Consider the following 144,179-nt stretch of genomic DNA (forward strand, 5'->3'; position numbering starts at 1 on the left):
GAAACAATATCCACAAACACATACTATGAAGCTTTTATCGCTACAGGATTTACTGATAAAGCCTCTCCTGCCTGATTAAGCACCAAAGAAGGTCTATAAAGGGTACACACACGCCACAAAACTGCAACAGCCCAAACATGAAGCGTCAGCATTAGACTTGCAGTCATAAAATAGTTACAGCCCAACAGGGGAATTGTTCGGGACCCCCGTTATAATATACGTGGATACAAAAGGCTCGCCTCGTAAAGTCTGCCTACATAAAGCCTAAAAATATGCCAGGTAAGCAATTTCAAGTGCATCATAAGTTCGTCGCTATAGGGTTGAATGTAAGATTTAATTTTAATCTTCACTGCTACGACAGAATTTTTCAGAATTTTTGTCGTCTTCAGCGCTCAAAAGAGATTTGATAGGATTAGCTTGATCTATTGTAAATGTGATGTGCACTTACCTCTCCGAACCTTCATGCAGCGGCTGTGTTCAATGTTTCCCAGCTATTAGTTCTTTTGCAAACAAAACTGCTTTCATATTTTACATCACACAATGATATTCAATTATTCATCAGTATGATAGTGCTCTCTAATACTTCATAGTTTTCTCGTCCACAGTAACTGGGCATTTCTCAACCTGCAATGTAAATAACGTGGCATTGAATTCGAGTTTCTCAGCTGAACATTTTTACACTGTGGTCTCGGGCCTTTCTACTATATTACGGAGGAGTTTACCCTACCATAGATCGATGGACTGAGGATTGCCAAACTGAATATGGCACGTTGTAAAGATCGAAATGACACGGTACAGTGTAAAACTTTAGGGTTCGCTTGTTTGGGGAGCTGTATCCATAGATACAGCTAACCGATAGATAAAAAACCATAGCGGCTGGTGATTTTGTCTTATCTTCTTTAACCAGAGCACGAGGGTTTTTTTTGAGGAAATATTCAGTTTGCGACGAAGTGCAACATTTAATAATCTTTTGGGTTCTAATAATCGTTTAATTCATAAACTGATCGTATGTTATAACAAAATTAGTCAGTAAAATAAAACGAGTTGTTTCAAAAAATACATACGAGTACCTATCGTAACTACTTACATATTTAAAAACTTCCTATTTTATGTACCGAATTTTAGTATGCTATTATTATAGAAATACTTTAGCTATTTCGTGGTTTTTAGAAATACTATTGCAAAACTTTATTCGTTATACCTGCGTCAACGGTAATACCATTGCTAATACCTACTTGCAAAGCCGGGTCTGGACCCTAGTCAAAAACAGAAGGGGCAACGTTGGGATTTACAGCACTTCATACTTTACAATTTGTTGAAAAATAGCACCTATTACAAAGCCATAAGCTGCTTCAGAAACAAAACAAAATATTTGATGTGCCGTTATCCTACTTTATGCATTATTTTGTAGACAAGAAAGTACGACTAAAATCCGCCACTCCCATTCGCAAAGTGATCAAAGACTGCTGCTGACAACGCCACTCTTGTAGCGAAGTTTTGGGCTGACACTGTGTAGGTTTGTTGTCGACACAATAAGAAGAAGTAAGTATAAGTGATCAAAGATAGAAGAACATTAGATTTAAACTTATTTAAAAGTCCGTAAATCTTGGCGTAACTAGACAAAGAATTGCATTGTTACATTTCCGTATATTAACAATAATTCAGGATGTATTCCTTGGTATTCCAATCACGAGCCACTCTAAGAAACTTGACGAAGGCTTTTTGGCGGAGCAAAGTTTGTACGAGTCCCGCCGCACATACAAACGAGTGCAAATGGACCAGGAAATGTTCCGGAGAATTATTATAGTCTGCCGGCTTAGTGAAAAGAATCACCCTGCAGGCGACGCTCTGCTAAATGTACTTTCAGTTATTTCGTGTAAAGTTTATTTCAATTCTTGTTATACTTGTTCGGAAAATATCTGCATTTAACTAAAGAAAAACTGCGTTTGAAAAGTTATTGCGTTAATAATAATATGTAGCTTTGAAAGAAAATATGAATTCTTTTCAAACATTGCAGTGCTGGTCAACTTTCAGATTAAAAACATTTGTCACTTTATACTGTGTTACTTGTCATGTGCCCTTTCCAAAATTGCGTAGGTCAATTCAAACTGAACATTTGGATGAGGAAATGTTCCGGAGAATTATTACAGTCTGCTGGCTTAGTGAAAAGAATCACCCTGCAGGCGACGCTCTGCTAAATGTACTTTCAGTTATTTCGTGTTGGGATGTGTATTTATTTCAATTCTTGTTAAAGTTGTTCGGAAAATGTCTGCTGCAGGCGACGGAAAAACTGCGTTGGAAAAGTTTTTGCGACACCTACTTAAGTAGTAGGTAATTTCTCATTTGTAATTGTTTATCATAGCTATGCAATCTTGAAAGTAAACGTGAAATGTAACCTTTTCAAGTAGCATTACGTAAAGTGCCAAGTATGTATTGTTTTTTTCTTTTAATTGCGTAGGTAGGCAATTTATACTTACAAAAATACAATACTTACATATACCTATTTACTTAACACTAAAGTGAATTATCAGTAAGGATTTTACATAATATTAATATTAGATTAACGTTGTGTTTTTATCACCAAAGCCTCTTACCATAATTTTTCATCACTCCACAATATCTCGCCTAAATATCGCCACAATATACATCTTCCTGACCACTAAAACTGAAGAGTAACGCATTTACGAAGCATCTTGTTTCATGGGCCCCATAAATCATTCTAACGACCAGCCTTTTCTTGGGGCATTTTCACACGTTTTTCCGCTGAACGATGATGTTTTTCCTACTCGAGTTCGGCTTAGCACTTGCCGCCGCGAGACACTTTCGCCGGTGTCATTTCCTGGAGTCGTTAGAGAAATGCTCAGAGCTGATTTTCTTGGTGTTTATTTATATTTTTTTAGGAAGCAGATTGATTACGATATGTCTAGTTGCACGCGGCTGAATAAACTTACTTTTTCTTCGTACATCAGTCAGCCCAAAACTCTGCTACGAGTGGCGTACCTACTTACCCACCTAGACAATACGAAATACGACTAAATACTGACCATAAAAGCTTAAAAAAAGTTTTGCAAAAGTCTTTTTCACGTCAAACAACAGAGTATGAAGAAAACGCTCAAAGCAAAAAATCTTACTTACCTAATATTCTCAGTAAAATATGAAAAGAAATAAGTAGTTATACATGTTTATTGTCTGTCATTTAGGTCAGGTCACCTTTATCTAAAATAAGATCATCAATTTAACTCATCTAAAAGGCATTAGTTAGAATCCTGAGCAATATCGTGAGTGACAGCTCGAGCCGAAATCTAAAGCGTTTCTAATTAAAGTGACACTTCCATAATTACATGTATGAGAATAGAAAACAGGGACCGACACGGACAAACATGGTGAAAGGAAAAAGCATAGAATTTAAAGTAATCAGTTTTGACGACTATCGATGAACTAAGTGGTAGTTAATAAAAATGGTTTTTTTTTTCATAGTCTGGTATCTGGTAACACAAAAACACAGTTCCTTACATGATAATATTTTAGCACACAGAGCCTACATTTGAAATGTCTCGTCTGAGGAAGTAAACAATGATGATGGTTACGTTACTCAAGGTTATCATAACGCATCTAAGGACACGTTATAAATGTCTTAACATGCTATGCTATAATAATATGAAAGGAGGACGTAATGGAACAAATAATTAAATAACTCTAAAGTTCAAGTAACATAAACAAGTAATTAACTGCTAATCTATCCATTAAAAAACCTTGCAGTCAGATAATATCCTAAGCATGTTTAAGGTGCAAAATATTATCTAAGTAAGTTTGTGTTTCTTCTATGTTTTTATTCATAGCTGGACGAAACTAAGCTATTAAAAATTATTTTAGAGACGGACCTAAAATATTTTAAGAGTAAAAAATTAAAGGAAATGTAGGCGTGAACCACGGCCACGAATGTCAGGAATGCATTAGTGGATGCAATTTTGAACACGGAAATGTTGCTGGCAATTATAAATTTTTCGTAGAGATCAAAACAATTTAACGTGTGACATAAAATAAATATAAAACATTAAGGCTAAGTTGCACCATCTTCCAAACGTTGACAAACGTCAAAAATCTGTCAAACTCCATACAAAAACACCGGTTATATTTATATTATATTATATTTTATACCTAGCTAGTACATAATTTATACCAAATGGAATTTTATACTAAAATTAAATATTGTGTTGTAAAACCTTTGAAAAATTTACTGACAAGGTTTTTGCACTGCGTTTCTTGCAGTGGAGGGTAAAATGCATTTAAAATCAAAAGATAATTTATATTAATATGGATTATAAATGCGAAAGTAACTCTGGTCTGTCTGTCTGTCTTGCTTTCACGCCTAAACCACTGAACCGATTTTGATTAAATTTGGTATAGAGATAGTTTGAGTCCCGGGAAAGGACAAAGGATAGTTTTTATCCCGGTTTTTGAAACAGGGACGCGCGCGATCTAGTTTTTCTGTGACAGACAAAATTCCACGCGGACGCGGACGAAGCCGCAGGCGGAAAGCAAGTGACTGAATAAGTAGTTTCTCAAAATAAAAATAGCCGATCCTGCTAGTGGGAAATATTGCATATAAACTTGTATTGTAACTTATCTAGACCTAAAAAATAATTAAAAGCTCAAAATGACAATAATATATTCATTAAAACCTTCTTATCTCCAACGTTGTAAACACCAAGTTGTGGCGAAACTAAAGACGTTGGTCAATTATACAAATGTCCGTTAATTGCACAGGCGACAAGACCATTAATTAGTGAACTATCTGTCGGTCATTCTTGTATCTTTGTAAGAACAAGTTTGGGATCCAGTTGCAGTCGACACAGCGCAAATAGAACAGTTAGTTAAGTAGCTATAATTAACTGAGTAAATATAATATACTTACCATTAAAGTTAATTAATTTAGGTTTCATACCTTATGTTTCATACAAAGTTCCGTTAGACAATTTAATTTTGTGATAGGAAAACCTCTTGACTATTAACTAAGTACCTCTACAAGTACCTCTCCCGTTACTCCATCAATTGTAAAACTGATACTAAAGCCTGGCCCGTGAGCACGTAGAATTTTGTCCAATGACCCCAAGCTACCCATGTACCCATCCTTATCGCTCGCGCGTAATTATATTGCTATCGCGACTGTGCGACGGGCGCCCGCAGTGAGTGTGCGAGCGCGACAGCAACATAATTACGCGCGAGCGATAAGGATGGGTAGCTTGGGGTCATTGGACAAAATTCTACGTGCTCACGGACCAGGTTTAGACTGACTTATTAATCAATTAAATAATGTACACGAAAGAAGCCAATTTAAATGAGCTTAGCTTAGGTAAGTACATCTAGAATTTCAAACAAGATTATCAATTTCTTATTGAGTTTGTATTAAAGCAAATAAGTAAGTATCTCATGATCTTACAAAAAAAGGCTGGCGGTTCTACTTATCTGCGCTGTATTTGTGGTAGCAATATACTTATCACATGATACAACTTCACTTCACTAAAAGGCTTGTAAAACCACATGTTTGTGAGATAATTTGCATTTTAGTTTGTTAGTTCCATGTTGAATATTTCAATAAGGTAACCATACCAATGTTGATACACCAATAAAATCGAAGAAGTCGTTTTATCTAACTAACTATCTAGTAAATCGTTTAAGAATAGGTAAGTATTTGGTAAGTAAGTATTTACCTGAAGGACGAATAAAAAAACTTAAAAAGGCCCTTTATTACGAATATGCAAGATAAAGAAAACACTGTTAAACACCAGAATGCATCAGATGATCACATTATTTTGAAACATAGGTACCTACTTAATATATCACTATTACTACTTACGTCACAGTATAAAACAAAGTCGCGTTTCGCTATAATCTGTCCCTATGTATGATTAACTTGAAAACTACGCAACGGATTTTCATGCGGTTTTTTTTTTAATAGATAGAGTGATTTAAGAGGAAGGTTTAATTTTGTATAGGTATTATAACATGCATAATAGGTATTAAAGAGAAAAGCCGAGAAAATAATAGGTAAACTAAGCTAGTAGGTACGTAATAGGTAAACCGATTCGGAATACTTATTGTAAGTGTTCTCGTAATAAATACATAAAAGAATGCATAATAGAAAACTTACAAAATAAGTTTCTTATTCATGCTCTAAGGTACAATTTTCCAAATGTTCCAAAACAATGGGCAATTAGCTGCAATTTTTGTGCGCTGAAAATTGCGACCGCCTCAGGGGAAATTTTTCATTGGAATAGAACCTGACAAAAAAGGAGAGGCATTAATCACTAGGAGAGAGGGAAAATGAGACAGCCGTCATGATGGACTGGAAAGTTAAACCGCATGGGGCTACTCATATAATGGATGTGACTTTAACATAAATGGGGCTTTTGATAAAAGTTAGAGCTTAAAAATGCGGATTGTGCCAATGCAAGTTGAATTTGTTTGGTCTTTTTTTTTACTTAGGTCTGTGTCCCAATCTGAGTGTAGTCATACCAGTCCAGTCCAGCTGAGTCCAGTCTTCTCAACTGAGGATTAAGTGTCAAGCAAGGGAACTAATGCCCGTTTTCACTAATTTTTAAGTAACCCATATTAGTAACACATAACAGGAGTTTTGTTTCATAGGGGTCACTTAAAACATTAGGGATTGATGGTGAAAACGGGCATAAGACTCACCCTATAGGGATTGCCTCAATCAGAGCATTTGGAGCTAGGTTGCATTTTTTTTGGTTTCTCGTTTGACTATCATGCTCCTTATTTACTCATAAAAAAATCATTGACTGAAAAAGCTAAGCTTGCTTAGATAGAACATAAAAATGCAGTTTCCTATTGGTCATATTTGGCTCAGTTCTAAGAACTCGTAGTATTTTTCCAATAATGCGGTGCGGTGTTGCATCGAATGGCATTCTAGGCCTTCACTCGCGGTTCTTGCAGGGCTTGCCCTGTTATTATCGCATACGCTATGATTATACATTGATTTATATGCATGAGCTCTTTCCAAATGATGCATAATTGGCCTTGCGTTTTTATTTTTAAAGTTATTAGGCGGCCTGTAATAAATCTTCGCCATGACGAGTAATAAAGTGGTTTACGATGAAGGAGACGTTTCTGGAAATAATGACTTCGATTCTGAACAATTTGGTAAACAAAAATTAAAAAAAGTAACTTGTTACCTGAACTAACAAGTTTATCTATAACGAAAGGAAAATCGGAGACTGTAGGTAGGCAAGTACCATCATAAGGTATTCATATTGCTTGCTGCTTTTAAGTTATTTTACCTGTTTAGATTGGTAGCTATACCTACTGATTGATAAACTAAGTTATCAAACAACTACAGAATAGGTACAGATGAGCAAAAACCTTGTCATTAGATCATCTACCTAACTTAGGTTAAACTTGTCTAATTTTAATTTAATTTTCCCAATAGGTAAAGCCACGGATCACAATCACTTACACAATTTTCAAAGCAATCCAAGCTTACAGTATCTAGCTAAACAGTGGAAAATCCATCGCCATGGACGCATCGGACCGATTTCAACGGAATTTTCAATAATAAATGCTCCGGTTCGTTTTCTTGGATTGTTTCTGTGCGTGCACCGGCTAGGGGCAGTCGCTCGTAAAATTGCACCCGACCTGGGGGAGACGTCTCAAGACGCCTGTGCATTCTTATTTGCATAGTACAAGGCAGTTGCGAAGATAAATAAAATTTAAAATCGGTAATAGGAATGGAAACTGAATCCAGAAGAAAAAACTGACATACAAACTTACCTAGGTAATTCGTTAAAAATCTTATTAAGATAGGTGTTATTTCTAACAGTAGGTAATTAGTAAAAACTAGAAGTGGTAGGCTTACTATGAAAAACATGATTAAAATCACATTTTGTATCTAAATTTAACTTAGCAATGTTAATTAGTCATCAGATTAAACATCAATTATTTTAGCAGATGTGGAACTGGAAGACTTGGAACTATTTTTGGACTGTTTGGTAGCCGGAATCACACGCACCTTCCTTTTCTGTGATCACGAGGTAGATTCGAGTTTTTTCAACGTCCCTAAAAAGTGATCACTAGCTAACTAAGTAGGCAATAGAATGAAGTTGTTTTAAAAGCCATATTGATTGGCTCTAAACAAACATTTTATGTGAAAACTTACGTTATACTGTGTCATCCAGAAATCAACCCGGACTTATAGCAGTCAGGGGTGCGGCGAGGTCATAAAAACTACTTCCCCTAAGTCCGCAGGTTGTGTTACGAGACTATGTTTACTGGCAACACTCGTTTTCTTACACTTTCATCCGCTTTTCCTCCCATTTGACACTTTTGACGACGGCGTTTCTCGACCGAGCGTTTAACGAGATTGCCAGTTGACAAAATTTATTTGACGTTCGCTGAAGTGTTGGGTGGACTAATAAATTGGCTTCCTCTTTTTCGATCGTGCGAGCTGTAACAACAACATGTGATGTCTCATACATACTGTTACTTGAAACAACATACACATTGAAACAACAAACATGCAGATTTAATGAGCTAGGCTCAATCTCTTGCCTAGCGTGCCCTCCAAGGCATGAAATCTTTACTTATTCCTTTATTTTTCAGACAGGTTGATTGAATCCTGTTCCTAATCAAACTTGGAACAATTAGTGATTGTCTTATGACATTATGTAAGTACTTCATTAAGCCGGTAAGATAGCCAGTTCCTCTGTGGTTGAGGATTCCGAGTGAAGCTCACCTTCGGCCTGATCATCACTTACCATCAGGTGAGATGCAGGCCAAGAGCTTCCTCGTTGTGGATAAAAAAAAAAAAAAAAAAAAAAAAAGTGTACCAAGTAGTAGGTACTTAACTGCCTGCTTCACGATACGATAGTGTATAAAAAGTGACGAAAAAGAAGCAACTACGCTTGCTCGAAGCAAAACCATGAAAACTGCAAATATATGGCCTTAGGTACAATCCACCTACAGCTGCAGATTCCCACATGTCTGCGATGGCTGTTTTGTAGAGTTTTTGTCTTATTCAAATGCACTAAGGGCACTTTTCGCGTAAATTAGTGTTAAAAAAAGTATGGCATCCCGAGAAAAGAGCGCAGGCGGATTTAAAATTCCATTTCCTGGAATTGTGAAAAAGTTTTAACTGCAGCTACGGGTTAAATTAATGGTTGTCTAAACTGACTTAACCTATAATTTACTATGGACAGAGCTCTCCAGATTTAAATATTAATGGTGGTATGTCTGTTATAAAATAAATTATTTCTTGCATGCTTTTGCAGAGGATTTTTTTTTTATTTGGTATCTAATGGAATGATACACCTAGTTACCTAGTGCTTTATTTTTTGTACAACGTATAATCATGCAAATTTTAAATAAGCCTAAGTACCTACTTATTTCTTTTCCACGTTAAATAACTACCTATATTTTAATTTAACAAAAGCTCTAGCACTACAATTTAAACATTCGTCAAACTAAATTCTACTGTGATTCTACACTGGACAAAAATAAACTACGGAAGGACGGTGGCAGCACTGGCAGCACTGTCGCGCAGGCTCTTCTATAAAGCGCCCTCTATCGTGAAATGTCTCTATGAAAACTCTACGCTACACGCGGAAAATACGGCGTAGCTCTTCGTAGACTATCACCAAGTACCAGTAAGCAACAAAACATGGCGCTTTTTAATGGAAAAGTTACATCAAATGGAGTTTTCGTGGAATATAAGTAATATTTATTACATTTTGATATCCACCCAAAGTAGGTATAGGCACGTTAATAAGAAATTGTGATTAGTGAACTTGAACCAAAAGTTATTTCGTCACAAGCAAGATTTATATTTAATAGGACATAAACTTTTAAAATAAATTCTTAGTTAAAAAGCCTACTTAATTATTATTTTCGTCATTAAGTTTCTAGGAAAAATAATAACTTCTTTGATTAATTTTTTAAACCTTTTTGTAACCTTTTCTTTAAAGTTTGTATTTACCTACATACCTATGTAGATTTTCATTTCATACAATATTTTACATCCATTCATTGTTGAGGTTTTGAGAAGATAGGTAGTAGGTAAATTAATAAAAAAAACAACATTTACGTTTTCCAAATATTTACTACTTAATGCCAAAATCAATCTTAAACACACATCAAAACAGACATAATATGCACAATCTCACTTTTAACTAGAAGTATTCTCTTTTTTTTTTGTTTTTCGAAAACAATTTTGTAAGAATCTGTTATTTTTCACTATAATAATACTTTAATTGAAAAATAATATAATATAAGTATGTACATAGTTCATTTAAGGCACTTGTTTAGTGAATTGCCGTAATGTAAGAATAATAAGTACAAATTAATAAAAAACAATGACATGAATAAGCTTGTCTGCGGATGGCACTAACCATGTTTCAAGAAATACATTATTAAATCTATGAAACACAATATAATATAACTAGATATAAGCAGACATTACATTTAGTTTGTACATTATTTCTTCCATCACAATGCGGATAAAGATTTTTCTCACATTTTTTACACAGAATTATTTTTCTTATGGCATATGCATTTTATGATTTCATCTTTAAATGCTGGATTTTGTATTAAATGTGTTTATTAGTTATTATTTGTACAAATCATAAACTCCTTGTACCTAATATTATTATGAACACATTAAAGTGACGATAAGTCAGCGGTAGTTAAATAATAATATTGTCAAGTTATCTATTATTTTAAAAGAGAATTACCTATCTTGATTTAAAAATTCATGTATGTGCACCTGGCCATACCAAAACATAGCGGGGAGCACAGTAGTGCGCATCGCCAAGACGATTTGGAATATTTATAAATAAATATTTGAGTTCATTGAAATGAAGAAACTGGTGAGAAAAGTATTTTTTTTGTTAACACGCTGTTATGGGTTTTAAATACGCTTGCATTTAAGCATGATCAGTAAGAGACCAAAATTTAAGTACTTATAACGACAATATCATGGACGGAGTGTTAACAACTGCGACAATAGAATATGAATAATGACAGGGAAGTTAAACATACTTCATTTATGTATGTATATTGTGATATTATGTAGGATTTTAAACAAATGGGATAACTGATAATATAATTCTTTATAAAATATTTAAACCTAAATATTATAAGTGAATTCAGCAACGTTATTAAATGATCTAAGGAAGCACCTAAATGCATAGCCCGAGTGTATTATTATAAAAATTTAAACACTAAACCTTAAAATATGTTCACATTTAAAGAACACGTTAATAATATATTTCACTCAAGAATTTCAACATCTGTGATAATATTTTATTAAATGTATTAATCTCAACATTTCAGATCTCTATTAAATCTTGTATAACATCAAACTTTACACTGAGATTTATCATTAATATATTTTCATTGAGTTATAACATCTCTATTGCACTTAACTTACTATAGTTATTGAATATTGCTTCTAATTACATAATATAATATGTAAGCTATATACATAACACTTACATAAATTATTCGATTGCCCTAGTTACTTTTTTGATCATCGGAGCAGATTTTATGAAGAGAAAATAATTTGGTTTTATGTACTGGCTGTGAGAAACATTAGACAAAAATAGTTTGAAAGTACTATGAGATTTAAAGAACTAGAGATTCACATGGAGATTGTAACAAAGGCACTTAATATATTAATAATATGCTTCCAAAACTACTCTAATGAATATATTTGGACATTTTTCGTTAACTAACTTTCAATTTCCGAAACAAATGTCTAAAATTATCATTTAGCAATGTTAACAATAATTTAATATCTCCTAAATCTTAACTATCAATAATAAGCATTTAACAATTTATATAGAAGAACCAAGACGGTGCGATTGTACATTATTAAGGCACTTAGATGCACATAGATCTATTATTTTTCCTATAAATATTAAGCACTTAAATAATATAAAATACAATATTTTTAAACATAATATCTCTAAAATGTTATATTCCTCATAAATTTTCCACGCACTCGTTGGCCGATTTAAAGTGAATTTTGCAAGGAAGACATAAATTTTGTTTTGAAATATAGCTCTCAAAAATACATTACATTAGTCTTTGGTTTAAAAGATAAAATAATTTATTGCCAAAATATATGATGGGCTAGTGGGTGCGTGGGAAATTTCATATCAGTCCAATGTAAGAAGATCTTGGAGCAATCAATTAAAAACATCAAGATACATAGGTACTTACTTACTTTGGCTACCATGCAAAGGTCGCGTTCTTGTTTTCGGTTCCTTGTCTAGATCAAGATGTTTGGTGTGATGCTTTCTTCTCAATTCAGCGTTATTGGCATCACAATGGACAATGTAAGTAGATAAACAAAATTACATCATAAATGTAAATCTTGCGATTTAGCTGAGATGCCTTAAAACTTTCCTCAATAATCTTGAGATTATATTGTCTCCTTTCTGAGATTTGTAAAATATATCAAATAAATTTGATTTTGCTCCTAGTAAATAAAATAGTGCAAAAAATAAAAAAGGCGGCGTTAAATGTGTTTTCCATAAACATTCAAAGGCTAACATAATAAATTTAAAATACTAAAGAGTTTACACTATGAAGATGAGTATGCCACATTTAACACCGCGAAAGGTCTGGGATATCCTAACAACACTCGTGCTAACAACAACACGATCAAGCGACAACAGAAATACAATAAGTTACAATATAGTAAATATAGTCGATGGCGTGTGCCATATCAAAAAAGTAAATATATAATTGTTAATAAAGTTCATCATGTTATAAACATAACAGGCATATAAATGTTAATAGTTAGACTATTATAATACATAGTATGTGTTAACGTGAAAGGCCCAACAGCTATAGCTACATGGTGGTCGATGTTCCGATGAGAATGTTACGCGGCGACGTGGGCCGGGCGGGGCGGGCGGCCGCGTCTCCTGTTAATTCCTCAGCGCCGTTAGCACTCACCTAGCCGGGTTAACGAGAAGAGAGAAAAACAGAATGTTAGTATCGATCAAAATGTCATGGTCCGACTACACGAGCACAATCGGGCTACGCTTTAACGCTGTTGTTGAGCTGCCGGCGGTCTCGGGTTTTGATATTCATAAACGGCGTTGTAAATTGATTGGGGACCGATTCAAAAGTAGCACACGTCATGGATAAAAAGGACAAAACAAGACGATATTGAAAAATAAATGCCTGATAATTTATTTATATGACAACTTGGCGTGGTGCGCTACTGTGCGCCTAGGTATTCTATGCTTAAAAAGATGTCAGTTGTGGAACTTTTAATTACATAAAAGTAGATTTACAATATCATAGCAGTTTTATGAATATCAAAATGCATTATGGAACTTGGAACGGTTGGTTAGACAAATTCTAAAAGGTCTGCTTTCGGCTTTATTAAAATGGCGTTCGATAAATCGTGAATAGTCGTTTAATGTGGGACCGGCATGCAGCTATTCAACAAAAGCTATAAACCGTGAACTCGGATTGATGTGACTGGTGTTCGGATATTGTCATAATAACAGAGATTCTGATAAAACAAGTATTAAGGGGAGGCTATCAGGCATTCGCGCCGCGGCATCGACTCACGGGGCCCGGTTAATTTATTATTATAACGGATACTTACTCATTAGTTTACGCAGTTAATGGTTGAAAAATGTTAAAATAATTTAGTATGATAATGATAATCTACAATATAGGATTAAATGCCCAATAGTTCCCAAACGAACAATGCTCGAAACATTTTATCGATGTCCATGCTTCGAGCATTGCTCAACAAACAAGCATAATAAATTTTATCACTTATGTATAACCATAGCACCCAGATGCAAGTATGTAAGTTATTCAACACATTTGCTGCGAAATTTCAATAATTGCAATATAATAGCATTCTCTTAATTTTGTTAATAAGACTGTGATAACATAATTCAATGTCATTACATATTTGCATGTTAGTGACTCATATAATATAAATACATAGTTACAGATAATCTGCAAGTTGTAATGTGACAATAGCAGTTATGATAGTGCACTTAATAATTATTATTATGTCAACAAACGGGGGACTTGGCCTTGTGGAGTTGCGTGTTAGTCGTGTGAGGCTACAATTTTATTGACCAATGACTGCACGTCATCAACTTTATCGACTTTATAACAAAAAATCAATTTTACATAATTAATTAACATTAACCGCGAGCTAATAAAGAAAACGCTTAGTAAAATTTCAGACAAATTTATTGCATGTATATCTTCTGAAAATGCATTTATTTACAATCAACAATTGAAACAATATCTTTACAAAAACATCATCGCTCAAATAAACTCATTTCATAAAATTACGAATAGCATTTTTATCTAATAATCATTTCAATATAAGAAGCGTGAGATTACGTGTTGCGGCACAGGCCGTCTTAAATCCACAAGGACACAAGTGCAATCTTAAAATAACACTTTCAAATACGAAAGTTTAATAATACCTAAGGCAAAATAGAAACAACTAGTTTAAAAATTTCATATAAAAAATCTTATATTGACTAAGAAAAGTTGTGATGATTACGAAAGTGTGAAGTCAAAGGAGGGACATTTTGTTTAATACTGGATTGATGGCACGAATTCTGAAAATGCTATCCCTTGACTAATACTGGGCGAGAGATGGGAGAAGGATTTCACAACCCTATTATAGCACCGCCATGGATTCATTTGGCTGGACTCAACATAAGTAAGCTCTACAAACTATCTCGAACATTCTAAAACATAGTTCGTCAATCCTTCCTCCCATTAATATGTTACCCGAAGAACAGTGACTGTTCAAGGCACATGTTGTGATTCCAAATCGCAATGACACAATATCGATAACGTTTACATTCAAATAGAAATACTCTTTATAATCGCATCGCATCACAACATGTAACAGATCTAAAAATCTATAAAAAAAAGATATATAAAAATCACAGTTTTCAAATTATGCAGTGTCACTTCAGATGCGGTATGAAGTAGCGATGGACATAATACATCCTATCATCATACTAACGTAACTAATAAGTACACAATAAAATAAATAAAATAATAAGGACACAGAGAGACAGTAAAGCAGAGACACCCACGCATTCTCGCTGACGAATATGGTTGCTGGAAAACATTAAAACTGCGTGACCAAATAAATCCAGAGAAACACTGAACTCATTTATTTTCCATCGCGAATGTGATAGTTAATATTTTACTGCGGATTGTTTATGCATAGTAGCTTGCCAAGTGAAGTTCCTCGAGCGACCGCTAGGGGCGCTGTACATACAAAATACCACATGGCACAATACTGACCGAGATTATAAAGCTGAGGAACTAATATCAATGAAAGACAGAAACCGTCATAATGACTGTGTTTGTCCTACTCAAACAACTCAAACTCAAAAATTTTCGGTCGATTTTCACCAAAATTGTCTAAAATCCAAGTATAAATAATAATTACCAGAGTTCAATGCTTCGTGGACAACAATCTACAGTGCAAGCAAACGTATTCATCATGGCGTATGCGCGCGCGCGCTTCTCACCTTGTAAACAAAATGGCGGCGTGAGAGCGTTTTGGCGGGAATTAAGGCGCCGGTAAGGCGGTGCGCTGATAAGGGTGCTCCCTCACTTGCGCTAGCCGACCCGCCCTCCGCACGACACCTAGCGGCATATACATATTAAAAACCTGTGTCGTAACAACCATTAAAACATTTGAAAACTCCAACCAACACGGCTGCTGAAGAAACATTTCAATAATACAATTTTTAATCAGTTTTTACAACATAGATCTGGGTGACTAAAAAGTTTTAAATGCTGAAAAGAAATGAAATTGCCATAAATAAAGAAGAAGCTCTTAGTTTTCTAGACTTAACAAATCGCAATATCTAGTTAACTATCACTGCCAAATACTCTTCAATGTCGCGATAATACTAAAATTTTTAAAGAATCTTATTTTGGCAGTAACACTAACCACTATTATTATGCTAATGCCTAAAGATTAACTATTTTATTGCTTTGGAAATATAACAAAATAAAACATTTATATATCGCGGGTCTGAAAGCCCGGTCAAGGTACAGGTAAAAATGGCTGGCTTTAATTTCATTTTAAATAAATTGACTACAGTGTATACTGCGGTTTAGTAAACCTACACAATAATATACGGATGTATAATATTTTCATAAAGCTCACTCTTTTCTAACCTATCTAAATCTTTTTAAGATAAAAATAATACTTAACCTATGGTATGTTTATAAATATAGTATGGCTAATAAATTAATAAATTACGTTGTGATTGTAACAATAACATATGTTCGATATCGCTTCGTTATTATTGTTACAATTCATAAGCATTTTATAACCGCCTAGAATGTTTTATAGTTTTGTTCGCTATGTGTGTATAAATTTGTTTATTAATCTTGTCAGTGTTGTTAAAAGTTAAAAAAAGAAATAAGTGCTGTATCGTGTAAATTCAAATCGTATTTGGTCCCTTTTGCTTGTAATCGCTGAATTTTAATGCAGTTCATTTCGTCATTCAGAGATTTTACGGTTAATAAGTTTCTGTTATTTACAAATAAAAGACACGAGATTCACAGGAAATCTTGAAAATGTAAGAAAACAACATGCAAATGGTAGATTTTTTCAATTTACGAGAACGCTACATCGAATCGTATTTTTGTTTAACGTACACGTATGAGTTTTACATTATAAATTAACGCGTAAAAAACTATGTTTTAATCAACGGCATTAATTTCTGATTTTACATATTCGGTGAACTTTTTTCCAATTATCTTTATGTCTTCAGCTAATTCATAATTATTTTTCATAGCAAAATTTTGTACTTTATATTTCACTTTACTGAATATTTTATATTCGTTCATTATGGACTCTATTGTCTTGTAAATAAATGTTAAGTTTATATATGTAATAACGTATTAAAAATATTAATGTAAAATTTATTCGCGTACAAAAACCGATTCGTTTTTTTAATGATAATTGGATCTACAACAATGTTGTTAATTGATTAGTTATGTTACAAGCAAGGGTTATCACAAGAACTATAAAATGTTGGACTCTACTATAACCATAGACATCTGTAACGTGATAGAATAATAAATAAACATATAAATTCTATGTCTTTGTATACGAAACATCGGTAACTTATGAGTTCTACAATTGGCAGTTTCAGATACAAAACTTAAACACTCTACTTCAACATAACTGCCATCACCTTAACAAGAGGCAACGGTAATATAAAATTTGCAATAAATACTTTGTTCATTATTTAATAAATATAAAAAAATCTGCAATATAATAAATAAATTAGCAATATATCTTTGATTGTTCGAAAACAAAATTATAATTTGTGTGAGACTGTACAAAACAGCAAGAAAAAAAAAACACAAGAAATAAGACAATAACATCGTAGGTACAAAATGTTGAGTCACTAGACTAAACGTACTTAATCATTAACCTTATTCTACGATTGATCATGGCTTTATTATGACTTTATAGAGGCGTCCTGTGAGTTACGAAGCGTATAGTGTCATAGTGTCAAAGACGGTAATAATGTTGCGTCGGGCGATATGTCGCTTGCAGCCTGCCGTATCTTAATGTAGGCTGGTTCGATTCCGGCCATTGTCAAAAACCGGCAAGTAGATATCTCGACGCTGCAAACCCGATGAAAATAATTTATTTCACACACAGTACAAATACAACGACACCATGTGTTACGATACGCTAAATTAGTCGGTTAGTACTACGGTCGCGGTCGTGACAATGTTAAAACTCGTCGCTGCCTACATTTGATATGTGAATTATTTTGTTATGCTAACCGTCGTTGTAAGGTAGTTTTGAAGCCAAAGTTAAAAGGCAAGACTAGTTAAGCTTGAACGACAATCGAAAACAATAAGCATGCAACGAATAACGAAAAAAAAAACTAACACTCGATCGTAACATGCGGTTATCTTTTACCGTAAAAGTCGTATCATTAAAATATTTGTTTAGATTTTTCGCTAAATACTCCTTTCTTACAACCTTACTTTATAATTATGACTGATTATTACATTCGAGTCTATGGACGAATTTAGGTAAAACTAAAACCCGGTACCGTATCAGTTAGTACGTATGTTGAACGGCGACGTTTGATAACACCTAAATATAATACGTATTTGCATAACATAATAATATAACGCCTTTCTAAACGCAGTTTCAACAATAAAAAAAAAAGAAACAAAACAACGGTACGGCAAATAAAAAAGGGGTTATCAAACTTCGTGTGAGATCAACGGGCGAACAACCCACCCGTATGGTCAGCCGCGGCGTACTCGGCGGTCAGCAGAGGGTTGCCGGCGGTCAGCGCTGCGTAGTTGGCGTAGTCAGCGTAGGGAGACGCGTAGATGAGCTGGTGGGCCGGCTCGCCGGGCGACAGGAGGCCAGCTGCGGCCCCGCCGGTGCCATTGAGCAGCCCTGCTTGGGCGCCGGGCGCGGCCGACATACGCGGCGAGAGAATCAACGGCGCCCCCAGGGGGGCCTGCGTACGCAAAGCCACCCCCCCCACGCCCCCCCCTGGTGCGAGCAGGCGTTGCGTCTCGGCGGCCGCCGCCGCAACCCTCCGCCACTCCTCGTCAGCTGTGGAGTCACTCATTGTTTCATTGTATGCCACTGGAAAAGAGCAGGTCCGGGTAGCAGCGCATAATGAAGTGGTACCGCTGGGTTCTGCGCCGTGGTTACGGCGGCAGAGTTCGCATCTATTGGTGATTTTTTAAAGGCCATTCATAAACTTTTGTTTATCTTTATTCTGTATCATATACGCGTTATCTCGCTATATTAACATTTATAAATATTACAATGTTTATACTTATGAATGACCTTTTTAATTGATTCTGGTGAAATAAATGCTATAAAGTAAAAAATATACAATATCGTAATTTATAGTATCAGCAGCAACATTCAATTGAAAATACCCAAATATGCAATTTGCATAAAGAAACCCATTTTGTAAATGAATGTGTTAGCATCACATAATTTTAACACAAGTAAACCAGCGTGTATTCACCAATAAAACGTTTTGAATCCAAACGGTCCCTCAAGCTCTCTGATAAGGAACTGGGTGATGTGAAGTCATCTCGTGTTAATAGTTAACAACCGTAACATGCGGCAAATCAATTAAGTTAGTCATCTCAAGTCGCCGTGATGACTCATAGCAAACAATGGTGTATGGTACATGTATTTGATGGACAAACGGCTTGAAATCACGCGTTTCGAGATCACATTCCAACCCAGAACACAGTATTATCACCCAAGATTTCACTGATAAATTATAATAAAAATATGGCATTGACAGCAGACTCGTATCCGATATAATTAAAATACAGTGTTATTTTACAAAATAGAAAGCTGTTGAGGTTAATGAAACAACACTATGTTTCTTGGACACTTGGATTTAAGAGTTTTTAATTTTTATTTATGCATGGTTTCTCAATCATAATCCAGATCATTCCATTCAACTGAGTCATCATAGATGGTGTTTTAATCAAAATTCACCATAGATTCATGGTTGTGTATAACCTAAAGACTTTTAGTCCAGGATCTCTGATCTCATTACAGTAAAAATTCATATTATGTAGGAACGTCAGCTTGATGTGCTTAAAACTGTGACATTTTTGCTCTTGTCATAGATGCTAATTTGCAACAAAAATATACTCAGTCTGTTCTAAAAATCGGATACGAGCCCGTTACCCACACCCAATTGTATTAGCGACTTACAGTATGTTAGTTACAAAACATGAATGCGACCATACTTATGAGGCACTGACCGTTGACGGGCACGACGGCTTTCGCGCTTGAATCGCGGTAGGTGCCGTTTATGATGGCCAATTCCATCAACTGGCGTTTCTTCAGCTCGTCTTCCCCGTCGGCTTGCTGGAACAATATGGTGAAGGGATCGTGAGTTAAATAAATAACATAACTATTTATCATCATTTTAGTTATAGGACATTTATTGCTGACCATACGTTTGTTGACCATTGGCTAATTGGCAGCGGTATGCATCCAGCGGCTTCCTACAACCTTTATCAAAATGTTTCTTTTATTAAGTTGGAAACTTTTAGTTGCTTTGAAAAGAACAACATTTTAAACATTCCTAATACTGATTAACATCTCAAAAGCTATGTGGTAAATAAATATTGTAACCGGCGAAATATCTCAAAGCTATGTGGTAAATGCATAAAAATTCTGATTCGAGAAATTAGTAAATTATACACACTGAAGATTATACGAAAATGTTTACATGTTAAAATATTGTTTAGATAATGAATCTCGCTTTCTGTATAACTATTAAGTTAAAACACTGAAGATTGTAAAGGGCACGCTTTTATCTTAATTTTAATAAAAAGTATAATGAGATAAGATGCCCTCATTAAAACGTTTTCTTTTCAATTAGCCCTTAACGAGATGACACGATTATCTGTGGTCACCAAGTATTTTGTTAACACGACCTTTTAGTATGAGGTCAATCGTACCTACAACCTTTAAGTTTACGTCATTGCTTGAGAAATTAATTAAGTTCAACATGAAGTTTAATTCAACGATTTACGGTACACCCAATATTTATTAGCGAATCAAAATTAAATTGGACAGATATTGCGTGACGTCAAAAATAATTAATAGTCAAATAACAGAAATTACTTATCATATCTTTAAATCATACGCGTAAGGTAAATGTGTGGGCTGAAAATTTTTAGACCTGCCCATTTATGTAAGGTCAGCTTTGAAAGTAGAAAAACAAAAATTTAATAAATCACTCCCAAGTATGAATCTACGGACAGAAATAATGAATTATTACTTACAATATTTATGAATGTCTAAACACAGCTTAGCGGAACCGCAACGAATTTGTCATCATAAGGTAAGTTACTCGTTGATTACTAATATCCGTTTTTACTATTCGTAATTTGCTACACTAGCAAATTACAAATGTAGGTATTGCAAGACAATCCCAACTAATATTATAAATGCGAAAGTAACTCTGTCTGTCTGTCTGTCTGTCTGTCTGTTACGCTTTCCCGCTTAAACCTCGCAACCGATTTTGATGAAATTTGGCATAGAGATAGTTTGAGTTCCGGGAAAGAACATAGGATAGTTTTTATCCCGGTTTTTGAAACAGGGATGCGCGCGATAAAGTTTTTCTGTGACAGACAAAATTCCACGCGGGCGAAGCCGCGGGCGGAAAGCTAGTATTAAATACAAATTATTTTTAGCTAGCTTCGGCTGGCGGCTTTGCACGCGTAGAATTGGTCTGATATAAGTAGAAAATCTTTATAATTCTTTAACAATTACACATAAGTTACAGATAATTGTGTATTTTATTTTAGTATTTATTATAGCCAAATTCATCAAAACGGCTTCAATAGTTGCAACAAACAAACCGACATTTGTATTTATTATTTACTAAAAAATACATCGATGACGTTGTTTGATCGTCGACCTCTAACAATATTACTAAATTACGCTTCTTTTTTGTTTATTGTACCTATACTATGTATTAAAGGACTATAACTTGTGCTACCTATCTTATTATGACGTCATTTTAGTCGTAAACAATGGAAATTTTATGGTGCGATTTAAAACATCAAACAAATGCGAAATTTAAACTACAGTAGAGCAGATTCCAAGGTAATATTAGTTAAAGTAGATTAATGGGAACGGCTCGGACTCAATAACGGTGCAATAAAAATTCGGCAGATGATGTCAGATGTCAGTGTACCTGAAATCTGTACTGCCGATGCATACATTTCACGCTTCATGGCTTTAAGAATAATAGCGCAGCAATAAAATAATGAGAATCTTGTATGTAAAATGAGATCAATATCTTTGTAGCTAGTTTTTTTTATCATGATTTATGATTATAAAGACAACAAGCTTATTACAAAATTACTTAAAATATTCCTAAATGTTTTGTTCTTGCTTTTTATTTAGCAGCAAAAGGAACATAGACAAAACACGTCTAAACAATAACTGTCTAAAACTAATTTACTTTATTGGTTTTAAGAGTTTTATGAATAAGAGGGTATATTTTTTTAAATAAGTAAGTTTCCCAAATACACTCAGCGGCACGGAATTTGGCCCAAGCCTAAACACCCAGATATGAGGCCAAATAGGTGTTGTATACCTAAGTTTCGTGTGACATGTTAACAGAACATTCCTTTTTGTTAATTCAAGAGGTTAGATTCATAAAAAAATGCGTCTGTTTAACTTTTTTGACTCTAAAAACGCATTTCGTTGTTGGAGCGTAAAGAGTACGGGTAAGTTTAAATTCGATATTAAATGTTGTAAGGGTTTGGCGTTTTGTTTTTTGTTTTTAAATTAATCTTAGGGTTATTCTCGTTTCCATAATTTGAGATTAATGCCCATTACTCCAGCTCAAGTTGCTCAAATAGTGTAGCTTAGAATTCAAGGGCGTATGCAGCGGGAGATGGCTGAAACTTTCAATTTATGGCGTACAAACTTAAGATACACTTTAAAAAGCCATGACCAGAACGCCTTTTACACAAGAAGACCAAGAAATGGGGAATTAAGGTGTATGTCAGCGCGCGATGACCCGATTATCGTGTTTGCAATATCAATAAATCGGGTTCTCAATACGTTTGAGATACGCCAGCGTTTACAAACAACATGCCCAGTGAATGTCAGTGAGCACACAATAAGAAGAAGGATGGAGGATCATAACCTGCATACTCAAAGACCAGCTCGAGAACCAGAACTTCTCCGATACCTTCGCGAAGTGCGACTTACGTTTTCTAGAGAACATGCAAATTGGACGCAAGGCTAATGGAGTAAAGTTCTATTGATCGATGATTGCAGAGTCACCTTAAGAGCTCCAGACGGCAGTGGAAGTGTATAGAGAAGGTGCGGAGAAGAGTTACTAAGCAAACATACAGTTTTCATAAAGAGTTTACTTCATTAGTCTAACGTCCAATTTGCATGTTCTCTAGAAAACGTAAGTCGCACTTTGCGAAGGTATCGGAGAAGTTCTGGTCCTCGAGCTGGTCTTAGAGTATGCAGGTTATGATCCTCCATCCTTCTTCTTATTGTGTGCTCACTGACATTCACTGGGCTTGCTGTTTGTAAACGCTGGCGTATCTCAAACGTAGTGAGAACCCGATTTCTTGATATTGCAAGCACGATAATCGGGTCATCGCGCGCTGACATACACCTTAATTCCCCACTTCTTGGTCTTCTTGTGTAAAAGGCGGTCTGGTCATGCCTTTTTAACGTGTATCTTAAATTTGTACGCCATAAATTGAAAGTTTCAGCCATCTCCCGCTGCATACGCCCTTGAATTCTAAGCTACACTATTTGAGCAACTTGAGCTGGAGTAATGGGCATTAATCTCAAATTATGGAAACGAGAATAACCCTAAGATTAATTTAAACACAAAAACAAAACGCCAAACCTTTACAAAATTTAATATCGAATTTAAACTTACCCGTACTCTTTACGCTCCAACAACGAAATGCATTTCTAGAGTCAAAAAAGTTACACAGACGAATTTTTTTTATTAATCTAGCCTCTTAAATTAACAAAAACAAATTTTCTGTTAACATGTCACACGAAACTTAGGTATACAACACCTATTCAGCCTCATATCTGGGTGTTTAGGCTTGGGCCAAATTCCGTGCCGCTGAGTGTATTTTGCTTCATCACCGACTCACTCAAATCGTCAATGTAGATTTTACCTAGTAACTCACGAGTATACTAGGGAGAAAGAAAAACTTAGGTTGGTTTCTGATTCGTCATTCGATTATCTTGGTAGCCGTTTTGTATATTTTGCTAATTTTTTATTCAATATTTAGACAATCTAGATCAAATGCTCAAGATGGTCTTTTTTATCGGTATTTGGTAGTATTCATCAAGCGTATCAATAAAATACTTACAGGTACGAGTAAACGTTTGACTTCATCGACAGCCCTGGCGAGCTTGATCTTAGCCCGGTTCTCGGTGTCCTCAACTGTGAGAAGGACGTGTAAATCGTCAGCCAGGTGCTCCCAGTTGGGTTTACCTCTGTTCGCGTCCTCCTGGAATGCCCGAAACAGTTTCTTCATGAGTACATCATTCAGTAATACCAGGAACATCAATTTTGTACCAATATGTCTAGAAAAGCTCTTGGTTTGATGGTATTCCGAACAATTAATTGAAAAATAAAATAGCCACTTTAGTTTAAATACTAATAAAAATGTTAATAGGAGAAATGGAAAGATACATATTTGGAGAATCAGATTTTATCGCAAGTTTTTGTTACGTGCCGCCTCTAATTTACTAATTCATGGCTAAATATAACCATTGTATAGTGAGATCTATAAGCAGATAAAAGTGATCTAACGTCCTTAGAATGATCAAGGTTGATCATCATGATAAAGAAAACTTATTACATCATTTACCTACAAAAAGTAGGTAATGATGAAACCCTACATACATCAGAACACAAAAATAAATTGATGAGCATTCAAGACCAATAAACATTAAACCTGGTTTAAATCCATTTTGAGGCTGCGTGAAAACAATAGAGATGTTAAAGAAAATCACATTAAATATAAAATTAATGCACATGATAAATTATTAGAACAAGTTGTTTAAAGTGAAGCTGTGATTATACCTTTTTCTTGTCTCTCATGGATCCTTTGCCTCTAACCATGATTTTGCATCCTGTTTCTTGTTCTAACTGTTTTGCTGTCATGCCTCTGGGCCCTAAAATCCTTCCCACGAAGTTGAACTGTAAGCAATAAAAACATTTCATTAGAACACAGTTATACAAAGTCATTATTATTGTTACAAAACTGCTATTTACAGCATACCATCATCATCACAGGGTAGGTAGATAAGTACTGACTGTGCCAAATGTATTTCCAGAAATGCATGCCGATTTTTAAATGGCAGTTTAAAATTCTTTGGCTACGTCTTGAAGAAATGAAATATCAACACGCAAATGTCTCTCTCTAAATTAAGCCAGGCAATACGTAACGCCATTAGCCGCGAGATTAATTTCTCGCATCGCTTCACATAAACCACGTTTCCTGTGTACATGCATGTACATAAAGTTAACCTCAATATCTAAGCCTCACAGCTCCGGTCAGATGAACGCACATGAACTGTGAACTAATATCATTCCGCCATCCACCGACCAAGAAATGGACCAGTTGGCATAAAGCCAACCGACAGTTTCACTCATTCTTTTACCAAAGGGATTTTCCAGAGGAGCCGAAACGTTCGTTAAAATATGCACACTGATAAATAAATAGCTGAAATGTGGGCTACTAATTCGTCACATGTCATGCCAAATTGTTCTGCGTGACAGCGTGAAAATTGTTTGACGATGTTATTACTTGCGACTAAAAGGTACACTCGAGCGAGTAGAATGTGACATCAATGGCAAATTGGATATTGCTCGAAGGTCGTAAACCTGTGTAAGTAAGTTTCTAGGTGATACGGCGATGGATTCACTAAGTGAACTGTGTCAATGTGGTCTAATGAGAAATATGAGATGCGGAAATGGCCGGCCCTAACAAGTCTGGGACAGCATTCATTATCCGTTTCGGTCTAGCAATTACGACGGTGATAGACGACAGATAATAAATCACTGAAAGAACAATTGGATCGAGATTTGGCAGACCTATCTGATTAAATTGAAATATACCTGCGTGTTGAAAGGTACAGCAAATTTTCTTTCGGTTAAATATGTATCTAGCTAAACTTATTGATTATCTTAGTTTCTTTTCAGATGTGCGATTCTGCGTATTTTTTTACATTGTTTTTAAGTTATACTTAGTTGCCATGGTCGTATTTAGAACTAAGTTGAATAAAAACATAATAGAAGACGCTAGTTAAGGCTACACGATCGCGGTTTCTTAGCAGCACGAAATGTCTGTAATCTCTGCGCATACGCAATCTTAAAGGCACAATTGTGTTTAGTGGTTTCCCGCAAAACGCCTCGTTTGTGCTCGCTTTCCAGCATCGCCTCTATCATCAACTTCCTATCAACTAGTCTGCGTGTGAACGCAGTAAACTACCTTTATAGGAACCATAAACGTCTTACATGAAAGAACGAACATTAAATAATGACATAACATTAACATTCGAAGCAGTAATGAGTGTTAAATATCGTAAATACCTCAACATTCGTTTTGTTAACACCGTGTTATTTGCGTCGCGTAAATACAAAAGTTAAGCTTTGTAAGTCCTACCGCTTGGCAAAGACCTACAGCATCTGGCATGATAAAACAAAATTTACGGGAGAATTCTCGCGATGTCAGTGAATTTGTCGTGTTCTATCAGTTTTAATTGAATCTGTTATTGTTTTGAGAATCTATTACGGGCCGTAGTCAAGTGGTTTAAAAAAAGTGAATTTGTTTTTCTTGTTTTTTCAGTATCGTGGATAGTATTGTTCTTGACCGGACGACGGTCGGCGACATTTTGAAATAGCGACTCGCTTCTTGGCCCAGTGCCCGTTTCCACCTCATTGCATTTCCCCAGCACGTAACATTTGACGACAAAACTAATAATTTAGTAGAGTAAATCCACTAAAATAGTAAAATGATTCATGATGATACAATTTACGATTAATTAGAAGATTTAATTGGGATTTAGTAACGATTTAGAGACCAACTGGAGTTATTACAATGTTGTATAGGATTTAGTGATGTCTCGGAGTAGTGATGGAAAATTACTACATCCTATGCTAAACTAAAAATAATTCTGTTATACCTAATTTTGATTGAAATGAAATTTGACATTTAACGATAGATTCGATTCAAAGTCAGCACGCACTTATTACCTCAACTCAACACTTCAGATTTATTTCTTCATGAAAGAAAAAGTAAGCATACCAATATAGACTTTCACATTTTAAAATTCATATCATAAACTCTAGCAAATACAACTAAAATACATTACAGCAATTAAATGAGACGAAAAATTCAGATGATGCACTAAAATGTGAATTACAAATGAGGCCATTAGGCTCACAAAGTTGTTTAACGTTTCAAGAGAAAATGTTCGTATAATTGATTATAATAAGCCCAGTTAAAAGATACAGTACAACAGTCAACATCACACACATAAATTTTTGTTGCAAAGTATCAGTTATAACTTTTTTATGATCTCAATGTTTAGCGTGATTTGCTGGCGTTAGCACAAATCATCATCATCATCATCATCATCTCAGCCATAGGACGTCCACTGCTGAACATAGGCCTCCCCCAATGCTTTCCATGTTGCCCGGTTGGTAGCGGCCTGCGTCCAGCGCCTTCCTGCTTTATAATGTCGTCGGTCCACCTTTTACAATAAAATATAATACTTAAGGGCTTTCATATAAAACATGATTTTATTAATTTCAGTTAGATAATGGAGTGAGTAAATAAATCATTACGGCTTGCCGTTTGCATCTAAGCACTATGTGGTATCGTATTAGTTATTTCCCTTTGAAGTTGTAGACCGTATAATAACGCGGCTTTCTTATCTCGGTGCGGGCTTTTGATCTAATTGATGAAGTTCATTAAACTCGGTGTATTCTCAGCAACATTGTTTAATATGAGTATCGCGAAAGTGATGTTTATGAGTATAGATATCGAGTTATTTTCTTTTATCTGTTACAAAATATTTATCATCAATCTAACGCTATGTAGAGCCTTCTAAAATTAAGTAATAAATTAAACTTGTTAAAAAGTAGGTAATTTGTTATTTAACTTTCAGCATCATTACATCATTATTATCTTACAATGATGCGTTAGTTTATCTTAAAATATGTTATTACACCTCATTTACATCCAAATAGAAAATTAACTTGCTCAAACTTTAACAATATATAAAATTTTATCAAAGAATCGGCTCGGAGCATCTAATCGATAAACATTTACCGATTCAAGCCCGAGGCGGCGCATTGCATTTAGTCTGAGAACATTATTAATGAAAATCTCGCTATCCGATCTTATTATAGCTGTAAATTAATTTTATTATTACAAATCGAACGGAAATGTGATTAAAGGATATACTATTGCAAATATTGTAATGTATGTCGATGTGATTGCGACAGAGTTTTTATTACGAAGTTAAGTCCTACATAAACAGAAAGGAAAAAAACACGTACGAAATGAAATTGAATTGGAAATCCTTGAGAGGAAAGCTTTTGTCCAGTAGTGGACGGCATTAGTTTGAAACGAACCTGACATAACCAGAACATAAAACAGAAATGGACTTCGAAAACTGAAAAAGCTCACTTAAATGCTGATATGTGTGATTTATTTTCTCCCCACGTTTCACATAACACTAGCGGATTCCTTTCATTGCCTATCTAGGAATTGCACAGTCAACTGATCCGACACACCCATGTTGACAGCCTGGCCAGCATTTCAATATCTATTTTCCATAACATTGCTACGGTAATGGCTAGCTAGTTGTTCATTCACGTAACGCACCAAAACCCGGATATATAGGTTAAATTATCGTGACATTGCCCCCCAATACACAATTGTGTTTACGTTGTAGAATGTGCAGTTTTTGTCCGTAATTGGCAGGTTTAACGGGTAATGATGGAGTTGGTGCACCGCAAACCAAGTGCACCAAAGCATGGTGGTTGAGCTTTAAGTGGCAATCTTTATTGGATAATAGAAAAATACTATGAATAAAAATATTAACCTATATTTATGCTCAGCTTATGCTATACCTAGACATTTTAATTGGAAAACCATATTACCTAAAATATTAATTGGGAAGGAGCCCATGCTGATTTGAACATCATTTTTACAAGCTTTTTCTTTATAGTACGTAATTTGAAATGTATTTATTTAAACCCCGACACGTGTCTAGCTTGGAGTTTTCTCTAGGAGTTGATATGAATTCATACAGGTCCTTTATTTATTACTCATCAGTTACCATACGCATTTCTCTTGAAGTCAGAGTAGAGTCAAAATAAGTACCCAGGTCTGGATTGAAACGATATGATAAAGACCAAACTACGAAACAAAACAGATTCTGGACAAGCAGATCTTAAATTAGACCCGTTTTCAAAGGCTAAGTATAGAAATAAACCGAACAGGGGCGGTCCTGAAATAGTGTATCGGTAGAATCGGCATGCTGGTTGAATTGATGTGGCCATTGTATAATGTAACCTATAAAGTGGTTGGATTTATCATTTCGATTATGTATAAAGAATATATATACGCTTTATGATCAAAATAAATCAGTAACAATTCGAAAATCTAAACACAATATTTACCTGGTTCCTGATATATCCAGCTTAAAATGATGACATAACATTGATGATTTCTCATACCAATAAAAATTTAGAAATACGGGTCTGTAAGTACTGTACATCATGTGCTACATAATAAATGTCGCGTTCAGACTGATAATATTCAATTTTAATTAAAAACATGACATTTGGCTATTGCAAAACATAAAAAGAGTAGGTACACAAAAGTGTTGCCTTGTGGCTAAAATAACAGTACTTCCAAATACAGCAATATTAAGTCTTTAAAATATTGGTATTAGACAGTATTAAGACAGTATTCAATTACGTTTCAAAGACGCCGCGATCAGAAGCTTTAACTCTAAAGCAACTATAGTAATAACGAAGCAAACATAGTAAGCAGTGAACTATTGACCGGCGATTGCCCGTCATTACGCCGTGCGGATGACTGCAGGTGGGTGGGTATTACGAATCTGATACTGCGATTGATTGATGGTTTAATTCAAACATAATTGTCGTACAGCGATTGGTCACGACGTGCGATACCGAGCCGCGGGGGCTGTCTCACATTTATAGAGTATGCGATCAGAGTTTGAAGACTAATCTGTAGAGAATTAAAAATTTATTACACTGAAAAAATGTTTGGTGACTGCTTACACAACAAAAGTGACCGCCGAACTAAGTGTTAACTATAAGTACTATAACCAAACTAAGTCTCGCTCACTACAGAATTATTAGTTTAATTTACACAACATTTTGTTCCTCACAACCAAAGTGTTCGGTGGTCACTTTTGTTGTGAAAAAGCAGTAACCAACCAGTTTTTTCAGTGATAGGTATACTGTAGATTTCGATTCGATAACATTTTCATGTAGTTTAGGGATGATGCTAAATCATCGACGAATATAAAACGAACTATCGAATCTAAAACGAATGTAACTTCGTCTTCAGGCATTGCTCTTACTCCACAAGCTGCGTCATATTGCTATACGTTGAGGACAGATCATGATCAGCTCTTACGAAGTTGCTTAGTGGCTTGGGCTATATTTTTAAATTGATTCCGCAAGGAACAGGCTAGAGTCAGATACCGTGCTACCTCATAGACTTCAATGTTCCAAAATAACGCCATCAGAACTACTGCAGGCCATTGATCTGAAGTTTATAACAATAAATTGATGTGACTTTTTATGGGACAGCAGGAGGCAAACTATTTCTATCAATATTAACCCAAAATCAGTTAATATTTTTAATAAACTTATTTGACAGTAAAGAACAGCCATTGACTTTGAACATTGCACCTAAGTAACTGTTATTTTTTGTGTGCCTACGAACTAGAATGATTTGCAACGTTCGGTGTGCGTAGTAATTTAAGTACTCGTACATAATAATATTCGCACTTTTCCAATTAGAAATAATTTTAAGTGCTCACATATAACTGCCTACAAGAATATGATTTTAGTTACGTGAACGAGTTACATCATAAACATAAGCTACGCTGAAAATATTTGACAGGTTGAATTAAATTGATAATAAGTTAGAATTAACTTAATTGTTAATAACCCAAGTAGCAATTGGTATTAATGGTAAAATCTTACTTGTCTTGACTCTATCTAAATTTACACTTAAGCTAAAACCAAATAAACTTAGGATAGAGATTTCTCTCTTTAAGAGTTTATATTCTTCATCGAGCACTACTTAAGCAAATTAAGAATATCCAAAACCAAGTTAAGTATTCTTGAGATAATTGGGTCTTAAGTTATTCTTAGCTTAAGTTAAAAAAAATCTTATATTACTAAATTATGATTTTTTTGTATGCTCACTTAATACTAAATAGTATAGATGAAGTATTATTTAAGTGATGCAAGTAAATAAAGTATTCGTAGATTTACTTAGGACTCTTTAAAGACCATTTTCCTAGAAATAGTTTTCTGAAGATTAAGTTAATTACTTTTTTACTAGAATTAATACATTTTGAGAAAAAATACACTTAACGGGACGATTTCGATAAAACAGGATCACGCCTATTAATTCAAAGTAATGCACGCTCGCGGCGTGCGCACCTTATTGTATTAATCTTTATAAGTAAATTATGCTATTATAAGTAAACTCCAAATATGATTGACTAAAATATTTTCAAAATTGTATGGTAAAGTTGGGTACAACATGATTATTATACAATGAAGTAGTTTCGTGATGTTGAAAACATTAGATTTAACTGAATGGAATTAAAATATAGACCAAATAAAAAAGCCGTTGAAGTTATTTTTGAAATCCATCAAGAAATGGCTGAGAAATTAATTACATATTTAAATTACCTCCATATTTTTGCGTGGAATTAAACATAGGCGGTGCCGTAACGTCAGGCTACCTGCTCAAGTTTCAATCACCATGCTTACCACCTCTAACGCAATGTCGAGAGTGACACTATAATGTCAAAGTCTTCTTCTTATTTTTATATAATATGGTCAGGTCTTGGATATGTCAAAAAAGGTTACACAATTTTACTAAGAAAGAATCTTGAGTGACCCTGGCTGAAAAATTAAAAACTACTATAATTACAAAAAAATGGATCTGTCAACAGCACTGGACCAGTGGGTCTAGACAAAGTGCAAATTATAATCGCAAACCAGTCGAAAAGTGGTCGAAAAGCCCCTTTTTTGTATGGAGTTCTGACGGATTCGATTTTCGATTCGATCAAAAAGTGCGTTTTGTCTAGGGGGGCAGGGGTGATTTGCTGTTTGTACTCCGAATGACTGTCGTGATTACACCGATCAAAATGGCGCGAATATTTATTATGCGCAACTTTAGGGCCCTATAACTTTTGTATTTGTAGAGATATTTTCATGATTCTTTCACAGTTATTATTAGTTTTACTTATATTTTCAAGTTTTATTGAAAGGAAAACATTTTCCATTTAACCAACTAGGTGACAGTAGACACTTTTAAAAAATCTTAACATAGTAAGTACCGAAAAATGTTTCTAATACTTGTAATCCACACTAATTTACGCTTCTCATTTGATAAATTAGAAACACTGTATGATTAAATTTAACAAAATTGCAAATTGTTAAAAGTTCCATAAAATCAATTAAACACTTTTCACAATAAAATACGTCATTTGTGTTTATAATACGGCAAAAATCATATGGCCGATATTCAATGAATTTAATTGCTTATCGCTGAGTGTAGCAATTACAGAGTTCAAAAAATACTTTACGAAATATGAGGGTGGTGCAAGGGTTACCCACCAGTACAATATACCGAACTTTCCCCTATAATGTTATAACAAAACTAAAAACGTAAAAACAATAAAAATCCTATTAGAACCATTTTCGACTTCCACACGGACAAAGTCAAAGGAGAAATCATGTAATTAATAAATAAGTTAGTAAATGAATTGTTCTCTACTGTATAGCAGCATCAATAATTTAGCAAGACTAAGACAGAATGAAAACTATTTAGTTTTAACTCAATAAAACTAAAGGTCTACTTGATACCACATGCACTTAAGTAATACTTCATCAAGTGAATTTTAAGTGTAAGTTAAATCTAATGTTTCTGAACGAATGCTATGTAAAGTATAAATTGACGCAACTCTTTCTTAACTAAACTTACAAATTCAAAATCTTCTATACTCTTGCTACATTAAGACAAATTAGAATTACCGCCATTATGAGCTATGTGTAACAAAAAATAAACCAGAAATTAACCAATAATATCATAACAAGAGGACATTTAAATTGAAGTACGTCTTTGTTACACTTTTTCTAGTTGCATAAATGTCTTAGAACGTTTGCATAAAATAAAATATAATTTTATAACCTCAAAGTTTTCTTTATACAATGCAATTTCGTAATATTTTATTGATCTTATTAGGTTTTTTTCAAGGCCCTCCTGTTTTATAACATTATCCATTGATTTTACACGAGAAACCACAATGCGTTTTATATTTCCTATGCAAAAATGACATTCACGGTCATTTCTAGACATAATATAAATTAGTTATTAAAATAATTTAATCGCCATTTTCATTAACCTTTATCTAAAGTTAATTTAGTGTTAAAGATCACAATGTTTTCTAAATTAAAGTTCCTCTTTAATAAAAAGTGTCTTACATAGTTCTTCATGAAGTTAAATAAACCTTAGCTGTAAAAATAATTATTAGTCTTAAATAAGTATTCAAGATATCTTCAACTCTATTTCCTTATCTACAGTCATACTACTAGATATCTTATAGTACTTGTTTAGAAATTCCTAAAACTACACTCTTAATTAGGTTTTAAGTCTGCATTAAGCGTTGTCTTAACTGTGTCTCTTTGATTTCCAAAGGATTGTGCCCTTTTTTGCTTACCATTGTCTTGGGGGATAACTTCAGGATTTCTTGAGTGCGACTATTGTCTTGGCCAAGACAACGGCTGGAATTAGGCTACTAGTCTTCAAGATATCTTCAATGCCTTATGAAGATAATCTGTTGCTACTTGGGAACAATGGTTCATCCGTTCATCTATAGTTATTGACCATAACGGTTATGGATAATATGATTAATATGGATGTCATGGAAACCACTAGGTGCACAATAATAGCAGCTATTGCCGTATCTTGCCTCCAAAGTATTGATTAATAAATCAATTGCAAGTTGCAAGTTAATGATTTAATAAAGCTCTGCCCCGGAATTAGTCACGAAACATTGTTTTATGTATTTATAACAATGTTACTTTATAGCGTTTTCATTGGAATTTCGACGTATATAATAAATCTTGCCCGAAGCAGTCGTTTATTTATGAGTTATATCAAGCAGACATATGATATGACTCTAGGGCATTTCGAGAACAATGCTTTTTGCGTTCGATAGTGATTAAACGTTAAGTGTCTTTGCATGCTTCATGATTATCGATAAATTTAATTGATTCGATTAATAAATAAAGCTTAAAATGATATTCAGGATTTCCTACTCTAGATGTAGGTAGGTAATCATATTAAGAATGAGATGCAAATTATTAGAGATCTAAACTGACATTATTAATTTGCTGGTGATCTTACAAGCACACAGAACTGATCATGTAATACTTCGGTTTTGTGCCACAACATGTGTGTTTTAGGCGGTTATTTACAACGTTATTTTTGGTGGTATATTAGATATTAATCACCTTAAGTCGTTATGGCAGACATAATACTTTATGTGAGAGAAAAGCTGAATATCCCGTCTGTCTAAACTAGAAAATGTATGTAACCGTTTTAAAACATCATACAGAGGTGCATTCAGACTGAGGATTCGCTTACGCTAGCGTGACCCGGAGGTCGGAGGGCAGCGGAGCGCGACCGATGCGATCGGCCCCATTACGGGGGTCCAGGGCGTATGCTGCACCTATTGAATTAGCCGCCTGATGACGACTAGGAATGCTGTGTACTGTGTACTGTACTGTGCACACACAGTATTCTAAGTCATTGTAAGTCTTAACTGCCAAAATTGAAGAACTAATCAGTAATTTATAGCCAGAATAATAAGTAAATCTTGCACAACAAATATAAATAATGTTAAAAAAAATTTACTAACTAAAAATTTTCACAAAGTACGATTTCCAGACTCCAGTATATTATTTTCAACAGATTGTCATCAATTATAAAATTTTCATGAAATATTTATTCCCTTCCTCATATTTGGGACACTAGTAGCCTGATCCCATTTGAATTCATTAAAAAAGATATTTATAAAAATGTTAATAATGTAGAACTTTTACAAGTAAACATAAACTGCCTAGATGCGTTAAAGAGACATTAGTTTCCGCTACAGGAGATATTTTTATATCAACTCGAAAATATGCCTAAGATTCATGTAAAAGTCGCGACCCAATTTGAAGAAGAAAAATACTTTATATTATAGAAATAGATTAAGAAAATACCGTCGATATCTATTATTTCTTGGTAACGATTCAGTTGACACTTTTATAGCGTTATTAAGATAAATGTTTCTGGTTTCAGTTTCCGGGACAAAAATTTCTTCCAGCTCTAGTTTGGCATCGCCACAATAAAAGCTTTCAAAAGCATCGATGGCCAAATGTATTTTAATGCCGGATCAACGAACGATGTGTTTGTGAAAAGTAATGAAATTAGAGTTCATTGAATTCGACATACCACCATTTGTCCAGGTTCGTTTGTGTAGGATAAATGGAGCGGAAATATGTGGCACACCTACACAGGTTTACTGCACAAGTTATAGCGTTTGTGTCATAAGAAAGTACATTAAAACACAAAGTAACACGGCAAAGATAAACAAGAGGATGCGCCCACGCATGCTCGTGAAATCAAGAAAAATATTTTTAATAAACGCACGCTAACTAGATTTTGGGAAGCTTTAGAGATAGATCTCTTTGTATTTCTTGTAGGCATTTTCGTGTATTTAAAAAGGATAGCTTTGAACCTGTAATAGCTAGCACATCAAGCCCATCAACTAATGGTCGAGACGTAGCATAAGCAAATGCTATACGATTTGCAATTTATATGTGGCCAGTGTAAACACATTGTTGCATCGGATCCGCTGTTTAATATTTTCGGAACACATTCGGCTTTTACTGATGTTTGCACTCACGAATGATAGAGCACACGCTTGCGCCAGACTTGTTTTCACTATACAATCCAATGCCTGTCTGTCGGCAAATATCGTTATACTGTACTCCTCTTCATAAAAGTGGAGCTAGCTTTAGAGATGCAGTTTGCGATAAGTAAAATTGAAAAGTTTAGATAGGTTCTAGGTCAACAAACTTGAATTCATCAAAAGACAATTGAACATCAGCCTTTTAATCGAAGAAGAAACGAATCCATATCAATTCCATATATCTCATATCCAGGCATTTATCCGATAGTTTTGAGTTGATGAGTATTCATCGTCATCATCATCATTTCAGCCACAGGACGTCCACTGCTGAACTAGGCCTCCCCCAATGACTTTCACATCGCACGGTTGGTAATGAATATTTTTTTTTTTAATACAAAATGATCTAGTAACCGCTATAATAATATTATCCATGGTACATTTCCCGCTAAGCATGATTAGATAAGCAAGAATAAACGAGCCTAAAGCACTCGCGGAGATCACAGCGTGTCACCCAGCACGTTTCTATCGCGGTATACTTCGTGATGTCCAGCAAAAAGAGGTAACGGTCCGAACCGATATGGCAGGATTTAATAACGCCTCCAGCCCTATAAGGCCTAACGTACATTCTTTGGTAGGGGTCTGAGATATCGATGTCGATGCCACGCAATCACATGACATCTGCTGCATTAACCTAAAAACGATGTACCGTAACATACCCGGAAAATGAAAAACGGTGACACAATGAAATACTGAAAGAAATCAAGAATAAGTGAAAGGATGTAGCGTAATATGTGAATTTCGCAATAGCTCAATTGCATAAACTGAATTTACTGGCATCTTTACTCCAAAATGATTAATTAAAAGCAAGTATTGTAGTGAGTGACCTAACAATGACTAGAATGATCGATGCTTAATACAGATTATACATTTTATATTAGAGCGAAGTAGTTGAAGGTTCAATGAAATATGCTATGAAAATAATAAATAGGTAACGTATTTTTTTCTGCTAAAACTAGTAGAACATCGATAATCTTAAACAGTACCCCACCACTACATTAAAAGAACCTGCGAAACTAGTATAGAAATGAGCTTCAAACTCGACTCCGTCAAGAGAATGCAACTATGATTGAGCAGACTGCTTCCCTGCGCACGCGTCGTCCTATCGATGTACCCACAATGCGGAATCAAGGGAGTTCCGCATTTGGTAAGACATTTTCCATAAGTGACGAGGAAAAGAACTAAGATATTCCCAGTTTCTTGAAAAGAAATCGACACTAACAGCTCTAATTATGCAATCGGTCATTAGTCATTTTGGTAAATGCTAATTGTTTTTTCATGTCAATTAACATGCTATTTATAACCTCTTTGTTGCATGTACATTGTCATGCATGGTAATTTTATTTTTTGGAACATGGTACTATTGAAAAACGTGTGTATTAAATAGATGCGATTCAGGCAAGCGTGAATCAAGAATAAATGGACTTTTGAAAACAAGCAGCATTTGCTTAGAGTTTGTTGTTAAAAATGAAGAAAATATAACAAGCGAATAGAAATAGTTCAAGAAATGCGTCAATGATTGAGAATCAAAGAATCAACACACGTTACCGTTTGTTTTAGCAATAAAGGCGAACGTTAAAGTCACAAAACTAAAACAGTGTGGATTAGTCACAGCCAACGTACCGAAACTATTGTTTCGACAGTACGTTCGACATAAGAAACGCATACTGGCAAAGTATTTCTGGAACGGTTACCGTTTACATTTGGTCCAACTGGAGTTTTTGCGGACGAATGCTTTGGTGAAAACACTAAAATTTCGCACAACCATGAATAAAGCTTTATATTATTCTGAAATCTTTGCAAAGATCAGAAGTTCGAAACAACTATTAGACGTTTCATTTTCATTGCAGTCTCTTTGATTACAAAATGAACACAATTTGAAGCTTGATCTGCCGTTGTTTATACAATCGAACTTTGCAAACATATTATTTGTCACACCAAAGCAAAAACGTATAGTTTTAAATACAAAGACGGCGATGTGAAATCCTAACTGGTTTTACTATAATTACCGCAATAATTGCGTAGATTCAAATAGGTCTAAGTCTTTACGATGATTCTAGGAATCGATCAAATGACATTCGCATCGTTAAAGAAACGTTTCTATCATGATTTCAGCGTACGTGACCGATGTCTCGGTACGGCTCTTTTGATCGACAATCAATATTATTCACCATTCAATTTATCTCAAGATTTACGTTCTCTTTGTTGAATTCCTTGTAATTATCATGGGATCTATGTAAGGGTAATGTCATGCAGTAACAATGATGATTTATAAAACCGCCTTAGGTCACTTTGGCAATAACTCATACAACTTGAGATTGATTGGCGAGCTGGGTTTGGTAGCTAAAATCTAAATAAGGAGTCATTGACAAAGTATCAATAAAACGAAATTTATCACCAGTGGTTCTTTAGAGCGAAAATTATTATTTATATTGGCTAGGACAGAAGATTTTATAACATTGTAAGCGTTTTAACAGTTCATAAATAAGAAACGTGTGAACTCGTCGGCTGCATCTAAACGGCTACTAGACGTATGGGCGATGAGTTAATGAATTCATAAGTACCCGGAGCTTTCAAATAAAGCCTTATACGGCGCGTGAGTGGACATGTGGATGGCGCCAGAGGTTTGTCATTCTCATTATAGAGTCAAGGAAAATCTGAGTTAAGTTAATTAGGCAAAAAATGCGAATTAAGGCCAATCCTCTTAATGTAAATGACTCTTAAGTGACTGGTATACTGCTGCCATCTTCATTGGATTTAATTTTGCAAAGATGCTGTACAATTTCGAAACTACTTCTAAAACAAATCAGAAACGGATTGCTCAGTACAGATTGCACTATTATAAAAATAAAAAAGATTTATGGTACATCATGAAGCGCCAGCGTGGAGTTACCAAACAATATTTTCATTAACGGAACAGATCTAACACTGTTGGTATAAGAAAATTATGGTTGATATCAATAAATGAATCATACAGATCATTGAACCCTTCCGAAAATGGAATCGTGTGAGAGAACGTGTTCATTTGCAAAGGAACACGATTGGTGCTATATGAATGGAAGCTATCACTGCGAGTCTAATACTTCAATTAGTCTCATATGCCACTCCAAAGCCGAGATAGCCCTGACATAAGTCGCCAAATGTAGCATGCTGACTGCCTTGTCTTTCTATCTGGTGTGACTAACGCACACATTCCCTGTTGTAACATAGACACAACCTGCGAGAATTATCTCGATCGAGTGTGTACTACAGCAAATTAGATTATATTCAAAGTAAAAAAAAAAACATATTGTTTGTATTTTTGAAGTTCTGTAAATATGTCCACTAAATGTTATGAAAAGAAACAAAATCCCATCAAAAACAATACTTGTCAAAAAAACCAAGTCTCGCAACTCAGTTGTTCTACGGTAAAAAGTTGTGAGATCCATGTAATACCAAGTCCAGGCCAGGAAATCTTTAACGTTTTACATAAATATATTGACTTGGCCATCGCACTAAATAATTTAATTTACACGTGTTTTCATGCGATGGCCAAGTCAATATATTTATGTAAAACGTTAAAGATTTCCTGGCCTGGACTTGGTATTACATGGATCTCACAACTTTTTACCGTAGAACAACTGAGTTGCGAGACTTGGTTTTTTTGACAAGTATTGTTTTTGATGGGATCTCGTTTCTTTTCATAACATTTAGTGGACATATTTACAGAATTTCTTTTTGTATTTTGTAGACAGCAGTTATGTATCTAGAAAACTGGACCGAAATTGAAAAATTTTACTCGACTTGGCGGTTGCACTACCGTGCCCCCAAATATTTTAGTTTTTCCTTGATTCATACACCAAACACTACTTATATTCCAAATTTGAAGCTTCTAGGTCTGGTAGAAGTGCCTTAGAGTTTTGATGATCGGTGAGTCAGTGAGTCAGTGAGTGACAAAATTAAGTAACTTTGACCCGTTATAATTCTTAAACTACTGGTTCAAATTGAATGAAATTTTAAATATACCGTGTCTTTACAATGCCTGCATAGCTAATGAAAATTCAGCCTTCTAGTTCTATCCACAACGAAGTTACAGGCAGTCGAAAATGGCCTGAATTGCTTCGAGAAAAGGATGGTACGGCCGTGCCGCTTTTTTGCTCGACTTGGTGGGGGCACTGCCGTGCCCCCAGATTATATTAATCTAGTGGTAATGGAAAGTATGTAGGCTACTTATAGTGACGCAATTTTTAATTGTGTAAGAAAAGTTATAGAGATGAAAAGAACGAGGCCTGTGCCCTGTGAATGGTAAAGAGCTTTTAATAATAACATCACATGAAGTATCAATCAAGCATCAGGAGCAAGACGGTCTCAAACATCGTGTTTACACACGTCTTTCTAAACACCTCCGTAATCCGAGTTGACTTTTGACAGTTGAATAATGAATGAGCAGATAATTACTTCACTGTGTGCTTACAGAAAGTTCTCATTCACATCAGAAATGTTTTATGAATGACAAATAAGAAACCGCCAGATGCACGAGGTACTAGCATTGTAAGTTGCTAACTCATCTACAAATAGTAATTGACATTCCGTTTTCATTTTTGTTAACATCTCAAATTACAATTTTTAATTCATGTCGGCGAAATCACAGACCATAATCAAAAAATTTATGGAAGCTATTTAACTGACGATAAGCTTTCGAAGATCGATTTTCTTCAAAAGATACAATTCCGAAATCCGATTGGACTTTCACGAAACGTAAGACGGTTACTTTAAGAAGCTGCGCAGGAACATTTACATTGAGTTATTGCTGCCAGAAGCGGAAATAAATGTTTGTAATTAAGGTAATTGGCTACGTAAAATCTCTGATAATAATAAGTGATGATGACGATGGTATACATCCAAAAGTCTTTAAAGTCAAGGTAAAGTTAATAAAGTACTCACATCTGGATGTTCTTTGACTGGCACGTATACTTTTTCTGTGAGGGTGGTGACCATGCCTTCTGCTTCTGGTAAGACGAGCGGTTCTTTCTTGACACCGTTTATTTGGAATAAACTCGCTCGTACTTTTGCAATTTCTGAAAATGAAATGTTAATACTTAGTTACAATACTAAAAACATCTTCATAACTAACATAGGGATTTAGAAGACCAAGGAGTCCCAAAAAGATTAACAGATAAAATTATTCAAGTATAAAAGCTCTACTGTTATCATAAGTTGATTGACTTTGAAATTGTAATTGTAAATTGATATACAATTTCTAAAAAAAGGCATCGAGTTATTTTACTTTTACTATTTTAAACACAAAATAAACAACAAAATAGTAAATTTGTTTTAAACTGATGTTAATAAATTAAATCATAATAAAGTTGACACGAACATAAGAATTCCTAACGAGTATTTTACAAGTTACTAATTCACGTGTTGTAAATTAGATGATTACGCAAGCATACAATAAATATTAAATTACTGCGCATTAGGGTGGTCCTTATTTTTCGACTTTTGAATTATCCCCGGGGCACTTTCTCATTCGATTATATACCTCTAAATATGAAATTAGCTTTTTTTGTTTTTTTTTTGGTTAAGATTTAGAGGTCGCTACCAGCTGTCAAAATATTTACAAAAGCTTTGAAGATCTTAAATCATGGTTTCATAAATGTTTTATTTAAGTGTTTATATCACATTTTAAGTGCAAATGAACATCGCATAGATAGAATAGACAATCGCTTCTTGTCCCCTTCTCCCCTCAACCCCTCTTCTATACCGACCATGGTACCGACGCGTCGAGATACTAACAAGTAAACTCTTATATCTTAAAAATAATTGATTCAAATATGTACATTGTACATAATATCTTAGTTCATAGCAACAACAATAATTTTGTAATATTTTTATTTGGCTTTGGCTTTAAAAATAAATGAATCTAACAAATACAGATTTTGTGTTTTTACTTAAATTCAAACCTTGGTAGCGACCCCTAAATGTCTTTTAAAAATTAAAAAAAAAATAATGAAAGACTTTCATATGGTATATATTCAAATTACGTGGTGCCCCGCAAAATATAAGAAAAAAAATTTTTTTCGTAGGAATAAGGACCACCCTACTGCGCATGTTATTTTATAAAACAAGAAAGCCTTTTCAGAAAGAAAATTTTTAATTGAATTATTTCGAAGAAGTTTGCGTACAAATAGTACATGAAATGCATACTTTGTGGTAATAAAATTAATCAGCAAATTGTTTCAAATTTTATTCTTCAACCAATGAGATATTTTTCCTTTGATTGGCATTACTTCAAAGTAATTTTCCTGTAACTATTGTGTGAGCTATAAAGGCGGTCTATCGATCGCCTGAAGGCTATACGCAGATGGTTATGACATCATTGACAGAGGTATTATTGATAGATTATGAGCTGCACCTCTAATGATACGACACACTGTCATCTACTAGCCTGCCGCCTAGAGCTGATGCAATAGATATTCTCTTTGATGGTCCTCGTGACTGAACATTTTGAGATAAATCTCACAATTACTTAGTATAAACATCAGGTTACAGCCAGTTGGCAATTTGTCTGGAAACTCCAGTGATCTTCTAATCACTATATGGTAAACAATATTTAATACTGTCATCATTAATTCATTACATTGAAAATCAGTTAACCCACTTCGGATTTCTCCTCAAGGATTGCTAAGTTTGGGGTCACATTTTATCTACCTTATCCAGATAAAGACACGATGACTCATTGGCTAATATCCGGACTGCGTAATCAGTCGACCATCTGTTTTTGCTTCATGCATAAAAAATGTGTCAAGTCTTAACACGAGTACAATATAACCGGGTCTACTGTGACTGTTCTGCTGTTTAAATCGCAAACAAGATTTCTGTACGTATGTTATAATAAGCACACTTTGTAAACTACATGGACAAAAGTAATCCGGTTCCATTTTGGTTAAGGTTATAATAACAGTATTACGGTACTTTCATCAAAGTCGTGTCCAGTTTACAAGACGGGCATCTGTTATTGTGCTTACAATTGAGTCACACGGGATCGGAATTACTCGTAGATGTTGAGGTCGGACTAATCAGTTGCCAGATGCTGCTTTCTCTAACGTTTCCCTCTTTAACATGAGTGCTAATTCGATTACTATGGATCCGTTAATCTGTGTAGCAGACGATACATGTGCCGGCGCACGTTTTGCCTCACCAAAGTGGGCCCAACGGGGAGTTGGCGACAATGCTCAGCTTTCACGCCATATAAGGGTGGCCGAGTGAGTAAACAAGCCACGGGTCCATGTGACCACCGATGGATTATGTATTTAATTGCTACCTTCTCGCGCATATTGATGGTGGAAGATTTTTTAGGATGGAAAAGTTTGGCTCTTAAAGGTAAGGAATTGCAGCGCATGTTTGATTTCTTGGTAAATGAACCTCGATTTGCAGACGCTTCTTTGCAATGAATCGTTTAATTTATTAGCGGCATTAAAAAGAAAGTGCGATAATGTAGGTATCACATGATCAAGAGTCAGAACGGTACAAAGTAACTTTTAACAAATGAAATGTTTTAGAAATCCAGCAGCTAATTAAACACAAAAGAGTTATGTATTTTATTACACTTGAAATATGTAAGATTGAAGTTGCATTCAAGGGCAGTAATAATTATAATAATGAGCAAGACAATATAATTTTATCACTGATTATAATTATTTATTCTGCTGATGATAAAGCCATTTGCGAGAATAATTCATGATTCTGAGATGTTATGATAATTACATACGCAGACATCATTTAATTTTGTATTAAGTTTGTACTTTATGAGGCTATATTTTAGTCGTTGGATTCATCAAGTCATCGAACTTTGATCTTATGTGTGCATGCAAGATAAAATATCTAGATTAATAAAGTACTTGCTCAATTTTGTTTAGATTTCAGTAGGACATGTATTAGTGTTATCATAATGTTTTCAATCATCTATTGTGTCAATATGTAAATAGCTGGCGTGATTTATAATTTTATTATGAAGTAAATAAAATAAAACAAGTGGATACCGGTTATAAACGATAAAACATTTATAATACTTTAGTAGACATGGCCTTGGAAAACTATCCATCAGAACTTCACATTGATAGCATTTATCAATTTGACGGACTGAGAAACTGGTCAACTGCAAGGTTGTGTCAAGTTTAGAAAAAAAAACCTTTTGAAATTTGTCTCGAGACGCTGACGGGTGTCGAAACACTTGTAATGGACGTCCGAACAATACGGCATATTGTGCCGGCAAATGAGTCTTCCAAACAAAAACAAAGGCCGTACATAATAGAGGCACACGAGACAGGTGATACGAGGGCTGTCTGTACGTCACTCCACTTACGTGGATTTGATTAATGTACGAGTTTGACATGAACTAGATCTGGGTTGTCGCCTGATGAATCTTGCTCAATTTGACACGACATTGCCAGCAATTGATGCTTGATTACAACTACAACTAACCGATAGACTTTGACTCCTCCCATTTGCACCTGTTCAATCGAAGACTAAAATGATCTTTGTGATTAAGTACACCAATGGTAAAGTAGCTAGTTCATGCAATCGTGTGGTAGGTCCTGGCAAAACAAAAAGTCGTCGCTCGCGGTGGTCGGCGTTCTAGTTTTTAATAGACTCTGAACATGTCTGCTACTTGCTTGGCTAAGATTCTTTACAAAAAATGAATACTACAATGATAACGCTTCACCGGTACAAAATCCCGTTATAAAGAGGTCAGAGAATAAAATTGAATGATACATTGATTCCGACGACTTTTCAGCTGTTAAAATGCTTTGATCGTGATATTGATTAAACTAGCACATAAAAAAGTTCAAAGATAACATGATAAGGGCTGAGAAGCCACAGCCTAGTTAGATCACTAACAAGGTTTAATTTTACTATTTACTCGAGTTACTGCAACCGCAATAGCGATCATTCATTGCAGGTAATTCTAACCACGCGAACCTTGCTTTTAGTGGGATTACTAAATGGTATCTTATTACTTGTGTCGTTAGACTTGCATTCAAATGCAGATTACTTGGAATCCTGCAGAAAACAACGATTTAAATGTTGGTTTAGGATAAAGTATCGCAGAAAGGCAAAGCGGTGCTGTAAAATAGTTGAAAAGTGGGTTTGCTTTTAGATCTAGTAATAAATAAAGTAGATCAATTTTACTCAGAAAGAACCAATAGTTATTTATTGTTACAAATATCTACCTGTAGTAGGGAATTTAGTGCAATGATTTGTATGGAGACCCCTCCACTTTGGTATAGAAGGCTCATTTTTGCAACAGTGGTTCTTTGGGAGCTCCTGAGTGGATTTCCGTCAGTAGACATCGGGAGCCCCCCCTGTGGTAGCAGGGGGAGGGGGGGCAAGTTTTCTTCCGCCGCGCTTCACTTTAAGGCCCATATCTTCAAAACTATGGGTATTAGGACAAGTGTGGTATCATTTTCGGATAATTAAAGGATGGCGAATTCATTTATAGAACAAACTTTTTGCCTTTTCATACAAAAAAATAGAAATATTGAGTAAAATTCACAAAAACCAAAAAGTATTTTTTTAAATAAACGTCGTTTACTTTTAAACCACTGGAGATAATCTAATAAAAAAAATATGACCTGAAAGCTACATTTATCAGGATTATAAAAATATAACATTGTATGGTACTTTTTTCGCAAAAAGTAGGTGAAAAAAATTTTTTCTTCAGGACACAGCGGGCGAATTTTATTGCGCATCGGAAAAAAATATTTATTTTATCCATGAATTCATACTATTTGGTTCATAAGCAAGCAAGGATTATTATTTTAGAATTTATTTAGAGTTGCTGGCACATCAATCTACCATAATTTGTATTTTTTCGTCAATTGATTTTGAACTCTATGTGTGAGACATAAGGTTGAAAATAGCTTAAATACATTTTAATATTGAAAATATCATAAGAAGAAAGCCTAAATAAAGAACTTTAATTTGTCTAAACGTCTTAATGATTATTATTATTTTAATTAACACTTATTTCTACATACTATTGTACCAGTGATTTAACGGAAATGTAAGTGTGAGGAAAATGAGGTTTCACAATCATAGTACGGGAGATATTTTTAGCACAAAGGTTACGGCTGTGATCGTTTTAGTACTTTTAGTTGTTTTTTTCAGACAGCACCAGCTTCTGCACTACTTCTTGCACTTACATCTCACCATTTCCAGGCAAGCCTCGGCAGCTACAGGCAAACCGGTCCATGTAGGCTCCATCTTGCTATCGACTCTGGTCCACCCCCAACCAGTCGGGTAAAGGGAAGACTCGAGTCGGTTGCTTGCATCCTATACGCGAATCTCTTGATAAACTGCCAGTAGCCAAGGCTGATACAAAGCTGCTGCTGCTGCTGTCTGGGTTATCTTATGTAGGGCCTAAGCTAAGCTAAGCTAAGTTAGGTCTAAGCGTAGTCCACAGCGACCCATTAGGATCTTTATGTTCCATTTTTTTATTCCCTATCATCCAAAAAAATCCTATCCATTAAGTGAATTAAGCGTCTGAGTGAAGTCTTCTGATGCCGGATATGCTGACCCAAGCAGACCCATCCTTACAGTATTGATTCACGGACCCCGCATGTATTCCACATGCTCGAGAGCTGTCTTCTGTTGTTAGGCCCATTTTGTGGGACATGTGGTTCGTTCCATAATTCCCAGTTTGCGTACCAGTAATTGCTTGAGCTTAGGTACCTTTTATTTCCGCTTAATGAGTTTTCTCCATGACCCTGTGTTTCCCTTTAGGAATGATTTGGAGAGGCTTATCTTATACGAGGGCGGCACTGAAAATTTCGGGAATCAAGGAAGTGAAACAACATTACTATTTAAAAAATGTATTTATTGCTTTTTAAAGTATTCTCCGCGAAATTTGACACGTTTTTCCATACACGAAACCAATCATTGAAGCAACCATTGCATTCGGAAGTTTGGGTCTCCAAAATGGCCGTTTTGTAGGCTTCCACAGCTTTTTCAGGTGATGAAAATCTCTGACCACGCAATTCATTCTTTATTTTAGGGAAAGTATAGAAATCATTAGGGCTTAGGTCGGGGCTGTACGNTAAACCAGATTAGGCTGTTCTGTTGGGATTTTGGTCCTCTTTTCTAGTCGTCCCTTGTTCAAGATCTATCCACTTACTTATTAGATCAATCCAAGGGGTTCGCGTATAGGATTAGTTGCAAGCAACCCACTAAGTCTTTCCTTTACCCGACGGTAAAGGGAATTTTGGTTGGGGGTGGACCAGAGCCGATAGCAAGATGGAGCCTACATGGACCGGTTTGCCCGTAGCTGCCGAGGCTTGCCTGGAAATGGTGAGATGTAAGTGCAAGAAGTAGTGCAGAAGCTGGTGCTGTCTGAAAAAAAAAAACAACTAAAAAGGTCACAGCCGTAACCTTTGTGCTAAAAATATCTCCCGTACTATGATTGTGAAACCTCATTCAAAATCAATTGACGAAAAAATACAAATCATGGTAGATTTATGTGCCAGAAACTCTTAAGAAATTCTAAAATAATAATCCTTGCTTGCTTATGAACCAAATAGTATGAATTCATGGATAAAATAAATATTTTTTTCAGATGCGCAATAAAATTCGCCCGCTGTGTCCTGAAGAAAAAATTTTTTCACCTACTTTTTGCGAAAAAAGTACCATACAATGTTATATTTTTATAATCCTGATAAATGTAGCTTTCAGGTCATATTTTTTTTATTAGATTATCTCCAGTGGCTTAAAAGTAAACGACGTTTATTTAAAAAATATTTTTTGGTTTTTGTGAATTTTACTAAATATTTCTATCTTTTTGTATGAAAAGGCAAAAAGTTTGTTCTAGAAATGAATTCGCCATCCTTTAATTATCCGAAAATGATATCACACTTGCCCTAATACCCATAGTTTTGAAGATATGGGCCTTAAAGTGAAGCGCGGCGGAAGGAAACTTGCCCCCCCTCCCCCTGCTACCACAGTAGGGGCTCCCGATGTCTACCGACGGAAAACCACTCAGGAGCACCCAAAGAACCACTGTTGCAAAAATGAGCCTTCTATACCAAAGTGGAGGGGTTCTTGCACTAAATTCCCTACTACTGCTATTCCGGTCCTGTATCGTGAAACAATATATTATATAATTCAACATGGAATTGGACAAGCATTCAATTTGCACTTACACGGTTCTAGATCAACATTTGATTGGACAGTTTATTATACAGTTTATTATCTCCTCTGAGCATTGCGACACTGAACTATCTACTGTTAGTACTGTTAGTAGTACTAGTTAATGCAATGCGATCTCACTTCTATTGTCAGCGGTAACAATGGTACAGCCAGCGTGTCGCTTTGGGTCATAATCCCTGTCTCCCGTATTCTATTCTAATACAAGTCATACGTAGGCAGAGACTTATAAGGAAGAAAGATAACAACATCAACGGAATTGGAGAACGTGATTGGATTCATTATGCTGTACGAAGACATTCTGTTGAATTCTAAAAGACTATTTGTAAGAGTAAAATAAAATTGGATTCTCAAATAAAATATATTTGATAATGTTAATGCAATAGCAATTTTCTGGCACACTTCACCTTTGGCTTTGTGATTGTAATCTTTGAAATGAGATTGAATTTAAAAAAATACAATTTTTGATAAGTAAATTCACATTTCAACGAAAAATATAAAACAATTTATTCATAGCGAACGTATACAAATTACACGCATTCCGGAGACTTGCAAATGAAGTGATAAACGCAAAGCATAACAAATTCAATGTCAAAATCACTCTCATTTTCGGATTCATATTGCGGAAACGATTAACTTTTTCATCACCGATGTTCCAGCTGATATTTTGTAATTTAACGACGCAAACGCAGTCATAATAACGTGCGTGGCACGCTGGTCGTGTTGTCTAGACGAAGAAATTACAAGGTGGTGCATTAATTACAGCTGACGCTGCCATTTGGAGCATAAATGACTGAGATTCATTCATGTTTGAGAAGGAAGAACGATTTATCAAATCAGTCCAATCTTCTCATGTTAATAAATTACAATTTGTTGCATGATCTAGCAATGACATGTTGCAGCAGTATGAAATATTTCCCAGGTCTCAGTTCAGTGGGTGCACAATTAAAACCGTCGGGATTTACTTTCCGTCTTCGCTACAAACATGGGGTGAATTTAAAACAATGTAGTTTTAGAGGGAATATTCACACGACGAGCGACGATGCGTAAACGCCGCGCTACGGTTAGTTTGCGTTGGCTGACTTGCGTCGGCGAACTACAGTAACTTGAATCACGCAACCAATAACATAGATACATTACCAAGTTTAGCAATCAAGAAAAACTCGTGGATCGAATTACTGTCGAAAGAACAAAGACTGGCTTTTTAAAAAATCAAAATCAATATTTTTTTTGTTTTCTTACACTAATCGAATTTGTAAATCTTGCTCTTAAAAAGTCTTACATTGTCACTTGATTGATTTACATACGAAACTATTGTTTGGAAACGAGCTTTTACCTTATATTACCAAAATATTTCTTAGTTGAAATCCTAGTTAGCGGTACGAATAATTATGTAAAAGATACGCCGTATTGTGAATTCAATTGCACCAAGTAAATTGATTGGAGATATCTGAAAAAGGTCTTTGAAATAGTGGGAAATAAACAGTCTCGGTTTTCTAAATATCGAGGGAACTATTGTTGCATTGTGTTCGCAGACATGTAGCAATTTGTACTCGAGATACAGCTTGACAAATTAAATTAATAAGAAATACAGCCGGACGTCGTTATCTACGATCGTTAATGACAATAAAACAAAATGAAGGTTAATTATAATTTAGGTAACAGTATAAGAACTCGAAGGATATTAGTCTGAAACAGTAGCTGGCAATATTAACAAAGGAGACGAGGAAAAACGAGTAAAGGGTAACCCGTCACGGTCATCAAATAAGGATGGACAACGAAGCTTGGATAACGAGTCGACAATAGATTCATACAAGTTTTAGACGACAAAGTCAAAAGTAAACAAAATAATTTTGAATAATTAATGTAATGGGTTGGAAGTAAAAACATAACGACTACCAATAAATACACAAAACCATCTACTAACAGTCTTAAATGATGAATGAAAGAACGATAATTGCGAGGCAGCAGCATTAAGTCATGTTGCCGGCACAGTAGCCTCGAACAATAAAGCAGATCCGACTGTTGTATCAGCGCGCCTAGACGCCGTATCGGCGACGTCGACGTATATTGTAGATACAAAATGCAGCTGGAAGTAAGTAATTGCCGACGGCCATGAAAACAGAGCTAAGATTTCTCTTATTTTCATACAATGCCTGTATTTAGAAATTGATCAGATATTTACACTACGAGAAGACATACAACATACCTACAATAAAGCTAAATAATTTACATCAAGATTTAAAAGGAAATGTGAAATCAGAAAAAGCTTTTAGGTCAATACCAGAGGAAATTTCCTGTCGTCCACGTCAAGGGTTAAACGTAGATCTATGCGCAGTTGCATCCATTAATTATGTATGACTATGGTTGGAAGTGTGAGGCGGATGCACAGCTGTCCGCGTCTATAAACATCAAATAATCCGACAATTTAACAAGAAAAGCTGAATGAAGTAGGTACACAACTCAACAAATATGCATATCGAGACTCCGATTCTACGACCTATTTGACCTAGATACACATCTGTCAAAGCTTATTGTTCAAAGCGGTTTAATGATATAGGTTAGAGCACAACAATAACAAGTAAATTACAACATTAAGGTAACGCGTGGGATGGATGACTATAATTCTTCTTAGAAAAGTGACGAAACAAAAATCGATGACTCATTTTTGACGAACACATGGTGCACAATGTAAGGATACGTTTCAATTCATACGATGCGCATTACAAAACGCTAAATGCATATATCTCTGCCAGAAGCATTACAGATATTGGTAGCTTATTACGAAACGAACTCAAAATGGAAACCAGTTGGAAATGTCAGCGCGGAGTGTCTATACAATGTGATTGAAACGCTTTTATCATGATATCTTAATCTATGTAGATTCTTAGGGCCTTCCTGCTTATATGGTCAGAGAATATTTATGAGCTCAAGATGTATAGATTCAAGTTACAGCGAAGGCGATGAACAACTTGTAAGACAAAATTCTTCACCTGATTAACCATAGAAATGTTATAATGCAGGTCCAGCAATAAATTAAACGGCAAGATTTATCAGATCCATGTCTCGAACTTACATAAATATTTACGAACGAATACCGTTTTTCGGTTAATGTTATGTATGGTAATATTCACAAAACTGAAAAGAAGGATATAAATCTCCACTGTATGGTTACAACCTACTTCGCATTTCTTGCTTGCCATCGGCTATAAATATTCCTTAAAACACATAAAAGACAAAAGTTAATAATAATTATGAGACGCAAAATTGTGGCTTATGATATTGTTTAAGAAATTAATTTCATATTAAGTACAACCACGGACAAGTACTTACAATCGTTTAAAATTTTTATCAATTTTCCAATAACTGGTCTTGGTGGAACAGCTACTTTTACGGCGAGTTTCACAAAAGTTAACGGCACCTTAAGTGCGTACTTTTGCGAAGTGCATGATAATACGGCCTGAGCATGAGGTAGTGACCATTACAGAATATCTTTACAAATATGAAGAGAATAGAAACATGTAAACTGTCCAAGACTGTTTGCTAGCGAATGTGTTTTCGTGCAAGCTGGACTTAGATTTACGGCGCTATTCGTTAGAATTTACGCGTGTTCGACTCGAGTAAATAACAGTGCCAGTTAAAAGCGCCTAAATGTGTCGAATTTGAAACCGGACCAATGGGCGTGCGTTACGCGGTTGAGTTTTCAGAATGCAGGCCACGTCCCATACTATTTATTCTCTGAACACTATCCGCGGTTGACGGTTCTTTTATTATAGCTATAAAAGCAGCTGGAGTAAACCAGAGATTTTCGCTGATTTATCGTCAAATATTTATTTTTCACGGTTTACGTACAACACGGGTTCACAAATAGAGCGCGGATGGTGAGAAAAATATGGTTTTCTTTCAAGTTTGAACAACGGTGCCAAAAGTTGACGCGGCGGCAATAACTTTTCGTAGGTATAGTAAAAATAGCTACTGCGCATGGTTTTGTGTGTTGTGTGGCAGTTTGCAACTTTTATGCACCATTATAACGTTCAATAGGTAATAGAAAGTTTATTGCCTCCGGTATGGTGTCCACGAAATATTAGTGTCAGAAGGAAGGTATAAATGATTAATTGCGCAGCGCCCATACAGTGTTGTTGTAAAGGAACAACATTGGCTTTCGATAGGCGTTTCGGGGACAATGAGTGAGGCCCGTCAACGTCAACACCTACTTACAGTGGGCAGAACACTATTCAATGAGTCTTTGGTAGGCGGGCCTCGTAAACATCAACAAGTTGCAGACAGAACAGTAGAACTTGTGTGATAAGCGATCAAATGTTTAAATTGCAGAAGAAGCTGTTCAGCCGGTTTATAGAATAAACATTATTAATGACCTTAGGTAGGATATTAAAAGGTTTAAATTCAAAGGATGGGCTTAAAAATCATAACTATCGGCATTAAGAACCACTTGATCACTGATCGCTAGAGCGATAGCGATCTGCAATCGTTGGTATTAACAAATATGTGTTTGCAACTTGCTGAGGCTGGTCTAGAGCAAACATTTGCCGACATGAGCCAACTGCAGCAGCTCTTGGCACGTACGATCGACGAATGCCTGTCAGCTCGACCATTCATAACACATTCTTGATGTGGTCAGAGGCAACGCCCCCAGCACACGATAGCGCTTTTGTAGAATACAATGTTGCGGCTGATGTATATCTTATCGTATAAGAAGCCAAAATAGATTGAAAACAAAATTTTGATGGTATCTTTTAGACCAGAACTTCAAAATATTGGCTAAGAGACCATCTATGTGGTGTACTAAGTATACTTTCAGGATGTAGTGCCTATAAAAATACTAGCTGGTGGTTTAACAAACTCTAATATTTGCGTGGAACACGATAAGAATGTCGGCCCCTCAGATATTTATTTTAAAGATTTTTTGGTCTTAGTGTAAATAGATAATAAGAAATATGCAAACGCTTCTTTTCAAACTTTTTTGCAAACCTAGTCCATTTTTTTCTAAAAATACGTCCATTGTATGAAATAAGTGAACTAAACCTAGCATGCAAATGTAAATAAGTATGACGTTGGTGTAAGACAGGCGCCCACGCATCTCAACTTAAATGACAAGGTACAACAATGGACTATAATTGTTGCAAATTCGCATATACTAAAACTACATAAGATTCTACAGCCTGATGTGCAGTCGTCCGTGAATGATCATCGAGAGGAACATAATATTAAACAAGTTTATTAGGAGTTTTATGGGGAATTGTTTTTCAGTTCTGGTACAAGGTAAGAACACGCAGTGAAACGACGGAATACGGTCTAGTTTAAAAAAATTAAGCTGGCTTTTAGCATATTATACCCGAACAATGGAAAAAACTCACTTAAAATTTGTAGACAGTAAATAAATTGAGACCCAAAATTGGTCTTAGCACGTTACTATTATTACTAAATAAATAATAAAGCATAAGGACAGAGTACGCGTCAAGTTGTCACTGTGTATCTAATTTTAGTAATGAATTCAGTGTCCCTAACCTAGTATAAATTGGAATGGTTTTAGATTTACATTCCGATCCTGAGTGGAGTCAGATTTTGCGCAAGTAATATCTGCAGATTTAATAGCTAAATCTGATAAATAAGTAGTAATCGATAGTAGTATTATGTTCCCGACTCAGAGAATTAACAAGAAAACTTTTCGTAATGATTAAAAAGGAAACCTGTCGCATGCAATAGTAACCAAGGGACAATGAAGCATGTCCGATGAACGACGATTTGTTATTGGTCAATTGTATACAGAACGCCAAGTTTCAACATCGCACAAGTGTTCGATATCTATTAAAAAGAAATATCATTAGCAAACGGAGAAATATAGCTGAGAATAGATATTCGCATGAAATTGATTGTATGCTAAATTGGCATAGCTTAGGTGCATCTGAGCTTTTGCTAATTCACGCCTTGTGTGTAAGCGCCCCTGGCGCTACTAAACAATAACACACTAACAGCATTTTGAACAATTAAACACGTTGTTAGATTCATATCTGATGCAAATGATGCAAATAAGACCACGTCTTATGCCCTTAAAAGAAGCTTTGGTCCATTGCATCACATTCATACCCATATTGCGCTGCTCACGCGCACTTAGTTGACATGCGCGACGCTTGGCGAGTGCTAAAACTATACGATTAAGGAAAACGTAACGAGAGGTAACAATGACTATTTTGCAATATAGTGCAATATACATTCAATATTCAATAAGAGTTAGCCCTTTGATCGTTCCGATATTTATTTCTTTACACACGCGCACATTTACTATTTTCATAGGTCTAACTTAATGCCATTGTTAATTAAACTATTTTTAGAAAATTAATTTAAAATATACCTACACTATCTAAACAATCATAATAAAACAAATAATAGAATAATTATATCAAATAAACAAATTAATCAATTGCGTAATGTAATGAATATGTTACTGATTATTATAAAACTTTGGATGCTCATTTACACCTAATTACTTTTCCGCGATATTAATTTTGAAACGTTAAAAATAAATTATTTAAATCTATGTCTAGCTACTATTACTGGACATTAATATTGCTAATAATGTTATTGTCCTCTAATTGTTAATTTCTAATAAATTACGAGTAAGTTTGCAAATATCAAAATACAACTTGGCTATTTGCCTCAATTATTTACAATTTTAAACGCTGCACAACTGATAAGTCTTCAAGTTATAAAAGCCTCATTTGGATCAAGCAAAGCAAACAATCAAATTTTAACTACATTAGAGGAGCGAAACCTGTACCATTTGAAGTAATTGAAGAAATATTAGTAGTGTTAATAAAAACACACACTGAAACCGGAGATATTGTTATTCAATTACAATGCAACAACGAGGTGTTGAAATTTCTTATACCTTTAACCTCACGTGGGTCTATTGAATTTCTCACCATCCGAATACCGGTTGCTGCCAGTCGAGTCTTACCTGAAAATAATATGCCATTGTTATTAAAATGATCAATAATAACCATATATTATCACCAGAGGCTGTTAACTAATATTCAGTTACCGTTAATGTTGAGTGGAGACATGAAAACACACACATTAATATTCGAATGTTTGCTGTCGGTGTCACCGCTAGTGATGAAGCTCTACGGACACCGAGATTTTTGGGGAAACAGGTTTTTAATTGGATAATAGCCCTAACCAGCTTGTGGTTTTAGTTAAATTAAGTTTTCCCACTTTAATTCCCGTGACAAAATAAATATTTTCAGTATCCAAGTGTTTGCCATTTACGGGCGTTGAAAGTAGGACCTTAATTTGTGTAAGTGGAGAGAAATGTTGATTGCGACTCACAAGTCTTGTTTACTTTTTATCTTACTGCTGAAAGAAGAGTAAAGTATTTCGAGTGGAATATATTATGCAGGCCAAGTATGTCGACGGCACATCAGATGGTTCATTTTTGTTGCAAATTCAAACCTGTTACAACTACGTAAAGTGCTTTCTTAATATGCCTTCGTTTGTAAGTTTGTGAGAGTCTTACTTATTTTAACTTTCTCAAGCCATGGGTTTGATGATGTCGTTTTCATCTCTGAAATCTCAATGTGTATCGTGCACCATTTTTGTTTTTAATACAAAGTCGCTATTTGTGGATAGAGAAGTAAAATATCTCACTTCGAGGGAAATTTTGTAATAAAAACGCAAAAATAGCCCATGTAATGTGTTTGTTTATTGTACAGTCGCCAGCACACAACTCTATATTTTTGTTACAAAATCGCACTTATCACACCCATTAAGATTCCGTTTATGCTCAGAATTCTTACTGACTCTTCGTATCGTATGTTCCGTTGAATATAAGTCGCACTACCCGTAACCTGCATACTAACAGCAACTGTAAGTACTGTTATGAATATAGCAATAAATATTCAATACGGTAAGTATAGTATAAAGGTGACAAAACATTTAAAAGCGCATGTTACTGTGCAAGAATCCTAATTCAATAATAAAGAATACCACGAAAAAAATCTGTTGCACAATACTGACACTACACGCGCAATTATATTTGGCATCTGCATTTACCAAAGTATTTTTAAAATGTTTTTCGAATGTGACACAGAAAAGATTTTCCAGTTTATTGGGAATAGAAATCTTAATTTAACAATGACAATGAATTTGCATTATTCTGTAAAACTATTCTTCGTGAGATACTTGCAGTTGGTATGTGGCTAGCATTATGATGTAACGGCAGTTTGACACCACTTAGTATTTGTCTGGCAATGCCTACTGCAAATCTGCAACTGGGTACTTCGCCCCGTCTGGAGTTACACCACTGAACAGAACAGATGTCGTAAAAGCCAATTGATGAAACAGTAATATTTCGTAATATCGAATGCTTTAAAATCGAGACTTAGTGGGAAATTGGGAAACGAGATCAATTAAGCGAATTAAGCGGAGATGTAAAATGAATAAAGACGGTCACGGTCGTTTTAGTTAAAAGTTCATAATCAATTTAAGACTTCGATGAACAATCGGAGCTTGTGTCGTAGGTTTTGTGAACTATTTTTAGATACAATTTCAAACTTTTGCGCCCCTATCACAATTAAAACTGGGAACAACGGATCTCAGTATATTATGCAGGTCGTCCATTCGTTCGTTTCGGTTGAGGTGCTACAGCCGTGGTCACAAACAGACTTGTCACAGAAGACCTCGGACCCTTTGTTCTCAGTTTAAATATTATGAGACATGTAGAGGCTCCTTAAGAGCAAAATGACGATTTGTAAGAACTATTTATTAGTCTAAACAAATAAAGAAATTTTGACTTTGACTTTGAAAGAAACTTGGCCGCATCAGACCATAGGTACTATGAAAATAATAAAGGTTTCACCATGAAACATGAACGTCCCTGTATCTTCGAGCATTAGCGAGTCTTGGCAACCCATGCGCTAGAAAACATCGGTATAATAACCGAAACTAAACATACCCCGCTTAATAGCTTTGTTTGTGACGGACATTCTTCGATGGTGGTGACGACTCGTTTCGTCACGATGGACACTGAAAATTCGATTTAGAGTTTTGTGGCACGCTTTTCTGTTGTAATTACTATTGTTGCGGGCACATGATGTTATGCGGAACATCGTAAGAGTTGTACCGTATCTTGCCCGCTTTGATTTTAAATATCGATAAGACCCTGTAAGATGGAGTATACGCTGTGTCTGTGGTATCGGTAGAAAAATTGGCTTCAGTTATCAGCATCAAATGTACTATCTAGATTCTAGATAGATGGACCATCACGATAATAAGGATGAAAACAGCCCAAGATTTTATTCGCACTGTAGAGTATGGAGTTATTTTTGATAATAATTATACCACTTGTGATCAACAAGACCGTCTGGCTTTAATTACACGTCATAATGTCTTAGGCTATTTATTAAACTAATTGGAATTATATCAGTATAGACTGTTATTAAACTAGACTAAGCTACGGTGTAGAATTTCATTACTATCGCCACTGCCAATACTTACAGCACGTTCTGTTCCTACTGTACTATTCACGAGGCGCTAAATTAGTATCATTTATAAATGTACTTTCTGTAAGCCTCTTTAAACGGTTCAAATCTATTTCACTAAGAGTACGTGTCGAAAACCTTTATTTATTTTGGCATTAACGAGGGTGCACGTACTAGATCGTAGTTGGCCAGACTCCCAACAGATAATATAAATTCAACTAGGCATTTCTATGAAATTATTTTGCAACACAATTCACTAAACTCTATTATATTAATAATCCGATTAAAATATTAAAACGATTAAGAACCTACGAAGGGCTAAATTTAGATTAATTATGTAACATTTAAATATAGTCGTCTTTATTAAATTGCTCTTGGAGACGTGTTAATTAACAACATAGTAAGACTCATTTAATTTCAAACGGTAGGTGGCACGTAATTTACGAGCTAAGTTTAATTAACTACTTACATTTATAAGTAAACTTAAATAGTTTTTATCGTATTATTATTTTATTCGGCCTAAGACAATTAATATGTCATTGTAATCAACGAATCAAGTTGGTGGTTGATTGGACGGAAAGAGAAACTGCGAATATGAGTAAAAGAATTTAAGTATAAAATAAAGCAATAGAAATAATATATTCTACTTACAAAAAGAAAAAAAAACTGACAATGTAACTATAGAAAACTAAACAAAAACAATTTCCGCGCAGTCAATTGATGAATTTATTGTATCAAATACTTACAATTTTCATTCCCAAGACAACCCTTTCAAGTGATAATAGAACAACAAAAAGAAGTGTTAAATCTGTCGCCGGCGTTGCTTTGAGTTACATCACATATACAATACGTTTATTATAACACCAACTGACCTACGGCCGTCAAGACATCATCTCACCTGACACTGAGTGGAGGCACATTTTTAGGGTACGAGACCTCAATATTTTTTTAATTTCTATATCCTTGCTATGTCATTAGAACTATGACTTTTTTTTGGTTAAGTTGCCTAATTAGCGGTCAAGCTGTCTACCCTGGCTACGTAGGACTTGCAGCGGTTGGAATGAGAGGTGGGAATAGCTAAATCAGAAGTCGAAACTTAGCCTGCATTTCATATTTTACCTAAGCACGGAATGCATAATTAAACTGATGACTGATTTCAATTGCGAAAGCATTAGCAAGAAATGCACAATTAAATTGCTGATTACATTTGCAGATTCAATTGTTATTACCTTTTTTATCGGAGTTCCTACTACTTATTGTGCCTACTTCGTTCTTGTGGAAATAATCGTTTACTTACCATCAATACTTAAATTCTACTTAGTTTATACTTCTAGTAAATAAGCTACATTTTAAAAAATCTATTATTTAGGACTCCGCTAGTCATATTTTTTCTCAAAACAACGTCGAACCTAAATTCAATTTCATACTTTGTAGATTTTTCTGTGATTGGTCGAAAACGTTGAAATTCAGCCAGTCAAAAGCCTTTATGTAAGCTTGAAATACAATCGAGTTTTGAGTTCTGTAATTCGTGGTTAATGGTAGGTACTAATATACGCCCATTGGTTTTAATGCCCATGAATACGGAACCTCACATGAGTGATCTTGAAACGTGCTTGCCTTTCTTTATTGATTATAGGGCAAAGGAACACGTCAGACCACCCATGGAGGACGCAGCACCTACTAATTGAACTTAGACACCATTGTCCAAAGAAGTTCAGAGGTCTTTCGATTACATGCCAATCAAACTTTTTGTCAAAGGTGTCGTCACTCAAGGGATAGTAAAAAAAACTTGAAATAAATTAGCGATGTATCGAATGTTATTAAATTAACGAGTCATCATTCGTCATTAACGACAATAAAGACAACAAATGAGTTTGACACTTGGCAAATGAAGAATTCATTTTTGTGAGGATTCATGTCGAAGAAGAGATAAAACGTTTATAAAAAAATCTTACTAAAGTTAGCTAGATGGTATATCCTTATTATTGATAGAAGAAAGAGAGCGATAAATCTAACCGCAAAATCAACAGTGGTTAAAAAATCAAATTAAACAGATTACAACACGGACCTTCCTCAAGCACAAAAAACTGCTGAACGTCAAAACTATAGCAAATTACTGTTTAATAGATGTGATTTAATAAATGAAATATCAATCAAATTATCGTTTTATCGCAAACAGAAGCCTATTTGCCCATTCGCTGAGCAAACAGATTAATCTTTACAAGACGGCTAACAATAAGTTGTTTAAGCAAATAAACCATTAAATGTTCATATTTATTAAATAGTTACTGTTATTTAAACGGTGTACTTGCACCCACGTTATGTCATCTATTTATTTATAAATATGAACAACGATGGAACATTAAGTAGTAAGGTACATAAAATGTTCAAGTGCCTACTTAAAACCAGAGGAATTATAATTAAAACAGATCTGGAAGTTTTGAACGCCACTTCAGTTGGTTCGCGTAGAACGCCATTACGTATGGTTATTTAAGTCGGCCGTTACAGCGTATTCAAAAGGTCACCTGACTTCCATAGTCCCAAACCAAAATTATAGGTTGAAAACATAATAACATAATTTTCTGTATTAACAACTGTTGAACTCTAAACAAGACGGACGCTGCAATTTTCCTAATGTAGATTAAGGTGATCTCTTAAATTATGCTGTTGAGTTTAAGTGCTTACTTAGTATTGATTTTTTTGTTCGTTAACTAGCAGGCAGATGTTGCGTATATTTAAATATTGACGTTTTTGTGCTCTGTTTCGATATTAATTATGGTGTAGCCATGAAAAATTTAATGCAAAGTAACATTAGCCATCCCACACAAGTCGGAACTACGCGTATTATTATGAAACCGTGGCACAACGTGACGGCACTTCCTAAACACTCGAACAAGCAACAAGTAGGCATAAGACTATAAAATTTTGTTGCAAAAGAGCATCTATTCCAATTACATAAGATGCCACAGTACTTAGAGCTTGATTTGCCGTCAGCCGTACAAGGCACCACCTACACCCCAGCTAATCTTAATATCGAAGGTGAATCGCCCACGTGGAAAACAGTCATCAAGTTGGCTCTTACAAAGGTAGCCGATTCGTTGGCCGCTTCAGCCAAGCCGCCCATAATAACTAATATGGACATTTATTTACTGCGTGTAGGAGGTATATAGAACCCGACCCCTAACCATTTAAGGTCTCGTGAAATATAAATCTATGAACTAACACGTTCAGTTAATTTATTTCTGGATCAATAACGTGACTTTGAGAGACAAATGGACTGCTAATTGAATGCCGTCACGGAGAAAAGTTAAGAATTATTAAAAAGAAGAAAAAAACCACTATCCATACAACGGTTGGCAAGGCACAAGAAAGAAAATATTGTTAAAGAAGATAAAAATAGTCCAAGTCCAGACATTCCATTAATTTTAGGTTCAACTCATTGGTATAAACTAGACTGGATTTTAGCAAAACGTATACCTGACCGCTTGAAACAATGTGATAATTATGAAGACACAAATTAAATTTAAGACCCACCACGCATGATTTCTCAAATCACAAATTCTTTCCTTCCATTTCGCTTAAATTTATTTGGCAGAACCAACAAAATTACGGTTTGGCTGTGACCCAGGTAAATATTGTCGTGAGTACTTGAATACTATACTACATTATATACAGCTCACTTGCTCGGTGGTCTGTCCGTGTGTTAATGGACATATAAACGTTTACCTACATCGCGATGTATTGAGCAAGTAGATATGTGGCAAATGGTGCCTATTAAAAGAAACAAACATGTCAATGTTACAGATCAGAAACAGATATCAATCAATCAATTTAATGATGAATGAGTTAGACACTACCTAACAGATAACTGATGATATAAACGCATTCGTAGATCTATTAAGCTGACAGGAATACATCAACGTTCTTCATCAAGGTAAATTGACAGTTAAGGGCATAGATGCGTAGAGTGAAATGGTAAAGAAAGAACAGTATTCAGAATTATTGGCAGCGAAGAATGTCAGTCAGTGGGCATATATTTGCATCTAAGAGACTGGATAATTCCATGCAAGACTCGAGATATCCTTAATGCATCAAAACGTCAAATACATTCATGCAAGTAACAGTAATGATGGGCGTCAGTCAACCACAAGAGGCTATATTTCAGACAATATATGGCCTATTGTATCTATCCAAGTGACAAATCATAACGGATATGTAGTCGTGAGGCAGACAATATGGTTGGTTTGATAATGCTCAACCAACACAGATTCAATATAGGGTTAGTATCAGGATCAGTAAAATAAAAGCGATCAAACTCTTAATTCACTGCAAGTTAAGTTAAATATACATACATCGTAAGTAAGCTAAACGTTTAAAATGCGTGCTGACTGGAATCTAGATAAAGAATCAGTCGCACAAAAGGCTACATAATTTGTCACTACATAGGTAGTGTTTACAACAATAGACGATGTTTTTAATTTTCAATAGCTATTTGCACTGCTTGTTTGTAAGCAATCGTGTTTGATATATCTGTGACATGCACATAGTTGCCGATATAAACTAACAGTAACCTTAACCACACCTTTGCCATGTCACGAAAAGATATTATCCTTTATTATTTTGTTCACGATCGTTATAAGATTTTTGGATTACCATTTATTATGTTTACTAGCTTTCCGCCCGCGGCTTCGCCCGCGTGGAATTTTGTCTGTCACAGAAAAACTTTATCGCGCGCGTCCCTGTTTCAAAAACCGGGATAAAAACTATCCTATGTTCTTTCCCGGGACTCAAACTATCTCTATGCCAAATTTCATCAAAATCGGTTGCGAGGTTTAAGCGGGAATGCGTAACAGACAGACAGACAGACAGACAGAGTTACTTTCGCATTTATAATATTAATATATAGTTGGGATTAGAATTAGGTTTCATGGTCAAGCCGTAGCTACTGCTATTTAATGCGTGTACTTATGGTTGTTTTTCTAATGCGGGCGTATGTTTCGAACTTTTCCTTGACAAAGCGCTGATAATAGTCTATACTATAATAAAAAAAAAGATAAAATTAATACAAAATGACGCTATTATTATCATTAATTGGATAAATAAATAAGACGGAAATAACCGAATAAACGAAGCTCATTCAATCTTCACCAATAAAGACAAAGAACAGTTTATCTTCTGCAATTTCATAATCAGACACGCGAATGGTTTGAGCTAAAACAATAGTCAATGCTGAAGTAGGTAAATTACAGTGGTTTCGTACAAAGAGCGTTGATCATCGGACGCTAACACCTACCATGCCTCCGTAACACGAGATGCCTGCAACCGCTCCGACTGCCGACACACTTAGAGCTGTAAACAATCGAACTCCTAATATAGATTTTATTGCCAGAGCAATTGAATTCAATGTCGATGTAACTGAAACAATAATGCCCTTTGTAGACTGCCCCAGTTTCAATGTAGATCTTAATAACATGGAGCTTAGGTCCAACATAGACTAAAGATGCTGTAAGACTAAACAGTGTTCATACTCCGCAAAGGATTTGTGGTTGAAGCCACAATAGAAACGGAACAGTAATTTTGTTTTTACGGATTATTTTATGACTTGATTGCTATGTAAAACAGAGACCACAAAGAGGCGTACTTATATTTGATTTCAATTAAGCAAATGCAGTTACGGTAGATTAGGCGTAGGCGGTTAAGGCCATGCGACGCATCAGAAAACATTGTCGTAGGTAATTACGGAAAATTACAATTACTAGATTTCTCGATTATGTTGTTGATAACATTTTAATAATACGACGTCCGAATAAGAATGTACGGTTTTAAGTAGATGATTTGTATACTTGAAAATTTACCAATCATGGGCTCGAATTTTCGAAAAATCAATCGATTCCTTTGAGTAACAAGAATTTAGTTTTAAGCATCATTTCACAGTACGAACCTGCAACAAGACAGTGTGTTTGATAATAATACTCTTGCTGGACATACAAAACGTAGAAAACCTTACTTAATTTACGCATTGTTGAAGTACAAACTCAAACTGACCCAAATTACTAAATATCAGAACTACAATACCCACTCTAACTTAAAAGCATTATGTAGGAAATCGCTTAAGTAATACATGGTTCGTCATTGAATTTGTATAGTGCCTGACAAGAATTTTGTAGTAAATGTAGAACGACAACTAAACGAAGCACGTAGGACGTACAAAAAAGGGAAAAAGCCTCTAACGGTCATCCCTTTGTCTACACATGTAGAAGAAATCATTGTGCAAAGAGAATTGTTTCGCAACACTACACTACAATGAATGAAGTATGTACTAATAGTACAATCTAATGTGTTTTTGCCCGTTTAGACACCTGCGATTCTTCAGCATATCAAACAATACAAATGTTGAATAAATGCATTTTTATTCTCATGTTGCTTGTGTTTTACATTTGATAGTTAGGCTGAAGTTTTAAAGTATTATTTTCATCAAAATTAGCTCGAGAGTTTACGTGAAAGTCTAACAAACATCCGTCATCTTTATTATTAGTAGGATTAAAGCAAAAATAATGTTATTTGCACAAATTCAATACTTAGATTTACACATTGCATTTCTGTAAACACGGTAAAAATTAGTCATAATGTATCTTTACCTCTTTTAGACGTCACAATATTCCTGTATGTGCCATAAGATCAATAAGCTTATTATTTTGCAGTTTTCCTTGAAAACAATCATAATTCATGCCTAAATTAGTTCACGGACACATTATTAGTAGGTGTTTAAAACTGTGTATAGAGGCAACAGCATATTAAGCTGAACATTTCGAGATCTTATGGAGTTGCAATAGGCACTATTTTCAAACAAAATTTTAAAGTCTGACGTGCTGACGGATTTTTAGCGTCGCAGTCATATGCACAGCCGAATATTCAAATTTCAAATTTAAGATCATTTGAAACGCATAATGAATATCGACGATGGGTTTAATTACAACTGATTTAAATTTCATAAGACATCAACACCACAAATCAAAGGTTTTTAAACTAACTTAGGATCAAGTTTTGCGTATCTATCGATGTGCTCTTTATTCCAATGTGATGTTACTGATGAACCCTACTAAAATATTAATGACGAGAGAACAGGAAGAAAAACGTTCAGACGACAATCTAGCTCAACCATAAAGATAATGGTATCAAAATAAAAATCAAACGTTATCAAAATGCACCATCAGTCCATTAAACTGAAGTATAAACTATAAAACCTTCCAATCACGAAACCACTATTGTGACAAAGACGCCATACGAATGTTAATAGTTGAATGAGTAATAGATTCCGAGATTTGTGAAGAGGATCGACACAAAAACTGCCTAACACTTTTTTATGAGGTCTTTTTGAGATTACCTCATTCTTGATATGACGCTCCCCACACATGACGTCACTATACAAAGAGCCCTGTATTATAATAGAAATGAGGTGGATAAAAATGAACCTGCAAACTATAACAAAAAGGCACCTGTCGCACAAACTTGACAAAGGCTGCAGGTATATGAAACCGCTTTGAAAAAAGATTAGGTCGATATCTTTGCAGCTACAAGGTAAATACGAGTATATTGTTCGACATCTAAAATTGTAGGTCAAATTCGGTTGGAATACGAGGTGAAAATAATCTACTACAATTTTGATGTATAAATCATAGTGCATTTCTGAAATAAGCTAGGAAAATCAAAGCTGTTATAGAAATACGTTCACGCGTTTTATACAACTTTGTTGCCAATCTGATACCGCACAGATTTTGGTTATGAATCGCATTTGATTATTTATTCAGATTTATAACCAGATATTTTCGTAACGTTTGCTAACGTAAGATAAACAAGACTGAGTGACCCAACTTAGAAGACGCAACTACACTGTTTGTTTACATTATTACTAATCTTTTTAGCATCCGAAAAGTGATGTCATGCGCACAGTTGGAAACATGTTTTAATTCGACTTTGAAGGATGAATTTAGGTGTACCACGCGGCAACGATGGTTAAATTTCGTATTAAAAAAATATTTATTATATAATAAATTGATGATTCCAACTATGTGGTATAAAAAATCATGTCTAACATTTGGCATATCTTTAAAGACTGTCTGCGTTATTTTCGTGATGATTCAGTAATTTTACGTGAGCAATATCAACCATTCGAACACCGTACCAATCACAAGTTCAAGGCGGATTAAAAGCAGACAGTGTTCACGCGCGTTTCTTCGCTCTTATTCGGTGAATTTTAGAGTTCAGATTCGCAGCTGGAACGTGAGGTCGTTCACGATAAACGTTTCAAAACTGCAATCACATTGTTACGTGGCGCAGACGGCAACAACCTGATTTTGTACCGTTACACGAGCAGCGCAAAACTGACCTAGTGCCGGGAAAGCTGCGAGTATCAGGGACAGCAGTCCGTTTCGTGAGCCCAATATCGCGATCAATCATCTTTTCCGAGACCATTTAATAAAGTTTTTTCATAAAGCTTTAGATGCCGAAGGTCATCGACATATTTTTTGGTATATAATCTCTTTCATCTCCACCCCTCCTTAACATTAATTAAAACTAAAACCACCGTTACACTTTTTGTCTCTTTCGTCGAAGCTCGACTATGATTTGTCAGAGGGACAAATACCAGCTTATATGACGCTTGATCATTCTTATTTGTTATGAGGAATTTAAATCAGTCAATATCTATCTTTGTTTGAGTGAGAACCGTATAGTTTTCTGCTACTTCTACATTAAGGCCATGATTTCCCAAATTGTCGATATTTGACCGATTTTGTTTGCAGATAGCTTCTAAATGAAAAGGTATTTTAGCAAACAAAAAATTGTACGAGTAAGTTAATGTCTTTGACTAGGGCGACAACTTTTCCAAAACACGATATTGCATAGTTTGTCCGATAAAAAAAAATCCCAAAGAAGTACGTCGACGGCTTTTTTGTTTTACTCTCATATATTCATTTTTAACAGTTTACACTTAAAATATATACTAATAGATAGGACTTTGTATTTTCTAGGTCGACAACTTTTCAAACTTTTGTTATTGCGTCTTATTTAGTTACTATGTTGAAAAAATGTGAAAAAATCGGCCATGACGGCTTGGACAATCTCAATCAGTCGCGCGGTGGCGCTTACGGAGGACGGACGCGTGTCAGTTTTAATCCTGTGACAGTTCGCGATTTGTCAATATTTTTGACAAAATCGCCTCTGTCTGGCGGGTGGCGAGTCACAGTATAATAATATCAGTATTACTGGAGAAAGCGAAGAATTTTCAATCATGATACATAGTACATTTTCCAAAATAAAACGAATGAGTTAAAATTAATTTATTTATGGGAAATTATGAGTCAAGCCGCAGATATAATAATATTTTAGGCTGTTTTTATATAGAAATAAATTTGTTTATTTTTTATGATGAAAGAATATAAGGCGAGTCATCAATTCTGATGTTTCACAAATATTTAAACATGCTGAATTATAAAACTAGATGGCGATACAGTTATTTAATTGATACCATAAATAATTATTTTACTGCTTGAATCTGAGTTACAAATTCTAAAAGGGCAGAAGAGGACCTCTAGGCAAGTTGTTTTGAGGATTTTTTACTATTTCTGGATTTACAATGATTAACTTAGAGTCATTTGCTTAAATATAATAGCCAAATGTAAAAGAACATTAGTACATATTTCATATTAAAATGGAGTTTACATTTTTGTGATCATTTACTATTTTTGTCGGTAAAAAGTAAAAGTATTTGTTTGACTTAATATCATCTTTCATTTGACATTATTGATTGACAAACATTTGTGTGCATGAACATTATAAAAATGTTTGTTTCGGGCTGGGTGTTTTCTAACCTTATGTATTTATTTATGTTATGTTATTTAAGTATGTTCATATCCCATAGTACAAGCTTTGCTTAGTTTGAGACTAGAGGCGCAGTGTTAAAATATTATGTCGAAGGATATTTAATTTTATTATTTGTTTATTCACTATTTGAATATTACGGTTTAATCCAACTTACGGCTTGTTTTTACACTGTGGCGTCATCGCGTCGCGCGAATGTCAGCGCGAGTGTCAGTGCGAGGTGTGCGGGGGCTGAGGTAAACGAATGCACGGCATCGAGGCGGTAAATCCTAGCCTTAATGAGGAAGCTAAAAAGATGGTTTTGAATTTCTTGAAAGAACACGTTGCATGCTGCACGTTTATGATAATATCTAAGAAATCAAAGCACTGATGTCATACGGACACCGCAGGACGTCCTAATGGCTCTTGTACTAGATCTACAAGCCTTTACTTATGTAGTTTTATTATTACTACAAAGACGGTCAGTGGTGTCATATCATTCGCTCTTAATGAACACTAATTTGATGCAAGTGGAACTGATTCAATTGTTATCATCCATCTAGAAATGGCATTGACCTTTTGTCGAAACAAATTGTATCAGTTGGCTCGTCGAATATATTTCTGTCTTATTCAAATGAATGAATTATCGTATGCAGTCGTCTTCAGCGTTCATACTAACTAAACGATGGTTTTGTAACTCAGACTTTGTTCAAATGAATCAAATCAACTGCATATAAAACTTAATCTTTCGACTGCGTTTATGACTCGTCTGTTTTTCAACGGTTGGTCTGCTTAATTTTAATAACATTTTCGTGCATTTTTACAAACGTCGCTATCAATTTGATTCGGATGGTTGAAAAGGAGAGTGTGGTATATTTATAGTTGGAAGCGGGGTCGACGTTCTTCTCGGATCTCCCACGCTGCGCTTGCCACGGGTTGCGATGGGATCTATGAGTTTGAATGGGAATAATTCTCTAAATTTATGCCAGCATAATAATTTCAAAGTGCAATAATAACAGTAAATAAAAGTCCGAGACACCAATACGTGTCAACGTCAACGAATGATCGTGACGAAATAATCCTTGTAACCTAAACCGTTCGTTAAATAGGGCAAAGCCACGGGCGGGCTGTGTAATATAAATTGTCATGATACTTTACAAAGATATGTGAGATATTACATTTGATTAATAGCCGCGCTGTAACTAAGTAGGTACCTTAGCGGTGCGAAACTGGAAAGTTGTAAACAGGTAAGTGGGTTTGTTAATGCAACGACAGTTCGTGCATTGCCTATTACGGAGATTGGACGCAGCCACGTTTTATGACCCCTGAGCCCCAGTCCAAAACGCTGATTACATCACGTGGTGCGGTGTGGACATCTTGACTTGACTCATGACAATGTATGGAGACAAAGTTGCCAGTGATTAATGAAAGCGCGTGGGGAAAATAAATTATGCAGCTCCCAAGTCGGTCACACTCATGCAATATGATAGGATTTTCTTGCAATTTATTATACTCGAACGTAATTTCTCACTCGGCTAAACGTTTCAAGTCATATTTACGACCTAGCATAATTTTGTAACTAACACAAATATTCATAAGTTTTGCCCGCTTGAAATCCTTGTAATTGCGAATCTATAAGATTTTGTGCTTTTAAAAATGTTAATATCATGCAATATTTAAATACCATCTCATTGTGTTCGTAAATAATGAAGAATTGTTTTAAAAGAGTGGCAACAGTTTAATGCTCATTAAATATTACTAAATATTAATGTGTTATCCTTGAGTTGGTTTATAATTCGGGTTACTTTAGTTTATATTCATTTATGTGCAGACATTTAATCAGCCGATTGTAAATCTTTTGGTGCCATAAAGAATACACTATTGATACCAATCCGCCTCGTGGTCTAACAAGATGTTTTATTTAAAGCGACGGCATGCCGAGTCTGGTGACATTTGTGGCGACTCATTCATAATGTTAGCTGGCATTAAAAATAGCAAAAGAGTGCGACTTCAAGACGATAGTGAAAAATGAAACAGGTGATGCGGGGAACGCATGGAAACGTGTGTAGGCAAGACGTTGGATGACAAACAACCTAAGGTCGTTCAACTCTCTCGCAGGAAGAAAACGTCTGAACGAATTTCAGATGCCTGCGTTTACGTTACAATTTAAATTTACCAACATTTGATTATTATTTTTAACACACAGTGAACTTCTGACATTCAAATAAGTTACGACGCATAAATCTCCGGATGAAATTCGAACAATGACAAAACATCGAAGAGAATTGGTACAAATAGCGTACAATGTGTAGTTTTCGTGGATTTTCGAGCGAAACATCTCGACGGGCATCAAAAATAAAGTTACACCAACTAATTACTCCTTGGACAGAGTCCCAGAAGATAAACACCTAAACCCCAGCCAAAAATACACAAGATGGCGTCGGGTTCATAATAAAACAATTTAATGGGCCAGCGCGCTTTCCGCGGTGACGAAATCAGCGCCGACGCATTCTGGTTGCGCAACTTGAAACGCGATCTGTGCAAGAGAAAACTTAAGGTCGAAATAATTATACCACATTTGCAAATGGCCGGTAAATAGCCCGCCCTATCAGACAGATTTCAGGCCACCTTGTTCAATTCTAGAAAATATCGTGACTGGGGTTTTGCAAACTAAATCAAAACTCATAGACTTTGGAATGCACATGTCCAAAAATGGCAGATATCCAGCGATTCCTTCATCGCCATCACGTCTCTCCAGTGAGCTCACGCGTGCCATATTCAACCTGCCAATATCCATCGGCAGTGTTACGTTGCATTTAATTGCAGCTAGCTTCCTCTAGTTGGGGGGAGCGCTGAACAACAACGAACAAACGAATCTGGGCGATTGTTTACGCGCGAGTGACGGGACGGGCGCGGCGGAAACGCTGCGGATCCTCGCGTCATTGGCTCGCCAGCCCAAAACTTGGCCACCACCGCTACGCTTCATTCATGCCGCACGTCATCCGTTCGCTATTCGTCATTTTCTTCGAATCAACGAGCGTTTATCTACGAGTAATTATTAATAGACGAGGTCGTTTTTCTAAATACAAAGTCACTTTCCATTTTTGGGGCTCCCCAGACTTAAGTCATTATTATCGTAATTACTCATTCGTGTAAAGTTAAAAGTACACGTAACAAATCTGTAAACAATACAGATTTGCTTTAATGAAGGTGAGCATAATGGTTTGACAAGAAAGCGAGTAGGTACATCTCAAAAAAGTTACTACAGATCATTAGTTGCTTTAAAATAACAATAAAATAAATGTCAACTTTTTGTTTAGGGTGTAATATGTTACGTTAAGATCCAAATTATCTCGGTCCATCGGGCGAGTATGGCCCATTAGGCGCTCCCATCCTGAGCGTCTTGTAATTTTTATAGCAAGGTACCCCGCCTTGCATTGTTGTAAGGTTTAATGAGCGTACACTCGTGCCTGACTTTATTTCTGTCGCGCGATCGCCAAAGAACAACAAATCACTGGATGTGACATTAATTTTCTACGGAAACCTTTAATAGATATTTCTGCCTGTTTGGTACAAAAACTAATCATAATAGAACCTTTTGCTTGGTTGCAAAAAAATCAGGCCAAAAGGTAACTGCATAATTTGACAGGAGAATACATTTACTAGTTTGAGGACATTTGTATAATAATGTTGTAATGAGTATTTCAATAATGTTCAACAAAAGTTAGTCATCGCATAATTCCAATTAAGCTCACGTTTTATAACAGTCATCAGAAATTATGACGTTAATTGAAAACTTCTTGATTACTATTCATAACAGGAATAATAAAATACACGCTGTATTTCGCATTAAGCACGATTCGTATACACTTACTGTTTATTTAGCTGTGACGAATAATGTTCTTGGAGATTGAGATCTTACCTGTAACAAACAATAAAATTATTAATTTACTGCAAAACATTTTTTCAACTTGACTGCCTCGATATCTTCCCAAATGTCTTATCCACGAGGCACGACTTCAGATGATATATAAATAACTACCACCGTGTCATTAAAAATACCCAATTAATTCGTAGCAAGTCTTATTTGCAGTAGGCCATCACACAAAACACAACCCTAAAACGTGGACAGCAAGGTAGATTAACGAACAGAGGAATAAACGATCTTTCAGTAGATTCATGAAGACGCCTATGTAACTCGTTACAGGGGTTCCGGCGTGCGTTTGATATTTTCGCTTTACGAATATTTTTATTTGAATACTGTTTTAAAAGAGTTTTATGACTCAGAAGCGACACCTTTCAGTTGCATGTGTTTTTGTTAGATGTCGTAAAGTTGATATAAATGTATATTTTAATATCAGTATGTTTTTACTGTTTTTGAGCCACGAGGAACAAAGTGGTTAAAAATAGGGGAGAAATTATCAGTCATTTAGGATTGAATAAAGCGTTACAAACAGTTAAAATTAAACACCATGCAGGAATGGTCGATGACAAAACATGCGGGTTAGGCGAATACAATATCAGTAACAGTTAACTCTGATAACAGTAATACTTAATGTTCTAAAGAAAGCTACTGCAATGTTTATACAGTTATTGAGATTATTATACAAACATAATGATGATATATACGATATGAGAAAAACGGCGTTTTATTTAAAAGAATCATTAGCTTTAATTTTGTATGTTCCAGTTTCTAGTTCTAAATAAAACACAGTATACAACTCAGCACTGAAAGTAGAAGTTTATGCTATAAAATATATTACTGAGACTTTTAATAGGAATAGCATTATTGCAATCTATTTTCTAGAGTTTAATTGGGAATGTGTGTCGTTAAGAATCTAAGAAATTCGTAATATAAATGACCCAATTAGATGAATTGGCCCAGATCCAGGAATCAAGACTCGCTGCAATTCTCTGTATTTAAAATATCCATTGAAACTGTTATTTTGCATATTTTGCAACATTCTCCTTGAATACTAGGCTGTGATGGAGGAATTTCGAATACTTAGGCAGAACAATTATCGTAATTTAATCTGATGCTCTTGTATACCAGAGTGATTTGTTATCATCATTAGAAATATGTCGTCGAATTTATTACGCAAGAAATCACAAGTTATATACGAATGACCTCAGAATACCTAAGTGGTGACCTCCTCGTCATTGAGACAGGTTCTAAGCACAAACAGCATAAGTATTCGGTGTTAGAATCATCCTATTCCAATGTCGATGAAGGAATTATCTATTAGTACCTATACCTATTTGCAATCAAATACCTATCTTGCTATATGTACATGATTATGATTAGTCACAAATATGTTAATGAGAGAATCTTGTTTTATACTTGCACTAATAATCATATTGTCAGATGTTTTTTTTAAGCGTTCCTAAGTAAATCCTAACAGGTACAATTTGTCAAACCAAATAATATTTTAACCATTTTAAAATGATCCTTTGTGGGGGACCAGTTTTTTGTCTAAAAATACGATTGACTAAACATAAGGTAGAGTGGATAGTCGCGTAACAGTAGTTCCACCATCGATGGCACATTTATAGAAGGCAACAAGGTTTACAAGCCGTTTAAAGTAGCAGTAATTAAATTAACAGATGACGTCGTAGGCGACCGAGGAAATAATGATGTGCTAGCCGAGGCAGACAGTGACAGAGATATCTACAACAGACAAGTAAGAGTGAGATGATAACAATCATCTGAAAGTGCGGGCAGCTAACTTCACTGCAGTGAGTCACATAATGCGACCTTTTTAGTAGCTACAATCTAGAACAAGACATTTATTTTGATTGATTTAGCTCAATTCTTAGGTTTCCGGTCGAACTACTTTTTGTTGTCTATATTTTCGTACCTCATTAAGATGTCTGAATGAAGTAATTTAAAAAACTTAAACTGCTAAAACGCTACTAATCTCAAGATTTTATACCGAATCCAAGGAAACTTGAGTTTACTACCGCAGTCATTTGTTTTATAGTACAATCAAGTAGGCAAGTAATAAATGATCTATTGATGAATGTTACCGTAAGAGGATCAAATGCAAATATAAACGATGGGCCAATCACATGAATGAATCTGTAAACGTTATGCGTTCACCAAATTGCTTAACGCGAAATGAATGGGACCCTCAAGTCGGTACACACTAGAGCTGACGCCAGCATACTGGCGCCCGCGCATCCCACACGTGTGGCGCAACAGAAGTGCTTTCAACATTCTGTGTTTGTGTTGCTAGTTAGTAACGCCTCGTCTATCGATTAAAGAAAGCGAATCTATGGGGTTATGTTTAAAAACAGCATCGTTTATGTTATCAACATAACTTTTTAGAACTGAATGCATGTATGCACATTGATTAACGTCATCTTTTTAACTTGGAATAATGAGAATAACAGAGAATGTTGAAATTCTGCTTCAAAGAAATAGGCAGAATTTAGACTAAAACTCAGCCACCTAAAAGGCTTGGAAATGAATGAAGGAAATGTTGACAGCGGCAGCTCTCCGAACTCCTCCAAAACTCAAAATCATGTAAGATTTTTCTTACACTTTCATTTATCTTTCTTGCTTGGAAATATAAATCTATCTGGTGGAGACCGACTCGATGCAGTAAGTAAAACTGTCACTGCGTGCGACGTCATTCTACCTATCTCTAGATTAGAGATGAAACGGATATCCGGTAACTATCCGGTAGGCCGGATATCCGGCCATACTTCACTATCCGGCCGGATACCGGATAGTAACTCACTATCCGGCCGGATACCGGATATTAAAAAACTACGACAATTTCCTATTCATAAAATGAAATACATTAATCTTTGAGGTAAATATCAATAAAATGGCCTATAATAATGACGGCTTTTATTTAAAGTCCAAAACGTTACAAAAAAGAGATATTAAGGCCTTTCAAAAAACAAATTTCTTTTTCTGGGCTATTCACTCTAATGACGAATACATAAATAGTAAATATCTGTTAATGTCGAAATATTGCTAAATAAAATAGGCGATCTTTTTTTCACTGATGGTCTGATGACATGATGCAGTGAAGTCAGATTACGCAGCAAGTAAACTATGTAATTTAATTTTCGCTATTCAATCACACACTCACGATGGCAACCGAAATCCCCCGAATTGATCTGCCCCCTAGACAAGTGGCAAAATCTGACTTCTATTCGAACGGATTCGATTTTCGAAGTGTGACTAGTCTAGTCTACTAATAGACCCACTGTTCGCGTTCGAAGCACCTGTGCGGCGCTAAACTCGTCACAACATACAACGAGACAATGGGCCAACTATCCGGCCGCCGGATATCCGGCTATCCGGCCTAGCAGCTGGCCGGATATCCGGTATCCGGTATCCGGCCAAACAACTATCCGTTTCATCTCTACTCTAGATGTCGCCGAGCGGCGCCACCTACGTACCTCCTCTCGTAGAAAGTTGACGAACTAGACCGGCCTAGTTTGGACAAATTACGAAATAACGCAGAATCACACGGACTGTTTTGATTTTCACTTTGCAGAAGCAAATGTGTATATGACGATAACACGTGGGTGCGGGCATGGACAAATTTAGAAATTCGCACCGATTTCATGAATAATTTCGCTGCCCATTTACGCCGGGTAAAAGTCAGCAGTCAGTACCTACGTGAGAACGAGGAGAGAATAAACATTATTGTTGACCATGTAGTGTGTTTGTGTTTAAATTGTGATACGTAGAGTTAATAATGTTTATTGGAAATTGTCGCAAATGTAAACATTAAATTAAATAACAAGCCTGGCTGCGCCCGCGACGTACTCGTTGGTACACATACACACACAGCACGATTAGTGCGAAGCGTGAAGGCCGGTCCAACGCGTTATCGTAGCGTAGCCCATTATTAATAAGGTGAACAATAAAAAACGTCATATTCATGTTTTTGATCATATGAAAGCCCAGCGCTGAATGTAGCCGCAGATAGTACGGAATCACCTTTCATGACATTACAATTTAAACAACCGGCTTATCCGATCATCTACATCAGACACTTAATTGGCGTGCAGATAACGGCTAAATAAATAATAAGAAATACAACTCGCTGAAGCAGTTTAATCATGCTCAGAAATGGTGAAACCTGTTAAAACTTCAAGTGGGTTTATTTTAACAAAATACGATAAAAGCTATTTTGACAAATCAATCTAAAGATAAAACGCAGAGTCGACTCTGTACAGTAAACTATCATAAATCAGTCAAAAGCTTGGTCATAGTACCATATAGATAAAATCATCCGACAAAGCATAAAATAATTCAACAAAAACCTTTTTTGTCTAAACATGAAGATTTATTCACCCATTGTGCAATGTGGGTCAACAGTTTTCCATCATTGCATAGGTTCGTTATGTTTACTTTAGCCGCCAACGCGCATTGTGATGCCTAAAAACTAGCACAAATATATCGCTCATGTTGCTAATGATAATGCCATCGATAACGGAAAACGCAGAAAAGGTCAATTAAATAAAAAGTACCAAACTAATGTCAAAATGCAAACGAGATCATTAGTCTCTTTCGACCCTACAAAATAATAAAGAAATTCCGTTAATTTTAATGGCATCGAATGTGAGAACCGTTATGTCTGAACAGACGTTTCCCTTTGAGCGTCCTTAACTTTTGAAGCCTCGGGCGGTAACTAACAGGCTCTTCATATAACGCACCCACAGCATTCCATTTTTGGAACAGATAACGAGAAGACATCCGCCGCATTGTGTAAAGCTAGGGAAGTTCTTAGCTTATCAGTTCCAGCATTGCAAGATTGCCTGAACAGCTGACGGCAAACAATTATTTTTTTGCCTAAAAAGGCATGCGTGTAGGGCCTCTTGACAATGTAACATTCGATGTTATCTCTCCGGTGTCGTGATTGCTTCGTTACATGTCTAAATTAGATAGTAAAACGTAACATATAAAGAAAAGATTTGTTATCGCGAACCATTGATATTTGCTACATTATGACGATTGTGATTACGTTGCTTATACTGCGATTTCAATATTAATCAGGTACCTATTACATATTTTATGCAAGGAACACATAGATAATTAATCAGACGTTAATGTTGAAATAGATCTCATTGCATACGTGACAAGAAAAACAATGAATAAATTAGCAACGTTTATGTTATTTATGTTATTTATTTATAATTTATGGCAAAAATATTAACATTAGGCGAACTTAATGCCATAAGGCATTCTCATCCAGTTTACCTTTGGGTTATGCAGAAAAATTAGTTTGGCGGTATAACAAAAAATCTTTGAGATAGTCCATCTCTTCAGTTTTCCTTTTAACTTCCTCCCACTCATTAATTTTGCTCATCATCCCTTCTAGTCATATTCGTGTCTATACCCAAGACAAATTATTTCCTTCCATCTTTCTTGCTTCATATACAACTAGCTAACCCGGCGAACTTTGTTCCCCCTTAATGGCAATAAATAAGCAGACTTTTTTTTTTTAAATTTCGAACGGGACAAAAAGTATCCTATGTCCTTCTCCTGGCTCTAAACTACCTCCCTGACAATTTTCATATAGATATTCAATCATCCACTAAATATTCGTGCCTAAAGACTTATGGTCGGGGCGGTTCAAAGAGCAGATGGCCCCATTAAAATGGAAAAAAATTTAAACACAACACAAGCTGCAACTAAAATCTCTATACGGGCATGTCTTGAAATTGCACAGCTCTGACTGACTTCAGGGTTGCAAGTTGACCTGGACAAAGCCTGCTACACTGTCAGCCGTAGGCGTCGCGAGGGCCACAATTAAAGTAAGCAGGTCCACCCAGCAAATCACCTTCGTCAACCGTAGGCTGCTCCCACGCTATTCCGACCTTTGTTTAGGCAAGCGTTCAACAATCAGTCTTGTTCTTAGCTCAATTGCACTCACTGAATATTCACGTATGTTAAATTCAGCTCGCAACATTGCATATACAATGAACTTATACACAGTATGTATAAGTATTTAAATTGTAATGTAGGTACCTAAGATACTAGATAAACTCGCCAGTTGTCACATAAAAGGTATGACTGTACTATCGTAAATATCTCGTTTATAAAAATAATTTAGCATAACTAGTTTTGATTTACTTAAACTTAAAATTGATTGAATCGATATACAGTCGTTTCTGAATGTGTGTGGGCAAGGAATTTTACTCAACTTATTTTTATTAGGCGCCAGAAAACTTTTCAAACAATAAGCCTAAGCATAGAAAAACTTCGAATGCAATAAATCATTCGATGACCCGCGTAGGAGTGTAATGGTTACGAAGTTACGGAACCGCAGCCGAAATGTAAAAGCGATATTAGGATTGTTTGGCGCTATGCGTAGGCCTCGGCGTTCCACCCACAGGACAGGTTCAACTCAGCATTCTGAAGCGATCGATTTTCATTTCAAATTACAGTGCTCTTGCGCCGCCTACGCGCCCTTCCCGAACGCATTCTTTGTACGATCAAGTACACAGAGTTCGTTTGTTGGTCACCCCAGTTTCATTAACATTCCAAGCAAATAGATTGAGAGCGAGCAACGAAACGACGTCCAGAAAAAGGTAGAAAACTTTGTCGATCAACTCTGGCATTGTTCTAATGCCCGAATCGCATACAATGAAAAAACCTCAAAACATGTAATCAAGAGACAGAATAGTTGTATAAAAAACATGTGACGTTCATGTGAACGTAATGATTAGGGGTATTGTCTTAGGATTTACTAATGGCACTTACTCGCTACGGCGCCTACGTGTTTTCACGACCTTAGAAAAGTATATCTCATTAGCAGAACGATCACGTAGTTTAAGATGAAGTTCAGATACTTATTTAGAAGCAGTGTCGTGGGAACAGGTGAAGAATAGACGTATCGCATGATCCAGTTTTCTAAAGATGCAGCGTATCTTTATCGAGGTCGTTGTGATAAAGAATCGCGTGTCAATATTAGCTGAGTTCACAGTCTTCTGAAGCAAGACTTGAGACAAAGGGAGAAAGCAAATGTGCGTTTTATAAAAAGCGTCGCCTTCACAATGTGGGCCTGCTTATGATTCAGTACGAAGTCAAGTCCGTATAGGGCAATCCGGTCGCGTTTGGGTCTCATTATCCGACGACCATAACATCTTAATATCGATGGCTGTTTGAATCATATTAATTAAGCAACCCACAGCATGCTACAACGTGTTGGAGAGCGGCTGGAACAGCCTTGGCTCCTACACCTCCACGCTACCCACGACTACCCTCATTTGGTCATCGACGTGGGCGCAAACACCTAATCACCAACTAAGCAACCTTATAATGACCCAACTAAGACTCACTTTTGCTGCAGGGTTGCGGAACCGTCAACATCAAAGGTAGGTGGCGCCTACGCGTCAAATCGCAATAATTTCAATATTATTATTTATATTGTAATTTGATTTCGTTTTAACGCGGTCAATGAGGCCGAAGAATTATGATTTATGCAGTAATAACATCACATTGAAAGGGTTTGGAAATACTTATTCTGTCCGAGATGATGAAGATGTCGTTATACATTTCTTCATTAAAAAATAGATTAAATTATGGAGTAATTTTGATACTGGAAAGGTGTGCTCGCTCAATTTTACTGATTAACTTATCTAAGGCTATTAAACTTACACTTTATCTCTTATCATCTGCAAAGCAAGTATGTGTAACATGCCGTGATAAGGTTATCAGTAAATCTGGTATTTTATTGCCCCTCTATTGTCCATATCTTCTAATCATAAAATTACAAATTGATAGTTCATTGATGTCTCTGTATATTGTTGTATTGGTATGTCCATGTCATGCTTTATCGATATTGTACCTATGTTATGATTGATTAATTTGAATGTTTACTTTTGTTAAGGCATTGTTATCTATTGATGTACAGCGCTCTTCTTGGAATGCAAACATCCAAATAATCAGTTTAATATGCAAACATGATCAGATGAAATTGCTTGTGATGATCGAATATTCTGTGTTATTAAATGTCAGCAAACGTTGTTGTGGGATACACGACTTGAACTTTTATGCGGGATGAACTTTAAGCTTTATTGTTTCAACCCGGACTGCTTCATCCAACAACGGTTTATGTATTTTTAACTTGATTCTGGATTGTGGTTTCCAAATAACGGACTTGGTAGAAATAAATATCGAGATTCTTCAGATAATCTGGATTTGTAGTTTTATTCTTGCGCGTACATATTCCAGCGTCCAAAATAGCTATCGTTATTTCTTAGTTCGGCGTAATTCGATACGCCACGTCTGTCGGCTGTCAGCTCCCCGTCGATATTTTCGTCAAGTCTCCACATATCACGCTGGACTGGCGACGTGTCAAATAATCCATAAACCAATTTTTATTACGCCACGTTTCTCATTATCGTCAGAAGCGAAGACACGAAAACACATTTTGATCCATCACCGAGAGAAACTAAAAAGTTGCTCAATCTGATTTGTGAAACTCGAAGCAAACCCTGTCATATCAAAATGAAATTAAAGAAAAGACTCGGCTCTCGAGTCGAGGGCCCTCGCTTTTTATGGCAAATGTTAAATCAACAAGTTTCTGAGAATGATGCAAGAACAATATTACAAGTAACACATGTTTTCATTGCGTCCACGCAATGAAGAATGTTCACTAATTTTGTTTTTTAGCTTTCTGTATTCTCTGTTAAAAATAAAAAATACACGTGAAATAATTATTTCGATACGTCAATTAGTTTCCAAGATATTGAATTTTAAAAGTGCGGGCGGCGGCCGGCCCGCCATTTTATGCGCGTGACGTCATATTACAACGACTGGCTCATATTTGTATGGGTGGAATCTTGCAAACTGAATTAAGACCCACTTCCAGGCAACCGATTAAGCTGAAATTTCGCAAACACATGTGATTTGGATGACCATGCAATATTATGATGACATGGAGCTGATCTGATGATGGAGCTGGAAGGTGGCCATAGGAACTCTATAATAAAACGACTTAAATGCATCGAGTTTGGGCTCGTTCGTTTTGTATTGATGAGTATTTTAATTCTATATAGTAATCGGGGTCTAATGATGGAGCTGGAAGGTAATTCGCAATAAAACGACACAATCGCATCAAGTTTGGGTTTGGTTCAATTTTAATTTCTGTGATGGGTCTGGGTGTTAATATGTATAATAAGTTTGTATTTACAAAAAAAAAATATTTAAGTATGTTTATATCCGTTTTCTAGTGAGCGGACGCTGTGAATGTACGTCACACGGGGTCACGTGACCGTCGGCGGGACTCAATATTTAAGCGAACTTTGAATGCCTATAAAATCATAACTACTGGGTATTTTTGAATGAAATAAAAACTAATGTATTTGTAAATGTAAAAGCTTAACTGTAACATAGGTTTCAAGTGATTTTGCATACCTAGTAACATTCTCAATTTGGCTGCAATAAGTTCATAAAATATCACCTCTGGAACGTGTCATTTACGAAAGTTTTGTTATTTTTGTGTGATACGTGTAAATTTGAGCTACTGTAGTTGTCGTCTTGGTTGCCTTGACGAATCTATTGGCTTCGTGTGACACTCAGTTCTGCCACATGGAGCAAGTGTTCATTTATATGCCGGTAAACATTGGTTAACGTAAAATGTTTTTAAAATCAAGAGAGATATGCGTAATATAATATAGTTAGACTAAACAATACTAAATAGGAGTGAATACTGAAAGGAAATTGTTATATTTTTTCTTTAGACATTTGAAAGAAAAGATACTTTGAATGTTAAACAGAGCCGAATTCTCATTCTTCCAAGTGAAAAGGTAACCGTATTATAACTGCGACAAGACATGTTAGAAGTATCGGTAGAATAGACCTTGCTTTGCAAAGCGACGTGACTAGATTTTCTAATGAATTTTCAAGCCGCTTACTGTCTTTGACGCTGACTTTTGCTGCTGTTTCTAATACTAATAAATATTATTGCTTATAAGTATGAATTATAGCATATCAAGAGGCAATGTTATTTACTGTGTAAACGTTAATTAAGGAACAAGAGCTATAATGTAATGCTCCTAAATAATGCTAATCATACAAAACGGTCATCAAGTGTTTTCGAATAATGTAGAATCAGAAGGATGTAATTATCAAAAGTCAGTGCATTACATTGGTGTATTTCGTTATCATAACGTTTATGCGATTGCATGTTAAATAGATCAGTTAGTCTGTTTATTTTTGGATAAGGATAAAGTAGACTTTTTGTTGTTTCATCCCGGAGCACTGCCGTGGTCCTTCGTGCCGGATCATGAATAAGTTAATAATTTAATGAATCAGATTGACATGATCAATGTCTTTATAACTGTACTTACAAAGACTTTTTTATTTTCAGCAGCTTCTGTGTCTACAGCAAACTGTACATTGACCGGTTTATAAACTATTCCCATAGCCGGTACGGTTAGGTACCTATCTACTTAATATGGAGACTAAGTTGTCATGAACTAGTTGTTACTTATTGAATATAAACTTGTATTCTTAGTTTATCAGATCAATAAATTAAAAACATGATTTGAAATAAATAACTTTTACATTTACTTCTACCATGTTCTGGAGTTGCCATAGGAAACTTCCTTTGCTCATAAACCACTCAATGTCTTTTCTGACCAATTGCTTACGATGTTAAGTGATTAAATTATGGGTCATTTGTAATATAAGTATTTTTGTTTTTATAACATTAAAGTACCTTTATGTAGGTATATTAACACACGCAGCGTTATCAATGCAGTAAAGCAGAATACCTATTGAGATATTTACAACTTAAAATTACCTCATCTCTCTAAATTGATTCAACCATGCAAGAGCTTGTCATGCCAGTCTAGTAGTTAGGCATTCGGTAGCCAAGATAAGGGCTACGCGACATAGTGCCTATACACGGACTGGTTAGCGCAATAAAACGAGGCTACGGCAAGGAGCCGTGCGCCCGCGCCGTGCTGCGTACAAATCTCGTGTGTCCGAGAATCGTGGACATACGGTACCTACCTATGCGAAGTGGCGACATTCCACCAACTCGCACGGAATGCACGACCACGGCCCTTAAACAGGTTACCACCAGGACTCGAGATCCTTCGCATCAAGCGACTCCGTTAAATTATAACCTCAAAATTAACTCGGTCAATCGAGAGAAAGATTTATTTACAACAGCTGCGTCGGCGAAATGTGAACACCAAACCCGTTTACTGCATCCATTTCACCGATCTCTTTCGTCGGCGACAATCTAACGACCGCTGACCGCAAATCGTAATCGGAGAGACGTTCTGCTTTATTTCGCTTTTCGAAGGATCGCGTTACAAACACCACTGGACCATAACTCGGCGGGGCGAAGACAAAAATAAACTTAATATCGAGTGCGTTGTAGCATTTGTCGACGCATCCGATTTATGATCGCCGTGGTGACAAGAAACGGCGATGTTTGCTAGTACACTCGCCTGCCGATGTATTATAAATAGTTCGACACGATTTTGACCTACCTTCGTCCAGAAGTCGTTCCATGTGCATGAAAACATTCGGGAACGCAGCCAGTTGCTTCCTGTCTTTGAGCAACTGAGCTAAGTAGTCCGCTATACTTTGCGTCGATGGATTGTTATTATCACACATTTTGAATACAATTTGAACAACTAATTACACGTTAAATGTATACTCAAACACGTTCGAATAAGAAATTGTACTTTAGTTACTGGTTACTGTTATTTTTGTGAGATTTTGTTAGAAAAGTTAAAATTCACTTCCACACACATCGAAGTTTCGATCACCACTAAATGACGAAGTTGACCGAACTGAAGTTGTGGGCGAATATAGCGCTGCGCTCGCGCTCTTGTCGAATGGCTTTTTTGTGAGCGCGTGCGACTTCTGTCCGCTGTGTAGGCGTAATAATAACGTATAGTTATCTCGCTCGCGCTCGTTTGTCCCGCGGAGCTGTCTCGCTCTTTACTGGAAGACGGCAAGCGAACATACCGCCATCTAGCCAATTCAACTGTAACTATGAAGCCATTCATTAAGTGCGGCACTGATTAATCGGTTTAGAAACAAAGTGTCACCAGTAAGGAATGAAATAGTCATTTAGATGGAGATATTAATAAAGGTAACAGTTAAAAGGTTTGGAAACTTGGTAAATTAAGATAATAACTTTGCATACAAGAATGTCCCTACGAATTTGATAAAATATTTTTTAAATTAAAATATTAAAAATGCATGTCTGTCGCTTTTCAATCACTGATCTACCTAAATACAAAAATATTTTTTTCTAAATAATGTTTCATATTCCAGGAATACATTGTATTAATTAAAAAAAAGATAAGATTATCACTAACTTTTAACAAATATTTATGTCTAAAATAAAACATTTAATTATTATTGTGCATAGTTTATTTTGTTTGCAGAATATTCAGCGTAACCATTCTTCCATTCAATATAGACGTAAAGCAGATAACACACCCTATTACCTTAGAATTTAATTAAGAACCTATAATTTCAGCGAAACATACTGTGGCGAAGCTATGGGAATAAAGCACAATTTGCAGCAAGTTCTAACAGATTACTTTGATAATCTTAACGCCTTTAATTTATTATTTAATTATGTCGATAAACGCAGACTCGCGGCCCCAATAAAATACGTTTTTAACTGAAGCTGCACATTTGATCAATTAAAATCACCCGAGTTAGTTACGTTTTATCAATTTCGTTAAAAGGATAAATGGATAATTGACCCCTATCCGATGTTCTTGGTGGATCTATCGAATTAGACGAATTAAGCAGAGATGGGGTTCCACGTTCTACATTCCAGAAACAAATAGGTAAATACGTATACGAGCTATTTGTGGAATTGTCCATTGTGCAAAGATCTTCAGTAAATAGAGGTTAAGTTGTTTTTTTTTTGTCTACAGTCTTGTCTTTTTCTGTAGACGGTAATTGAATCTACTACTTATTCTTATAGGGGTGGATTCAACCAAACAAAAGTAACACATTTGCCATGTGTTTCATGCTAATTGTTTTGTTTGTATCTTCGTGTTATTTTTACATTGTTGTACGTTTGTTACCTGAAAAGGCTGCCGACCGTCGTGAGGAAAGCCTTTCGTTAGACAGTCAGTACGCAACCTCGGTACCGGTCGGACGTTTGAAGGCCCGGGTAATCTCAGAACAAATCGTCAGTTTTGACATATTTCCCATACTGAAACTGTCAATGTGCCAGTTATACCTAGGGTTGCCAGGCGTCCGGCTTTAGCCGGACATGTTTGGCTTTTTAGGGGCTTGTCCGGCCAAATATTGTCTTGTCCGGCCTGTCCGGCTTTTGTTAGGCTTTTTATGTGGCTGCCGCGCCAGTCGAAACTCGAGCCACAGAATAATGTTCATTCAAAGATGATAGTACCCACTCACGAGCTATGACGCTTATTATGGNAGCTATTAAAAAGGTATTTCCGGCTTTTAGGGTAAAATGTCCGGCCAAATGAAGCACAGAGTCCGGCTTTTGTGTTTTTGGACCTGGCAACCCTAGTTATACCAGGAGTTATTCTCGAATAAAAGTTTGGTCAAATCGGACCTTAGTCGTTTTGGATAATTTCCATTAATCGTGATTTTCAACCGACTTCAAAAAAGGAGGAGGTTCTCAATTCGACCCGTATGTTTTTTTTTTCTATGTTTGTTACGCGATAACTCCACCAATTATGAACCGATTTGAACAAATCTTTTTTCGGCGTATAGGTAATACCTCAAGGGTGGTCCCATTTAAATTTAATAATAAAAAAATAACCCCCAAGGGTGGAAAATTGGGGATGAACTTTTTTATACGCAATATCTCCGCCGATTATAAACCAATTTGAACGATTATTTTTTTGTTGATTAGGTATTATCAAAAGGGTGGTTTCATGCGAATTTGAAGAAAATATTTCACCCCCAAGGGTGGAAAATTGGGGATGAACTTTTTTATACGCAATATCTCCGCCGATTATCTTTATGACAAACAGAATTCATGTGAGAAAAGTTTCCGTTTTTTATTAATACATAGTTATGTCTAATTGAATCTACTTTATCTGGTTTAATGATGCAGAATATTATTAAAACAAACAGTTTCGCTGCAAGGAAGACGTATGTTCCTCAACTTAGCAGAGGTAATTACTATGGCGACTAGATAAAGGGCAAACATACTTAGTTTGACTAGATAAGATACTAATGAACACACTAATAGATTGTCTATGGATACCACCTAGGACATGCCCAAATGGTCCAGAGTGGTGTCCAATAATGAGCTCTAGCTAATTACACCTACAGGATTCAACCCAGCAACCGCAACTAGCACTGAAAAGCTACCACGCTTGTAGGCCTAGGATACGCGCCACGATAAGCGTTTATCGCACCAATTTGTCGATTTTACGTGATAGGCACATACATTTACCGTCTGAAATCATCGATACAATTTTATCACGGTGGCGCACATCCTAGCCCGGCTGGGCGTCGAATAATGTATTTATTATTTTTCATATCGAGGTATTTGTATCAGCATACTGCAAATATTAAACCAGTTACGTGCTTAGTATGCCAAGATGCTCCTGTCTCTTCTTATTTAGATAAACGTTTTTCCCTTAAATACATAATGGGCACCATTAGCTAACAAGGCGGCTAAAGTGAACTGAATGTACTGCGAAATGTTAAAGGAATTTAAAATCGTTTTATGACGACATTTTTCACCGATAGTCAGGTCCGACTTCCATAAACGCATCGCGATTATGCGGCCGATCCGACTATGGAAGCTCGCTAGAGCCTAATTATCTAAACGCAAAACACGAATATACGAAGACATAAAATGATCAAACAACTATATTAAAGTTTTTCTGGATTATCACAGTGAACAAAGTAGAATTTCTAGTACTCATATCACCTCAAAACCATTTCTTTATAATTTGTTCACCCAAGTGATATCACCCAGGTGAACAAAGTGGAATAATCCAGTTTTTCTTATTACAAGCTTTTTATTACTTTCACATGTCTGGTGTCTGTCGTCAAATCTTGCAACTTAAAATTGACCCACTTCCCGGTTTCCTATTGAGCTGAAATTTTGCATACATGTGTAAGTCCGATGACAATGCAATATTATGGTACCATTGAGCTGGTCTGATGATGGAGTCGGGAGGTGGCCATAGGAACTCCTAAACAAAACGGCGGAAACTCATCGAGTTTGGGTTCGTTGGATTTGTCTTTTCGAGCACTTTAGTGTTAGATAACGTCCAGGGTCCTGAGATTAAGATATAACTAAAAAGTGTAAAATAAAATTATAATAAAAATAAACTTTTTTAAAAACAAGCTTTTATTCTGAATTTCGAAAGCTTGTAGCGCAAACAGAGAAAAAGAGGAATAAATTCCATGCGCGATACAAACTTTCGAAATTCAGAATAAAAGCTTGTTTTTAAAAAAGTTTATTTTTATTATAATTTTAGTTCTTAGTACTTCCTAGTTTATTTAGATGTTTTCGGGAGTAAGACCGGTGAACGCTCATCACGCTCCGTGAAGCACAAAATGCGTCGGATGTAAAAATGTATGTTCAAGAAAAAAACAATAGCGTTCTAAAATGACACACTAGTTATGTTATTTAAAATCTTAAAGGAAATATTAATATGAATTTGTATGCACTTAGTTAGTTCCGCAACACATCTACATAATATCGTATGATTATGAAATATTTTTAAAATCCTCTGTAAGCATTCGTGCTTCGACAGACATGCTGAGAGTTGGTTACAGCTTGATCGTAAGCTAAGTTGATAAAATCATTCAACCAGTAGTCTTCATTGATTTACTTAGAAAAGGAATCAATAAAAAGTTACATAATTAATTAGACGCCTACTTTTTCCGCATTGCAATACCTACATTAAGTAGGTACTTTAGTTAAGTTCGCTTGGAACATAACTACTTAGCTTGTAGTAGGAGGACAAGGGCGGCTTACATTATGCATTTAACACCTTCAACTTATGAGTTATAATCGAAGGCATATTGTTAGTTCCAGACAAAGACGCTATAACTGATGCCGCATTTAATATGCTCATAAACGCTGTTTTTAATTAATTTTGCCGGCAGCTGACCCAACTACAGTATACACAATGTTAAATTAAAATAACGTCAAGTCCGCAAAGATTTTTATGTTCATGTATGTAGGTTGGAGTGCCGTGCGCACAGCTAGTCTTCGATGTCCGGCTTTCGGCCTACGTTTTGAACCGAGGAAACATTGCGTCACTTCAACGTGATTATTTCAAATTTAAAACATCTTTAACTCCTAATGTGATGGCACTAACGTTTCGCAAAAGAGTTAAAACGGAGTACCTATTTACGTACAATCATCGGCTGGTTTAAATACTACGCATTTAACTATCGGCAACTCCAGTAAATTATTCAATGATGTATCGCAAACCTGATTTGCATTAAGTTACTAGATTTAATCATAATAAACCAACTAGATCAGTATATCATTAAGGCAGCATGAGAATTCTTGCTTTTATAGTGACGCGATTTACACCTATTGTCCTTAATCGATTTTATGACAGTTAACTTTGATTACAACATCGAATCATTTAACCGAACACAGATGTCGCTAAAATAAAACAAGCTTTAGAGCCTGCGCTATAAAACAAGATCAAGAAAACTTTCTAAAGTAATTTACCTTGTAGAACGACTTTAAAATCACGAGCTTGGTGTAAACTATCAATTGAATGCCTAATTCCACGTTATCTACGAGGAAATAAAACATAAGCTTTAACATTAATCCCACCTTACCTTCCTACACATTGATAAGTATAAAGCATATATCGTAAGATGTCTTGATTGTGTCACATCTCCATGAAAAATTTACTTACAGCCAACTAGATTTGCCAATTACTATAATCGCAGTATTGACGTAATTTATCTAACAGATTTAGAATCAAGAGCTGATTTATGCCTTCCTTTTGACTTTAACGGCGTATATAAAATGGGTAAGTTTTTCTGCAGTGGAAAATTATGTGCTATGTAACTCGATATTAAAAAGTTTTAATTATTTTAGAGAGTGACGAAGAAGATAAAGGTTCACTAGACGTATACAAATATAGGCGAAGAGCTGACAAGGACGAAATATTCTTGAATTCTACTACATTTGGTCGAATTTCTGACATTGATAAGCAAGATGTCAATTATGGAATCGACCAAGAAAAGAAGCACAAAACCTACACAATCTTACAAGAAACCAGAACGGAATTCACAAATAGCAAACTGCGGAATATTCTGATGATATATTCGAATCCTGCGTGGAAAGTGTTCATACTGACGATACTTTTTATCTCGTACCTGTTAGAATCATCCATGTACACATTCTGCAAACCGAAGGACCGGCCATTTTGGATCATCATTCTTGTGATATGTTCCAACTTCATTTTCTCTTTGGATGTAACGATCGTTTTCGGACTAAAGTTCTTCAGGAAGTGGAGAAAAACCCTCAATCTCGTAGAGCCTGAAACCAGTAGAGTAATATTAGATGTTGTACTAGCTATGCCATACGCGTTTCTTTACTTAGTAAACTACGAAAGGACTTCGTTCAACTATTACGCGATTGCACCAATTATGGCCCTGATCCGTGTTTACAGAATCATAGAGTACTTTTATAACAAGTCATCTCAAGCAGGAAGTAATCAATGGACGACGTTTCTATTCCAATATCTGATATTATTTCTGCTCTCTGTCCATACTTGGACTTGTGTGTGGTACCTATTTTCAGACAGAAATTTCGATATACATAAAGTTAGGTCGTCGTGGTCGACCGCAGCAATATACTTGCCGACAGAGGTCACCTTTGATTGGTACTTCGTTTGTTCATATTGGTCTGTAATGTTTCTAACAACGAACGCGCTTGGTGATTTGTACCCTGTGACCACAACCGAAAGAATTACAGCAATCACGGCTATATTGTTAGGATTTCTGCTGACAACAATCGTTTTTGTTGGGTCTTTGACTTCGCAGTTCATAACTATTACTACAAGACGTTCAATTTATGTAAGACAGTTGATGAAAATCAGGAATCACCTTGCGCTCATCAAAATGGATCCAGACACCACTAAGCGAATCATAAGGTAAGGTATTCATGTGAAAAAGTGTGCTGCTAAATTTATTGTTATCTATCAATTGTTATTTACCTGTACTTATTCACAGGTATTACGAAGATCTTTGGTACCAAAAGTCTGGTGTATTCAAGCCGAAATTATTGAAGCTTCTGCCGTATCCTCTTCAAATGGAGATCTGCTATGACTTGAACGCTGTACCACTCTACAGTTCATTGATATTCCGAAAGCTTCCGGAAGCCTTCCTTAGAAGGCTCTCTCTGGACATGAGTCACCAGTTTTATTTACCAGGCGACATTGTTTACAAGCACAATCATAACAAGACTATTATGGTAACTGATTACAATAAACTTTACCTACCACATTATACACCTACGTCAAATATGGAAGTTTTTTACAGTATTATTTTCATATACACGGCGAGACCACACCCATTTAAACATTACGTAATTTTGTCTGATCATGAGACGTTTGCGCGGAAAAATAATATTTAATTGTAGGTATGTATCACGAGTGGGGTTCTAGAATTACTGTCGGATGAAGATGACGAAAGTCCAATGATTTCATTTTCAAAAGGAACGTGCTTCGGAGAAATATCTCTGGTTTACAACATACCAGGTAATAATCTGTACATGTAATTAGAAAATTGACAGTTACTTGCAATGAAAATGTTGTAAAAGTAATTGCACAATTTCACTTTCAGCTCGATGTACCGTAAAAGCGGCGACGTACGTCGAGTGTCAAGTGCTGGACAAGACAAAGTTCATTAAATTGATGATCACGTATCCTCAAATGATCGATAAGATAAAGAATGAAATAAATGAACGGATTGAGAGGAGTCGTCAAAGGAAAACGAGGGGAGACCAGACTGCCTTATCCTTGAATATTTACGCCTCCAAGGATCGAAAGAAGAGCAGCATTAAATGTCTGAAGGACAAGCTAAGATACGTTCAAGGCATGTTAAAAATTGTTACGACTATATTCAATGTATTTCAAACCGGCCGGTTGCATAGGTAACCAACCTAAGTACACACTTACCTGTCTCTTATTTGCAACCTTACTTGTTACCGCGAGTGACAGGCGGGCTATGTGCCAGTTTGCGGTAGGTGCGATCACCCCAAGTTTATTAGATCCTGATTCGCCTATTTAGCTCTGTGTATCTCTGAACTTTCTCGTACACATTAGCGTTTATAAAAAATATGGAAATTCGCAATCTTTTACATCTACAGGATGTCCCAAAATTAAAACGTCACATTGACACCGTAGGTAGATGGGCCTAAGACGTTAGACGCGTCGAACAACGCGTTATTATGTCCGTTGAAAAGTTTCATCAGTGTCGAGATACGGTTATTTTTGGTACACATTTTCAAACAAAAAATCATAAATTTCAATACTCCAGAAACTTTTATGGACATTAAGTCTAAGGCCACGTGGTATTAAGCTACCACCCGCGTCAATGTCACGTGCAAATTTTTTTTTTTAAGATTATTAGCAATTTGTATTGCCCAAATTACTAATAGTCCCATTAGCCCATCGTGTTAAGCTAAATAAGCTTGTGTTACGAGTGGGCTCACCACAATAGTCGAGCGGGGCGGTGGGTTTCGTACCCGCGTTCCTCGGATCTCGAATCGGCCACTCCGACCCCTTCACCGTTCGGCTATCGTGTCTATTAAATTTTAGGACAGCCTGTATACTTTATTATGATAGTTAAATATAAAACAATACCTTGATGACTTTGATGTCACAATTAAGTTTTATCTCACAGGTAAAACTAATGAAGACCTGACGAAAGATGACGAGTTGGACAGTAACTGCTTAGATCTCTACATTTTATCTGAACATGTTAAGAAAAAGACGACCTTATTTACCTGCATCAGTTCCTCGTTTCCTTGGGTCTTGGAACACGATTGCTACCTCGTGAAATACTGGGAGCATTACATGCTCTGTATAGTATTTTACATCTGTACTGTATATCCATACTTTATCGGAATCAAGAGAAAATTTCCCGGCGGCCTTCTATTCTATACTCAGATTCTAATCACCATATCGCTGCTACTAAACGTCGTTATGTCTTCTGTAACAGCTGTGAAAACAAAGAAAAGCTATTTAACTAACATACGAAGCATTTTGAACTATAGGATGAACACCCTAGGGTTTTATCTAGATGTGATTGCTATTATACCGTTCGAGTATATTGTCACGATTCACAAAACTGTAAATTACGACGACAGTTATAGAGACCACTTATTTTACCTGTGCAAAGGTATCAAATTATGCCTAGTGTGGAGACTGTCGAATTTTTTTGAAAAACTTGAACGCAAGCTGTTACTGAATTCTTTGATCGTGAAGGTAATAATTGTTTTTCTACTTTTTTAGTGTTCTTTTTTGGAGTAAGTTTATTTTTTTATCGTCACGCTTAATATTTGGAATATTAATTTTCATAATACAATTTATTTTAAGGTGGCCAAATATTGCGTCTACATTTGTCTATTATGTTACTGGTGTGGAGTAATATTGTACATGGAGTCCTGTTTTGTGAGCCGTTGTTCTGAAAACTCATGGTTCAGTAGAGCTTTGCTTTGGGAAAACAAAATAAGTGGTGTGACGTCAAGCAAGTAAGTTACTTTAGTAAAATATCAGAGAAACGTTTAAATAAATATGCTTCTACCTTATTCCACTTATTCTTTAAGTAGCTGTAAGTGCGTAATAACAGGCATAATAATAGATTGTAAATACGTATTCGACAATTAATTACCACATCAGAAGCATTAAAATATCAATGGAAACTAGTTGACATTTACAGTTGAGATTTACTTTACAATCTTATCGTAACATCGTAATAATGTTTATTAATTATATGATTTATAATCAATAAAAGAAGGTAACAAAAGCTGACATTTAACTTTAACTACTTGGTAATAAATTACAAATGTTATCAAGTCGCATAAGATAACATCATGAGATTTCCGTATAGTTCCCATAGCGTGAAAAACATTTAACAAAAACAAATGACAAGAGTGCGTGGATTTTTCTAGATCGCACTTGGGCATTACATATCTTGTTTAATGTAAGTCCTATTTGATGTATTTTATTGAAAAAGAGGCTGAAATAGGTGACTGTTTCTTCTGCCATTTCTCAACATCAGCCCATAGTATGTTGTCCCTAAGCTTAGTGGTGGTAGGGCGAGCTATTTGGGACGTGTTTATGCGCTCTGGAAAAGACCCAAGTACTGAATAACTTTGACTTTTTTTTTTCTAGAACCAAATATCCACTAGTGACGTCAGTATACTTTGCCACCACGGTCCTCCTGTCAGTGGGGTATGGTGATTACACGCCTGGTGACCAATTCGACATGGCTTTAGTGGCTTTTCTCAGCCTATATGGAGTACTACTGATCGGATACTGCGTGTCCGAATTCTCAGCTGTAGTCACGCATTGGTCTAGGTAATTTATTTTCTTAATTGAGTGATTTTACTCTACAGGGTATAGGAGCGGCACGGGAAGGGTGACATTGACATAATAAATAATAATAATAAATACACTTTATTGCACACCAAAGATAAGGACAGAAAGAAAAGGAACACACAAGGTACAACTAGGCGGTCTTATCGCTATGAAGCGATCTCTTCCAGACAACCTATGGTGAGGACAGTTCCTTAAAAAAAAATATGAAGGCGGTGTCGACACTAAAGAAATAAATGAAAACAAAAGGCATAAAATTTAAACCAAAATAATACATACAAATAATACACAAAATATATTAATATATACATAATTATATAAAATACAGGGTGTTTGGCGCATCGTGTGCCAAAATGATTTGGCGGATAGAATGGGTCATTTCCTATATTTTCAGCCCCCATAACACGTTCCATGCCAGGCGGCTACTTTTAAATTAATTTTTTTAGTAATTTCACCAAAATACCCAAATCGCATCATTTAATTTCGATTTTTAAAAAAACTACTAGGCGCAGCCCTAAACTAAATATTTTGTTTTGACGTGCATTAATGTAGGGTTGCATCAAATCTAAATTTACTGGCAAATATCATCTAGTTTTTTTTAAATTCAGCTTTGAAGTTTTCCGAAAAGTTAAAAATGGACTGAACATTTAAGTTTATATTGGTATATTTTTTTTTTAAAAAGAGATAGCGATCTTAGGATTTTACCAAAACTTCTCTAGTCTATCCTCATTCAAACGGTATACTAATCTTGTTTAAACAATAACAACAACTTCACAAATTCCTTAAATTAGTGCATTGACTCTACTCGGACTGATTTGCGAAATTTGTGTTTATAGCCCCTTTATGTTTGATTAGCACGTTTAACACCTACAGGTAAAAAATATTAATCTTATGCAATGTAAAAACCTTTTCCCAATCGTTTTTCAATGTGGATTTCTTGAATTTAAAGACGAAAATAATTATTTTGATCGTTTATTAATTATTACAAATTTTGTTCAAAATGGCCTCGGCAACGTATACACTCACGACATCTTCTTCTAATTTTCTCTTTTTATTACTACAATTATACCTACATTTTTGAAATTCTAATAATTCCGTAACCGAAATTATCCGAGACTTTCGGATAATCTGAAATGATTTCATATCCGTGACCGTAACCGAAACCGGTATAATATTATTCTAATATCCGTAACCGTATCCATAACCGAAACTTCATATCCTTATTATCCCTGTTACCAAGTACAAGTGCAGGCAGAGCAGGTAGTAAAGGCGCGCGCGCACGGGTGACTTTTGTCACAGTATGTCAACTACTAATTACTGTCATGGTGACAAAAGTTTCTGTGACTGACTGTACGGTAGTCAGTCACAGAAACTTGAATTTTGGGCACATTAGAATAATAATTTTTAACCAAGGTAGATAAAGTTAAAATCGGGACTATTTCCAAAAAACCAAAAATTGTCGACAATTACAGCAAAAATTTACCAAGTGTTATACTATTTTGGAATCCTTACTAAATGCGCCAAATTATGACGTCACTTGCCACACTCGCGTAGTACATTTTTTTTTCAGTACAGTTAGTTTAAACTAGGCAAAATTTTTATTTTGAATTTTTTTTTGGGAATAATGTATTTTTTTCATCCAAGCTGGAGCAGCTGGTTTTGTAATTTTGATAACAATTTAGAGAAGCATTATTCAGGGTGACATAACAAAAAAAAAATTTGGAAAAAGTGAAGATTTGTGGCAACACGAGCAAAAGGACCGTCACCTGGAGTAGAATTTTTTGATTTTTTTTAAATGCCTATTATTTTTAAAATATGCCACATAGATTTTTTTTTATATTTTTCTGATAACCAGCACAACTTGCCTCAACACCCAGTTCCGGCTTGACGTTACATTACGGGACACCCTGTATACCTACATACATAAAATATAATATATACCTACATACATAGTATGACGTGCCAGAGGGCTTAGTGTGAGTTTACATCAAACGGCCTCACTAGTGAGCGCGTAAAAAATGACATTAAATGTATGACGGATTGTACAGCGGCCCTAGCGGAAACTTTCAAGAGCTAAAAATGACATGTTTTTTTTTAACGCGCTCCCTAGTGAGGACGTTTGATGTAAACCCACTAAGCCCTCTGAGCATACATTATCTGAAGCATATTCGAAGACGTGTGACGTCTCAAAAGCACCCTCCCGTGCCGCTCCCATACCTCCGGCAATGACTCAGTAAGCGCTATAACCTATGTACGCACTACGCAGTCTTGTCAAATAAATAGTCTTTATTATTATTATAAGGATCAATTTCCTTATACACTCGACATCAAATAAATCGCACCTCCCGCGACAAGCATTTTCAAACGTATGCTTCCCCACTTCCCACCAATATTGGCACCATTTAAAAGCCTAGTTCTAACCTTCATTTCATTAAAGGAAAGGTTTTTACCCCAAAAATATGTCTTTAGAAGGATCCAGAGTCACTTCTTCAAAAAATAGGTAGTTACGCTAGAGCCAACTTTTATGGCTATAAAACTGTTAAGTTGGGATTAATCGCTATCCATCTGTTAAAGAGGACACGTGAGATCATTATTTGGTTTTATAACCATAAAAATTGGTCTAATTGATCCCATAGGTGGGCCCAAAGTCAGGTATTTTTTCAAGTCACATATTTTATGGTACATGTTAATCATTTATTAAGAAATTAAATGTGTTTTTCTTTAAGGATATTTATTGGGCTTTCAAATAACACCAATATTGTTGGGGCACCATGATTGTGTCAGAAGAAAATCGTTAAAGTTCGCGTCGCGGAAGGTGCGGTTTATTTGATGTTGAGTATATTTCTGCCTTCACAAATGACACCGAATAAGACATAATTTACGTTAGTTTCTATTCAAATAATATAATAACTTAATTTGGTACAGAACCAAAACGGCATTCTTGGAAGTGATCATAACCATAGACAAGTTTATGAAGGAGAACAATATGCACCCGGCAATCAAATCCAGAATAATGGCGTTTTACGAGCTACAGTGGCAGTATAATTCGGTAAACGTTACGATATCTACTTATTCGTCAGTAATGTAAATTTAGTCTATGACTAATTTAATTTATGCCTGAATATAAATTTAAGCTGGTCTGAAAACGTTGCCAAGACTTTAAAAAGTTTTTCGGGACTATTCCAGGGAGTGGAACTCACTGAGGAGAACTGGTTGGAAAGTACTGTTATACCATCTGAGCTTAGGAAGAAAGTGCTACACCAAGCTAGATTTAAAGCGCTTACTTCGATTAGATTTTTCCAAGTTAAAAATATCGCTTACATTCAAACACTAACCGAAAGTAAGTCTAAGTAGTAGAATAATAAATCTATCTTTCTTCTGTCGAAAAATTTAACGCCAACGAAAATTTACATCATAGATTAAATAAATTTAACGCAAGGTCAATTTAAGCCTACACATTCTACGAGTGACAATACCTCTCATTGACACCATTTTTGTAATTTTTAGCTGCAAGAGACATAATACTTCCACCTGGCGAAATCGTATACTACGGTGGAACAGTTACTAGAGAACTCTACATAATAGAAAGCGGTTATTGCTTAGTAACATCCCCACAGATGAAAGAGGCTAAGAAGGAACGCGTCATCGGACCTGGAAACCACTTAGGATTATTGGTGCTATTATATGGCGTACCAGCTGTTAGCACTGTGATTACGCTGACCCATTGCAAGGTTTGTGCTTCATCAGGTCGTTTAGCATCCACTGCACCTTCTATAATTTAGTTTAAGCAAGTGCCAATGGATTATTTGGAAAGTGCAGCATGGGACGTCCACCCACAACGTGGACCGACGACCTCATAAAGGTAGCAGGAAGGCGCTGGCGCTGGATGCAAGCCGCTATACCAACCGGTCAATATGGGAATCATTAGAATTCCCATATTGCACATAGGATCAGCAGTGGAAGTCCTAGGTGGTTGATGAACGGAGGAATTGACTAACACTCCAACTCCAACTTCGAATATTTTACCCCTTTAGTCGCCTTTTACGACATCCACGGTAAGAGTGGGAGTTATCCTATATCCTATCTGCAAGACACACTCCATTGTAATTATTTTTTGCATGTACAAATCGCTTGTTTTTTATTCTTTACAGTTGATAAGTATTAGCCACTGGGCCTACACATCGGCATTAAGCTTATTTCCTGATATGAAAGAGCATGAAGGCCTTCTAACGCCAGAGGAACTTAACAGCATACAGATGCAGGCCAAGTCACAATACGCTGCTTGTGCTTATTTAAAGCATTACAGCAACCTCACTAGGAAACCCCCACGAGTCAAGATTACCAATATCCTTCAGGAGTTTTTGAACAGTAAGTGACTTAAAATCAACATCATAGAACATATGCCTCCCTCAATGGTTTTCACATCGCCCGGTTGGTAACAACTTGACTTTATGAGGTCGCGATTCAGTTGAGTCTTGATCTTAGAATGTTTTATCAATATTTTAAGTGGGGGTTCAACTTATGGAGGAGCTTAAAATATTAATAAAACATTCTAAGATCAGAAGCCAGTTGCAGAAACTGCCTTAAACGTAATCAAGTTATTAGTCACATATCAAAATAAGATAAAATAAAGTCAACCTGTGTCTGAGTCAACTAAAGGGAGCATGCTAAAAGATAACGTATTAAATAACAGTATTATTCATCGTATGTTGTACACACACCGGCAGATTTAGCGGAACGCAAAAAAAAGTATGAAAATAAGGAAAATTACTACTGATCTATGAAATATTTATTATACAAAATAAAGAGATAATTAAAATAAAATAAAATAACATATATTTTTTAAATATTTAGTCGTTTTTATTTAATAAAAAATCATCGAAACGAAATTTCAATTTTTCAGTTTTGAACAAAAATTAGAAATTGTGGCCAGATTAAAAATTAGGGTAGCTTATCACTATCCAAATGAATGAATTAATGATGGGTATTTCCCCCTCTTGCTCTGATGATGGTTTCCATTCATCTGAGCATGCTGCAGTTAATGATATGAAGGGTATTTTGGGGCAATGTCTGCCATTCCTCTAGTAACGCGTTTCTCAACACCACCGGTGGTATTCTGAGTTTAACACATCTTTTAAGAAAGTCCAAGACATGCTCTATAGGATTCTTGTCTAGGGATCTTGCCAGCCACTGCATCATGGGTATATCCAAATGGTTTAGATGTGCCTGTACTGAGCGAGCACTGTGAAAACGAACATTATCGTGAATTAAACTAAAGGAGTCCACAATAAATGGAGTAAATGGCACATCATGTTCTTCTAAAATGTTCCTAGTGTACCATTCAGAAGTCGTATTTCCTCCATCACCCACCACTAACTCCGTGCGAGCTCCCAAAAAAATCCTTCCCCACACCAGAATTAAGCTACCTCCATAAACCACGATATTTTCAAAATTAAGACTAAATGTTACGTTCTCTTTGTGTCTCCATATTCGCTATCTTCCATCGATCTGGTTTAAGAGAACTCTGCACTCATAAGTGAAGAGATCATGCCTCCAGTCGTTCAAGACCCAATCACGATATTCACGTGAAAAGTTCAATATGTTTTTTCGGTGCTGTGTCACAAGTTGGAGCTTTCTCGGGTATGCACGACCCTATACCAACTTCAGTAAATCTCCTGTGAACTGTGGGCTCAGTCACTCTTACTCCTCGAGTGTCTTTAAGGTTATTTCTGGCTTGAACAGCAGGTAACCGCGACTTTCTGAAAACTCGAAGTTGTAAAAAACGGTCATCCCGTCGCGAAGTACGCCTTTTTCTGACTTGAACCCTCCTCCTAACGACAGAAATGATCAATCTGTACCGTTGGTTACTGCCATGGGTGGTCGATACTGATCAACGACGTCTTACGGCAGCCGATTTGTATGCATGGCCGTTACTTCTCATTTCATCTGCCTTAATGATTTCTGACGGTGCTAAGCTGGGCATAATAAACCCTTATAAGTAACTGAATGCTTACACAACAAAATTCTCAGAAAAAAACATCTTTCACGTAAAAGAAATCCAAATTAGCAAAAGCTTCATTCAATTCAAAACACTCAACGAAACTGTTGATGGGGTAATTTAAACAAAATAATTAAAAAAATATGCTGTTGGCAATTATTTTTTTCAAATTTAGAATTAAATTAAAAAATAATGTCATAATTAGGCATTTTTTTCCTAAAATAATGATGATATTGATGCTTTTTTTTCCGTTCCTCTAAATCTGCCGGTGTGTGTATTTTCAGATTCCTTCATAAATGTGTATGATGACTACCACAAACGGAGAGAAAGCTACATCAAGTCATACTCACAATTTCGCATTTTGAACCATTTCGCACCGTATTTACTTATGCCAATTGCGATCAAACCAAATGGAATATTTTTGAAGTTCTGGGCGTTTGGCAGAATTATCACAGCATTTTTGTTATGCATTTTAGTACCGGTAATGTTTAATTTAATCTGTATGTGTACGAAGAGCATCACAAATAATTATAATTAAATTTGGCCTTGTCTCTCTCACTCGCCTACGATAAAAGCTCAATTAAGAAGGATAGCGCCGATTTATTACACATACTTTTTACCTACACTTTCTTCTTTTACGATACTTAGAGCTGCGTTTATGAGTAGGTACTCAACTTAACAAAACATCATTTCCAATTACAGATAGTTGTGTCTATGGCCCCACTGTGTGGAATATTTAACTATGCAATAGTAGCTCTTGAGGCAATATGCTATATTGATCTCTATCTGATGCTACATGTCGCTTATTATGGAACGAAGAACCAGTTGATTTACCATCCATATTTAACTGCCAAAAATTACTTAACAGTAAGTTTTTTTTAAACTTAGTAGTAGTAGTAGCAGTGAACGTCATTTGGCTGAAACTAATAACGAAAGTTTTTTTTATTACCTGAATGGAGGTAAAAATAAGAGTAAGTACGTCATCATCATCATTTCGGCCAACGGACGTCTACTGATGCTATTGCTGTTTATAGAATTGAATCAGCAATTACAGAGAATATGAGTATTTATAATAATAGGTCATCCTAATAAAATACGACTTCACGCGATGTGATGAATTTAACGACGCGGGCGGCAACCTTAAAATACTTGACGCTTGATAGATTCGTATGACCTTTTTCATAAGCCCACACTATTAACTTTCATTCTAATTCAAATTCTTTGTTACTGGTCTAACTCTAACGCAAAACTCAGACAGTGCCTGAAGTATGGCCCATACTGTATGGGATATACTAGGTAAATTTGATACTAGGTGCACCTATTCCTAGTATTTATTAATACTCGATCCAAGTACCTGTTCCACCTAGTACGTAGTAATTTAGCATACTTGACGCGACTAGTGCGGACTAATCCACGTAATATGACTTTAAAATACAATTTTCTTTGAAAAGATACAACTGTAGTATGAATAATGCAATTTGAAATTGAATAATAATTCCTCCCTTCGTACTTCAACAGGCTTAGGACTGTCAACTTAAAAGTTGGCGTATTTAAAAGATAATTTTATCATTTCATAAAAATATTTACATATTTTTTCTTATTTACATGAATATGGTTTGACTACGTTTGTGTGCGTTTGCTTCGTCGCGCTCTTTGTTTTGTCAGACAGAGACGGAGTGAATCTCTACGTTCGCACATAAGCTTAGCGAGAAATACTAGGTGCGCGTAATACACGACTACGGATTACGCAATAATAACCTCTATTACTTTGACGGTAGGGTCGGAAATCGTGTAATTTATAAAATACAAGGTGGATCAAGTATTTAAAAAATTGGAATAGGTGCCGCCTAGTACTGTAAAATACCTAGTGTGTGGATCTGTTCTAGTAAATACGTCTCATCTCTAGTATGGGAGCAGCACGGGAGGGATGACATATTATGAAGTCTCGCTGACGTTTGACATTACAAAAACACGTTCCTATGCCTCAGGCACTGACTCATTTTTGCGCTAGACCGAACGTAGGTACGACGTAGGTCCTTTGTAGGGTACTTAAACCGCCTCTGTGGTCTAGTGGTTAGACCACCTGCTTCAGACGCAGAGGTCCCGGGTTCGATTCCCAGTGGGGGCAGAATTTTCTGTTCGGTTTGGTTGGTGGTAGGGCTTGTTCCAAGTCCGCCTGGCTAGCTACCACCATCTTACCTAAGTCTGTCGCCATAACAACAATGTTAACAGCATTGTTGTGTTCCGGCAGTTAGAGGTAAGATAGCCAGTTCCTCTGTGGTTGAGGATTCCGAGTGAAGCTCGCTTCCACCTTCGGCCTGATCATCACTTACCATCAGGTGAGATGCAGGCCAAGAGCTTCCTCGTTGTGGATAAAAAAAAAAACACACACACACACACACACACACACACACAAACTCTTTCTCTTTCCTTTCACACTCTAATAGGTAGGTACGAGTATATCAAATTTAATCGTAAAGTAACAATCACCACTGTGGTCTAGTGGTAAGACTACCTATTTAGGACAGGCAATTCCTCTGTGGTTTAGGATTCCGGGTGAAGCTCGCTGATCATCCAGCAGTTTCCAACTTTCCATCAGGTCAGATGAAGGGCAAGAGCTTCCTTGTTGTGGATAAAAAATGTTCTGTTCAGTTATTGTCTCTAAACGTGTTCTACGTAACGTACACTTAGTGGATTGCAAATATTAGTTAGTCCTATGAAAGTCAAAAACATGTAACGGAATCTCCGACTTACTACTTTAGTAGAGCGATTACAGAAAATAATGGCCGCCTATTAAGTGCATGTTTTTTTGTGTTATTATGAAAGTTCAGAAAACTGCGCAGTTTTTAAAATTATTTTGGACCTATGGAAATTCTTTTTTTTTCTCATACATTTCAGTTGAAAATTTTAGAATGTTCTGCTAAAAGCATATTTTTTATGTTTCTAGCAAAAATTTTGTATCTTGCATCAAAGATATGAAGGTGATTATTTTTTTCAAATATCTGCAACTAATAGGGAATCTGTCAAAAAAAAGAAATCTGAGAAAAATCAACCCAAAAAAAAGATAAAAAAAAAATTAAGCCACTAGGTCATGAAATTTGAAAAAATCACAAAATTAACGATAACTTCTAAACTACGAAAAATCGTAGAACATACATGGGGGTGAAATCGATAGGTCTAGTCCTCACCTATCACCTGCCTTCGGCTTGACACCTTACAAGAAACACCCTGTATAGCTTGCCCCACCACCATTTCGTTCATGACATCAAAAAGTGGCGGAAGAAACTCAGTCACCTTTGTCAGCCAAATACAAGAAAGTAATTCTTGATTGTTATGCTTTATAGGGCCCTTTCATCATAGATTTTCTGACATGCTTTCCCTGGTATGCGATATGGAAGCTCTTCGTACCTAAACACGATGAAGATCATACGGAAGAGGACCACATTGCCAATCATCACGTATTCCACTGTATTTTGCGAATGGTTAACGTGCTACAAATATACAAACTTTACGCTGCGTTCTGGGCGGAATCTATCGCAGCATTGAAACGGGTATTTTTATTTTATTTAGACAATGTAATAATAAAACATTAATATCACTTTCAGCGTGCATACCGACTTTATCGAAAATGGTTTCGCTTATTTTCTGATCAGGTCTTGGATTTCGCTTTAGGGCTATCAACATTGAAATTATGACATTTTACTTGTAAAGACTGCCGCTTGTGGGAACCGAATGCACCACATTTTGTTCTGTAGCTCAGTGGATATGCAGCCGTCCGGCTAACAAAATATCGTGGCCAGTTTCCCTTGAGACAGTGGCATTTTCAATAGAAACATCTTCTCTTAGCAATGATAATAAAATAACATTAATATTAATTCCAGGCTTACTTGATGAGTGTCGTACAGTTCTTTCTACTGACGATTTTCTTCCTTAACTTGTATGCATCGATGCTGATAACCATGTCATGCAGATACGTTATAGCTTCTAACGCCGATGATTTCGAAGACAGAATTTCACGATTGTCCCTGATAGGTCCTTATATGAACACAACGTACCATCCTGAGGGTTGCATGGTTTGCCAACGAGGTATAATTACAAAAATAGTTGTTAATTAAAATTATTCGCATTACATAAGATTAAGGTCGCCTATGTTCACCTAGGATTCCTGGGAATTGCGCCTTTGTTCATCTAGAAATCACCCAGATAAACAAATGCGAATTTTGTATTCATATTGAAATACTCCTCTGTGGCATCTCACGTAATTTTAAAGTGTCATGCAACAATCTCATAAGCTGATGACTGTACATACCGTACACTAGTTTGAATCTAGGATATTATAAGTGAGTATGCTTATTATTTATTTCTTTCACAAAGGATCTTGGGTTGACGCGCCAACATTATTAGAAGAATACCTAACCCCGGCAAAAGTATACCTGTTGGCTTATTATTGGGCGGCGACGAGTTTTAGTGGGGCTGGCTTCGGTGACATCACTGCGCAAGACAACACCCACATGATCCTTTCCATTTGTATCAACATACATGGAGTTCTGTTCTTTGGGTATAAAGTCATTTTAGTTATCTGATTTTGAATTTTATATGGCTTTAAAGATGATACGAAAGTGCACATGTCTATATGTGCCTGTTTTGCAATAATGCCTCTTGCAAAATCATGAGTAAGAAACTTTATTTCAGATACGTTTACGCTAAAATTGCATCACTGAAAGCAATGGCAGATCAAGTGGTAACGAAATTCCAAGAGAATTTAAAGCATCTAGAATTATTTCTGAATAGAGAAAAGGTGCCATTTGTACTGAAAAAGACTGTGATAGATTACTGGAAATATCAATGGAAGAGAACGGGCGGATGGTCGGTAAGGATTTTTTTGGTTTGGTGCAGTGAATAAAATTTTAAACGATATATCCATATCATGCATTGTGGAAAACCTTGGAGGAGGCCTTTGTCCAGACGTCATTTGGCTGAAACGAACGAACGATCTATATCACTTTCGCACACGTTAGCGTCTTGGCATGAGTGAAAAGGAAAGATAGTTTTCGTGTATAAATCTCGCAAAAACAAAAGCACTAAATAAAAGAATTAAATCTCCACATCTGGCGATTTCCATACACCTTTCCGAATGACGTTGGTTCATTGCATAAACAGCAAATTTTAAATAAACTTGCATACAAATCTGTTTGTTGACAAATACTGGCAAAGGAACTAGCTATTTAATATTAGCAATTCCAAAATATACGGTTATTTCCTTCACGCCGTTTAATATATTAATAAGTATGTAAAATACTTGATGACAATTTACCAAGTAGAGTTAGAATGCTATGCTAATCACCTTGTTTGCTTTTAAATGTTATCAAATCACCCATAATAACAGCTAAAGGTATATTTAATTATCCTTGTTTAGCACCAATCCATACTAGGTAAACTGCATGCAAATCTGAACGAAGATTCAGTACTGTATATGTACGAGAAAACGCTGCGAGAGATACCTTTGTTCGAAGACGTTGAATATTCGTTCTTCAGGGCCTTCGCGAAGAAACTCAAAGAGCAATACTTTCAAAAAGGTTACATGGTTATAAGAGCCAACGAAGTTATCAACTCAATGTATATTATCTATCGGGGGAAGGTACAGTTTTATTTCCTCATATTAGGTAAGCGTTTTTAAACTCAGACAGTGCCTGGAGGTATGGGAGCGACACGGGAAGTTTTTGTAATATCAAACGTCAGCGAGACTTCAGATCTCTTCAAATTAATATGCTCTGTCACGTCATAATATGTCAATGTCACCCTCTATTATTATCTCAGGCACTAACTTAAGCGCTAGACGTGTTAAGTGTGTTTTTAACAAAATCCAATTTAGAATGGAATATTTAAAACTTTTTGCACAACTTTGGTGTAGGTGGACATAATATCGGATATTAATGAAGTGGAAGCCTGTATGGGGCCGGGCGGCATATTTGGAAATATCAGAGGTGCATCCAAGTATTTGACCATGTCAAACGTCATCGCATCGAGAAACATCGATTTGTTGTGTATTAAAGGACACGATTTCTACGCTCTCCTAAAGGTTTCTTGATAGTTTCATTTTGCAGTAATCATGTCATCTACATAAATTAAACAATATTTACATACTTACCAATTAACCAATACTTATGTTTCTTCATGTTCTTTCAGAGCTATCCGTCCGTACTTAGGAAAGTAAAACAGTCGGTGGACTCAGCAGCAAAAGACTACGTTCTTCCTACCACCACGTCTGGAAGACCAAGTTTGGAGGTGAGTAAAACACAATAGAATTAGGTATTAAGATTATTCCCTAGATTCTGAATTAGAATTCTTAGCTAATGCGTGCTCATTTTTAATTGTTCTGAATTGAGAGATTCAACTTTGAGAATTCGCTTAAGTAATCTCAAATCAATTCAGGGCAATTCAGAAACGAAAATAGGCTTAAGTTCATACTTAGGTAGAGAATGAGTATTCTCAAGCTCTGCATTTCAATTAAGAAGCCGGCTGTATTTCAAAATTAATAATACAATTTAAATACAGGTTGAGACATACCCTCTTTCATACGAAGCTGGTGACGATGAAGAAGACGATGGACTCGACGATCTTGACTTCAGCATGTTTGTAGAAGTATGTTTCCTTCCATCTTTCGTATAATACTTCAGATCACCAAAGGCTTTAATGACATTTGTCAACTTCCAGAGTCCAGAAAAAAGTATAGCTGAATCCCATGGCTCAAGATCTATCACGTCAGCAGGGAATGCAGACTACGTTGGAGCTACATTCCTGATTTTAAAACCACACAGGTTTCATTCTATTATCTCCGTCTTAAAACATTCGTGACACAAAATACTGTATCAGTTTTCACACCTGGGCATAAGGATAACAGTATAAAAACCATGCGGAAATCATTTAAAATAGGTATACCTTATCTACGAAGATTAATCTACGTCAATGCATACTTACTATCGCTAGTGTACTACAGATTTTTCTACTTATTCTAACACAGAAAACTAGTTCTCTGCTGTCATGCAATACTATTGTAAGGGTCACTCAAAATAATAATACACCTTGTCAAAATAACAACAATCAATTTCAATAGCAAATAATTGAAATATTACCCGCCTGCCTACTACATTTTAAGAGTACCTTTTTGATTTGCTTTCAAGGCTAATACTCATTTTAATACTTACCTATTGCTTATTTGCAGGTGGTTTCGTAGCAGTATTTTGCCAGACTGCAAATTGGTCATGTTCATGGGTAAATCCTTTTTCGTATCTATTGTTAATTCTTGCCTACAATAGTAAACAACTTCTCATACCTACAGGAATTTTTATACAGGAAAACTGTATTTTATAATCCCTGTTAAGTAAAAAGTATGTCGCCCAGTAGGAACTTAAAAAAGTGAAATTCTGATTTACAACTTACGTTCTATTAGATACATTGTTGACGTAGACGGATGACATAATTCCATTTATGTTTGCAGATCAATTCACGCTGATTCTTGCCTACGTTGACTTCATGTTGCTCGTATATCAAATGGCATTTCTCTCAATCCCTTACTTTTTATACATCTGTGTGACATTGGACGTAATTTTTTGGTACAAACTATTTCTCGACATGCACAGCGGGTTTATGAACAGATACGGCGATTATATTTTGAATCCGAAGAAAGTTAGGGAGATGTGAGTTCACTGTAACTTCTATTTTAAATAAGATTCATTATGTTGATATGTATTTGGCCTATATTGCTTTTGTCCGTATCAGGACACTTGTGCGAAAGACATTTGCGTGAATACACAAGTGCGAAAAGCCATTTGCTTGCGCCTACGGACAAACGGAAATTAATGTTTGCGCGAAAGACACGATCGCGAAAACACATAGCGCAAACGAATACTTATTTTTTTTCTTTCACGATAATGCCGTTCGCGCAAGTGTCTTTTCGCTAAAATATATTTTCGCGGAAGTACCGAAACATTTTTGTAGAGTAAAAAAATAGTGTTGTAACATCGATGTTGAAATTGCAGGTACTTCTCAAAAGTATACCTACGGAGGCGTGATTTCCTTGCGAACATACCTATTTGCTACTTAGCATTCGGCTTGCCCTTGCTTCCGCCCATGCAACTCGCATTTTTCGTCTACCTACGCTCTCCCCAGTTGTTTAGAGTCTCATACCTGTTCACCTACAGAGTACACTCGGCAAGGAAAAACAACATCAGCTCGGCTAATCTTTTATTCAAACTAACGTGGGTATAAATCTGGTATATTTTGATTTTAATTGACAATTGATTGATGGTTATTCTATTACACCAATCGAAACGTTTCTTTCTAAGAAAGAGACTATCGAATTCATTAAAAAAATTCAAACTGAAATCAGTCGGTTTCTTATCCTCACGTAGCTAAGTACCTACTATGTTTTTTAAGCTGCCAGACTATACCAAAATACGATTTCTATAATCGCACATAGCAGCATCTGGCAATAAATGAGAAACACAAATAGATTCTAAAATATTAAAGCGATGTTAAAGAAAAGCTCCACTTTTCCATAATAATTTACATCTTTTTAATTCTACTACCTACATCAATATAACCGATTTAAAGCCTCCTTTATGCCTTATATTTTATTTCAGGTCAATAGGAATATGGGCATCAATACTGGCTCACGTAAACGCATGTCTATTTTTCAAACTGTCATGTCTAACTCCAGTGCACTGTACTTCGGCTAACTGGATGTCAAAAAACGAACTTAATTTACGATCCAAATACATACAGGTAACTTAAAAAAGCAAATACAGTTATTCTAATATTACTTGACTTCAAGGTCTGAACCGTTCTTGCACTTGGTACGCATTAAAATTATTGAAACTATAACTATTATATTTTTTTCTCACTAGTTGGCGCCACTGGTAAGTATGGTCTTATCACTCGCCAGTGGCGCCAGCTAGTGAGTGAAAGATAAAACGATAGTCCCTAGATTGAAAAGTTGTAACAAATAGTGAACGCAAATGTACTAGACTCTCATTTAGCTGTGGATATCCGCAACGTGAAAATGTATTGTCAAAATGCAATGAAATTACTAACTTCGCACATGAACTGAAAAATCTAGAAAGTGTCTAGTCAAACGATCTCTTGCGGTCAAACAATAATCAAGGCAAGTTATTTTATAAGCATACATTTACAGGCAAATTATTTCTCAATCTACGTAGCGGCTCTGTGGTACATGATAAACTTACTAACGATCACTGGAACCGGCGACGTCTCATCACAAAACGACTTTGAAGCTATAGAAACTATCATTGTCATTATTATAATCAAATTTTGTACAGGTATTTTCCATGTTATTGTAAATAATAAACTGTTGTATTTTACACAATGGCGAGCCTAAGGGCAGGGATGTTATGGATATCCGTATAATATTATTCCTATATCCGTAACCGTATTAAGGGTGCCGTCATATTAGATGCGTGAAGAAGCGCTACAGTGGCGCCAATATAGCGCGCTTGCCGCACTATTATTAGTTTTCATACGATTTCTAGAAGCGCAGTTGCAGCGCTACTACCTTATGAAATCTAGTAGTGGTGCGACGAGCGCGTCACTTCATCGCTTCCTCACGCCTCTTTTGAAGGCCTCAACTGTAAAATTATTGAACAGTGATTTACCTACGTCATGCGAAAAAAAAAACATTTTAAGTTTAACACATCATCATCAATACAGTATACTTTTTTCAGGACTTCTAATATCAGAAATGTCAGCGATGATAACAGCTCATTCGTCTTCGCGGATCGCTTATGACTATGGCATTAACGAGCTGAGAGACGGTCTCCGGGATATGGACCTAAGTGACCACCAAATGAACAAGATGTGGGACTACGTTCGTGAACTGTGGAACAGACAACAAGGCCGGCAGGTAGGTGTATGGTTCAGGCGCATCCACAGCTGAACATAGGATTAGGCCTCACCGAATGATTTCCAGAATGGCCAGTTCGAAGACACCTTGCAGCTTCATACTCTCTACTTTTAACTTTTGTCTTGTATAGCAGGCGCATACCTAATATTTATTTTACAATAAGATTGGACGCATAATTTTAAAAGTAATACCTATTATGTGTGTTGGATGAACATAGCAAAGGTAAAACAAGGAGAATTTTTGCCGAGTAATTAATTGAAAGAGAAGTACAGTCGACAAATCAGACGTTTCATTTTTGTTAATAAATAACACCTGTTAGAATTACATCTCTAAGTAATATGTAAAGAAATAATCTTCCCAGATGCCTGAACTAGTATTTCAACTGCCATTCCGACTGCGCTGTCAAATTATGCAAGCACTGTACGGGTCTCACATAAGAGAGTCCATTATATTCAGCAAAGCAGACGATGATTTCAAGAGGATGCTATCTATGTGGATGAAACATTGCGTGTTTTTTCCTGGGAACTATATTGTACAATGTGGAGATTCCGACCAGTGCATCTACTTCATACATAGAGGCGAGGTATGGAGAAGTTTTAGTTTGAGATTATGCATATAGCTCTGAGCTTTCTAAGAACTAAAAACTGTAACGATTTCTTACGCTCTAGAGCAGTGTTCGGCATACTTTTTGTGTTCAAGGTACATCTAGGAAAGCTAAATTTTTTTGAGGTACATCACAAATCAAAAATCATTTTTAAGTAATTACCTTTGATAATAATTACCCTTGCTTTAACTCAAAATAACTTTATAAGATAACCTTATTTTTCCGAGGCACGCCGCGGTATACCCTTTGCGGAACACTGCTCTAGAGTGTATCTTCAAAGTGAGTCGTAAGAGAGTTACATTTAAATTCACTTTCCTATTTTTAAACCGATTTAAATTTGTTTAACAGGTCGAAGTTCTAACTGTTCATCCCAATTTGACTGAATCAATTTACGATATTTTAGGCCCTGAAGACAGTTTTGGAGTAGCACAGGTATTTAAACACAAGTCGTGTACTGTTACTATTCAATTTAGTTTGGTTATAAGTTTAGAAGTTACTTTTTAAACTATGACTGATCCTTTTTCTGCTCCTAAGTTTGTAAAATTGATATAAAATGTATAATTTCAGGGACTTTATGTAGGTGTGGCTCACCATTTCTCATTCCGAGCTAGGACTGTGGTCGATATTGTGTATTTGAAGCTTGAACAATGGAAGTATTTGCTGGATTTCTATCCCAGATCAGCGAAAATTGTAAAAAAGAAAGTTGAAAATGTCTATTTGGCAATCTAGACAAATGGTTTGTTTTAATTTAAGAATATGAGTAGTTTATTTTAGTTTTTAGTTCTTAAAATACTATAAAATGAAATAAGTATTTTTGAAAAAGTTAAAGAAGTTTTATTTGTACTTTAACCTATCACTTATTAAAATCAACATTGTTTTCTTAGGCGCTTAAATCACAATTAGGTACATGAGGATCAACATAGTAAGTATCGGAATAATCAACATATAAATTAATAGCATTCTACAATACTAACTACTTCAAAGGTAGCGTATATCACTCACAGTGCCTCTTTCTCTTCCTGGTAACCCTTTGGGATATCTCCGGGATAATATCTTGGGTTGTAATATCTTCTGTAGACTGCTGTGTTTGTAGCATTGATGAATTATCCTCATTTTGTTGAGTCAAATCAATTTGCTGAGTCTGGGACAACCTGGAACTGATAGTAAATATTCATTAAAACCTGTACATAACTAAGCAAAGCTTGTCTTTTGAGTACTATACAATAAACAGACGTAAATATATTTTTAAATACCATTCTATTTAATTTACTTATCAAAAACAAATCAGTTGTCAGCAATATTGCCTTAACAAATTCCCTGTCCAGATACCAATTGATCATCACTCCCATAAGTTCATTAGAGTATATAGAATAGTATAATGATAATAAAATTAATATTTATGGTGCATTATTAGTTTTTAACAGCTACAACACCTCTACTCACTCGTCCCAACCTAATGTTTTACACACTGACCCATGAGGTCACCCTTTCCTCATGAACATGTCAGTGGATATTACTGGATATCAGCAATGATGTCAAGGTTTACCTCATGGATAGTGAATGTGCTAAACCCATGCAAAGAAATTGAACTGTTAAAAAATACACTTTTACTTACACTTCTGCACATCGAAGTTGCTCTAACTGTTCAGCACTGAAGTCAGCTTTACAGCACGGCCATTTCTCCACTTTTTCCAAATACTTGTTGAGGCACCTGGTGTGTACTGCTTGCCCACAGGATAAGCAGTTGCAACCCTGAAAGTTTTTAAGTAGAAATATTAATAACATAATAAAAGTTTATAGCAAATGCTAAGGATTGGATAGATAGAACACCTAAAACAATCAAAAAGTACTTGAAAAAGTAAACAAAAAGTACAAAAGCACTTATAACCCGCGCAGGAAAATATATGAACGCGCGCCGATAAGCGCTGATCGGCGCTGACAAGTTTCAACACGCGCTGGTCAGTGCTGGACACTGCCATATAAAATGTCGTTCAACCTGCTTCCTTTGTGAATGAACGGACCAGCACTGACATAATTTTCCAGCTTTCTTTTCGTATGGGGCCTAATAATGGAAGGGAGGTAAAATATTACAATCTGCATCACTGACTTTTTGATTTGGGAATTTGGTACCCTTTGGACCTTATCTTGTGTAACATAATAGGGTAAGTACTTACTCTAAAAACAATTTGTTTGCAAAGACAGCACTCCTCGATTGTATCTGGCATGTTCTGACGAAGGTAACCTTCAAACTCGTGGATTGCTCGCACTCCTAAAGCATAGTTGTTTTGGTCCTTGTCCAGGTATCTCATTCTGCACCAAGTGTTAAGAAGTTTCTGGAATTATTAGAACTTTATTTGAGATTTAAATGCAATGGTTATGTTTCATTTGTAGGTACATAAATGAACATTAGTCTGAATTGTTATCTATCATAATAATATGAGTGGTAACAAACAATAAAAAAAGTTTTTATAATAAGCTTACCATATTTCACTCGGTTTTATTTTTAGAGCCAAAATTAGCCTTCTCCAAGGTTTAGGGATATGGAAGTGGCAGGTAACAGAACAAAGATAAAATAATTTAACCTACTACTGAATTATGAGTATTGTATCAATGTTATTAGCTGATTTATGTCCAGAATTTCAATAGATAAGTAAGATAATAAAAATGAATCACATTGTACACTTACTTGGGCATCAGTTTTAGTAAAAGAGGCTTTCATACCTCCAACTAAGTTTATAGCATGTATACCAGTGATCTGTCTCGCTTCTGTCGTCATGATCTGCTCAATTAGCACCCTGAAGTACTCCAGCTCCGTGGCGTTAAATATATTCTGGGATTTTGTAGCATCATCATAGCCCAGAGAAAGAAATATAACCACTTCTTCATTGGTCAATTCATCATTCGTTATTTTGATGGCTTGTTGCAGAGGTCTGATTTCGTCATTTATTTCTTTTACGAGGTCTTGGACTGAAGACAATTCTTCATCTAGATGTAAAATTAAACCTGGGTAAAGTATGCACAAGAAAGGATTGAAACGCAAAGTATTTTCTGTTTACTTACCGGTAAAAGTAGTGAGAATTTGTTGAGCATCATTTAGTGATATAACACCGCGACTAGCTATTGATCGCAAAAAGAACCGATGTATCTTCCCGTACATAGCGGCGGGATATTTATCTGAATAGTATTAAAATTAAATGGTAAAATAATAACAAAAAGGCGACTGTTTACAAATTTTCTTCAACAAGCAATCGACCGCGAAAAAAAAACTGACAGACGACATTTTGACATTAAGCGTCATTGCTGCCAACATAAGTAACTGAATAGGGACGCCCAGAAAAAATAATTCATCATACATATCGATATTTTAACAGGTACATGATGACCTTTACTGAAACATTAATTTGATGATTTATGATTAGTAGATCTACTATTATTTCATGGTTTCCATAAGGATTCCAGTCATTTTAGAAATTAGGTTTTATGACACCGCACTATCAGACCTCAAACTATATCTTACTCAACAAAATATTGATTTACCGACAGATCCATGCTCGTTTCAATCGACAAACGTTTGAACTCTTGTCAAACTTAATTAGTTTACACAATAATATTATAAGTTATTATTTTATAAACCATGGTAATAACTGTTTTAATTATAATTGAAGGTCTTCTCTGCAATATTATTAACAATTATGATTATAATTCATTCAAGGACATTGATTGGCAATGCTATTATGCTAAAGCCTGGTCCGTGAGCACGTAGAATTTCGTCCAATGACCCCAAGCTACCGAGCCTTATCGCTCGCGCGTAATTATGTTGCTGTCGCACTCGCACTATCACTGCGGGCGCCCGTCGCACAGTCGCACTGTCGCGTTGGGGTCATTGGACAAAATTCTACGTGCTCACGGACCAGGCTTTACATGATTTTAGAGAATCGATATCGACAAAATTCTTTCGTAGACTCTGTCACATCCCTTTTTTTTGTCTTAATGTTGGCAATGTGACACCTGTCATTCTTTTTTTTAAATTGCAGCTCAGCCTGGAATCAATTGGCCATAAACAACGCCATCTATTTATCATTTTATCAAAACTAGTAGCATTTAATAACAACAAAAAGTTGGTTTTTGATACTAGATGGCAATAATTAGTAAAATCATTAAGGTGACTGATTTGAACAAACACCATCATCACAGGCTCACAGCCAACCATANACAGCCATCATAATGTCGTGTATGTTGCAACAACACGCAGCTCGTAAATAATTTATATTATTGTGCACTTTGCAGTAGTTTGCGATTGATAGGTACCTCAATACTCAATACTCAATAAGTTTATTGCTTCCTTTTAATAGTACATTTAGGTGTTTACATTTACCTATTATTATTGTTTGATCTTTCAGAAATTTTGCGTTACATCTAATAAAATTATTCGCTCGTTCGTTTGTTTCAGCCAAATGACGTCGACTGCTGGACAAAGGCATCAAAGGATTTCCACAACGACCGAATCGAATGATGGAATAAGTAAATAAATTTTGGGACTTTAATGGCTGGGTTGCACCATCTTGCTTTAACTTTAACAAACATCAAAAATCTGCCAAACTCCATACAAATAGCACCGGTTAGCGTGATAGTTACGGAATTTACCTAGTAGGTAATTAACTAATTAGCTAGATTTTTCAAATGAAAGTATAAAAATGCTGAGTTGCACACACAACTTTGACGGTAATTATAACGTTAACCGATGTATTTTGTATGGAATTTGACAAATTTTTGACGTTTGTTAAAGTTAAAGTAAGATATTGCGACCCAGCCTAAGATTCCAGCCAGTTTAGCCAAGTCATGATAATTTTTCAGATAGTTTTCTGATAGGTAAGGATCTAGTTAGTTTATCGTGGAAAGGCAATTTTAAACGAGGACATCAGAGCCCCGATTACGGTAATTTTTAACGTCTCTAATCCAGACGCGCTTCATCGATTCTGCGATACGATTGGTCAAAACACAAAAAAAAACAGCGTACCTCAGCTGTTTTGACCAATCGTATCGCAGAATCGATGAAGCGCGTCTGGATTGGAGATGTTAAAAATTACCGTAATCGGGGCTCAGGCTTCCACAATCCAATTTATCAAACATACATTTTTGGTCGTGTCGTGTAACATTCACGATGCAGCTGATAATGGTCATGTTCATGGTCTTCGTGATCCTGAAGTGGGTACCTTGAACTAATACTATGACCAACGACTGAACTACTTTAATAATTTTACGTTTACTCTTGTATTAACCATCAGAGACAATGTCGCCACTAGGAATGATGATAAAGAGTTTTTTCAAATAAATGGTTTCTTTTCATCTAATTTCTGGTTAAAAAGTTATAGTACTTAATTACTTATCTAAGTATTAATAAAATGTTTTAAATATGTTCTAACTATCAAGTCATCAATCAAGCATAAAACAATTTGATTTTATTTGAAGTATTGATCAATCAAGCTACCTTCATAAAAAATGATTCATCTAATTCAAGGACACCCTGTATTAAATTTACCTGTTACAAAACATGTAACATTGTTAAGGAGAGCACAAGTATCTCCAGTAGCCGCAGGCATCGCAGTCCTATTAAAGTCGTAATTGCTTCCCCTTCCTAATTACTGCGTCCTGCCGGTCTTCTCTTATCAATTATAGGACTGTCCCTTGTGAGACCACAACCGCCTATTTTCAAAGGCAAACTTTGCCGATACAATTATGCGGTATCAACAAGCAGAAAATCGTTAGCCAAATGAAATTCCAACTTCGATTTGATGGCGCATGTGGGTTTGGGGAACAATACTTAAATGACAGTCACAACAAGTGAGCATACAGGATGGTTATGAGATAAACCATAAGTTCATTATTTACCTTTTTTTAATATAATATAAATACAGCTTACACAAAGTTCCTCTAATGAATAGCTGTTGATAAGAGGAAAAGATAAATATTTCTTTCATTTATCATAAAAGTTGTTTTCAAATAGCATTGAATAAAGTCTCTACTCTCTACTTACCTACTTACTTAGTTTATTCATGAATACAAAGCCGATAAGATAAACACGAACTGAAATTCATTAGTTTTCAGTGGGCCGCGTGCATGCTTTTATAGACGGCATAACTCTCCTAGTAAATTATCTAAGCTACGAGCGCTTTCAAAACTTTTAATGGAGTCAATTTGGCTCGGCATTCAAAACACATAACGCTGTATGGAGAGGCAGGTAAGTGCGATTATACAAACATTAGTGCCGCGCCGTATACTTAGACACTAGACAAGCGTATATTTTACGTTTTGCCGAATGGTCTTGATAATGCAGTCACAGAGCTTCATTTCCGAAGAGCCGCAGAATCGAATGTGCGGGTCGTGCAGTAAAATTCAGTTTTATAGTTTCATTATTTTCAAGCAAGTAGAGCGAGTTTATTATTTTTATCAAGTCTTTGCTGGTTTGGAACGATAATATTTACGATATTTTTTGCCGCTATTTTCGTTGTGTGAGAGTGGAAGCTCCCGGTGTATACTATTTGCCATACACCTTTCTGGAAATTCATTCAAGTGTATCGCACACATGAATAGAGCGGAAAGAGCGATTTTAATCGAACTGCAAAAAGAGGGGAAAATCCACATGGCCCATGGCAAGCACGGTGGGAGTTTGAAAGTGTGCCAAATAGTATCCAAAGTTTACCATTTTCAGCGCTGGATAATTACACGGGGCTGAAAAAACTTCTAGCTTGTAGCTTGGCTCTAGAAATGTGAAGTCACTTAGTTGTTAGCTTGTCTACTTTGTTACAGAACTTTGCACTAAGTTTGGAGGTGTGATCATCTAACTAACAGCTAATGTCGGCTTATAAATAAAGCTGTGAGTTTTAAATAGGTACTTAGTATAGGTGTTATTACCATTACGATGGTAGGTATATCGGCATTATGAACTATTTAACTAGAACTGGTAATTAACAAAACTTGAAACTAAAACAGCGTAACAGCTCCAGCTTAGACTGTATTGGGAATCTACTAGTGTAGTTTGTTACCCCAATCAGTTGGAAACAATAGTTGTTCTATTTTCTTCTGTAGCTTTGTTTTCGTAAAAGCACCTATGAACGTTTGTTCGATCTTAGAAAATAAAGGTTATTTTTCTGTAAGGTCAAAAACGAACCAGTTATTGTTACATCGGAGATTATTGCCTCTGAAATTACCTACATTGCCCGTTTCATACTCATTGCCAATGCTACAGTAGCTAGGTAAAAAGAAGACAGTGTCCATCTGACAAAAGTAGATTTTTTTATAAAAATAGTTAGAAATTTTTAAGTGCCTAATTAGGTATATAAGTTTCCTACAAACCTCGAAATCTGAACTTTGCTTGGTAAAGCTTATTACTCAAGACGACGTTTCCTATTTTGGTCTCGATGATAAATACTAGGAACAGCGCTTAGTAGAAATTAGCGAATATTTATGGATCTCAGGATGGCGCGCTCGGTCCGGCTCTGTGGTATGGCAGTATGAAGCATTGTTTTCTCCACAAATCAAAATTTATAGTTTGAAATTCGCAAAATCTTCTGCAAAACAGTAAGTAGCAGTTTGCGCTATGTTATAATGAATAACGAAATATTCGTTGCTAACAGACATTATTTAACGTATTTATTTATACAAACAACATTTCAATAACGAAAAGTTAAAAATTGGAAAGAAAATTAATTCAAACTAAAGAGAAATAAACATGCTTGAAAAATAATCTTACGTTTCTATGTTACTCAAGATAATCTTTTTAGTGGAAACGTACCTACATCTAAATAAGTTTTCTGAGCAATTCAGAGTTCACTACGAGTTCCGCTTGCTAGTGTAATATGATATTAAGATATGAATGCGGTTACGATGTAGAGGGAATTTTCAGTAACAATTACAAACTTCCCGGAAATTCCGCACAATTCCCTCAATGACGAAAACGTTACCTACGTCAAGATTTAATATTTGTACAGCTAGCACATCGGGCTTTACATTTTTATTGCAATATAGTACTTATTGCAACTACATAAGATGTCAGTACCTTGATGTGCCGTCGGCTGTACATGTAGGAGGCAGTTTTGCATAGAGCAAACTGAATGTGGTCCATTAAAAGTTTAGGCAAATTCAGAATTTCAGAGTGTGGTCTTAGCTAACAACCCATGGCCGTGCCGGGGAATATTCGTCAGAATTGACTACACAATAGATACTACGTTGGTCTTCACGTTTTACTTAATTTCAACTTCATTTGAAACAGGGTTTTCTTATTACCTAAGTGTAATAAAGTTAGATATTATTTAGACCAATACGAAAGTATTAACTAAGTACTTCTACTTATTTATACGTACCTATAAATGCTAAGGTCAAAATAGAGAACTACTTATGTCTGTTTAAATTTCTTTTTGGTATTTAGGTAAAGTAAGTCGATTGGGCGTTTGCGTTTTTGTAAACGCTAAGAAGATTTATGCAATCTTTAACGGACATAGAAATTCTTGTTTACGTTCTCATTAACTTTTAGTCTACAATAATTATAATTCAGATTTTATGACGAGGTCAATAGTCCCGTGATTCTGATCAAGATAAATATTCAAGCTTTTTGTGAAACCAAAATTCAAAGCAATTTTGCGGGCTAAACGATGTAAAATTCCAGGAAAATACCTATTCAACTGTTAATGAAAAATTACTATGAAATCAACATCAAAATCAAAAAAAGAATAAGCTACTTTGATGTTTCATTCATTTTATTCCTCTTATTTATCATCAATTTTATGGGTAAGAAGAATAGTTAATCTATGTTGCTAGGAAAAGTTGGTCACTGTCTTGATTTATAAAACTCATGATCTGCCTGTTAGTCTCATAAAATCATGAATTTATTTGAAACTACATATTGTATAGAAATGTAACGATAAGGCTGGATTTCCACCAGAAAAGGACTTTATATCTGAGCATTTTATGGAGGAGTACCTACTAGTTACTACCTTATTTACAAATCTGTTTTCATCGAACATGAGTGAAGAATGGTTAGAATTCTTATGTGAAGTGCCGTAGAAGCTGCGTGAAAAAGTACTTAACACAATGTACTAACAGCTTCCTTAATTACTAAGAGTTTCCTTTCATCATATCACTACACTGGATCGAGACTCGAGACTATGAAAATTACTAAGAGATCATAATTGGTGACACACTTGGCACTAGCCAAAATTTTTTGTTCGTCTCAACTCAAAATAAGCAAAAAGATTGTAAAGACGTCATTAACTAAGTACTTTTATTATTTTAAAATTTCTTACAAAAAAAGTCAAGACTATAAAGAAAGTGACTTTAATATATTTTCTCCATTAGACAGTCACATAGCTTTGGTGGAACGCAAGCTAAAGCAGCGTTTCCGAGTTTCCATACGGTTTAATTTCTCATCTCGTCTATGAGGCTTTGTGGCTGTTGAGTACGGAATAATTTCGCGTCTGCTTTGCGCTCGCGTTGCGATTCGCCCTAATTGTTTATCGTTTTGCCTTTTATGCGATTTCGTTCGTTGAACTTGCTTGGGTTCATTAAGGACCGTATAATAGCATTTGCGCAATAAAACTTACAGTTCTGTAATGTAGCGAATTTTCTTTTGTTTTTACTTATTCGATAGATTGTTGGCCGTGTCAATTTTTATTATAAACTTCCCTTGTCTTGCCGATATTTCCTTGAGATAATTGGGAGTTGCCCCCAGCAAAAACTCGTTTTCTATTACATAATTCTTCGTAAAAATTAAATAAAATAATACTTGACAAAAATCTGCTGCTATAGAAAATCAATGGAAAGTCCTTGCATAGTGGATTTCAACCAAAAAAACTTTTTGTTACATCAGTATATTTTAGCCTTACCCTTTTTGAGGGTGCCGTGGACTGATCCAATTTGGCCCATATTTGATCTGCATTGAGTAGTCACGGGTCCAATTGGGCACATCACTGATTCCGTTTCAAACGAGATGCACTGGACGCCGTAACGTAAAAAGTGACGCAGTCCTTTTTACTACGGACTGCAATTTAGCTGCCTGGAACGCATCTGTGTTACTAATTAAAACTTAGCTAACTATGACTACATTACATTATTTAATTCACTTTAGTTGGGGGTAGTAAGAATTCTTTGAGAAACATTTATCTATACTAGTACTAATATTATAAAGCTGAAGAGTTTGTTTGTTACTTGAATGCGCTAATCTCAGGAACAACTGGTTGAAACAAAATAATAGAGACGGAGCAGTAAAGAAATATGTTTCGAAGACGAGAAATCAAACTATTTTGACGCACACGTAGTCGCGGGCACAGCTAGTTTTAAATAATATTGCTATGGCAATAACACCGCAGTTGAATTAGTTAGACCAAAACGTGTGTACCTACCACGCCTACGACGGGACCAAAAAAAGTGTGAACGTAAAAATTCTGCACCGAAACAAAAGATCATGAATCTTAAAGGTGAAGGAGAGATTTTCTAATTAAAAGTGGTGTAATTTACTAGCTCTGAAATTATTCCGAAAACTTGCCACGAACTGCTTGGGACCAAGTAATTCAAAGTAGATAAAAGTTGCGGCGCTAAAGAAGCGATAAAAGAAAAATTAGCATTCTTCTAAATTAATTACTTTCATAATAAAAGTTTTTACGGCAGACTCTGGGGGAAGTTATATGATTATGTATTAACAATCTTTGTCCCTTCACGGTTCGTTCTTGTTTTTAAATTGCGGTTAACGAAAACAGCATTAATTTAGATATAACTTTTTTTTGATAAAAGAGTAAAATGAAATAGTTTTTATTTTACTAAAATAAAAACAAAGGAAACAATTGGACAAAATTCCTGTCTCTATTTGGCTCTATTCCGTTTTACTGTTTACCAAAATAGCCAACAATGAATACGTCAATCTAAATCGAGCTGGCCTGGCCGGTTTAATAAAAAAGCTTCCCGAAAAAAACGAACAAAACTTTAGTATAAAACAAAGGCACGCCGTTTTCCAAACTGCAGTATTAATTTGCAGTTAGTTTCTTTCGGTGGCGGCGGGTTCCATCGATTGCTCGTTATACTGAGTTTAGCTAGTTTTTCCCACCAAATTTTGTTTCGTTAAACATTTGTCTTTGCTGTCGAGCGGGTTAGTTTTTACGGGTCAGAAAGTACGGGTTTATCCGGTCTCTTTTTAGCGGTATCTAATTTATTTATTGGAAGGATGTTCCTGACTTTTTTTGCCGTGGTTTTCGTAATAAGTTAGATTTACCGAGAAGATACCTCGACTTATAAAAACGTAAGATGTATGACACTTTCCCACACGATGAACCGATGACGCATGAACGCATTTACTGGCTATAATATGATAAAGCCCAGAATAGGACATGCTTTTCAGCACGTCTTGGCGGAGTTGCAGCTGGACAGCATCAATTGAATCACTCTTCGAACGGTAATAAACTTATGAAGTAGCTTCATATTCAACTGCGTAAAGCACAAAGGAAGATCAAATGCTATGGAGAATGCGATTGGGGTTGCAGTTTTGGTTGGGGTCAAAGAAATGTAGACTTTGCAGTTTATTCCTACGTATTTTCTGAATAACAACTTCAACTCGGCACTCGATAAAGACTGAAATAATTTTAGTAAAAATGTTTTTCAGACCATTTTTAATTTCATTAACCACCAAAACAGTGTAACTTCTCTCTATTAGGTATTAACTCGGCTTACTCGTAGATGTGCCCACTTAGTTAGGTTTTTCCTTAGTTTTCGTGTTCACATGCCCGGTTTAGTTTTATCTAGTGTTTTTGTCCGCCGCGGAGAATTCCCCGACCCGTGTAATCTTGGTTTTGCTTTAATTTATTACGGGAGATCTAATTACATAATGTTAAAACTTCAATAGTTTTCTTTATTAAGTAAGTATTTCCTAGCTTCCATCTGGTTGAAAGTTTGTGTGTCACAGAAAAACTTTTACGCGCGCGTCTTTGTTGTTTCAAAAATAATATAAGATAAAAACTATCCTATGTTCTTTCCCGTGACTCAAACTAGCCACCACCTACGATAAAGTCGCTTCACTGTAGTTGAGTGCAGTAAATTGATGCCTTTGATCTAAATGAAAATCAGTTCTCAATCAATTGGGCACAGTTAATCAGACCGTGATTCAGTCAGTCGGACGCCTACGGCAACTTATAAAGCCTTACAGGGCTGTGACCTCAGTTGTCACAACCCACACGTCAGAAGAGGACTTAGCACTGTTAAAATGAAATTGGTCTACCTTGTTCAAAGTCTTTGCTAAGTGGGCACTTAGAATTTTCTTAGAACTTCCAGCAAATTACTTTTACATACTTTCGCCCGGCTAACTGAAAGATAGTCCGAGTAATTATAGTATTAATAGGAGTGCTGATAAATCACGTTTGAGGGTTCTACGTGAAAAAAAATCCAGTAACAAGACGTTGTTAATATATTTACGTCACCAATTGTTTGGACAATTTTAATAGATGAACAATGCCAACATTGCAGCGCAGTTTCGGGTCATTCGTCAATCAGTCACTCCGACAGGCTGTGTCGTGAGGCGTGAGAAGCAATACGTAGCAAAACGGTGTGAGCAAACTCTAATATGGGGAGGGTACGTAAAGCTGTGATGACACGGGCTTGATTTTGCTAAGACAAATGAATGTTGGGAAGAGAATACACACGAAGGTTGTTGATAGACAAATTGACACCAAAGTTTCTATGATCCTGTTTGAGTACCTGAACCTTACAGACTAACCTGAGACTTCATTGGTGCAGACTATAATTTTACATTATTTATTCAGCAATATCCTAGACATGACATTTGGTGTCTAATCTGTCCCTTATGATCTAAGTCCACAATTACCATGTCAGCTTTTTAAAAATGACCAGGTTCATTTTCATAAAAGTTGTTGATGACTATTAGTTTTATATCAGTAACATTTATGCTGATTTTCTATATTCAGTCCTAATCCAAATCCATCCGTTAACTGACAAATTTCATTAAATTTTTGGTTTGAATAAGTATGTAAGTATGTTTGATATGGTTTCGATGTTTTTACATTTTCATATTTTATTGTTTATAAGACTATTTAAACAGTATTAATATAACCGCATCAACACTTATGGATATTTGATCGCAAACAGACTCAAAGACAGTTGTAATCCGGATTTGGAGAAGGATTGAATATGGGAAACGGGTGTTAGAGATGTCTTGGAAAAATATCTCGTCCACTTCTATAAACATTTATACCAATTAAGATAGTATAAATAAGACAAACATTGTCGACCGGAATGAATAGCTTTAATTGCTTAATCACGAGTATCACAGTTCCAAGCAATTACTATTTGCTCACAGATTCCGAGCTATTGGACAATCTCTCATCAGTCAGTGCTCCCAGTACTAATTACAATATTAGAAAGACTAATTATCGTGAGATAAACAACGGTAACAATCGCTTTGTTGGTTACGGCTACTCCAGCGCCATGCTAATTGAAATGGAGTAAGAAGCAATTTATGATGACCAATAAATAGGCCTGTATGGTGTGCTTGGTCTCTGAGGCTGTTGTTTACTGCAGAATAATGGATATTACAGTGTCGGTGCATTCGAGGCCTGTCGAGACAAAGAAGCTCTACAATATTTCAGTCGGTCAATAAACGTTCAACAAGATTTGGTCGTTACATTCAGAAGAATTTCAAAATGATGAAAGTTTGAAATAGTGAATTTAAATGAGTGCTGAAGTACTTATTTCTGAATAAGTATTTTAAAACAGAAACTTAGAAAAATCTATTGTTGTTGTGAAGCATGATTCGTCATTTCACAACCATAAAATGTATAAGTAGTTGCTAATTCTTGGAGCTCCGTAAAATGCTTAGCGCAAGTTGAATAAGTCTAAGCATATTTAATGTAACCAATTCGTTTTAAAAAAAATCGGTTATTTTTGTAGACTAGTTCTACGAGTATTTGTCAACTAATATCTGTTGGTAAATAAGTGTAGGTGGTGCACAAACTTTGGCTCTTTGCCATTCAGCCATTTAAACCTGTGGGAAACGGCCTTTTCATTATTTAATTCAACAACCATCGTATTTGCGCCGATGCCAGAATATATTGAGCGAGTTCAATAAAAGTTTGCGCCGTACTATTAAAGCCGGCCGATTTATAGTTTTGCACATTACGCCTTTAGTAATTAAATGCGTTTTTGTATGGCAATTGAATTGTTTGTATAAAAATAATCATTGATTTTATCTCATAGGCCTTTACAGACGGCATCAGAGGTAAATACACCTAGGCTTTAAAGCTAACAAAAAATGATCGCGTATCTATTCAACTTACATACTACGTACACGTACAACATAGTTAATAATAAATTTTAAAAGGTCATATAGTAGTTTGTGGCAGAAAATGTCAAACTATGTTGACATCGAAAAATGCTCGTATTTCCCTATATTTTCAACAATGTTTCTTAATTTTAAACTAAAAGAAACTACGAGACGTCACTGGCAGAACAAATTCCTGCCTCCAAAGGAGGTTACGTATGTAAAGTTAAATTCAAATAAGAGCTGCAGTTTTGGTAAATGTATAAGTCGTGCAGAAATTACATTCCACGGATCTCAGCTAACAGCTTGAAATGAATTGTCCGAGAAATGGGAAATATTTCCTTTTTTTCTGAAGAAGAAATGTTAACTATTTGAGTTCTAGCTATTTGAGTGCATGAGCACCGGAACGCAGTCCGTATTAGACATCGCGATCGACACTTTTTTGAAGTTTTCTAAATTGGAAAATGGAAAAGGTAAGCTTTTATTAAAAGAAGTTAACTATAACCATGTACGGTTGACATTACATTGTTTTTCACTTCAAAAATTCGAATACCTATAGAGACAGCGATAGAGATGGCCGATTTTTTTGTTATCTACACTAATATTATAAAGAGGAAAACTTTGTTTGTTTGTTTGATTGTAATGAATAGGCTCAAAAACTACTGGACAGTTTTTAAAAATTCTTTCACCATTCGAAAGCTACATAATCCACGAGTAACATAGGCTAAATTTTATTTTGGAAAAAATAGGGTTCCGTAAAATACGTAGATAATGTAGTCCACGCGCGCGAAGCCGCGGGCGGAAATCTAGTTTAAAAATATAGAGATGATTCACTAGGTATATTTTAGATTCCCTCAACTGGCATAATTATATATTTTTTGGTAAGTTTAGCACATTGTAAAGGCTAGTAGACCTTCATCATGTAACTGGTTGGCTAGAAGAAATCTCTTCAATGAGCTCACCTAGTTACTTTCTATATTTCCTCTAAATCCGTGCACTAACTGTTAAATACATCTACAGCTATGACAATTAAGCCCAACATAGATTTAACTGACTTGACGACCGCTCTTAGCTTCGGTTACAATTCCGTAGTCGTTAATCAAATGAAGTGTTAAATGACCGGGAGTTGTGACGGAGTAACAGATTCCGACAGTCAGATATTCCCATCGTTTGGTAAGATTTTCCCATCTTTTGCCGACTCTCTGATTATTTTCCCGCCTAATATTTTTTCTTCAGGGATCGACGAACTCATCTTAAGTAACAATTTGTCCGCAGCTTATTTTGTCTGTTCGAATTGTGTCCGCTTGAGTGGTTCAAATGGTACACTTTAAAGTCTAAGAGATTTTTTGATGAGTTTGTTACTTCCTTTTAGGTGTTTTTAGCATCGTTAGGCAACAAAAAAGTGCTATGAAATAATCACTATTGATGTAGTAAAGGGGNTACCTATTAAAGGGGAATACACAATGGGATTTTTTTTCCGTTCAATGAGCTAAAAATAATATGTACAGTCGAGCACATCCGAACATTAAAAATAGAAATAAAATATTTTTTTGTGATAATTATTTAAACCTTAATGTGCCGTCACTCGAACTGAAACACGAACATAAAAATAACATCAACAACTTCAGCTACCTCATTTTACCTACCTACACCTACGCGCCGGGAATTCAAAGCAGCATTTTTTTTTATAAAAAAAGGATCTACAAAAATATTTACACTTACCCCTAAACTAAGTTATTTCACTTAACCTACACCGTTATATGACGTAAAATAAGACCCTACTCATAAACACGGGAATTCCTCGCCATGCCCATCTTCAAGCTTTAACAAAGTGCCTTAAATTTACCGTCCAAAAATTCCACGCGCTTATCGCCCTTAGTGAGTTGTGACAATGTCTAAATTAGCTTGGGCGATTTTATCGACGGAGGTGTGCGGTGGGAAGAAGGTTGGCTTCTACGAATAGTTGGCTGCATACCCTCCAGTGGTATCTCTGTACACGACCGCAGTATGCTAGATGACAATGTTAGTCTTGTGCCGATATTCTGACTATGTGAAGTATCCACGACCACGGCTACAAGGCATAAATTATTGACACCGTCTCCGAGGCACAAATTCCATGGACAGGAAGACGGGGGATGGGAATAACGCGATGTAATCCCCCTTGCAGTACCTACACTTAATACCTACTCAATTTATATTTAGGTTTCGTTAAAATGTACCAAACTGAGAATCGCAATTTAGAAGGAAATGGAATTTCTAATAATGGCACTAGATAACTAAATTACAATAGGAATCTGTAGACTGTTAATTAATTTCGGTATCGGGGCAGCTATCTATTTGTCTTAAAGATATTGTGATTAAATGTAAATCAATGGCGGTTCGCATGAATTTCAGTTAGGCCTGGTAGCGATTCTAGGTAAGAAGCCAACATAGAGTCAAGGTACGTCGTACTAACCCATTAATATTATGTCATTGGTAATCTTGTATTGTGATATATCAACTAAGATGAGATAATACGGTATAGTAAAATAGTAATGTAACATACGTAATTTACCGTTTTATTTTTGGCAATTTTTTTATATATTAAAATTTTCTACAAGTTGTCCAAAAGCTTTCAGTTCCTTCCTTAGGAAAAAGTACCCCTATATTTTCATATTTTCGCACTCTATTTCAAAATTACCTGCTGTAAAAATCTATTGTGACAAAGATAAATGTCAAAGGGGCGACGGACATTTTAATACCTACGCACTGCATTATTTTACCACCCTCGTCACCCTTCTGATTTTTTGACATTGCCCTTTTAGCGTCCATACTTTACAAACTCATTTCCCTTTCTTGGTAATATTTTATAGCACTAGTTTTAGCCATTGACTTCGTTTGCATGTGTTTTTATATGTCAAAACAAATGGTGGTATTCGTGCGGTAGATCAATGCCCTTAGTAGGTAACGTTGCCCGAATTGGAGTAAAATAATATTTTCTCAATTTTCTTATAGCTTGAAAAATTGTACTGTGGCAAGTAGGAAAATTGTAACTCAACTTAGAACATAGACTATTTCGGACGCACGCACCATCACATGCTTTTAATAAAGTAGAGTAATTTTAATAGGTATAAATCGAGAGGTTAGAATAAAAAGAAAGAGTTTAGTCCAATATAATAAGAGCAATAGCGAAAACCAAATTTCAGCAATCAGTACAGTACAATACAGGTGAATAAATAAAAGAAACGAGTGTAAATAAAAACCCCAAAATCACGGGCTGTTCTGTCGGGTTAAATAAATGAGTCGTTGTCACGTCATAAAAGTCAGTTATGCCTCCAACAGTAGCAACAATGGCGGACGGTGNAATCAAGCTATATTGGATAGACTATAGTAACATTGCCCGAATTGGAGTAAAATAATATTTTATCGATTTTCTTATTGCTTGAAAAATTATACTGTGGCAAGTAGAAAAATTGTAGGACTGAATTTAGAACATAGACTATTTGGAACGCATGCACATCACATGCTTTCAATAAACTAGACTCTAGAGCAACTTTAATACGTATAAATCGAGAGGTTCAGCAATCAAAAGAAAAAGTCTTTAGTCCAATATAATAAGAGCAATAGCGAAAACCAAATCTCAGCAATCAGTACAGTCAATACAGGTGAATAAATAAAAGAAACGAGTGTAAATATAAACCCCAAAATCACGGGCTGTTCTGTCGGGTTAAATAAATGAGTCGTTGTCACGTCATAAAAGTCAGTTATGCCTCCAACAGTAGCAACAATGGTGGACGGTGNAGCTAGTAAATCAATATAATTGATACTCGTGCTTTTAAATGTCGTATCATAATACCAGTTTGTAGGCTGCCATTGTGAAAATTATAAGTAAAAATCTACAGTGCTCTGTGAAGTTAAACAATGTTCATCAATTAGTTGACGACATTACCTGCATCAACTCGTTTGCTTACCTTTCTAGGGTGGTTATTAGTCAATTAAAGGATACAGTTTTTAATTGAGCCCGGTATCCCCTTGCAAAGTAAATCAATTAGGGCGCATAGAGCAGGCCGTTGCGGCAAATTGATTTAATTTACTCAAGCGCCGTAGATTTTGTAGTGCACTATAGTGAGGTGCGCCCTTAGCTCACTTTAAGTGTAGTTTTACTTTATGTAAGACAACGTTGAGTAGCCTATTTCGTTCTTTGAGGTGTTATCAATCTGTAATCTTATTGCCTTATCATAATATTACAAAATAATGTTTTTTTAACACAATGACGCTCAAAGAACCCTGTATAAGTCTAAATATAAGTCCTCAGAGATAACATACTAATTTATTTCTTTATTTTCTCTATTTGGAAAACATACAGCTCACAGTTATACTTAGTAACTAATACTTAATTGAATCACCTTTGTCATGGCCTCGGAGGACGATGTTCTAAGAACACTGAAATATTCTTAATAATTTCGCATCAAAACACCTATAAGTATGACTTTTCATATCCGCCTCTTGAGAAACAATAGGCAAAAACCCTTTCAAGTTTCTACGACAAAAGGTAGAGCTGATCTATTTTTGTATTTTTAGTTAATACCTAGACTGTCATTGTTCTTTCATATTTTATCGTGATACCAACATTAACGATACTGTCAGTGTGACGTCATAACCTAGACTGATTGATACCTCTTTTGTAACAGTGTGTAATCACGAAATATTTACGTATGTTTATTTAATTTTAGTGTAATTATGAATTCTTTTTATAGCTTGTGACATAGATAAATTAAACTACATAATTTATAACTTCAACTCATGCTCGATTTAAACTGAAACTTGTAATTTAGTTCCATTTTGAGACCTAAACTAACTGTTCGTGGCAACTTCAAGTTATTCATATAACCCAATGAATTGTAAGATCCAAAACTTAAGTCAGATTTTATTGTTCGTTCGTTCGTTTTAGCCGAATGACATCCACTGCTGGACAAAAGTCTCCTCCAAGGTTTTCCTCAATGAACGGTCCTGCGCTGCTTGCATCCAGGCTCTTCCCGCGACCTTCATCAGATCGTCGGTCCACCTAGTAGGAGGCCTGCCCACGCTACGTCTTCCAGCCCGTGGACGTCACTCGAGAACTTTACTGCCCCAACGGCCATCGTCTCTACGAGCTATTGTATTGTATAGGTATGTTAATTTATTATTATTGTATGATTGATCCCTCTTTCTCGTTAATGCAAAAGCTGATTAATGTATTAAACACCACCGTCTGCTGCGTCTGTTGTTGTTTTATGATATTTTACAATATTGCCAACAGTATCGATCACGTCATTTAATTTTAACGGTTGCAATGTGACGTCATGTTGTCGAGAGCTGAATTTATAATGATTGATTTTGAGATTCTCAAACATAATTTTATGGGTTGTAGATTTTTTATGGGACAGGATATGGGACAGGAGGCAAACGTGCTACTGCTAACGAATCACCTGTGATGGTAAGTGATTTGTTAAACGATTATTCATTATTAAGGTCTCACACCAAGTCTCCTCCACTTGCTGGACTGACGATATGGTGAAGGTCGCTGGTGGCATCTGGATGCGGGCAATGCAGAACTGATAGTTGTGGACGTCTTCGGGGCAGGTCTTTGTCCAGCATTGGCCGTCTTTTGGCTGAAACGAACAAAACGACTAATGCCCGTTCTCACCATCAATCCCTAATTTTTAAGTGATTCCTATGAAAACAAAATTCCTGTTATATGTCACTTAAAAATTAGCGGTTGATGGTGATAACGGTCATTAGCGTGGTCATTAGTATTGTAAAAAGTACGTAATTTATTAATTTTTTTTTTTTTTTTTTTTAACAATTTATTGCTTAAATTTTATTTACAAAAAACATTTATTAATTAGGTAATACTTTTATCTAAAATTACTTGAAATTATGCTAGTAAGTACGGACTACGTGAAGCTTCTGCGCTCATTTCAAAATTCCAAGCTGCACACCAAATTATTAATTCCGGCAAGCTGCGCCAGGTATCATTATTGTGTGATTAATCCCACTCTCGCATTAATGCACGCGCTGATTAATTTATTAAAGACCGCAGTGTGCGGACTGATGGCCGCCGCCGTTGTTTTATCATATTTTACGGTAATGCCAACAGTATCGATCACGTCATTTAAGGGCCACAGCAGACACGCAACTTTTGGTATCGGCGATTGGCGATTTTGCGACTGTATCGATGCAGCATCGCGATTTCGCGACTTCATGCCTTTGGACGCAGTATCGGAATCAAGCGTTTTAGCGACTCAATCGATGTAGCAATGCGATTTCGCGACTTCATGCTTTGAGACGCGGTATCAGAATCACTCTTTTTAGCGACTCTATCAATGCAGCAACGCGATTTGGCGACTTCATACCTTTGGACGCAGTATCGGAATCGCGCGTTTTAGCGACTCTATCGATGCAGCAACGCGATTTTGCGACTTCATGCTTTGAGACGCGGTATCGGAATCACTCGTTTTAGCGATTCTATCAATGCAGCAACGCGATTTGGCGACTTCATGCCTTTGGATGCAGTATCGGAATCGCTCGTTTTAGCTATCGATGCAGCAACGCGATTTTGAGACTTCATGCTTTGAGACGCAGTATCCGAATCGTGCGTTTTAGCGCTGTTGCTGCGTCGAGCTTCCGTAAAACGACTCAATCGCCGCGTTTGCCGTTTTTAAGTGTGCGGTGTAGTAGAATGTGTAGTCGCTTCATTCAACTTCTAAAAAGTGGCTAAATCGCCTGATGCTAAAAGTAGCATGTGTGCCGTGGCTCTAACGGCTGTAATGTTGTGTTATAAAAAGCTAAATGAGTGGTTTATGCATTTCACTGGAGCCATAACCAATGAGAATTCTTTGATACATTGATCCAATAGTAATGCTTGCGCAGCTGTGCATAAAATATACATGTAGTAGCGCATGCAAACCTCAGTAGCTCTGTTGTTTATTGTCATCTGGGTGTCAGGTTCCCAAACTTTTCAGTTTTACAGCAAAATAAAAATATCATACTGAGTTTATAGTCCAGATTGGTGTTTTACAACAGTTGCACCACCAACTCATTTTAAAAGCAAAGGATCTAAGTAGCTATTATGTTCAAGATGATTTATTTCAATATTAATTAAATGGAGAGCGACTTTTCAAACAATATTTTTAAAGTCCTATTACTTACTGTTTGCTCGTTTCAGTGAAACTGCATATTTATTTACTTTTTATGGAAAAATTAAATAACAATTAATATGAAATCATTTAAAATTATTTAGTTCTGAAACCAATATGAAAATAATACATAATTTAAATTCTAAAANGGACGGTGAATCGATTGGTGCCATCAATACAGGCATAATAAGCGCTCGGATCACAATTGATGGCCACGGGCCTGGTTGGCTGGCTCGAATTTTAGGGTTCCGCACCCAAAGGGAAAAAACGAGACCATATTACTAAGATTTCCCTGTTTGTCTATCACTAAGTTGAATCTTATAAACCGTGAAGCTACTCCAGTTGACATTTACAGATGATGTACATATTTCTGGTGCCGCTATAACAAGAAATACTAAAAACAGAATAAAAATGAATATTTAAGCGGCTCCCACACAACAAACGTGATATTTTGCCGTTTTTTCCTTGAAATTTTGAACGGTAGCAGGTAGACGTTTGAAATATTCACATATTCAGAGATTACTACTTGCAATATTCGTTTAAAAAAAATTCAGGGCTCCCAACTCTCATACAAAATCAACAACGTCGTACGGAACCCTTCGTGCGTGAGTCCAACTGGCACTTGGCCGGTTTTTATTAAATTTGGGTTCGCTGGCATCAGGTCAAACACAACGTTAGCAGAATTAAATTATGGTAGCGCCAATTACAGTCGTTTTTGAACCGCACGATGGCCGATAGCCAATTTATGCGCTTAAACAACCAGTTTCAGTTTTAATATTATCCGTAATGAATTATCGAAATGAAACGCGGTAAGCTGATGGAAGTATAATGCTTTCCGTTACAAGCGACATTGCCGAAAATTGTATTGTGTTAATTTTATTGATTGATGAAACGACGATGTTTTATGTAGTACATCGTTTTATTCCATCAAGCACAAGTTTTATTTTTAAGAAATGATTATGAACTACGAGAAAAACAGCAACTTTTTTGAATAAAAAACGTTAGTAGAGTGGATATTCCCGAAGTGGACATAAGAAAAACATTACTTTTCAAATTAGATAAGGATCTCTCAAAGGGCTATTTCATATTTGACAAGTTTTTTTAGGGCTCAAAGGGAAAATGAGGAAATATTATTACATCAAGTGAATCCATAAACAACATGGTGTCCAAGGAATAAAATCAATCTAACTCTCATTTGGAAATTTATTTGAGTTTGCCAACTGTATTTTTTCGTGTCGAAAGAAATTTCCAACAATCATTTCTCTTGCGGTCCTTCTCGGTCAGACGATGATTTTTTTTGTGGATAAATGGTGGCTGTACAATTTATATATTGCTTCTACTTCATCGATGAGATAGATATTACAATTATTTCCTTTTTATTTTTTGTACAGCAGTGACGTTTAATCATATTTTATACAAAAATATATCCAGTTTGTTCACGTTCAGTCGCCAACATTTATCATATAGCACTATCTGTCAGCCGTTTATTTGACTCGTTTTAAAAGTAAAGCTGTGAGCACACTGGCTGGCCACAATTCATTTCTCATTTCCGTAACGTTCGCAGATCCCCGCTCGGTCACAAACTCTCATCTTGTAACAGGTAGGTAATTTATTTTACTTAAAACGCCTTCCATTCTAACAAATACTGGCTCGGACTGGAAATGGCTGGTTAGTTCGGCTTCAGCTGTGGTTATAAGCTACATCAACGTCTCACCTGATTACAGCTATTTGCTCTGGTGGTATCAACTCGTTAGCAAAGTTGGATTTATTGTGATTGGAGCTGGTAAAAAGGTTAAAGTTTCAAAGGAAAATGTGGTCTATTTGTGGAGTCAGTTATCCCACAATGACCTTATAGAAGCGTGTTTTATTCGGCATGCAAAAAAGGACAGCAATTTTCATCGTAAGAAATAAGAAACACTGTAATGAACACAATATTAAAAATAATTCTATTTTGCTCATCACTAGCTCATTAATTATAATTAAATAATAAGACAGTTTACTATCGACTCACCTGAATATATTAATAAAAGTTTTATTGGTATGCATAAACGTTAGCAAGATAGCACTGACACTAAATCAGCTGTGAGTTAGCCAAGAATATTGTTGGCTTCTCGGCTAAGTTGAAGGCAAGGCCATAATTTGACCCCTATTTCCGAGGCATCACCTCCCTAATCCCCTCTTGCCCTCTTCGAGTCCCGTTCTCATGCACACAGACTAATGCTGGAGTTGTCTGCCAATTTGTAGCTCAAACTCACCGATGTTGCTACATTTACTGCGTTATTTGCGATATGCAAATATAATGTCTTGAATAAATAAGCTATGAATAGTGAAGAGCTTGGAAGTGGGCTTCAACTTTTTTACTTGGACTTTAAGTAGCTAATAATTCCCTAAAAAACCTAGCTCATACCAAGTGGCAAATATACTTATAAATACCCTAATATTTTATACGAAACAAGTAAGTTTCCTGAAAAGAGATGTTGAATCCATGCTTTGCATAAGTTAATTCAGCAATGATTACATGTAACTTCTATTTGTATGAAGTACTTTGAGTTAACGGATACTACATAAATAAAGACTCTACTATGTATTTGCAAACTAAGTTAATTTACATTTTTTTTTAATTCTTTATTTTTTACTAATAAATCAATATAATTGATACGTGATTCGTGCTTTTAAATGTCGTATCATAATACCAGTTTGTAGGCTGCCATTGTGAAAATTATGAGTAAAAATCTACAGTGCTCTGTGAAGTTAAACAATGTTCATCAATTAGTTGACGACATTACCTGCATCGACTTGTTTGCTTACCTTTCTAGGGTGGTTATTAGTCAATTAAAGGATACATTTTTTAATTGAGTCTGGTATCCCCTTGCAAAGTAAATCAATTAGGGCGCATAGAGCATGCCGTTGCGGAAATTGATTTAATTTACTCAAGCGCCGTAGATTAAAATTTTATAGTGCACTATAGTGAGGTGCGCCCTTAGCTCACTTTCAGTATAGTTTCACTTTATGTAAGACTACGTCTAGTAGCCTATTTTGTTCTTTGAGGTGTTATCAATCTGTAATCTTATTGCCTCGTCATAATAATTAAAAAACAATGATTTTTAGAAACTCAATGACGCTCAAAGAACCCTGTGTAAGTCTAAATATAAGTCCTCAGAGATAATATCTAATACTTAATTGAATCACCTTTGTCACGGCCTTGGGGGAGGGACGATGTTCTAACAACACTGAAATATTCTTAATTTCGCTCCAAAAACCTATAAATAAGTATGAATTTTCATATCCGTCTCTTGAGAAACCCTTTCAAGTTTCTACGACAAAAGGTAGAGCCGATCTATTTTTGTATTTTCAGTTAATACCTAGACTGTCATTGTTCTTTCATATTTAATGGTATACCAACTAATGTTAGTGGTATGACGTCATAACATAGACTGATTGATACCTCTTCTGTAACAGTTACAGTGATTATTAATTATTTTTATGGCTTGTGACATAGATAAATTAAGCTACATAATTTATAACTTCAACCCATGCTTGATTTAAACTGAAACTTGTAATTTAGTTCCATTTTGAGTCTAACATTACATGAGTCCTTTAGGTCTCGTTAAATTGAATTCGTGGCAATATCAAGTTATTCATTTAACCTAATGCATTGTAAGACCATAATTTAAATATTGTAGAAAGGACCGATTTTTCGTCGGATAACTTTTAACTGAAGAATAAGTTTGGCACATTGACAGTTTCAGTATGGGAAATATGTCAAAACTGACGATTTATTCTGAGACTAATATTATTTACTCTTGGTCGAATCCACCTTTAGTATGTTAATTTATTATTATTGTATGATTGATCCCTTTTTCTCGTTAATGCAAAAGCTGATTAATGTATTAAACACCGCCGTCTGCGGACCGATCGCTGCCGCTGCTGTTCTTATATGATATTTTACAATATTGCCAACAGTATCGATCACGTCATTTAATTTTAACGGTTGCAATGTGACGTCATGTTGTCGAGAGCTGAATTTATAATGATTGATTTTGAGATTCTCAAACATGGGAGACACTGATTTGTTAAACGAGTATACTTCTTATTAAGGCCTCTCACCAAGCCTCCTCCACTTGCCGAACCGACGATATGATGAAAGGTCGCTGGTGGCATCTGGATGAGGGCAGTGCAGAACTGATAGTTATGGACATCTTCGGGGGAGTTCTTTGTCCAGCTGTGGACGTCTTTTGGCTGAAACGAACAAAAAGACTAATGCCCGTTTTCACCATCAATCCTAATTTTTAAGTGACTCCTATGAAAACAAAATTCCTGTTATGTGTCACTTAAAAATTAAGGGTTGATAGTGAAAACGGGCATTAGTATATTGTAAAAAGTTCATAATTTATTAATTAGGTAATACTTGTCTGTAATCTAAAATTACATGTAATTATGCTAGTAAGTACAGACTACGTGAAGCTTCTGCGCTCATTTCGAAATACCAAGCTGCACACCAAATTATTAATTCCGGCAAGCTGCGCCAGGTATCATTATTGTGTGATTAATCCCACTCTCGCATTAATGCACGCGCTGATTAATTTATTAAAGACCGCAGTGTGCGGACTGATGGCCGCCGCCGTTGTTTTATCATATTTTACGGTAATGCCAACAGTATCGATCACGTCATTTAAGGGCCACAGCAGACATGCTACTAGCATCGGCGATTGGCGATTTTGTGACTGTATCGATGCAGCAACGCGATTTCGCGACTTCATGCCTTTGATGCAGTATCTGAATCGCGCGTTTTAGTGACTCTATCGATGCAGCATCGCGGTTTCGCGATCTCATGCGTATCGGAATCGCGCATTTTAGCGCTGTTGCTGCGTCGAGCCTCCGCAAAACAAGTCCAGCCGCATTTGGCGTTTTTAAGTGTACAATGTGTGGTCGCTGCATTCAGATTCTTAAAAGTAAATTATAAAGCAAAAATTTGCATATGTGCCGTGGCTCTAACGGCTGTAATGTTGTGCTATAAAAAGCTAAATTATTTCGGTTTATGCATTTCACTGGAGTCATAACCAATGAGAATTCTTTGATACATTGATCCAATAGTAATGTTTGCGCAGCTGTGCATAAAATATAAGTAGCGCATGCAAACCTCAGTAGCTCTGTTGTTTATTGTCATCCGGGTGACAGGTTCCCAAACTTTTCAGTTTTACAGCGAAATAAAACGATCAATAATTATTAATATTACCTACTGACTTTGTAGTCCAGTGTTTTATAACAGTTGCACGACAAGTAAAGGATCTAAGTAGTTATTATGTTCAAGAAAATATTTTAATATTAAATGGAGAGCGATTTTTTAAACCCACATTTTTTAAAGTCCTACTTACTGTTTGCTCGTTTCAGTGAAACTGTATATTCATTTACTTTTTATGGAAAAATTAAATAACAATTAATATGAAATAATTTAAAATTGTTTAGCTCTGAAACCAATATGAAAATAATACATATTTTGATTCTAAAATGGAAATGTCTACATATTGGAAAATTCTAAAATAAAACAGATACCTATCACGTACAGGGTATTTTTTGTATCATCGACTTGATCTTATTCCGGGGATCCTCCATAAATAAATAAGCGCCTATCTACCATATATCTTGGCCTCAATACGAAACACACAGATCTTTTATTCATCCTCGAGTGAGTATACTTTTTGCCTTTGAAATAAGTGGGTTGTACAAACCGATCCTGTTATTGGTTTAGCGAAATCCCCAGGAATTTACTGTCAAAGTCAGGGTTAACGCGTCATCTGCTGGAGATTGCTTTGAGGCTTTGGGTTAAAAAGGCTAATTCGCTGAGATCAGTGTTTTGCGTATTTCGTTTTTTCGGAGCGACTGGATTGCGATTGCGTGTCTGTCCAATGAGTTTTGTAATATTTTACTAGCTTATGTAAGGCATAAGCAGTAGATTGTCATGGGATGAAATAATGATTAATTTTCTACTAGGTCTCTTAAAGGCGAATCTGAATAGGCATTTACTGGGCAGGTACGTACCACCTTAGACTTTATATCTACACTTAACACCAGGTGCGATTGCGGTCATACCTACCTGCCTTTTGATGCATTTCAAAAAAATTCTAATTTGACAACATCTTCACCATCTTGTTTGAACAAATCAAAATAATAAAAACACAAGTTAATGCGCCAGAATAAAATACTTAAAAATTATTATGCTGATTTGAGTTTTCTATGAGTCACTTAGAAAATAAGAAAGAAACCTACATCTTGCTTAAGTTTTATAAAAAAGCTCTTGCTCCGTCTGGAAGCTTAGGATGTGAAGCACGTCTGTAAGTTACCTTAATGAATGTGTTCGCAATCAAGATATTTACTTGCTCATTCTTTGTGCAATTGACACATTAATACCTCGAGGAATTTTCCCCCAGTTCTAGGCAAACTATTGTAAGTATAACTAACTCATATTATTGATAGATTTTTCGTGTGTCCTAAAAAAATAAGTTGAAAATTAATTTCAAAATAAACCATAAAATCGTATACGGAAAACCAATCATTTTTCAACTAATGAAAAATGTCGTACCTACTTATTAATGCTCTTTCTTCTTCTTCTTTACTGTGCTAGACCAAACATTTACACATGTGAAGCCACTGGCAAAAGCTAGTATCCAATAAACGCATAATTCCACAGCTGTCAGGTTCGGAATACTGAAGTTCCGAACTTAGGATATTGCTGTCATCGCTCGCGGTTTCGCCCTCTTGTAGCGGTAGCACGTATTTGCGGTCGTCAAGATGTTTTGGGTTTGTCTATGAGTAGTACTAATATTGTGTTGATTGTTTAGAGTACTCGTAATGAGGACTCATTAAAATCAATCAATGATGTCTTCTTAAAATGCCTACATTATTTAAAAATATATACCTACCTATTTAGTAGGTAAACTGGCAGTTATTTCTTGTCGTCCTTTCGATTTTTCGTTATACTTAAGTACGGATTGAACCTATAATTAACACGAGGATTGAAGTGACGTTTTCTTCTATAACATAAAAGAGTACTTTAGAATTTTTTTATCTTAATTATTACGTTCTGAAAATTTCCATCTTCACTTAAATGAAGCGTGTAGGTACCTACTTATACGAGTCTATTTGTTAAATAACTTTTACCTAGTCTATAGTATCAACTTTAACTAAACTTCAATTTCTTTCTAAATTCCATCCAATTTATAGATATTATGGTCGTAATTGTATAGCAGTTAAAACACATCCCATATTGTCGTGGTTCAGATAGGGGTTCAAGCCCGAAACTGTCCCATTCTCACCCGAACTTTGAATGTTCGAGCAAGATAACAACTAAAATTATAATAATCAGTTTGATAAAAGTCGTTTCGAACACTGTGAGTATGATAACAATAAGTGGATGGGAGCAATACATAAATATTCCGATATGGGTGGCGTGGTTTAGTTGCAAGTCTTACATTGTATCACTATTTATTTTTAAAGCTTTAAGCATTTTATTTCTAAATGATTTCTAGTTATAACATTGAAAATCAATTCACTAGGATTATACACTTTATTAAAATTTTCTGCGAATATTTTATTACAGTTTATCATGATATTGAAATTTTAACCAAACAGGTATTGTTAGCCAATTTTAGGAAACTGTTTTGTTCTACATTATCGGCTACTTTTACGTACCTAACTCGATGAATATTTTTATTTATTATAATATAATGAGTTTTACTCATTTGAATATTCGTTGAATATTCGTGTTATTAATATTGGCTCAATAATTTGAGCACATTCACCACCACATACCTGTTCATATCCATTGACACGTACACATTAGACTAAACATTTTTGCTGCAAAATCGCCCCTATTACAAGTACATAGATGCCACAGTGTTTGAACTTTGATGTGCTGTCGCCCGAACACATCCGTGACACTTTTGAGTGGTTTGGGAACTTTGAAAGGGACAGGCAGGGCTGTTAAAAAGCTATTTAGTAACTTTCCACAGTCAGTGAATAGTTTTGTAGGTTTTACATATTTTCAAGTATTTTGTTCGTTTCAGCCAAATGACGTCCTCTGCTGGGCAAAAGGCCTCCCCCGAGGTTTTCCACAACCACCGATCTAACGCTGCCCGCATGCCAGATCTTCCCGCGACCTTTATCAGACCAAGTATTTCACCACGTATTTTGTAAACAACAACAATTGTCAATGTTTTAGATTATGTTACCAATAGGTACAATAGGAATTTGATATTAAAGAAAATCAAATTGAGAGACCGATATTGAAAAACAAAGTAGGAGCAACTTTTATTTTTTATGAAACTTAATTTTCAGCTTTATTAAGGTTAACTAATCGCTTGATTATTGTGATGCCTATATTATATTATTAATGCTAATTTTATGAACCAAATAGCATATCTGACTGTAGTGGAAGAAAAAAGCGCGAGATGTTGTTTTGGTGTATTACGTCAAGTAGTAGGTAATAAACTGCTCAAGGCTGAAAGATGATAGTTCTGTGAACATCTTTATGTATAATTAAACACACCAAGTTCTTTTTTTTCCATTTATCACACACAATCCTTCAACTTCTATCAGTCAATGTATTAATAAGCTATTAATTACATTTTAGTTCACAATTTTAGTGCAATTCTCGTCAAACGCGACACCCCTACGAAAGGCAACCCACAAAACATCGACACGCAACCCTTGGTGTGTTTTCAATAGTTTATCTTGATAACCTGATCTCATGTGGCTCAGACAAAGGACTGAAACCATTCCCTCAAGTGTGCCTAATAATATCCAATTAGCCGAAGAATAGGTGTGTTGTATGTACGTGTTGTAGATACAAACGTTTGAAAGGGAATAAATCAATTTTATCGACACCAAACTCCAGCGCCTCGCATTGTCCGCGGCCAGTTTGTGAAACTATTATAGCCGTAATTACACATAATTCCGCGGACATTCTTTTTGTCACATTGTGTCGGAACTCTTTTGTAGTTTATTCGCCGGAAAATGGGCGTCAACAAAGGATAGCGATATTATTGTGAACCGAATGCGGTGGTTGTGGCGCATTCGTGTTTTATTTCCGTAGCGAGCATCGTTTCGACCTATCATTTTATCACCCTTTTAGGTATGTGCGACGAAACATTTGAATAATGTTTTATCGTAAAAAGACGGACTAGTTAATGGATAGGAAACATTGTTGTCATTATAATTATGATTATAATTATCATTATAATGACAGAAATAGAATGTCGTTTCTATTAATAGTAAATTACTAAACAGATTTTCAGTACAGACAACAACAACAACATAGACTACCAATGAATACCAATCATAGGCACTTTTTTTTTTTTTTGAAGGGACGCGCGCTGGTAGCTTGAGTAGCTTTCCAGCTTCACCGGGCAGAGTGGCGAGTACAGAAGGTATTCAGGACTGAAATGTTTATAGTGCTCTCAACTTCCGCCCGCTTGAGCCAATGTTAGCCCAAACATGCTTTAATATCAGAATTCGAAACCGGAGCATGTATAATTTTATCAATCATATCCAAGCAATACTGTAATTAAACGGAACTGCATTGGACAAGACCTATGCCAACCACACGAGGAAGTTTCGATACGATCGAACTTATATTCCCTCAGGTAAATCTAAGAGGGAAATAACTTTTAGTGGTTTGAGAATCGGTTGACTATTTGCAAGTTGGATTAATGGATATTTAAAGAAAAAACTTTGATCGTTTTCCTGAATAGAGGAAATAAAGGTGGTAAAGACAATCGATTGAATTAAAGTACATGCGACTCAAATATATTATTTATTATTAAGAAATAAGAAATAATTTTATTTGTAACTCATGTCAAAGACAAGCACAGGCACAAATACACTAAATAACCCTCCTTCTAGCGCAGTCGGGTAAAAAGTAGAAAAATGTACTTACTGAGCAGTAAATAGCCACTCCAGTGCAGTTGCTACAATTTTCCAAGAACTACGAATAAGAAAATGTAATGCGTAATTTCAAGGAGTTGAGAGTATTTTTATTTCAGAATACGAAATGCTTCATTTTTATATCTATATATATAAAAATGAAACCCGTTTCGCGTTGTCACGGCATCACGTGTGAACGGCTGAACCGATTTCGATAATTCTTTTTTTTAAATGTTTGTGGAAGTCCAAGGATGGTTCTTACGGAAAAAAATATTAAGAAAATCTCTACGCTAAGGCGGTACGAAGTTCGCCGGGTCAGCTAGTTATAGATAATTTTGCGATTCATTTTCATATTATAGATAGATGAATGAATCAAATGTTAAAAATGGGCGATTCTCAAAACGAATTATCTAAATTAGCAAGTCGAGTACGCGGCGGCGGGCCAGCGTGGCGGATTAGCCGAGCTGTTTGCGCTAGCTATCGCCGCTAGCAGGACGCTATTGTGACTAATTGACACAGATATAAATGGATTGCCGGGAAATTATTTATTTACTCTTATTAGAGGCGGAAGGTCGAGATTACTTGTGGGCATTGAAATGCTTACTACAAATAGGTATACTGTGATGTTTGTTTTAACAGAAAAGTCTGATGAAATGGTAGAAATGGTTATAAAATCATAAAATGTAGTATAACCCGGTTGCCATACTTAAATAATAATATTATCTTAGTACCTACTGCAACATTTTCTCAAACATTAACTTCACTGTTCTAGTGAAAGCTAAAAGGAGAGTAACCTGCCACTTTTGTATGACCTACAACTTTTTGTATGAAACCACATTCAATGGTCTGCTTAAGTTCTATTTAAAAACGAGCTGTACGAAGCCAAATGGCGAATAAATAGGAAGCCACATAAACAAATCCTGAGGAGACATTCTTTTGATTCGAAAGCCCTTTGAGACACTACGAAGAATTTCAAGCAAGAACGCCTACAACTGTCGCGTTTGACGTTGCTATAGAAAAACCAATCGGAGTTTCTGACGTGAGAACAAAACACGTAGGGTCTCACTACGAGGTGAGTTGTAACAGAGGAGAGTTGGGACATTGTCGATTTTTTGGAACTTATTAACTACTAGATTTCCGCCCGCGGCTTCGCCCGCGTGAAATTTTGTTTCTTACAGAAAAACTTGCTCGCGCGATTCAAAAACCTATCCTTTGTCCTTTCCCGGGACTCAAACTATCTTATTAAAATCGGTTCTGTGGTTTAAGCGTGAAAGCGACACAGACAGACAGAGTTACTTTCGCATTTATAATATTAGCAGGGACTAGCGGCCGAACGCGACTTCGTAGGCGTGGATCCCGTTTTACCCCCTTAGGGGTTGAATTTTTCAAAATTCCATCTTAGCGAGCACCTACGTTCTAAAAGTAAATTAATGTGCTTAAAAACTTGTGTCATTGTAATGTTTGTGATGAGAAAATAAATACTATTTATTATTATTATCTATATATATAAAAGAAAGTCGTGTTAGTTACTTCGCTTATAACTCAAGAACGGCTGAACCGATTTAGCTGAAAATTGTCAGGGAGGTAGTTTAGAGCCAGGAGAAGGACATAGGATACTTTTTATCCCGTTCGAAATTTTAAAAAAAGTCTGCTTATTTATTGCCATTAAGGCGGAACAAAGTTCGCCGGGTCAGCTAGTTATTATTAAAAGAAATCCCCATACACTTGTAGTTTCTGAGATTTCTTGATGAGTGAGTCAGTCTGTGATCTTTTGCTTTTATATTTATAGACTAGCGAGCTAGCGACCTCGTTGAAGTTCAAGTGTCGAATTAACAAATATACGCTGTTGCGAGCTTGCTGATAGTTGATAGGTATAAAAAATCGACAAAGTCACAACTCTCGTCTGTTATGTTACAAGTCACCTCGGTCTCCCCTACGAACCAACTCGGATTTATTCATAACCCAAAATAGTAAAAGGGCATTCCACTGTGCGGTTGTGCCGATCAAATAATTTCATCGGAATCTATCAAAGTGATTACAGTGGGATCATGTTCAAAAGCTTTTGGGAACAAAGGGTAAACAGGTTTATTTAAAAGGTTTATATGACAGCCAAATTAGGCGTGGGTGGTCACGTAATCCTTTGAATGTAGAGACTACGGGAATTCCTCTAAAGTAAAAATATAATTATTTTTGTAATCTGTCACGAACAGTAATTGAAATTGTCATGTAGTAAAAATACAACCTGTAAAAGGTTAAAAGTTAATAAACCTGTAAAATAGCTTAATATTAAAATCCTATTTGCAGTAAATAAATGGCTTTTATGACCTGATTAAGTGTAACTGTGCACTTTATTTTCTCTCTAGCTTGACTTTTTAGGCACATTATTTGATGAATCTTTTATAATCCGATTGTTATAATTAACTGCTTTGTTAACGATATTAGGTTTCATCTCGTTAATGCGTTAGTTAATACATTAATTAGTAGCATTAGATACGGAACACCACAAATTAATCCGCTCTCAATGGTTGCACGGGTCAGATGTAACATTATGCAGTTTACACATTAAATGGGTTTGTGTTTACTTAATACTCGTAACGTACATGCTGCAGCGTTTAAATATGCTGCATTACGTATTTACTGATTGAAATCTCTCACTGTGATTTGTAACCAGTGGATTTATTTGATTTGAGGTCAATGAGTTAAGTTCTGCGTACTATGTGCCCTTCCCATTGCCACTTCAGCTTGCAAATCCGTCGGGCTATGTCAGCGACTTTAGTTCGTTTACGGATCTCCTCATTTCTGATTCGATCTCGCAAAGAAACACCAAGCATAGCCCTCTCCATAGCACACTGTTCAACTTTGAGCCTCTGTATAAGGCCTATAGTGAGAGGCCACGTTTCCGAGCCATAAGTTATCACTACAAACTATTACTGCTCTTTTTTGTATGAGTATATTTATCTCAAGTGGTGTAAAGAAAGATACACAAGGGAAATATTTCTTCAGCAATTACATCTACGTCATTAGTTATTATTATATTATAATTCTTCTTCTTTGTCGATACACTCTTGTCAGAGTGGTCGTGGTCGATAATGGTGTCTATGAAGGCACATAGCAAATCATGTTTGTAATGAGTCTAAACTAAATGTGAACTTATTGATTTTAGAGGGTTCTATTCTACATAGAGTCTCTGACAATTTTATATTTGGATCGACAGCTTGGCAAGCCGTCCGATGCTGCTAGCTTTCATTTCGACATGATATTGTCTAGACAACTGACCATAAGCAGATCCT

The 144,179-nt window shown here is 35.8% G+C and overlaps 3 protein-coding genes across 12 annotated transcripts; 1 reads left to right on the forward strand and 2 right to left on the reverse strand.

Annotated features, from left to right (window-relative positions):
* Positions 1-10,091: 10,091 nt before the first annotated feature.
* how (protein held out wings) lies at positions 10,092-83,270 on the reverse strand. 10 transcript variants are annotated; one of them, XM_028314895.1, is made up of 8 exons: positions 82,921-83,270; positions 40,829-40,962; positions 24,672-24,788; positions 23,953-24,093; positions 19,834-19,939; positions 18,320-18,646; positions 15,561-15,678; positions 10,092-12,975 (listed from the first exon to the last, which is right to left on the reverse strand). In XM_028314895.1, exons 1-7 carry the CDS (start codon positions 83,045-83,047, stop codon positions 15,602-15,604), a joined length of 1,029 nt encoding a protein of 342 aa, XP_028170696.1. In that variant the 5' UTR covers positions 83,048-83,270; the 3' UTR covers positions 10,092-12,975; positions 15,561-15,601. The 10 variants fall into 10 exon arrangements, with proteins under 10 accessions (XP_028170696.1, XP_028170691.1, XP_028170693.1 ...); XM_028314890.1 differs by having other exon boundaries at positions 18,320-18,679; XM_028314892.1 differs by having other exon boundaries at positions 19,819-19,939.
* Positions 83,271-88,149: 4,879 nt separating this feature from the next.
* On the forward strand, positions 88,150-110,235 carry LOC114360170 (uncharacterized). Its single transcript, XM_028314749.1, has 32 exons — positions 88,150-88,401; positions 88,470-89,529; positions 89,609-89,849; positions 90,018-90,135; positions 90,221-90,472; positions 91,283-91,866; positions 91,978-92,132; positions 92,776-92,961; positions 95,905-96,028; positions 96,166-96,319; positions 96,487-96,710; positions 97,131-97,347; positions 99,262-99,458; positions 99,680-99,844; positions 102,322-102,528; positions 102,859-103,063; positions 103,352-103,535; positions 103,670-103,847; positions 104,394-104,615; positions 104,889-105,056; positions 105,164-105,262; positions 105,533-105,619; positions 105,692-105,795; positions 106,200-106,249; positions 106,476-106,674; positions 107,017-107,235; positions 107,620-107,761; positions 108,171-108,315; positions 108,718-108,896; positions 109,258-109,479; positions 109,849-109,932; positions 110,068-110,235. Exons 1-32 carry the CDS (start codon positions 88,398-88,400, stop codon positions 110,227-110,229), a joined length of 6,537 nt encoding a protein of 2,178 aa, XP_028170550.1. The 5' UTR covers positions 88,150-88,397; the 3' UTR covers positions 110,230-110,235.
* Positions 110,236-110,311: 76 nt separating this feature from the next.
* Positions 110,312-112,783, reverse strand: Nse1 (SMC5-SMC6 complex component Non-SMC element 1). The gene is made up of 5 exons (XM_028314812.1): positions 112,561-112,783; positions 112,187-112,485; positions 111,675-111,833; positions 111,116-111,252; positions 110,312-110,657 (listed from the first exon to the last, which is right to left on the reverse strand). Exons 1-5 carry the CDS (start codon positions 112,655-112,657, stop codon positions 110,495-110,497), a joined length of 855 nt encoding a protein of 284 aa, XP_028170613.1. The 5' UTR covers positions 112,658-112,783; the 3' UTR covers positions 110,312-110,494.
* Between the last annotated feature and the right edge of the window lie 31,396 nt (positions 112,784-144,179).

This window comes from Ostrinia furnacalis, unplaced genomic scaffold (assembly GCF_004193835.3).
Source record: "Ostrinia furnacalis isolate ACB-3 unplaced genomic scaffold, ASM419383v2 OfSCF4915, whole genome shotgun sequence".
Taxonomy (NCBI): Eukaryota; Metazoa; Arthropoda; class Insecta; order Lepidoptera; family Crambidae; genus Ostrinia; species Ostrinia furnacalis.

Excerpts from the sequence above, each read along its gene's own strand:
- how (XM_028314887.1), bottom strand. The coding sequence starts at position 83,047 with ATGTGTGATAATAACAATCCATCGACGCAAAGTATAGCGGACTACTTA. Across the intron at positions 19,946-23,952 it reads TCAAACGTTTACTCGTACCT|TTCCAGCAAGCCGACGGGGA; the intron begins GTAAGTATTTTA and ends TTCACCATATTG. Across the intron at positions 15,679-18,319 it reads CGCCGCGGCTGACCATACGG|GTGTCGTGCGGAGGGCGGGT; the intron begins GTGGGTTGTTCG and ends ATATGCCGCTAG.
- LOC114360170 (XM_028314749.1), top strand. Across the intron at positions 96,320-96,486 it reads CATTCAAACACTAACCGAAA|CTGCAAGAGACATAATACTT; the intron begins GTAAGTCTAAGT and ends TGTAATTTTTAG. Across the intron at positions 103,064-103,351 it reads TTGCATGGTTTGCCAACGAG|GATCTTGGGTTGACGCGCCA; the intron begins GTATAATTACAA and ends TCTTTCACAAAG.
- Nse1 (XM_028314812.1), bottom strand. The coding sequence starts at position 112,657 with ATGTACGGGAAGATACATCGGTTCTTTTTGCGATCAATAGCTAGTCGC. Across the intron at positions 111,253-111,674 it reads GCAAACAAATTGTTTTTAGA|GGTTGCAACTGCTTATCCTG; the intron begins GTAAGTACTTAC and ends AAAAACTTTCAG. Across the intron at positions 110,658-111,115 it reads CAACTTCGATGTGCAGAAGT|TTCCAGGTTGTCCCAGACTC; the intron begins GTAAGTAAAAGT and ends ATTTACTATCAG.